This window comes from Bufo bufo, chromosome 4 (assembly GCF_905171765.1).
Source record: "Bufo bufo chromosome 4, aBufBuf1.1, whole genome shotgun sequence".
NCBI lineage: Eukaryota > Metazoa > Chordata > Amphibia > Anura > Bufonidae > Bufo > Bufo bufo.
Window position 1 is genome coordinate 223,146,001 of NC_053392.1, and position 144,179 is coordinate 223,290,179.

Consider the following 144,179-nt stretch of genomic DNA (forward strand, 5'->3'; position numbering starts at 1 on the left):
CAGTTTAAGACTGGGTCATTTAGAACTCATTTTAAACGCGTCTTTAAAAGCCATAACTTTTTTTTTTTCTTCCCGCTCTGTTATGTAAATAATTTGTCTGCCTTTTTTTCAGTGCTTTATTTTTGTGTACTGTTTATTTTAGTATTTTAAAATTGTTTTATAACCAGGAAAATGTAAAAAAAAAAAGGTTTTATTATTTAAGTTTTTGTTTAATAGCACAACATGCGATATATATATATATATATATATATATATATATATATATATATTATATACTGCTCAAAAAAATAAAGGGAGCACTTAAACAACACAATGTAACTCCAAGTCAATCACACTTCTGTGAAATCAAACTGTCCACTTAGGAAGCAACACTGAGTGACAATCACATGCTGTTGTGCAAATGGGATAGACAACAGGTGGAAATTATAGGCAATTAGCAAGACACCCCCAATAAAGGAGTGGTTCTGCAGGTGGTGATCACAGACCACTTCTCAGTTCCTATGCTTCCTGGCTGATGTTTTGGTCACTTTTGAATAGTGCCGGTGCTTTCACTCTAGTGGTAGCATGAGACGGAGTCTACAACCCACACAAGTGGCTCAGGTAGTGCAGCTTATCCAGGATGGCACATCAATGCGAGCTGTGGCAAGAAGGTTTGCTGTGTCTGTCAGCGTAGTGTCCAGAGCATGGAGGCGCTACCAGGAGACAGGCCAGTACATCAGGAGACGTGGAGGAGGCCGTAGGAGGGCAACAACCCAGCAGCAGGACCACTACCTCCGCCTTTGTGCAAGGAGGAGCACTGCCAGAGCCCTGCAAAATGACCTCCAGCAGGCCACAAATGTGCATGTGTCTGCTCAAACGGTCAGAAACAGACTCCATGAGGGTGATATGAGGGCCCGACATCCACAGGTGGGGGCTGTGCTTACAGCCCAACACCGTGCAGGACGTTTTGCATTTGCCAGAAAACACCAAGATTGGCAAATTTGCCACTGGCGCCCTGTGCTCTTCACAGATGAAAGCAGGTTCACACTGAGCACATGTGACAGAGTCTGGAGACACCGTGGAGAACGTTCTGCTGCCTGCAACATCCTCCAGCATGACCGGTTTGGCATTGGGTCAGTAATGGTGTGGGGGTGGCATTTCTTTGGAGGGCCGCACAGCCCTCCATGGGCTCGCCAGAGGTAGCCTGACTGCCATTAGGTACCGAGATGAGATCCTCAGACCCCTTGTGAGACCATATGCTGGCACGGTTGGCCCTGGGTTCCTCCTAATGCAAGACAATGCTAGACCTCATGTGGCTGGAGTGTGTCAGCAGTTCCTGCAAGACGAAGGCATTGATGCTATGGACTGGCCCGCCCGTTCCCCAGACCTGAATCCAATTGAGCACATCTGGGACATCATGTCTCGCTCTATCCACCAACGTCACGTTGCACCACAGACTGTCCAGGAGTTGGCAGATGCTTTAGTCCAGGTCTGGGAGGAGATCCCTCAGGAGACCGTCCGCCACCTCATCAGGAGCATGCACAGGCATTGTAGGGAGGTCATACAGGCACGTGGAGGCCACACACTCTACTGAGCCTCATTTTGACTTGTTTTAAGGACATTACATCAAAGTTGGATCAGCCTGTAGTGTGTTTTTCCACTTTAATTTTGAGGGCGACTCCAAATCCAGACCTCCATGGGTTAAAAAATTTGATTTCCATTATTTTTTTGGGCGTGATTTTGTTGTCAGCACATTCAACTATGTAAAGAACAAAGTATTTCAGAACAATATTTAATTAATTCAGATCTAGGATGTGTTATTTTTGTGTTCCCTTTATTTTTTTGAGTAGTGTATATATCTCCCCTTCCCATATATATACAGTGGGGGAAATAATTATTTGACCCCTCACTGATTTTGTAAGTTTGTCCAATGACAAAGAAATGAAAAGTCTCAGAACAGTATCATTTCAATGGTAGGTTTATTGTAACAGTGGCAGATAGCACATCAAAAGGAAAATCGAAAAAATAACTTTAAATAAAAGATAGCAACTGATTTGCATTTCATTGAGTGAAATAAGTATTTGAACCCCTACCAACCATTAAGAGTTCTGGCTCCCACAGAGTGGTTAGACACTTCTACTCAATTAGTCACCCTCATTAAGGACACCTGTCTTAACTAGTCACCTGTATAAAAGACACCTGTCCACAGAATCAATCAATCAAGCAGACTCCAAACTCTCCAACATGGGAAAGACCAAAGAGCTGTCCAAGGATGTCAGAGACAAAATTGTAGACCTGCACAAGGCTGGAATGGGCTACAAAACCATTAGCAAGAAGCTGGGAGAGAAGGTGACAACTGTTGGTGCTATTGTTCGAAAATGGAAGGAGCACAAAATGACCATCAATCGACCTCGCTCTGGGGCTCCGCGCAAGATCTCACCTCGTGGGGTGTCAATGGTTCTGAGAAAGGTGAAAAAGCATCCTAGAACTACACGGGAGGAGTTAGTTAATGACCTCAAATTAGCAGGGACCACAGTCACCAAGAAAACCATTGGAAACACATTACACCGCAATGGATTAAAATCCTGCAGGGCTCGCAAGGTCCCCCTGCTCAGGAAGGCACATGTGCAGGCCCGTCTGAAGTTTGCCAATGAACACCTGAATGATTCAGAGAGTGACTGGGAGAAGGTGCTGTGGTCTGATGAGACCAAAATAGAGCTCTTTGGCATTAACTCAACTCGCTGTGTTTGGAGGAAGAAAAATGCTGCCTATGACCCCCAAAACACCGTCCCCACCGTCAAGCATGGGGGTGGAAACATTTTGCTTTGGGGGTGTTTTTCTGCTAAGGGCACAGGACAACTTATTCGCATAAACGGGAAAATGGACGGAGCCATGTATCGTGAAATCCTGAGCGACAACCTCCTTCCCTCTGCCAGGAAACTGAAAATGGGTCGTGGATGGGTGTTCCAGCACGACAATGACCCAAAACATACAGCAAAGGCAACAAAGGAGTGGCTCAAGAAGAAGCACATTAAGGTCATGGAGTGGCCTTAGTCAGTCTCCGGACCTTAATCCAATCGAAAACCTATGGAGGGAGCTCAAGCTCAGAGTTGCACAGAGACAGCCTTAGGGATTTAGAGATGATCTGCAAAGAGGAGTGGACCAACATTCCTCCTAAAATGTGCGCAAACTTGGTCATCAATTACAAGAAACGTTTGACCTCTGTGCTTGCAAACAAGGGTTTTTCCACCAAGTATTAAGTCTTTTTTTGTTAGAGGGTTCAAATACTTATTTCACTCAATGAAATGCAAATCAGTTGCTATCTTTTATTTAAAGTTATTTTTTCGATTTTCCTTTTGATGTGCTATCTGCCACTGTTACAATAAACCTACCATTGAAATGATACTGTTCTGAGACTTTTCATTTCTTTGTCATTGGACAAACTTACAAAATCAGTGAGGGGTCAAATAATTATTTCCCCCACTATTTATATCTCCTTCCCATTTTGATATATAGGATGTGACCTAGAAACTGCGATGTGGCATGTGATTGCGTTTTTTTTATTTTTTATGTTACACTTTTTGCTCCCCATAAGGTCATAGAAGACCTTTGGGGGACATTTAACATTACATTTTTTACATTTATTGCTGAATACAGACCCCAGAGAGGTTCTACAACCTCACCACAGAACTGATCCGAGTCTGCTAAGACACAGCAGCTTGCGCAGACTCCTGACCCTCAGCGATCACATGATCACTAGGACTGGAGCAATAAGTGGCATTGCTGCTTTCCGTATACAGTCACAGAAAATAATGCACTATAATAATAGATGCAAGCATAACATATGGACTAAGCCCTCACGCTATTGATAAAATCTGAGACACTTGGTCAATACATTTTGATCAAAACACATCTAAGGCTATTTTCACACTCTCGTTTGGTGCGGATCCATATTGTATCTGCACAGACTGATCCGCACCAATAATGCAAATGCTTGTATCCGTTAATAACTGATCTGTTTGCATTATTCATTCAAAAAAAAGTCTAAGTCAAAACGGCTCTGTCTTGACTTACATTGAAAGTCAATGGGAGACGGATCCGTTTTCACTTGCACCATATTGTAAGTCAGGTCCGTTTGGCTCCTATAGTCAGGTGGACACCAAAACGCTGCAAGCTGCGTTTTAGTGACAGTATAAAAAAAACGTAACTGAGACCAAACGCAGCCAAAGTAATGCATTCTGACCAGATCCTTATCCATTCAGAATGCATTGGGGCTTAACTGATCCGTTTTGGGACGCTTGTGAGACACCTGAAACGGATCTCACAAGCGGACCCAGAAACGCCAGTGTGAAAGTAGCCTAAGCCCACCTACCAAGCGACAAGGTGGTCTCAGGTCAGGCGAGTCCTACACTAAACCTGCCTATGCCGTTATGCATTTATGTTCAGGAGCGCAGACCCCACACATATAGTGTGTTGCTTCTAGTTACCTTCATGTACGATAGCAACCGGTGGAAGGAGGAGCACATACACCTACATGTACCACCTGAATCAAGGTCGCCTCTTAGATAGGTGGGGCAAAAGTGCACATGAATGCTACTCCCAGAGTAGGAGCGCATTCACACCTGAAGGTGGCACTCCTTCAAGACAAATTAAAAAAAACACAGAAAAAAAGATAGAAAACATCCTGCAGGATATGATAATGAATGTTGCTGCTTCCCGCTCTATATACACAGCACTGGTTGAGCGATGGGGAAGACTGTCCCTGCCTTCTCTGTTGGGAGCCCTGCTGTCACTGACTGCGAGCTTCCTGTTCCCACAGCCATCCATGGCTGCAATTCGGAGTTGTTTAGTCAATATGCAAATTATGTCTTAAAGGGTTTGTCCGACCTACGAGCTGACAACTCTGTTCTTAATGTGTACTCCATAAAAAAACACCTGTACGCGCTCCTGCTCACACCACTGCCCTTTTCCCAGCCACTTCCTGTCCCCACAAGACCACTGCTTCATCTCTGTTTGAATGTGTCAATGCTGGGGACCGGAAGTGGCCGGGAATGGGGCCCAGCAGGACTGTGGACCGGTGACGTGTGTTTTTCTTTATTTTTTATTTTTTTTATGGGGCTCACATTTGGACATTAGGGGTTGGGTTGTTGGCTCCTAGGCCGGATAACCCCCTTTAAAAGCAGCAATGACAGACCAGAGCCACTTTGTGGACCCTGGCTTCTCCTTTCTCTTGGTAGCCACTCCTTCTTTCACTTGATTGATAGGGCCAGGCAAGATGATAATCCAATCGCCTGGCCCGGTCAATCAAGTGGAAGGGGGAGTGGGAATTGGTTCTATATAGCAACATCGGTTTTCTCAGAATTGCGTTATGGATGACAGAATCCCTTTAAGAATTAGTTTATATACAGGAACTTTACTTTCATTCCTGTGTATAAAATTGTCCATAAACATTAGATAAGTGGTCCCCAGAAAGTGGCTGGCGACCTCCACTCGTGTGGCACTTAATAAGAACCCTAAGGTCTGACAATATGCATGGTTTACAATAAGATTTTGAGATTGCGGACTTTGGAGCCCTATCCTAATCCCCAGAAGTGGCAGTTTGGATACTGTTATACCTGTTTACGTTGGTATGTTCTACCCAAAACAGCTTAAACTACATCTTCAGCCCATCCGAGATTAGAGAGGTAACCTCTGAGGACCTGAAGTTAACGGGGCTTGCTGACATGACTGCCAGATCTCGCACTAAAATGTCCGTCTGTAAATGTTCAATTTCATATTCTTTTTCATGTTGGAGACCTCTGCTTTAGATGAATGTCGGCAAACATGCTGTCTCTGTGGACCAGTTGACTTATTGGATGGCTGGGTGCGTGTGCGCTACTTGCCAGGGAAGAGATGGCACGGGATACATTTTGAGAAGAAGGCAAGCCGGAGGAGGAAGTGTGATGCCCTGGGCAATGTTCTGATAGAAAACCTTGGGTCTTGGCATTCGTATAGATATTACTTTGACATGTACCACCTATCTAAATATTGTTGCAGAACAGGTACACCCCTTCATGTCAGAGTATTCACTAGTGGCATCCGTCTCTTGCAGGAGGATAATACTCCCTGCCACAGTGGAAAAATTATTCAGGAATGGTTTGAGGAACATGACAGCATTGACAGATCTGATGTTTAGTGGTGCATGCACATTGGCTGATGTGGATTTGAAGGCATATAGGCAGCCAATGCGCCGATACTTGCTGTAACTGTGCATGTGATAGATTATCAAGGCTGTGCGAGATGAGCGCCCACGTTAACCTACCGACAGAGGGAGTGTCTACAACTATGGGAACGCTCCTTTGCAAGTGTAAATTTGTTGAGAAATTGATTCGCTCATCCCTAATCTGAACTCAATTGAGCAATTTTGTCACCTTGCAGGTACCTTTTATGTTATGGCTAATTGATGTATATATATTATTTTTTTTTTAAATGAAAACACTATCACATGAATTTCAGACATATAGGCTTTCATCTAATACATAAAGCTGAGTGTGTATGTATGTATGTATGTCTGTTAAAGGAATCCGTACCGTCGCATTTACAATCACAAAATTTGGCACACGGGTACATCAGGTGTCTGGGAAGGTTTTAGACCAGGTCTCCGCTCTCTAGGAGATATTCCCCAAAAAATGCATTAGCCAATAGAAGCTTGGTCACATGCCCCTTATCAGCCAATAGAAGCTCGCAGGTCCTCCAGCCTCCACATACACAGTTTTACTCCAGGTTTCCATAACAACCCAGCCGTTTTTCTTCACTGCTGTAGGAGAGCTTTAAAGGAAATCTGTCACCAGGATAATCGCTATTGAAGTAAAGCCATGGCCTAATAGCACTTAGTACCTTATTTCAAAATGTGCCTTTGTTCCAGCAATAGATGTTTTTATCCTCTGAAAATCCAGTTTATTTGGTATGCAAATGAGCCAGTAAGGTGCCCAGAGGGGCGTCACTCTTGCAGGAAGGAGCCCGACACGCCCCCTGAGACAATGTGTCCACCCTCAAAAGACTTAAAACCCTGCCCCCAGGTCCCGCTAAGCCACACCTCTGATCCTGTTAGGCCACGCCCCTCCCACTCCTCATCCGAGAGGGATTGAAAAAAATGAAGTTAAAAATCCACTTCTGTCCGCTGCAGGGAAGGGAGGGTGACTTTCTCCCTGCAGCTCACACTCAGACAACACAGTTATGCTGTCTTAGAGTGAGCTGTTCAAAAGGACACGCCCCAGATCCAGTTAGGCCACGCCCCCTCCCACTCAGCCGACTGAGATGAAAAAAATGAAGTTAAAAATTAACTTCTAGGTCGCACGCCCACTCCACTCAGCTGACAGGGATTGAAAAAATGAAGGTAAAAATCAACTTCAGCTGCAGGGGTGGGAGAGAGGGTGACTTTCTCCCTGCAGCTCACACTCAGACAGCACAGTGCTGCTGTCTTAGAGTGAGCTGTTCAAAAGGACACACCCCTGATCCAGTAAAGGCCACTGTTAAGGGGACGGGCCCCTGTGGAGGTCACTGTCAAGGGGGTGGTATGCTGTGAAAGTCACTGTTAGGGCTCATTCAGACGGCCGTATGCTGTCCGCAAAAATACTGAATGCTATCCGTTTTTTTGCGGATCCGCAAAAAAACGGATAGCATTCAGTATTTTTGCGGACCCATAGACTTCAATGGGGCCATCTCCTGATTTTCACGGACAAGTATAGGACATGTTTCATTTGTTTTGCGGAACCGTGGAATAGAAAAGGGCCCCATAGAAGTGAATGGGTCAGTATCTAATCCGCAAAAAAACGGATCCGCATTTTTGCGGATAGCATACGGCCGTCTGAATGAGCCCTTAAAGGGGAAGGCTGCTGTAAAGGTCAAAGTTAAGGGGGTGGGCTGCTGTGGAGGTCCAATTTTAAGGGACGGCCGGGCCACTGTGATGGGGTCAGTATTAAGGGGTGGGGGCTGTGGAGGTCCCTGTTTTGTGGGCGGGGTGCTGTAGATGTCACTGTTATAGTAGATAGTGTTAATATATTTTAACAACACACAAACATTAAATAAAATAGATTAAATATACCCGAGCGAAGCCGGGTCCTTCAGCTAGTAGTATATAAAGAGCAGAACATGAGCAATATACTTATTGTCCAAAACCAGATCAGAGACTGCCGAGGCTTTCCTGATTACACTTGTCAGGGTCCCATCCTGTTCTCCTCACCGATACCTGTGCATAGGCCCTAAAGGTCTTGGCTTCAATGCAATGGTCCTCCATTCGCAGACAGAATACATGCTTGTGTGCTACTAGAACTAGCTTGCCTGGCACACACATTTCTCATTTAGCCTTTCTTTATTATTCCGTATGGGAATGGTACTGTGATAGGATAAATCAAGACCATAACCGGATCTGAACGTGCACACAGATGACATCACTATAGTGAAGGTAAACATTACGTGTGCGGTACTATTTTCATGCAGTGAAATCTTTAGCAGTTCTATCTTCTCCGTGCCCTCATCACCTCATGTGCTGTTTGTAAAGAAAGTTCCACATTTAAAAATACATAAGGCAACGCAAACTAAATGGACCCCCCCCCCCCCATGCAGGGTTATCAACCTCCATAACTGCTTTATATTACAGACACTGGTCAAAAGCCTTCTAGCTTTAGTAAAGGGCAACCCTGTAGCAGTTTTGGCTGTAAAAAATGGCTCCGTTTTCGTTCAGGGTATATATGCTGGAATATATGTCCAGATGTGTGCGCCAAACATAAACCCGGGCATGTACAGTTGGCTATGACTCTCACAGACTCCATAGTCCAAATGTAGTATACTTTTCTTCCTCTGTTGAACAGTGTAGTTGACTAGGCTTTTTAATGCAGCTAAAAAAAAAAAAGTACTTCCCACTCTCATTTATGGCGGAAAGACACTGTACAGGCATAGAGCAGGTCAATAGGAGCCTATGTGCATTGTACATTCTCGGCATAAATGTACACGCATCTATAAAAACATAAACCAACATTGCCAGGTATGAAAACCATTAAATTTAATCCATGAGTTTTAGGAAACACTGAAAGCTCTGTCTGGGGGTTCTCCAGGAATGATTTAAAATGGCTGCAAGTGACTGGTCCTAGAATGTGAGGGGGACTGGTTGCCTCCACATGGAGAGCTGTCTAGGGCAGGGGTCAGCAACCTCCGGCACTCCAGATGTTGTGAAACTACAACTCCCAGCATGCTCCATTCACTTCTAAGGGAGTTCTGACAACAACCAAGCAAGTGTGCACGCTGGGAGTTGTAGTTTCACCACAGCTTGAGTGCCGAAGATTGCTGATCCCTGGTCTAGGGGGTGAGGGGTGAGGCCTCATTACCACTTCGCTCCGACAGGCAGGACTACACAATCACCATCATGGGCGTAGACAGATCTCATAGCAAAACTTAGTATGGGCCTCCTGCACCTAGTTTTCCAGTGACGGTGTGTCAACCACCAGGCAATGCAGAACATGCGCAAAAACCCAGATTTCTGACAAATATATGTTTAGTTTTTTTTTTTCTTTTAATCAAATGGAAGACATTTTAGTTGAATACAAATTGTAATAAAACAAAAAAACAGGTTGCCTGGGAAAAATAGATTTAAAAAATCTGCTTCTCTCTTATTACAAAGCTAGCTGACAGCCTGCAGCCACCACTAGGGGGAGCTCAGCTAATAGGAATTAATACAGCTACCATAGAAGCTGTAATAATCTCTTTACATTCAGCTCCCCCAAGTGGTGGCTACATGAAAATGCAATGTTTTCACATGAGGAAGAACAAGTTCAGTGTGTCTCCTCCCCCAGGGCCCTATGGCAGTTGTGTGGTCTACATACATCACTGATTACCATCTAATGTAGAGCAGTGTAGTGAGACCCTGACACTCACCCCCCTAGGTAGCGCTGCAAGCGGAGGCAACCACTTGGAACCAAACCCGAGTTCGGTAAAAGGTTTTTAACGGTAGAAATAATTTTTTGAAGTTATTACTCGAAGTCTCGCTAAAGGAGCCGATACAGGAGCTCGCTCCGTACAGTATTCAAACGAAGTTTTATGCGAATCGACTTTGAATGTTTCACCCCAAGTCGATTCACTCATCCCTAATTACCAGTCATGGCGCCATACTTTCAGTAGTGGCTGTGCCTAGTATTAACCCCTTCAAGACCCAGACAGTTTTCACCATAAAGGACCAAGCCACATTTTGCATATCTGACATGTTTCACTTTAAACGTGGTAATAACTCTGGAACGCTTTTACTTATCCAAGTGATTCTGAGATTTTCTCGTGACACATTGTCCTTCATGTCAGTGGTAAATTTGAGTCAATATGTTTTACCTTTATTTATAAAAAAAAACACCAAATTTACAGAAAATTTAGAAAAATACACTATTTTCTAAATGTGAATTTCTTTCCTTTTAAGATGGAAAATAGTTATTGCGTAATATTCTCTATACGTCTACTTAATGTTGGCATCATTTTGTAAATGTTATTTTATTTTTTAGGACGTTAGAAGGCTTTGAATTTTAGAAGCAATTTAGAAAGTTTTTAAGAAAGTTTCCAAAACCCACTTTTGTAAGTACTAATTCATTTATAAAGTCATTTTGCAGTGGTTACATAGTAGAAATCACCCATAAATGGGCTCTTTTTTTTTTTTTCAGGAAGAGCTGACGTTTTTATTGGTACCCTTTTTGGGTACATATGATTTTTTGGGGGCAAGGGTTCAGAGCTGAACCCAGACATGTCCCCATCTTCGTCCACTCAGCCCCTCTGACATGAAATGCTCCGATGCTCTCCATGGCACTGTGCTGGATAGCGCAGGCCAAGGGCTTTTTGGTTTATATTTTTACACTGCTAGGTGGTAGCCTCTGCCTATTTTACCCATGGAGAGCCTGGTACGTCACGGCAGCCCTTTTTTACCCGCGCGATTCAGTGCAGGGCAAAGGAGAGCATCGGAGCATGAAGAGGGGCTGAGTGGGGGAAGATGGGGACATGTCTGGGTTCAGCTCTGAACCCTTGCCCCCAAAAAATCATATGTACCCAAAAATGGTACCAATAAAAACGTCAGCTCTTCCTGAAAAAGAAACCCGGACAACCCCTTTAATATTTCTGGCCACGTTGGTGCATTTGCGAACAGTGCACTGTGGTGTCAAATAGAACTGCAATAGAATAACAGGGTCACAGTATGTTCCGGTGTTTAATGTGCCTACATTTAGCCCACCAGAAGCAGTGAGGGCTGCAAAACACTGATCCTGGCCAAGTGCATGCTGCCATTTCTTTTTTAACTTCTCTGTAGAAATGTCCTGTTCTTGTGGCCCCATTGAAATGAATGGGTCCAAATCTGATCCTCAAAAATTGTGGATAGGATGTGGGCAAACACTACAGTCTTGTACATTAGCCCTAATGCAAGGTTTACAGCACAGTGATACTTTATGTCAGACGTACATAGCCCACATTTCCCTAGACTTAGACCAAAAAACGGATCCGCAAAACATACGGATGCTGTCCATGTGAATTCTGTATTTTGCGGAACGGAACAGCTGGCCCCTAATAGAACAGTAGTATTCTTGTCCATAATGCGGACAATAATAGGATATGTTCTATTTTTTTGCGGAACGGAAATACGGACATACGGAAACGGAATGCACACGGAGTAATTTTTTATTTTTTTTGCGGACCTATTGAAATAATGGTTCTGTATACGGTCTGCAAAAACAGACACGGAAAGAAAATACATTCGTGTGCATGAGGCCTTACTCTAAAGTAAAGTTAGTTAGTTGGTGTGTTGGAGTTAGGCGACTTTCACACTAGCGTTTTAGTTTTCCGGTATTGACATCTGTCATAGAGGCTCAATACCAGAAAAAAAATGCTTTAGTTTTGTCCCTATTCATTGTCAATGGAAAAAAGCTGAACTGAACTGAACAGAATGCTCCAAAATGTATTCCGTTCCGTTTAGTTGCGTTCCTATACCGGAGAGCAAACCTCAACATGTTGCAGTTTGCTTTCTTGCTGGGATGCGGAGCAAGACGGATCCGCCATGACCCCCAATGCAAGTCAATGGGGACGGATCAGTTTTCTCTGACACAATCTGCCCCAATAAAAAACGGATCTGTCCTCCATTGACTTTCAATGGAGTTAATGACGGGTCCATCTTGGCTGTGTTAAAGATAATACAAACGGATCCGTTCATAACGGATGCAGATGGTTGTATTATCAGTAACAGAAGCGTTTTTGCTGAACCCTTCCGGATCCAGTAAAAACGCCAGTTTGAAAGAAGCCTTAGTTGGAGTGATTTGCATCAGATGTATTAAAAGTATCTGTGCCTGTCTGTCTGACAGACAAGAAATCTACCCCTGTTTACATGATTTGTGCCATTTTCACCTATTCTACATAATATAAATCCAATCTAAACTATGGGGGTCATTCATTAAGAAGCCTTATGTTACGTTTTGTCCAGCATACTCGCCACTTGGGAGTGGTGGGGGCAGGCCTCGCAAATTCACTAACATTTACACCTTGAAACAGATGTAAAAGGAGAGTGAAATCTACTGCAGTCAGTCAGGGTCAGTTTTTACTTCAGGTGCACTGGCTGCTGGAGGTGCACCTAATCTATGATGAGCCCTGCGCCTCCTCATAGATTAGTCGCTTCCTTCAGCATCGCAGGGTGGAAACAAAGACCGGCGTAAGGCGATCTTTGTAAATGACCCCTATGTCTTTATTAGAAACCAAACCAACTTTTCTCGTCACTTTTGTTGGGTGACAAGAACAGTCACAAGATGAAATGCCACACTTCTGTTGGATTTTTGGTTGCAAGTCAAATGCAACTTTGTCATCATAGACCGCAATTTTCCAAGTCGTGTGCAACCAATGGTGGATTATAATTGGGGCGTTTGGGTCGGTTGCTGGGGGGCCCAACGTCGAACCAAACGCCCACAAACAACGACGGGGCACAAGAGCGCATAGTTCCCTGCCCCGCTGCCGTCCGCCGATCACCGCCATAGACTTCAGGCCTAGTAGGCCTGAAGCCTATACAGTAGTAAAATCCCGGCGCAGGCGGGCGTGATGCCCCGGACGCAGCACACTGACGTGTGTGCGCAGCGCGCCTGCACCATCGACGAGTGAGCGCCGACTGGGACACAGGTAAGTATTAGCTTTTATTATTAATTTTTTTAAATGCAAACTTTGGGGGACATTACTGGGGGGCACAGGAGAATATCTCTGAAGGGACAGTGGGGGGCAAACTACTACTTGGGGGCAAATTACTAGTGTGGGTGAAATTAGTACTCTGGGGGCAGTGTGGGGGACAATTAATACTGTGGGGGCAAATTACTGCTATGGGGGAATTAATACTGTGGGGGCAGTGTGAAGAAATTAATACTGTGGGGGCAAATTACTTAATGGATGGCAGTGTTGGAGCAAATTATCTAATGGGGGGCAATGTGGGGGGTTATTACTTGAAGGGGGCATTGTGGGGGGAAAATTACTTAATGAAGGGCAGTGTGGGGGGAAATTAATTAATGGATGGCAGTGTCGTGCAAATTACTTAATGAAGGGCAGTGTGGGGGAAATTTCTATATAGGGCAGTGTGGGGGAAATTACTATATGAGTGCAGTGTGGGGGAAATTACTATATGGGGCAGTGTGGGGGAAATTACGATATGGGGCAGTGTGGGGGAAATTACGATATGGGGCAGTGTGGGGGAAATTACTATATGGGGCAGTGTGGGGGAAATTACTATATGGGGCAGTGTGGGGGAAATTACTATATTGTGGTAGTGTGGGGGAAATTACTATATGAGTGCAGTGTGGGGGAAATTTATATATAGGGCAGTGTAGGGGAAATTACTATATGAGTGCAGTGTGGGGGAAATTACTATATGGGGCAGTGTGGGGGAAATTACTATATTGTGGTAGTGTGGGGAAAATTACTATATAGGGCACTGTGGGGGAAATTACTATATGGGGCAGTGTGGGGGAAATTACTATATTGTGGTAGTGTGGGGGAAATTACTATATGGGGCAGTGTGGGGGAAATTACTATATAGGGCAGTGTGGGGGAAATTACTATATTGTGGTAGTGTGGGGGAAATTACTATATGGGGCAGTGTGGGGGAAATTACTATATGGGGTAGTGTGGGGGCGGTTCTATTAGGGGACATTATTTTTGGGGACACTATACAGGATTATTGCCTGGAGCACACTATAGGGTGTTATTATTACTGGAGGTACTCTAGGGGACATTATAATTGCTGTAGACACTATAGGAACCTTTGGGGTAATTTATCAAACTGGTGTAAAGTAGAACTGGGTTAGTTACCCATAGCAACAGATTCCACCTTTCATTTTTCACAGCTCCTTTGGAAAATTAAAGGTGGAACCTGATTGATTGCTATGGGCAACTAAGCCAGTTCTAATTTACACCAGTTTGATAAATGACCCCAATTATGAGAAATCTAACGTGTCTGTGTAACAAACTCTGTAGAGACAAGATGCGGCTGAAAGAATTTGTCATGGCGTTCTGGGTCAAACGGAGGAGAAGAGGAAAGAGAAGATCTACATGACAGGAGATGTCACTGGATGTAACAGGTATGTGGTGCTGTATTCCCCTATATGTAGAACTGGCTCACCACTGTGACCTGCGTCTCATCTTCTCCTCCAAGTCTTTTTTTTTTATCATAATCATATGTTTTTTAAATTTGGCAACTAAAATTATAATTTGTCACCTGCAGTCCTATGTAACAGCCCAGATAACAGTGATAACTTTCTGTGTGCAGATAATGTAGTAGATGTTCCATGCAGTCCTATGTAACACCCCACATAACACAATAATTCACTGTGTTACGTGTGGTGTTACATAGGACTGCAGGTAACATCTATGAAATCTGTACTCAGAGAGTTATGAGATGGTGGGGGTCTGACTCCTGGCCCCCCCACCAATCAGCTGTTTGAGGAGACCGCGATGTCCCAGTGAGCGCTGCAGCCTCTTTGCTTCTTACCAAGCACAGTTCTGTCCATTTGATAGCACTATGCTTGGTATTACAGATCAGACCCAATCACTCAGATGAGACAGAGCTGCACCTACACCATGTGAACGATGTCATATGGCCTAGGAAGAGACTTTGGCGCTTACGAAGCACCGCAGCCTCTTCATACAGAAAAAAAACTAAAACTAAAATGGAGGGGGATGGGGCCGAGTTGGGTAGAAAGCCCCGGGCCTATCATGCACTTAATCCGCCCCTGTGTGCAAGTGGTCTGAGACTCGGTTGTGTTTTTACAGCCATATCACAGTTGCTTTTAGTTGCTGTCTACCAGCAGAGTTGTATCAGCTGTAACTGGGAGTACTGGAACCAGCACACCAACCTGCTTACGGCAGGGATGGGCAGGGGGTGCGGCCAGGATGCACAGGTGGAGCAGAGCTTTACCTGCTCCAGTGCTTTGCCTCTATAGCCTGGAAGCATCCACTGACCAGGTATACGGCACACACCTGGTATCAGGAGGATGCCCCCTTACAAGGACTGACATTGCAGAGGAGGGGGCAACATGGAAAGGGCGGGAAACGTCACAGTGAAGGAGGGTCGTAACTCGGGGCTCTGGAACCTGGACTATCTGGTGGCCTGCTTCGCTGAGGAGAAGATCTGCGTGTCCTTCGGGCTCTGGCTGCTGTCCTGCTTGTTCTGGTTCACCTCCTTCTCCCTGTAATGTCACCTATTTCTTCCTCGTTTAGTTTGGCTGCTTTTCCTGCTAAGTGCTCAGTATAGAGGCAGGGAAGGGGTTAAAGTGCCTGCCTGGCGTGCTGAATGAAGTCACTCTTGGCCCACATACTTGAGCAAACACTTCTCCTCTTTAACAAGGTTTATGTAGGAGCCTGTGTGTATATACTTACATACAGTAGCTCAGGGACACTGACTGCAGTACCTACACTTTCTTTTTGTCTGTGGATTATTTATATTTTTTTACCTGGCTTCATAAAATGTTATGTATGTAGTGTAGGATCAATGAAAAGTGGTGCATGGAAAAAGTGGCATAGGTCCACAGGGCATCCAATCAGATTCCACCTTTTATTTTGTAGAGGCTCTTTAGAGAATGAAAGCTGCAACCTGATTGGTTGGCATGGGCCGCTTTTTCTTTGACCTAATTTTGATACCTCTTCCCCATTTTGTGATATCCCCTTTTCACAGACCGATTCTGATTGTAGCAGCTAGATGTATATCGGATCCACGTGGGTCACTGTGAATTCATGACACTTTCTAATATGTCCTTCAGAAGCTGAGAGCTGCGTTGTACACTACAAGGAAGGAAATGCGGTGCCTTTAGCTCCTCACGGCAGTTGTGTTCTTTCCTTGTAGAACCGTGTACAAGATTTCTAGTTTCCATGTACTTTCTACAGGACCAACAAATATATATATGTATATATATATATATGTAACAGGGCTCTTCATACACACATGTACCCTGTGAATTAATTCTAAGGGTACTTTTACACTAGCGTTTTTTCTTTTCTTTTCCGGCATTGAGTTTCACGAAGTAAGGATTTTTGTTAGAACACCGGCATTGCGGTCTGCGCATGCTCAGACCGCAAGAAATGTGAAAAATAAATAAATGCCGGATCCGTTTTTCCGGATGACACCAGAGAGACGGATCCGGCATTTTAATGCATTTGTCATCAGGATCCTGATCCATCTGACAAATGCCATCAGTTTGCATACGTTTTGACGGAACTGAGTGCTGGAATCCTCTGCCGCAAGTGTGAAAGTACCCTAAGACTGTGTTCACATGACCAGCATGCCTGATCCAGTGCGAATGCTGTCTGAAATGCGGACAAATCACTGCCGGACGCCATTATAGTCAATGAGGATCTGCCGGCAATGGCAGATCCGGCCCTCTGCCAGATGTGCTGCCGCAGATGTGAACATACCCTAAAAGTTGAAAAAGGAAGTTTCTAAAACTCTGATATTGATGGTCTATCATTGTCAGTGAAGGGTCTGACACCTGGCACCTCCAAAGATCAGCTGCGTTCTGCCGATCACCAAATCCTCTTCACTGTTTACCATGCAGAGCTCCCTACCTTTATATAGTGGCTGTGCCTGGTATTGCAGCCAGTTAAGTGAATGGGAATGAGCTGCAATACCAGGCACGGCCACTATACAATGTATGGCGCTCTGCCTGATAAACAATGAAGAAGAAACTGAGCTTTGCAGACCACCCCAACCTCGTTAATCAGTTGATCGTGCAGGTGCCAGGAGTTGGACCTCTTTGTTTATAATGGAAGCCACAATGCGAGTGTGAACATCGCCTTAAGTAAATTCACACATTCCAGATTTATAGCAGAAATTTCAGCAAGTCTACTATTCAAATGAATGGGGCTTGTAGAAATCCATGTTCTTGCCGCCTTAGCTGCCCCATTCAGATGAATGGAATTAATTTTCAGTTGCGTGGGAATATTTCCTACCTAATATTTCTGTAATATATACTTTTCATTCTGTAGTATCATTTCTAGTCTTTTTTTTTCAAATATGTTTTAGACATTTCTACTTGAGGTGCAGACGGAAGTCAAGCTATGAAGAATCTGTCTTCTGGAGCATATATGGTTTTTTCGGTTCTACGTGTAACACAATTGGGGCATTATTGTCAAAGCAGCTTACCATCCAGGTATGTATGATAAAACATTTGTTGTACTGTGTGTCAGAAGCGTGTTCTGTTGTGCACTGATCGGGTGCACACATCTACATTTTTAAAGCCTTAGGCCCCTTGCAGACGAGCGTTCCTCCCGCAGCGAGTCTGCAGCGCAGCTCCAGGCCTGAACTCCCAGCGCTGCCGGGGTCACATAGCATTATATTGATTTATGATGCTATGTAACCCTTACAGTTCTGGAATGTATTGGATAACACTGACATAATGCTGCCAGTGTTATCCAATACATTATGTCAGTGTTATCCAATACATTCCAGAACTGTAAGGGTTACATAGCCTCATAAATCAATATAATGCTATATGACCCCCGGCAGCGCTGGGAGTTCAGGCCGGGAGCTGCGATGCAGACTCGCTGCAGGAGGAACGCTGGTCTGCAAGGGCCCCTAGGGTCCAGCTACACGAAGGCATGTGTCACCATGTAGCTGTAGCCTTTTCCTGTTGCCATGTAGCCAGACCCATATAATCATGGTCATCCTGTTTGTATGTATCATGTTGGCACGTCTCTGACATAACAGAAGTCATCACTGGTGGATCTGAGCAATGTGACCCCCACCAATAACTTGAATTGTAGATCAGCTGTTTTTCTGCAGGATTAGAAAAACATGGCTGCTTTCTTCTAGGAATGAAACCACACCCTGACCATGGGTTGCATGTTACATTAGGGCAGTGCTTCTCAATTATTTTCTGTCATGCCCCCCCTAGGAAGAAGAAAACATTTCGCGCCCCCCGCGCGACTGTAAATAGTATCATTTGTCTATAAAATTGTTATAAGTACACCTCTGCATAACACTGTATCCTTATTAACGTATAAGAGAATAAAAAAAGAAAGAAATGTGGATCGGACACACACTTATGGGGGGATCTGTGGATGACGGACACTTATGGGGGATCTGTGGATGATGGACACTTATGGGGGGATCTGTGGATGACGGACACTTATGGGGGGATCTGTGGATGACGGACACTTATGGGGGGATCTGTGGATGACGGACACTTATGGGGGGATCTGTGGATGACGGACACTTATGGGGGGATCTGTGGATGACGGACACTTATGGGGGGATCTGTGGATGACGGACACTTATGGGGGGATCTGTGGATGACGGACACTTATGGGGGGATCTGTGGATGATGGACACTTATGGGGGGATCTGTGGATGACGGACACTTATGGGGGATCTGTGGATGATGGACACTTATGGGGGGATCTGTGGATGACGGACACTTATGGGGGGATCTGTGGATGACGGACACTTATGGTGGGATCTGTGGATGATGGACACTTATGGGGGGGATCTGTGGCTGGCACTGTTACAGGGGGATCTGTGGCTGGCACTGTTATATATGTGCCATCCACAGACCCCCCACCCCATAACAGTGCCATCCACAGTGCCCCCCAGCCCATAACAGTGCCATCCACAGACCCCCACCCCTTAACTGTGCCATCCACAGATTCCGTGTGCCCGCCGCCGCCGTTTAAAGTTATTAAACATGCCCCCCTCACTCCTAATAGTACCGTATATCCGAATTTCTTCTGTATAATGCCGGCAGGCGGGCCGGGCGGCCGGCGCGTCCCTCAGTGACGTCACTTGTCTGCGCCGCCTGCTTCATTCATAAAGCAGGCGGCGCAGGCACGTGACATCACTGAGGGACGCGCCGGCCTCCCGGCCTGCCTGCCGGCATTATACAGAAGAAATTCGGATATACGGTACTATTAGGAGTGAGGGGGGCATGTTTAATAACTTTTAATTCAATAATACATTTTATATTAGTATACCGGAGGGAGCGGTGGGGCGGGGCTATAGTACAGTGACCGCACCGCCCCACCGCTATTGCCGGCCCCCAGCTCCTCCTCCCAGTCCCTCCCCCGGCCCCCGCTCCGTACATCGCGTCCAGCGCCTGCGCCGGCCTCTGATCAGATGGGAGATGAGTGCTTCCACAATGGAAGCGCTCATCTCCCTGCCGCATATTACACTGCGAGCTGTGGGCCGCCCGGCACACCTGTTGCTATGGCGCCCTGTGCGGCCGCACAGCCCGCACACCCCAAAGGCCGGCCCTGATTACGAGCCCCCCTTTACGGAGCCTGGCGCCCCCCCTGGGGGGCGCGCCCCACTATTTGAGAAGCACTGCATTAGGGTATGATTGTTAATGGCCACGTGGATTTGCAGGTTACCACAAGGCCATTAAAAATGAACAGCAAATAAACAATTTGGTTGTAATCTAATCCTGCTGAGGCTTGTATGGGTGCACAGTACTCGGCCACAAGGTGGCCACGTCCCATCCACAGCACAGCCATGACATGATGAGGTTACTCAACCTGTAGACAAGGGTGGCACTGATTTTTGAGGAAAGTAGAATTTTTTTTTTTTAATGCAATTCTGTGGTATTTATTCACTACCGAGAGGGCCCAAGAGCCATGGGGGGGAATTTATTATGATAAGAATATTTGAAGTCAGTTTTGCTTGAGTCTGTGTTGGAGTACTTTTATGCCACATTTATCAAAGGTAATATGTTGCTTGATGAATTTGGTTTGTTCTTAAAGAGTAACTAAACCTTTATATAAACTTTTAATATGTTATCCCTAATAAAACTATAATATACTTTATTAATCAATTTTCTATTTTAAATACACTTTTCCCTACCTAAAGCATTCACTGTGCACTTAAAATTCTGCTCTTTGTACACGGCTGAGCTGTCAGTGGTGTACAGAGTACATTCTATCAATGGGGTTGCAGCAGCACTTTGAGTACAAGCGGGCGTGCACATTGCTGCTCCTGCCCGTGCTCCCCGGAGCATTACTAACTATTGACATTGCACATGGGTACCCTGTACAAGGGGCATAGCTATAGGGGAAGCTGCTGCTTTGGGGCCCTGACGCAAAAGGGGCCCATCCAGGAGGACTAAAAGATTTAGTCAGGGCCCCCTCAACAGTATTACACAATGAAAGTATAGACAGTGTAGGAGACAGATGGAACAGCTGCCGGGCCGGGTCTGAGAGAGCGATCTTTACTAGCCACAGGAATGGGGGCGGCATGAAAGGAAGGGGTTGTGAAAAAATTACGGGGGGAGGGGGGCCCCATTCAAAAATTTGCTGTGGGGCCCAGTCATTTCTAGCTACGCCACTGCCCTGTACCCATGTACTATGCCAGGATTAGCTGAGCAGAGCGAGCTCCTCCTTTTGCCTGCTCCGCTAAGCTGAGAGAACTGCATGTCAGCTCTTAGCTTAGCGGAGCAGGCAGAAGCAGGAGCCCGCTCTGCTCAGCTAATCCTGGCATAGTACATGGGTACAGGGTACCCATGTGCAATGCCAATGGTTAGTAATCCTCCGGGGAGCACGGGCAAGAGCAGAAATGTTCACTCCCACTTGTACTCAAAGCGCTGCTGCAACTGCAACAGGCGGCCTCACCCCAGGGCCTCTATATAACGCGTCCCAGGTGTAGGAAATGCCGAGTAGTGTTATGGTGAGGCCCAAATGTCTTGGCAGGGAAAGGTGTAGTAAAAATAGAAAATTGATTGAGAGAGCTTTATTAGGGCATTAAGGACAACATATTAAAAGTTTATATAAAGGTTTAGTTATTCTTTAAACCTAACACTTTTGTCTAGAGAAGCTACTCCAGTTTCCTACTCCACCCTCCTCCTGGAATGAGATTGTTACTTTTTTTTTTAAAAGTCGCAATGATAAATTTGGAGTGAAACTCATTAACATAGCTAACAACACCCACTTTTGCACCCATATTACAAAACTGGAGTAAGTGGTGTAAAAATTTAAAAAGTCGCAAAAGTTTGCTCAAGTGAGTGTAAAAGTCGCAAATTTTTGCGCAAGTGCTTAAATTTTGCACAAGTGAGTGCAAAAAAGTCACAAAAGCCCTATTTTGCGACTTTATGATGCCAGAATTCTGGAGTGAAGGTATGATCAATCAGGGCCATAGGGTTTTCTGGAGCTTCACAACTCCATTGCTGGTGAGGGACAACACTGATTACTTTTGACTTTTTTTATTCTATATCAGAGGTTTTCCATAATTGCAATTGGAAGGTCATAAACTCCAATACAGAAGTCCATTTTCAACATCTGTATAACACCGATCCTGAATATGGTGCCCATATAATTGTATTGTTACTAGAGGAGAATACAGTGCCTCAAATATTACTAAGGGTTCGTGCACACAACAGTACACGTGTATCTACTGTACTACTGGTGTGCAGTATGGACCCATAGGCACTCCATAATATTTGACTGTGTTCATTCACAGGATTGTGTCTGTTTTTATGCCGATTAAAGAATGGAGCCGGGGAAAACAGTACATGAATTCCTTGTGTTTGCTATCCATTTTTTTTTTCATTGAATGAGCAGTCTGATCTGCAGCTAGCGTTGTGGATCGGGCACATGGATGCGTTACAAAACAGATTTGTGAATAGCTTTGACTTGTATAGGTCAGTGTTCTGTCCATTTTAGAAATGGCATAAGGAAAAGATTAGTGAATAACCACTTAAACGGGATTTCCAGAATACAACATCATCTATCCTTCGACTAGACCGTCACAGTATGATAGATGGGAGTTCTACCACCATGACCTTACCGATGAGCAAAGCAGTAACCAGCACAGCAACATCTATTCGAAAGTTACCCTCAGGGCCGGTGCAACCATATAGGCGAACTAGGCGTTCGCCTAGGGCGCCGGCCTGCTGGGCTCTTCCTGACTGGGGCTGTAACCCTGGGCGAGCGGCTCTTGAGCCGCCCCCAGCGCCGTTACAGGGGGGCCAGGAGGTGGAGGTCCTTCTTAAATATGGCAGAGCAGGCATCTGCTTACCCTGATGGCAGGTGCCTGCTCTGCCAGTAAATTACTGGAGGAGAGGAAGCGGGGCGGCAAGGGAGGCTGTTCTAGCAGCTCCCCACTCCTCCTTCGTGCGCCCTCTGTGATGCCGGAATATGACGTCATTCCGGCCCCGGCATACTAAACGGCGCGCTGGAGGACTGAGGAGCTGCACCACACTGGACCCCAGGGAGGTGAGTGTTAAGTGTTTGACTGAGTGAGTGTCTGCCTGTGTATTTATGTCTGTGAGTGAGTGTATGTATGTCTGTCTTTCTGTCAGTAAATGTATGTGTGTCTGTCATTGAGTGTCTGTGTGTGTGTGTATGTCAGTGAGTATGTGGATGTTTGTCAGTGAGTATATGTGTGTGTTTGTCTGCCAGTGAGTGAGTGTCTGTGGCTGTCTGTGAGTCTGGCTGTCAGTGACTGGGTGACATGAGGGGGTGGCAAAAATCCTTGCACCGGCCCTGGTTACCCTGCCTGGTACGGCAGCTACCACATTCAATGTTACATCCTGGAAAACCCTTGTACATGTGTACTATTGCAAGACCATTTAAAAAAAAAAAAATAAAAATGTCCCCAAAGGTGTATATAGCTGTTATCATTGCAGTTTACTCATTTTGGGCTAAATATCATTTTAAGTGCATCTACAGATTGTTGCTCTCTGCCTCACACTGAATCCATCAGGTAGCTGCTTTGACGGCTGGATCTGTAGCTCTTATCTCTGAACTCATGACAGCTCATAAACACTCATTTAAGCCCTATAGCAGGGATCAGCAACCTCCGGCACTCCAGATGTTCTGAAACTACAACTCCCAGAGTGATCCATTCACTTCTATGGGAGTTGTGAGAACAGCCGAGCATGTTTGCATGCTGGGAGTTGTAGTTTCACAGCAGCTGGAGTGCCGAAGGTTGCTGATCCCTGCCCTATAGGATTTAGCTGTGATGAGTTTTATAAGCTGGTCAGAGATGAGGGCTACAGATCTGGCCATCAGAGCAGCTCCCTGACAGATTCAGTGTGAGGCAGAGAGTAATGGTCTCATCTGTAGATGCACTGAAACTAAAATCTGGAGAGGAAAAACTATTGAAATTTTTATAATAATGGCCAGTTGAAAAAATAGTTTTTAGTCCAAAATAAGTAAAATGAATTGAATGCTGTAGAATTGTGATAGACAGTTTAGGTGTAGATCTGTTGATGCAGGATCTGGTAGGCGACGGTATTGATTTTCTTGTATAGTACACTTTGGTGACATTGCATATCAGCTTTCGATTTCAAAAAGGAGAATACTTTATGAATAGTGTCCTTTTCAGAGCACATAAGGCTACTTTCACATTAGCGTTTTTTGCGTCATGAATCTGCAAAAATGCTTCCGTTACCATAATACAACCGCATGCATCTGTCATGAACGTATCCGGTTGTATTATGTCTTCTATAGCCAAGACAGATCCGTCATGAACACCATTGAAGGTCAATGGAGAAACCGATCCGTTTTCTATTGTCAGAGAAAACTGATCCGTCCCCATTGACTCGCATTGTGTGCCAGGACGGATTCGTCTTGCTCCACGCCACATCGCGGACAGAAAAGCGCTACTTGCAGCGTTATTCTGTCTGCGATGAGGACGGAACAGAATGAATTTTGGTGCATTTCATTTTGTTCAGTTCAGTTTTGTCCCTATTGACAATGAATGGGGACAAAACTGAAGCGTTTTCTTCCTCTATTGAGATTCTATGACGCATCTCAATAGCGGAATTGAAAACGCTAGTGTGAAAGTAGCCTCAGCTGGTTGTGTTCACATGTGAGCAGTGCTTATACAGTAAGCGAACTCATGTAAAGCCAAACATCTGATTCAGACTTGTCTGTGCTATACATTTATTTACATGTTCATGGTATTTAGCTATTTTATCCTGCACGTTCTTATGTATTTTATTACATATGATCATTATGTATGCATGTTATCTAAATGATCTCTTTCCTCCCTTTTGTTAACAGATCATCACCGGGGCATTTATGGCATTGTCGGATGTTATAAACTTTGTGTTGACTTTATTCCCGGCATGTAACTCCAGGCGCAGAGTGAGATTAAGTAAGTAATACAATTGCAGAGGTTATGGAAGAATGTTTTTAAAGCTTCGTTCAATTTTGAGGTTTTGAATGCAGAATTACACTCTTCAACATTGGAATTGCAGCACCAAGAAGGAAATGTCGGGGAATTATGGAAATCACAGGATTGATAGATATGTTAATGATATGCAAATGATAAAAATTGAAGACAAAATAATAAAAAATCTTGACTTGTATAGCACAGAAATAGATGCACTTACCTGCCTTTGCTGCTATCAATGCAGTTATTAATAGATGTCTGAGTAATGTTCGGCCACGGTGAATGCACTTGGGCACGCAAATCATCGAGATCCAAGGCTGGCTGCTCCCTGCAATTGCTGACCAATGACACCCAGATCAGCTAGATGGGAAACAGGTCTGGAGACGCTGCAGGCTGTGGTAGCATGTTTAGGTCACACAGGCTGCTCGCAGTAGGACGAGCAACATATGACCTGGAGTTGTTCTGTTGAAATATGGCTCCTGGGACACTTTGGTGAAATGTGTGTACCACTTTTTCTATGACCAAATCAATGTAAGGCTACATGCACACGACCGTGTTGTTTTTTGCGGTCCGTGGATCTGCAAAAAAACAGAAGCCGCCCGTGTGCCTTCCGCAATTTGCGGAACAGAACGGCGGCCCATTGTAGACATGACTATTCTTGTGAGGCAAAATGGACAAGAATAGGACATGCTATATTGTTTTTGCGGGGCCTCGGAACGGAGCAACGGATGCGGACAGAACATGGAGTGCTGTCCGCATCTTTTACAGCCCCATTGAAGTGAACTGGTCACCAGGTTTCACCCCTGTCAGCTAAACATATGCTGATGTTCAGGGCCTCATCAGGATTCCTAATGTGGGCTTCTAAATGTGATCTGTAGCCTTATTTTGCTAAAAAACAGGTTTTACTAACCTGTCACTCAAAGAAATAAGGTGCCCAAGGGGATGTCAAGGGATGCAAGGTGCCGGCCGCACCCACCGCCGTTCGTGCCCAGCGCCGCCTTTCCAGACTTCTGTACCGCCTCCTAATCCTCTGTGCCGCCTCTCGCTCTCCCTCCTCCTGCTGTAAGATATCGCGCGTGCGCACAGGCTCTGAGAGGCTGGCGCCAGAGTGCAGGTCATACCTGGGTTGAGCAGGTCATACCTGGGCGCATGCGCACTTTGCTTCAAGAAGCCAAATCGAGAAGTCCGCACGGGCGCATCAGGCAGAGCCCTGTGCGCAAGCGCGAGATCTTACAGCAGAAGGAGGGGGGAGGGAGAGAGAGCGAGAGGCGGCACAGAGGATTAGGAGGCGGTGCAGAAGTCTGGAAAGGCGGTGCTGGGCACGAACGGCGGTGGGTGCGGCGGGCACCTTGCATCCCTTGACATCCCCTGACATCCCCTTGGGCACCTTATTTCTTTGAGTGACAGGTTAGTAAAACCTGTTTTTTAGCTAAATAAGTCCGAGACAAAAGCAGGACATATCACTGAAGAAGATAGCCCTCCATTTCCGTCTTACTGCTGAGGGCAGTAGCCTGAGTTCAATGGAACACCTGTAGCTGGTTGAGAATGTTGTGCTTAAGCCGTTGTTGTCCTCCGAACCACTGAGACACGTTGAACAGTGTTGACATCTCAGCCTAGGTGCGTAGTGATTTGCGGGAGTGATAAACTAAGGATTCTGTCCCTCTCAGTTTGTGACAAGTGGCGATAACTGGCATGTCGATGAAAAAGAGGCATCTCCCAAACAACTTGATCTGATTTTTATTTTATTTTTTTACATTTCATGTGTCCAAAAAAACTTGTGACTTTTTTTTGCCCCTCCCACACAATACAGATTAGAGCGAGGTGCTTAAACACCCTTAAAGACCAGGCCACTTTTTACACTTCTGACCTACCCTACTTTCACCGTTTATTGCTCGGTCATGCAACTTACCACCCAAATAAATTTTACCTCCTTTTCTTCTCACTAATAGAGCTTTCATTTGGTGGTATTTCATTGCTGCTGACATTTTTCCTTTTTTTGTTATTAATCGAAATTTAACGATTTTTTTTTGCAAAAAAATGACATTTTTCACTTTCAGTTGTAAAATTTTGCAAAAAAAACGACATCCATATATAAATTTTGCTCTAAATTTATTGTTCTACATGTCTTTGATAAAAAAAAAAATGTTTGGGTAAAAAAAAATGGTTTGGGTAAAAGTTATAGCGTTTACTACTTTATTTCCGCTTTTTGAAGCAGCTCTGACTTTCTGAGCACCTGTCATGTTTCCTGAGGTTCTACAATGGCCAGACAGTACAAACACCCCACAAATGACCCCATTTCGGAAAGTAGACACCCTAAGGTATTCGCTGATGGGCATAGTGAGTTCATAGAACTTTTTATTTTTTGTCACAAGTTAGCGGAAAATGATGATATATTTTTTTCTTTTTTTTCTTACAAAGTCTCATATTCCACTAACTTGTGACAAAAAATAAAAAGTTCTATGAACTCACTATGCCCATCAGCGAATACCTTTGAGTGTCTTCTTTCCAAAATGGGGTCACTTGTGGGGTAGTTATACTGCCCTGGCATTCTAGGGGCCCAAATGTGTGGTAAGGAGTTTGAAATCAAATTCTGTAAAAAATGGCCGGTGAAATCCGAAAGGTGTTCTTTGGAATGTGGGCCCCTTTGCCCACCTAGGCTGTAAAAAAGTGTCACACATGTGGTATCTCCGTACTCAGGAGAAGTTGGGGAATGTGTTTTGGGGTGTCATTTTACATATACCCATGCTGGGTGAGGATAAATATCTTGGTCAAATGCCAACTTTGTATAAAAAAATGGGAAAAGTTGTCTTTTGCCAAAATATTTCTCTCACCCAGCATGGGTATATGTAAAATGACACCCCAAAACACATTCCTCAACTTCTCCTGAATACGGAGATACCACATGTGTGACACTTTTTTGCAGCCTAGGTGGGCAAAGGGGCCCACATTCCAAAGAGCACCTTTCGGATTTCACCGGCCATTTTTTACAGAATTTGATTTCAAACTACTTACCACACATTTGGGCCCCTAGAATGCCAGGGCAGTATACCTACCCCACAAGTGACCCCATTTTGGAAAGAAGACACCCCAAGGTATTCGCTGATGGGCATAGTGAGTTCATGGAAGTTTTTATTTTTTGTCACAAGTTAGTGGAATATGAGACTTTGTAAGAAAAAAAAATAAAAAATACATCATTTTCCACTAACTTGTGACAAAAAATAAAAAATTCTAGGAACTCGCCATGCCCCTCACGGAATACCTTGGGGTGTCTTCTTTCCAAAATGGGGTCACTGCCCATTTATAGTTATACTGCCCTGGCATTCTAGGGGCCCAAATGTGTGGTAAGGAGTTTGAAATCAAATTCTGTAAAAAATGGCCGGTGAATAGAGTTGAGCGAACACCTGGATGTTCGGGTTCGAGAAGTTCGGCCGAACTTCCCGGAAATGTTCGGGATCCGAACCCGACCCGAACTTCGTCCCGAACCCCATTGAAGTCAATGGGGACCCGAACTTTTGGGCACTAAAAAGGCTGTAAAACAGCCCAGGAAAGAGCTAGAGGGCTGCAAAAGGCAGCAACATGTAGGTAAATCCCTTGCAAACAAATGTGGATAGGGAAATGAATTAAAATTAAAATTAAAAAAATAAAAATTAACCAATATCAATTGGACAGAGGGTCCCATAGCAGAGAATCTGGCTTCACGTCAGCAGAGAATCAGTCTCTTCATGCCATAGCAGAGAATCTGGCTTCATGTCAGCACAGAATCAGTCTTCATGTCATAGCAGAGAATCAGGCTTCACGTCACCCACCACTGGAACAGGCCACTGTCACACATTTAGACCCAGGCAGAGGAGAGAGATCCCGTAACAGAGAATCTGGCCTTATGTCAGCACAGAATCTGTCTTCATGTCATAGCAGAGAATCTGGCTTTACGTCACCCACCACTGGAACAGGCCACTGTCACACATTTAGGCCCTGGCACCCAGACAGAGGAGAGAGGTCCCGTAACAGAGAATCTGGCTTCATGTCAGCACAGAATCAGTCTTCATGTCATAGCAGAGAATCAGGCTTCACGTCACCCACCACTGGAACAGGCCACTGTCAGATATTTTTAGGGCCCGGCACCCAGACAGAGGAGAGGTTCATTCAACTTTGGGTTGCCCCGCAATATAATGGTAAAATGAAAATAAAAATAGGATTGAATGAGGAAGTGCCCTGGAGTAGAATAATATATTGTTAAGGGGAGGTAGTTAATATCTAATCTGCACAAGGGATGGACAGGTCCTGTGGGATCCATGCCTGGTTCATTTTTATGAACGTCAGCTTGTCCACATTGGCTGTAGACAGGCGGCTGCGTTTGTCTGTAATGACACCCCCTGCCGTGCTGAATACACGTTCAGACAAAACGCTGGCCGCCGGGCAGGCCAGCACCTCCAAGGCATAAAAGGCTAGCTCTGGCCACGTGGACAAGTGTATAGTGTATAACTACCCCACAAGTGACCCCATTTTGGAAAGAAGACACCCCAAGGTATTCGCTGATGGGCATAGTGAGCTCATGGAAGTTTTTATTTTTTGTCACAAGTTAGTGGAATATGAGACTTTTGTAAGAAAAAAAAATATAAAAATCATCATTTTCCACTAACTTGTGACAAAAAATAAATTCTAGGAACTCGCCATGCCCCTCACGGAATACCTTGGGGTGTCTTCTTTCCAAAATAGGGTCACTTGTGGGGTAGTTATACTGCCCTGGCATTCTAGGGGCCCAAATGTGTGGTAAGGAGTTTGAAATCAAATTCTGTAAAAAAATGGCCGGTGAAATCCGAAAGGTGCTCTTTGGAATGTGGGCCCCTTTGCCCACCTAGGCTGCAAAAAAGTGTCACACATGTGGTATCTCCGTATTCAGGAGAAGTTGGGGAATGTGTTTTGGGGTGTCATTTTACATATACCCATGCTGGGTGAGAGAAATATCTTGGCAAAAGACAACTTTTCCCATTTTTTTATACAAAGTTGGCATTTGACCAAGATATTTATCTCACCCAGCATGGGTATATGTAAAATGACACCCCAAAACACATTCCCCAACTTCTCCTGAGTACGGCGATACCACATGTGTGACACTTTTTTGCAGCCTAGATGCGCAAAGGTGCCCAAATTCCTTTTAGGAGGGCATTTTTAGACATTTGGATACCAGACTTCTTCTCAGGCTTTGGGGCCCCTAAAATGCCAGGGCAGTATAAATACCCCACATGTGACCCCATTTTGGAAAGAAAACACCCCAAGGTATTCAATGAGGGGCATGGCGAGTTCATATAAAAAAAAAAAATTTGGCACAAGTTAGCGGAAATAGATTTTTTTTTATTTTTTTATTATTTTTTTTTCTCACAAAGTCTCCCTTTCCGCTAACTTGGGACAAAAATTTCAATATTTCATGGACTCAATATGCCCCTCAGCAAATACCTTGGTGTGTCTTCTTTCCAAAATGGTGTTATTTGTGGGGTGTTTGTACTGCCCTGGCATTTGAGGGTCTCCGCAATCATTACATGTATGCCCAGCATTAGGAGTTTCTGCTATTCTCCTTATATTGAGCATACGGGTAATGAGATTTTTTTTTTTCGTTCAGCCTCTGGGCTGAAAGAAAAAAATGAACGGCACAGATTTCTTCATTCGCATCGATCAATGTGGATGAAAAAATCTCTGCCAAAAAAAGAAAAAGGAGGGGAAAGGCGTCTGCCAGGACATAGGAGCTCCGCCCAACATCCATACCCACTTAGCTCGTATGCCCTGGCAAACCATATTTCTCCATTCACATCAATCGATGTGGATGAATAAATCCTTGCCGGGATTTTTTTTTTTATATATACAAAGTATATGAACACCGCCACCTCCTCAGCTCATATGCCTCGGCAAACGTATCTTTTACTGCAGAGGAGAAATCTCGTCTTGCAGCGCCGCATACACCGACTTGCGTGTAATCTGACAGCAGCGCAATGCTTCTGTCAGAATGCACATCAGTGCTGCAGCTAGTCGATCGGTTGGTCCACCTGGAAGGTAAAAAAACAAAACAAAAAAGAAAAAACCAGGCCGCAACGCAATAAATTTATTAACTTTTGAACAGAACATAGAAACTTTTTTTTAACTTTTTTAACTGAACGTTAACTTTTTTACTTACCGGTAAAAAAAAATTTGTTTAGTTTTTTTTACCTTTACAGAACAAACCTCTCCTTCCCCATGGGACAATGTGCAAAGCGCAAATCGCCCAAAGATGTGGCGAAGTACGTTATGCACTTTATCCCAGGTGAAAGGAGAGGTTTGCAGCAGCTGTGAGTAAAAGGGCCCTAATAGCCCTGTGTGTTGTCCTGTCCTGTGAAATGAAATCCCTATGCTAAGTGTACCTGTGTGTGGTACTTCCGGAAACACTCTCCATAGCATAGGGCAGGGTGGTCAGGACAGAAATAGCGGGTGTCACGCCTTATTCCACTCCTGCTACAGACATGACATTTTTTTCGGGGTGGCGGTTGGGTTGAGGTACCAGCAACGACACTGGGGAAATGTCGCTCGTGTGGATGGGGCCACGGAACCTCCTGGATACAGGAGGTTCTCGATGATCTCTTCCTGAAATTTGAGGAAGGATCCTGTTCTCCCAGCCTTACTGTAGAGAACAAAACTATTATAGGCAGCCAATTGAATTAAATATACAGACACCTTCTTATACCAGCGTCTGGTGCGTCGGGAAACTAAATAGGGAGCCAACATCTGGTCATTGAAGTCCACCCCTCCCATGAGCGCATTATAGTCGTGGACTGAGAGGGGCTCTTCAATGACACGGGTTGCCCTTTCAATTTGGATTGTCGTGTCTGCGTGAATGGAGGAGAGCATGTAAACGTCACGCTTGTCTCTCCATTTCACCGCGAGCAGTTCTTCGTTACACAAGGCAGCCCTCTCCCCCCTTGCAAGACGGGTGGTAACGAGCCGTTGGGGGAAGCCCACGCGACTAGTTCGCGCGGTGCCACAGGCGCAAATCTGTTCTAGAAACAAATGCCTAAAGAGGGCCACACTTGTGTAGAAATTGTCCACATAAAGATGGTACCCCTTGCCAAATAAGGGTGACACCAAGTCCCAGACTGTCTTCCCACTGCTCCCCAGGTAGTCAGGGCAACCGACCGGCTCCAGGGTCTGATCTTTTCCCTCATAGATCCGAAATTTGTGGGTATAGCCTGTGGCCCTTTCACAGAGCTTATACAATTTGACCCCATACCGGGCACGCTTGCTTGGGATGTATTGTTTGAAGCCAAGGCGCCCGGTAAAATGTATTAGGGACTCGTCTACGCAGATGTTTTGCTCGGGGGTATACAAATCTGCAAATTTCTGGTTGAAATGGTCTATGAGGGGCCGAATTTTGTGGAGCCGGTCAAAAGCTGGGTGGCCTCTGGGACGGGAGGTGGTGTTGTCGCTAAAATGCAGGAAACGCAGGATGGTCTCAAAACGTGTCCTGGACATAGCAGCAGAGAACATGGGCATGTGATGAATCGGGTTCGTGGACCAATATGACCGCAATTCATGCTTTTTAGTTAGACCCATGTTGAGGAGAAGGCCCAGAAAAATTTTAAGTTCGGAAACTTGGACTGGTTTCCCCCCGGAAAGACTGGGCATAAGAGCTTCCCGGGTTGGCGGATATAAATTGTGTGGCATACCGATTTGTTTCTGCCACGACTAAGTCCAAGAGCTCCGCAGTCAAGAACAGCTCAAAAAATCCCAGGGCCGAACCGATCTGAGCCGTCTCAACCCGAACTCCAGACTGGGCGGTGAAAGGGGGAACTAATGGTGCGGCTGAAGTTGGTGACTGCCAATCAGGATTTGCCAGCACCTCAGGGACTCTAGGGGCTCTACGGGCCTGTCTGCGCAGTGGCTGCGACGGGGTAACTACTGCACGTGCCACCGTACCAGCTTCAACTGCCCTTCTGGTGCTCGCCACTTCACCAGGTTGTACGGCAGTGCTGGTACTAGGTCCAGGAAGGGCTGCGCTGCTGGTGTATGCCTCACCACGTGATCCGGCAGCGCCAGCCCCACTCTGCTGCTCTTGAAACGGATCCTGCACAACCTGTGGTCTAGCGACACGGGCCGGGTACGCCTGGTTCTATCAGGGACCTCCACCTCCTCGTCCGAACTTTGGGTCAGAGAGCCACTGCTTTCTACAGGTTCATATTCTGACCCGCTAGATTCGTCAGATGAGGGTTCCCATTCCTCATCCGACTGGGTCAGAATCCTGTAGGCCTCTTCAGAAGAATACCCCCTGTTTGCCATTTGGACTACTAAATTTAGGGGTATTCCCTGAGACTACCCAAGAAAAAAAGCAAGCCTGTCTTACAAAGGGGAGGCTAGCGAAGTACCGGAGGCCGCTGCGGTTGATAAAAAATATCAAAACGGATTTTTTTTATCGCCGCAGAGCTTGGAAAGTGATTGTGCAGTGATCAAAAAACAAAATTTTTTTTTGTCACTGCGGCGGGGCGGGTGTGGGTGAACGCACGTGTGGGCGACCGATCAGGCCTGATCGGGCAAACACTGCGTTTTGGGTGGAGGGCGAACTAAAGTGACAGTAATACTATTATAGATCTGACCATGATCAGTTTTGATCACTTACAGATACTATAAAAGTACAAATGCTGATTAGCGATACGCTATTCAGCGAATAAAAGTGACTGCGGTGCGGTGGGCTGGGCGCTAACCGATCGCTAACTACCTAGCCAAGGGGCCTAAACTATCCTAAAACCTAACAGCCAATACTAGTGAAAAAAAAAAGTGACAGTTTACACTGATCACTTTTTGTCTTTCACTAAGTGATTGACAGGGGGCGATCAAGGGGTTAATTTGGATGATGGGGGTGATGGAAGGTGATCTGGGGCTAAGGGTAGTGTTTGGTGGGTACTCAGTGATGTCTGCTCCTCTGCTGGAACCAACCGACGAAAAGGACCAGCAGAGGAGCAGACAAGCCATTTAACACATCATATTTACTAATATGATGTGTTATCTGGCTTTTGATTTGATTTTTTGAAAATCGCCAGCCTGCCAGCCACGATCATTGGCTGGCAGGCTGGTGACGAAATACTTCTTTAACTTTTGCCGGCCCGCGATGCACATGCGCGGGCCGGCAATGCCCGAAATCTCGCGTCTCGCGAGAGGACGCACCGGCGCGTCCACCCAGAGAAACAGGACCGCCGCAAAGACGCAATCCTGCGTACGGCGGTCCTGAGGAGGTTAAAGGGCTTCTGTCAGCCCACTAAACCGTTTGTTTTTTTTGGTTTACTAATAATCCCTACACTGCGATTTATGCATACATAAGTTAAATAATCATTTCTGTTCAGTAGAATTTGCTAAAAAGCGATTTTTAAAATATGCAAATTACCTTGCTACCAGCAAGTAGGGCGGCTACTTGCTGGTAGCAGCCGCATCCTCCGACCCTAATGACGCCCCCTCCGCATTGTGATTGACAGGGCCAGGGAACGGAATCGTTCTCTGCTGGCCCTGCCTGTTAGCATCCAAAATCTGGCGCCTGCGCCGCGGCCGTACCTATCTTCAATCTGCGCAGGCGCACTGAGAGACGGCCACTCGCTCGGCCGCTCCATCCTCAATGCGCCTGCGCCGATGACGTCACATCTACACCCGGCGCAGGCGCATTGAGGAGAGAGCGGCCGCCTCTCAGTGCGCCTGCGCAGATTGAAGATACGTACGGCCGCAGCGCAGGCGCCAGATTTTGAATGCTAACAGGCAGGGCCAGCAGAGAACGATTCCGTTCCCTGGCCCTGTCAATCACAATGCGGAGGGGGCGTCATTAGGGTCGGAGGATGCGGCTGCTACAAGCAAGTAGCCGCCCTACTTGCTGGTAGCAAGGTAATTTGCATATTTTAAAAATCGCTTTTTAGCAAATTCTACTGAACAGAAATTATTATTTAACTTATGTATGCATAAATCGCAGTGTAGGGATTATTAGTAAACCAAAAAAAAAAAACGGTTTAGTGGGCTGACAGAAGCCCTTTAAAAATTTGATAATTTTCAGCTCTTTGTGATACATGCTACTCCTTTGATTTACATGACCTAACTGGCTGTCCTTCTTGGTGTTGCAAATCCAATGTTGAGTGTATATGCATAATTTGAAAATGTCTGCTGACCTATCTAATTATTATTGGCTACAGCAGTCCTGCAGGTTGTTGTACCAAAGCCAGCATAATTGATTTAGCATGTTCTTGTAATAGTGAATGATTAAAAATAATACCATAAATACTTTTGGGGTTTTAATTTCATTTCTTTCACAATATAATTTAACCTTTTAATTTATATTTATTACAAAATAATTTTAAAAAATGACCCTCAATCCTCCAAAGTCTGTTACACAGGTATAACCGTCAGAATGCAGACTTCCAAAACCCCCACCAATCAGTTGTTTGAAGGGGCTGTTGCGCTCCAGTGAGCACTGCTGCCTCCACACAGCATACCAAGCACAGTACCGTATATTGTATAGTGGCTGTACTTGGTATTGTAGCCCAGGCCTGTGACCAATGAACGTAACTTCACTGGCTGCAAGAAGAAGTTGCATCCTTCGGTGGTGGTGCAGGTAGTCGGACCCCCACTGATCTGATCCTGAGTATAGGTCATCAATATTGTACTTATGTGCCCCTTTTGAATGCATTTGCTCTATAGAACCAGTTTTCCTTGAACTGCTGCTACCACTATAGTAAGGACATACTGGGTGAAATGTATCAAGACTAGGGATGAGCGGGTTCAGGACCTGAACTTGACCCTGAACCTGGACCCCACTGAATCAATTGGGACTCTAACTTCACTTTTATTATTTTTTATTATAACATGGTTATAGCCAAAAGTAATAGCATTCTTAAGACAGAATGCAAAAGAATATGGCAATTTAGAGGTTCAAAAAAACAATTCACCTCATCCACTTGATTGCGCTGCCGCCGTGTCTTCTATCTTCTTTCAGCAGGACCTGCGATGACATCACTGCGCTCACCACGTGGTGAGCTCGGTGACGTCATCGCAGGTCCTGCTGAAAGAATATAGAAGACACAGCGGCAGCGCAATCAAGTGGATGAGGTGATTTTTTAATTTTTTTTTACCCCTTAATTGCCATACTCTTTTTGCATTATGTCTTAAGAATGCTACTCTTTTCCGCTATAACCATGTTAGAAAATAATGAATGACCCGAATAGCGAACCCGAACCTGGACTTCAGTGAAAGTCTGGGTTCGGGTCCAGGTACACGAACTCGCAAAGTTCGGTACGAACCCGAACTTTGCAGTTAGGGTTCGCTCATCCCTAATCAAGACTAGAGTTTAATATCTTAATATCCTTTTGCTGGTGTGAGATGCGTCAAACTTCTTGCTAGTCTGAAGCCTCTGTGGTCCTCTGTGCACCAGATTCTGGTGTATATGACAGTACATTTGTTCTGTTTGAGACCCCGCCCCATCGGCTAATTCCTGTACATGCCACGCCCACTTTTGGATGAAGTTGCTACCTTTTTTTTTTATGTCACAAAACTGATATAGCAAATTTCATAAATTTCCCCCACTTTTTATTATTATTTTTTTTTTATTATTTTATTCTTCAGCCAGAGTGCAGGCAAAGGCACAATAAACCATTCCTATAGTACATAAGTTAAGGCCTCCTGCACACGGATGTGTGCTGCCCATTGCCGTATTGCGGACCGCATTTGCGGATCCGCAATACTTGTGCGCCGTTCTGTGGGCATTCCGCATCACGGATGTGGACCCATTCACTTCAATGGGTCCGGAGATTCGGAATGGTGCGGAATGGAAGCACGGAACGGAACCCTACGGAAGCACTACGGAGTGCTTCCGTGGGGTTTCGTCCCGTACTTCCGTTCCACAAAAAGATAGAACATGTCCTATCTTTTTGCGGAAGGGGCGAATCGCGGACCCGTTAAAGTGAATGGGTCTGTGATCCGCTGCGGCTGCCCCACGGTCGGTGTTTGTGCATTGCGGCCCTCAATTTGCAGGGCCGCAGCATGACCAATGGGCGCACACGTTCGTGTGCAGGAGGCCTAACCCAGATTTTTTTTCTTTGGGGGGGGGTTGTGGGGTAGGGGACAGGTAACGTGATTAGGATTTTAAAGCTTGGCACAACTGGGTGGAGATGAACCTCACTCATTATGGTAAAAAACATTTTATGTTCCCGTTATACAGAACACAGGAACTCCAGAAGAAAGCACAAGCCTGTCTTATCTGCTTTGTCACTCTTTACGCTTATCAGCTTGGGATGTTGTTACTCCATGGTAGAAAATGACCTTCCTTCTATGGAACTGCCTCATTCTCCTCAGAGAAGGTTACTTGGCACCATGCTGCAGGTAATTAGCATTCCTGTTTTAGACAAGGAAACAATAAAAATTGAGTTTTCAAAGGATGCCCATAAGGTACAAAATAAATTTTGTTTTCTGTCAAAACATTGGGGGTCATTTACTAAGACTGCTACGCCAGGTTAGGCATAAAAAAAGTTGTAAGAACCCTTTTTGTGACATTATTTTGTTGCGCCACTTGGGAGCATTGGTGGCCGGGCCAGGGCTCAACCATCAATCCAGAAAATTTGTTAACATTTGCTCATGGAAATTGGTGTAAAAGTGGAGTGAAGTAGATTTCACTCCAGTCGCACAGACTGCCGGAGGTGCGTCTAATTCATGATATGGCCTGAACCTTGTTATAAATTTGGTGCTCCCTTCAGCAGCGCATGGGCTATCAAAGACCGGCGTAAAAATCCAGTCTTTGATAAATGACCCCCAGTGTCCATTATTTTTAGTGCCGCAGCATCCCTTGAAAATGAGTAAATCGTTGGTAATCCTTAGTTGATTCATTGTGTGTGTGTCTCATTATTACACAAATGTATGTGTACACTTTGGTGAAACTACAGAAGTATTATATACTGTATAATGGTTAATATACAGTATCTCACAAAAGTGAGTGCACCCCTCACATATTTGTAAATATTTTATTATATCTTTTCATGGGACAACACTGAAGATCTGACACTTTGATACAATGTAAAGTAGTCAGTGTATAGCTTGTATAACAGTGTAAATTTGGTGTGTCCTTAAAATAACTCAACACACAACCATTAATGTCTAAACTGCTGGTAACAAAAGTGAGGTATAAAATACTGGCAAGGCTCAAATGCAAGTGTGAACAGAGCATTACCCCAAAACAAGATCAGATGAACTTTTACCAAGTAAAATCTCATAATCCCACTGCTGTTGCGATATACTTGTATTACAGCAGCTGTGAAGTGTTCTCATTCATCACATACCTTAGTGCTCAGGTCATGTACAATGCTCTCTTGTTCTATTTCAATTCCTATAATGCAAAAGATCTGGCTTAAAAAAATATTTATATACTACTCACAAAACACTATATATACACTACTCACAAAAAGTTAGGGATATTTGACTTGTGGGTGAAATTTCAGGATGATCCTAAAATGCACTCTAACCTTTACAAGTGAACTTAATGTGACCTTCTCTAAACTTTTGAATGCACATGTCCAACTGTTCAATGTTTAAGTATCTTTTGCACAACTTGCTGTTCTCTAACAAGGAGCTTAACGGCAAAATTCACAACAGGTGTTTGATCCATGAATCGCCCAATACATTTCCTGGTTCAATTAGAATTGCTATTTAAACAGAGCTCCTCATCATGCTGTTCAAATTTTGACATCATGAGACCAAGATGACGCCTAACAATTGATCAACAGTATCTCGCCATTGTGAGGCTTCAAACATGATGTTCTCAGACAGAAGTGGCCACTGAGCTGAGTGTCACATAGTGTTATCTGCAGGTTGCAACAGAGATACAGAGAGATTGGAAGAGTCATGGAAAGGCAGAAAAGTGGACGTCCTTTGGCCACCTCCCACACTGATGATCGCTTCATTGTGAACAATACCCTGCAGAACTGGATGAGTGCCACACAACTCCAGGCACACTTAAAGGGGTATTATCATCTTAATGATCACTGTTAAATCTGTTAATGATTTAATAGTGATAATTTTTCTAAATATATTTAATTAACTAATTCCCACCCCTTAGAAAATAAACACATACCTGACTGTTGTCTTCCGTCTCCCCTGGTTACGGCCACCGCTCTTCTCAGGAATCGCGGTGGCCGCGCTTGCGCAGACGACTTTTCTTCTCCCGGCCGGCCGCGCGCAGTCCCGAAAGTGCACGCCGAGGCCGCGCATGTGCTATGGTAATTTCTTCCTGGCCAGTATAGTATAATCGCCAGGAAGAAGTCACCAGGGCACATGCGCGGCCTCGGCGTGCACTTTCAGGACTGCACGCGGCCCGGCCGTGAGAAGACTTCAATCAAGATGAAGCCCGCCCCCTGCCGAGTGCCGAAACCAGGAAGTGGACAGCGCGCCGGGAGCAGGTAAGTATGAAACGGCGTGTTGATAATACCCCTTTAAGTGAGAGGCACCCAAGTGTCACATCAGACTGTTTGGAACCATTTACATCAGCATGGTCTGCGTGCTAGATGACCTGCAAGGGTACCTGGCCACAGGCATCATCGTTTTGCATGGGCTACAGAGTATCTACGATGAACGAGGGACCAGTCGATTCACGCTGAGCAGAAATGATGGCCGTCATTGATGTTGGAGACGTCAAGGAGAGCGCTATGCGTCAGCCATTATTTTCACCAGACTCCTTTGGTGGTGTTAGTGTGGGCAAGTGTGTCTAATCAATACAGAACTGCCCTACACTTTGTGAATGGTACAGTGACAAGTCCATACTACTTGAATAACATCATGAATCCAGTCATTGTGCCTCTGCATGAACAACACAGGGCTAATTTCATCTTTAAGGACGACAATGCGCCAGCTCATCAAGGTCGCATCATTAGGGAATGGCTGCTGGAGACTGGGGTACCTCAAATGGAGTGGCCTGCACTCCAGACCTGAATCCCATTAAAAACCTATGGTATCAGCTGAGTATCTGTGTAGAAGCTCAAAACTCTGTACTCCAGAACCTCAATGATCTGAGGGCCTGCCCTTTAAGGCTCCATTCACACGTCCGCAACGTGTTTTGCGAATCCGCAAAACACGGACAGCGGCAATGTGCGTTCCGCATTTTGCTGACCGCACATTGCCGGCACTAATAGAATATGCCTGTTCTTGTCCGCAATTGCGGACAAGAATAGGACATGTTCTATTTTTTTTGCGGAATGGAAGTGCGTTTCCGCAATGTGCTGCCCCATAGAAATCAATGGGTCCGCAATTCCGTTCCACAAAATGCGGAACGAAATTGTGGACGTGTGAATGGAGCCTAAGAAGAGTGGGATGCCATGTCTCGGCAGACAATAAGTCGACAATGGTAATTGTTCAAACACATGATGGTAATTGTTCAAACACATGATGAACCTCCTCATTTGGCTCAAAAGCTGATACGGAGTAAAAGAGTCCATTCCATTCAGATCCACCCGATTATCCACAAAAAAAGACTTGAAATAGCCTACTGTTTAGTACACATTATAATTATCCAATTCCTATAAGTACTAATACAATCCATTCCTATCCCTACATGTTATGTTTAATTCATTTCTTTCTCCATCCAATAAATTTATTTATACACTTCATTGATTTTATTCGTCTTCAAAAAATCCCTTGCGGTATCTGTGCGGTTTTGGTTATTAATCACAGAGTTATAGCTAACAAATTCAATAACAATCATTCCCTACAATCCCCTGTCATTTGTGTATAGTTACAATTACAGATATAAAAATAAAAATGTATAAATAAGAATTTTTAATTTTTTTTATATAAATAAGAGATTTTTCTTATATGTAAAATGAGAACAATAGAGTTAAAAAGTAAAAATATAAATATATATATATATAAAAACACTTTATTTCATGCATTGTTAAAAATGTATAATTTATTTATTATTATAAATGCTTCCATTTTTCTTCATAATTTGAACACCAGGGTGGATTGTTGCGCCCCACGGGGGTTAAGATGTTGGGTGGAGGCCCCCCATGAAGGGCCGAACCCCCCAGGATATTACAAAACCTGCAGGGGTTTTGCCGTCCATAGGGGACATCCACCAATTTACAAGAATCCGAATAACTCGAATTCTGCATTCAATCCACCCGGCATCAAAGTGTTGAGTTCATAAATACGCTGGGACTCTAATCTGGACATTTTGCTAATGTGGTCCCCCCCTCTCCATCCTTTCTCTACTTTGTCAATTGCCGCAAATCTTAGGCCTGTCGGGTTTTTGTCATGCATCAGTTTGAAATGTTTAGACAGGGTGTGGGTTTCTAAGCCCTTTTTAATGTTGGTGATGTGCTCTGAGATGCGCTTTTTTAAAAGTCTTTTTGTTCTCCCAACATATTGGCGTCCACATGGGCACTCAATGATGTAAATGACATTATCGGAGTTGCACGTTAAAAAGTCCTTTATCGTATGTTTGTGTTTATTAACCGTTGAAACAATTTCACTTGTTTTCCGAGGAAAAGAAGTGATCCTACAGTTTGCACACTTCCCACACCCTGTCTAAACATTTCAAACTGATGCATGACAAAAACCCGACAGGCCTAAGATTTGCCTTACTAAACCCCTGATACGTCGGGACTTACAAGCGCAAACACACGAGGAGTGTGTCGCATAACATACCGACGAGGGGAAAAGCATCTTTAGTCCCAGCGCTGACCGGCTTCTTGCCATTACGGAGCGGCAGCCAGAGGATCGCAAAGGCACAGAGAAAAGACACAGTATCCTTCAGTTGCTACATCAGTAGCTGATTACGAAAATTTGTTTCCAAGTTTACCTGTATAAGGAACCGCACTGCACAGTGAGTACTAGCGGGACGCCGCAAATATACTCACCTAAGTGAATTCTGTTGTATCACAGTTACATTACCCTTTTCCAGCGAATCAGGACTGTGAACCTTACAGTACTTTGTGAAGCTAGCCATTATATTAGCTCAAGCCACCAGTGGGGCTATACTTCTAATTTTTTTGACTTTCGTATGGACTGATTTTTTACCATCCCCAGCCTATCCACCACTCATTTATTCTATATTTATATATTTTATTGTATCCATGTGTTCTTATATTGCTTGACTGTATTTTATATGTCTTTAAAACTATTGATTTTACCTTACCTTACATGTCTTTAAATAAATGATTCTACATAAGTGAGAGTGCCCAGTATATATTTTTTAAGAATAGAACATGTTCTATATTTTTTTGGGAGCCGCGGACCGCGAGATCAACGGCGCGCTCCGGAAATACGGATGCGGAGAGCACATAGTGTGCTCTCCGGATCCATTCTGTCCCCATAGAGCATGAATAGGTCCACACCAGTTCCGCAATTTGCGGAACGGATGCGGACCCATTATTACGGATGTGTGAATGGAGCCTTAGGCCTCTTTCACACTACAGTATGTCCATTTCAGTGTTTTGCGTTCCGTTTTTCACGGATCCGTTGTCCCGTTTTTGGGTTCCGTTGTGTCTCCGTTTCCGTTCAGTATGTCCGCAAAAACCTTTCAGTATGGTTTCCGTATGGTTCCCGTATACGGTCCGTTTTTCACGGATCAAAAACGGAAGCCACCTGTATTTGTGCTCAGCCAAAGTTTGGCAACAAGAAACACATGGCCACAGTGGGCTGGGCCTAGCATTTGTTAATGATGGATCCGCAAAAAATGGATGACATACAGATGACATACGGATGCCTTCCGTATGCATTCCGTTTTTTTGCGGACCCATTGACTTTAATGGAGCCACGGACCGTGATTTGCGGAGAAACATAGGACATGTTCTATCTTTCCACGGCACGGAAATACTGAAATACTGAAACGGAATGCACACGGAGACACTTCAGTATTTTTTGCTGAACCATTGAAATGAATGGTTCAGTATCTGTTCCGTATACTGAACTCAAAAAACGTCCAGTATACTGAACGCAAAATACTGTAGTGTGAAAGAGGCCTTAAACTGATCTCTGGTTGCTACGGGTAACACTGCCAGCTCGTCTGTTTTGACAAATGACCCCTTAGCCTAAAATGGTAGTCATACAGTAACATTTGTTCAGTCAGTTATATTTACTGTACCAACCTATGTATGCCTCCAAAATAAAATAAAAAATAACTGAATGAAGGACTAATGAGACCTTTTTAATAGTTATTGCAATAATGGTGGTCTTGTTATAGGGCATGTTGATGTGGTGTATTTTTTCATTTCCATTGGGGATTTTAGGAACATTGGGGGACATTCATTTTCTCCATACACCAAGAAACTGGCATTAAAAAAAAAACTCCCCTCAATTTCCCAAAAGGGGCATGGCATGGGCAGGGCCATCGGCCCTGGCAGATTTTTTTTCATGTACGCCAAAATCCCATTGTAAATGGTGACTGAAATCTACTCTAGCTATGAGCCATGTGTAAGGCTTTTTAGCCGAAACATGTAGACCAAGGAGTGGGTTCTTGTATATGGATTTTTTATTATTTTTTTTCAAGCCGTAAACTGTGGATTTTATTGGACTATTTCTGGTACTGGATTTGTTTGGCTACAGTTCTGAAAACCTGATACTTCAGGAGTTACTGTGCACAGCTACTGTGAACAAGACTGGGTTAGTTGGATTCGTATTTTTTATAATGATCAAAAAGTGCTAGCAAGTCCTGAGAATCCAGCAGATACCTCTGCACTGCCTGAGGTAATATCATATGCATTAATAACCACTGCAGTCACTGTAGACTAAGTACTGTGGTATTTGACCTTCATTGTATAGTGGTGGTGTTGTGTTTTGTTTTTGTTTTTTACATTTATTTCTTGTGTGCGATGGGGCAAAACTTAAAACGCCATAACTACCGGTATTTCTTGCTATTCCATATAATTAAAGCATAAGATAACAACATTATACTTGGTACCTTTTACCAAAGAAATTGTGTTATTTTTTATTTTTTTGTACATCAGTATAAGACCAGGCTATCTTCCCTTGTTTACGACCACACATTTTTTTTGTGTGTTAGTTGCCTGGGGCAGGGCTAGAAGCTGTACCATTTTTTTTTTTTTTTCCTTTATTCTTTTTATTTTACTCACTGTGCCCTCCCATCCAATAAAGTTGTACAACATTTTTGAGGTTTTTTTATTATTGCTGAATACTCCTATATCTGGGGCTGTCATATTAGTCCAAGTCACAGGGGAAATACAGCCTCTGGAAACAGCTTCTGCAGTTACTCCCATCATGGTGATGAAAACGGGTAACAAGTGTCATGGCTGCTTCCTGAATGGTTATTCGTTGCTGTGGTCACATGCTATTGCATACCAGTGATCCCATGATGGTTTTTTTCCTCTTTAATGTTAAAGGGGTTCTCTGAGACTGGGAAACTCGTTTTCATATAAACCAGGCAAGGTGCAAAAAAAAATAATTATGTATTTAGTCACCAGCGTTCTGGTTTCAGCACTGAGCTCCCTTCTCCTCTGCTTCTGGTCTCCACTGTACCTAAAGTGTGACATGCCATCTATATGTACATCACTGCTGCCTAACGATCAGGCACATCAGTGCAGTCATGTGCCATGTCTGCATAAGTCTCCTCTGAGGCCACAGAGCTCAGCATTGAAGCCAGAGCGCTGGTGACAGGAGAGGATTTTTATTTATTTTTTATTACTTTTAGCTCCTGCTCTCAGCCTGCATATATAAAAAGAGGTTTTATGTGTCTGAGAACCCATTTCATAATAAAGTGCGCTGAATCTGCTACACTGCTTGGGTATACTTTTATGCTTTTTGAAGACATGCATGTAATAATATGTTGTATGTTAAACTCTATCCTGTCAGCAGAATGAAACGATTGTATTACAGCCTGTAATCAGCAATCCACGATGGGTTACAGGCTGCTGTAAACAGGTCCGCTCACTGATCAGTAAGGTGCCAGTAGAGCATGGTCAAATATGCTAACACTGGGAACGGGTGACAACTCCAGGTCTTCATGTAATTGTCTGTGCCTTAGGATTCCTTCTCACACGCCTATATGGTTTGGATAGGGATAGTGTCAATAACTCCACCACGTACCATGTACTTAGTGTGGTCCTAATCAAATTCTCAACACCACTAAGCCACACCTCCACTCAATATTAGTAAGAAATACTGTATCTTTATTAAAGTCTCATTAAAACATAGCAAAAAATTCACAATATAAATTTAATTTAAAATGGATCCCATATGTGAGATATTTATTCATTATTAATATTGAGTAGAGGCGTGGCTTAGTGGTGGAAGGGATACAGTCAATAAAAGGTCATGCTGTGGCTTACAACAAAGAGGTGTGCCCTGAAAGCTAGGTGGTTTGAATTGAGCTGTGTATTTGAGATTTCTGCAAGTGAATATTACTTTAGTGGTATAAACAGCCACCGGTTCCTAGCACTGGAGTGTGGATTTCTTGGTGCTAAATGCGTTTGTCTAAAGAGTAAAAGGATATTTGTTCTCTGGTCCCATTTATTTATCTGCTCAGTGTACCCCAACCACAGGTTTGATCCTTATACCATTTTTTTTTATATTGGCACCATCCTTCTCCGCTTCACTGCATCCTGGCAGGATGTTTACAGGCAGAGAGCGGAGGTGTAGGGGGCATGAGTACTCCAGAGGGAACAATGTGGCAGGCGGAGCAAGCCCTGTGAAACATTGCAGAGCAAAGCATGCTGGGTTTAGTTAGTGGGAAGCAGATGAAAACAGGAAGTCCTGCATGTAAACATCCTGCCCACATGAGCTGATGTAGAGAACATGGGAAGGAAAGCTCCGGCATATTTGGCAAAAATCTGCAGTGTTTTCGGTATTTTGGGGAGATAAAAATATCATTATAGGACCGGAGAATCTTTTGAAGAATCACATCAGCGGTCTGCTAGAAGCTTCAGCAGCAACAGTATACTTGACTGTGCCCTCCAAGCATTGCCTGCCATCCCTGTACATCTAACCCCTAGATTCTGTCATCATATTTCAGGAAAATACAGATGTTGTGGGCTTTACACTTGGGATCATTGCTGTTCTAGTCTCCTGGACTGTAAGAGTACCTATCATCACAAGAGTGGTAAGTGAACTACAGAAAATTTCACCACCCATTTAGGCCTCTTTCACACTACCGTATGGCTATTTCAGTGTTTTGCGGTCCGTTTTTCACGGATCCGTTGTTCCATTTTTTGTTTCCGTTGTGTATCCGTTTCGGTTCCATTTTTCCGTATGGCATATACAGTATACAGTAATTAAATAGAACAAATTGGGCTGGGCATAACCTTTTCAATAGATGGTTTCGCAAAAAACGGAATGGATACGGAAGACATACGGATGCATTTCCGTATGCATTCAGTTTTTTTTGCGGACCCATTGACTTTAATGGAGCGACGGAACGTGATTTGCGGCCAAATATAGAACATGTTCTATCTTTGCACGGAACGGAGATACGGAAACGGAATGCATACGGAGTACATTCCGTTTTTTTTTTTTTAGCGGACCCATTGAAATGAATGGTTCCGTATACGGAACGCAAAAAAGGCCCGCAATCACTGACCGGCATGGTCAGTGATCACTTCCTTTGTTCTGTGTGTAGGGTACATATTAGGGCTTGTTCACATCTGCGTTGCAGATTCTGTCAAATAGAATGGATGAAAAAGTCCTGCATGCAAGACTTTTGTGTCCAGTAAGGAAAGGGGATCTTGAATGGAAACTGAATAAACTCCATTGTAATAGTCTGTTCAGCTCAGTTTATTATTTTTTGGGATTCTGCTTCTCTAGTGGATTAGAACGATGATGTGAACTTGGTCTTACAGAGCTGTGTAATATCGTACAGTGCACTGTATTCAATGGCATATTATATAGTTAGAAATGGTGTTGATTGCCCCGTAACTAGGGTATGTCTGGGAAATGTCTTGGATGGAGTGGCTGTTATAAGCTGTAAGTGTATGGATACGCTGTGGATTCGCCGTCAGCATTTTACAGCGCCAATAAAGTGGATGAAATTTTAGCAAATCTCATCCACACGCTGCTGAAAAAAATCTAGGGTGCAAGATGACCTGTGGTGTAGATTTTAATCGTATTACATGTCAAATTATGCTGCGTATTTCAATCGCAGATTTGCAATGCAAAAGGTGATAGCCGCAGAACCATTCACGACTAATCTGTATGCAACTTGAGCTGATTCTTCTGCAGATTTGTCAGCCGCAAGTTTCGGCTTCTGCTTTATGTAGCGCTGTAATAAATCCCAGGCATCAGGTAATTGTGCATTTACTGGCACATGGGATAAAATATAGGACAATTCTGTATAGAGCGCGGTATAGACTTCACAGTACTAGTTACATACCCTTCATCTCTTGTTTTAGGGTAGGTTTAGCTGATATTCAGGTTTTTCCAGGAAACATTTTAATAAAAGCCATAGTATGTAAAGCATTTCTGCTGTAGGCTGTGCGTGAATATATTTTGTGTATTTCTAAGGCCTCATGCACACGACTGTTGTTTGGGTCGGCGGCTCGGATGCGGACCCATTCACTTCAATGGGGCCGCAAAAGATGCAGACAGCACTCCGTGTGCTGTCCGCATCCGTGGCTCTGTTCCGCGGCCCCGCTAAAAAAATATAACGTGTCCTATTCTTGTCCGGGCTTTGTGGACAAGAATGGGCATTTATATTGCCGGCGCCCGTTCCGTTCCACAAATTGCGGAAGGCAACACGGGCGGCTTCTGTTTTTTGCGGATCCGCTGTTTGCGGACCGCAAAAAACGGCATGGCTGTGTGCATGAGGCCTAAACCAAATGTACCTTAATGCTTGTTTACCCTGATAGTTCCCAGCGATTGATCCATATTTTTCTTAGGACTAACCTGTCCTATTTTATCGCCTTATAATGCTTTCCCGCCTTTTATGCTGATTAACAGAAGAGTCATATCTTGCATGCTTGACCAGAGAAGAGTCATATTTTCTCCGAGTCAAGCTCCTCAGCTCCGCCTGAGAAAAGCCCCTACAGATAAAATCTCACGTGAGCTTCCTTGCTTCGAGTCAAGGTAAGCAAGCCCCCTAACCGTCCCCTCTTTTGATAGATTGACAGCCTGCAGTGTGGTCGGGATCACATAAGTCTAGCGCATGCCCGGTGCGCTCCTTGGTAAGGCGCCATCCTATCTCCGGCTGCCGCTGTTAGCCGGGTTTCAGCGGCGCACTGCGCGAGACTTCTGCCATCCCGGCTGCGCTGCGGGCTGTGAATCTAACAAAAGAGGGGACGGTTAGGTGGCGTTCTTACCTAGACTCGAAGCAAGGAAGCCTCATTTGCATACGACCTGTGGGGGAATAAAAGTTGTTTTATAGCGATCATGCGACATTTTGCACAAGAACATCATTAGAAGCCGGATGTTAACAGCTGGCGGTTTATGATGCATTTTGGGGCTGACAGGTTCCCTTTAAGGGGATTCCTTATAAATGTACATATATTAAGGTCCTGTAAAAAATCTGGGGTGCAAGATGACCTGTGGTGTAGATTTTAATTGTATAACATGTCAAATTATGCAGTATCTAAATGCACATTTATGTTCATCAGAATTTACTAACCTAAATGTCAACACTTTAGTAAGTGAGGCATATGGATCCTCGTGCTTTCTCTCTCTGACATAATAATGTATACAGGGCTATGTAACATGCTAAACATCTATGTATTCTGTATATTCTAAGTATGTTGTATGTTTAGTGCAGAGGGCTTGTGTTCCCAGTTGTTCGCGTATGGGCCGTGCTGTTTTCTGCCTTGGCCAGTATGATGTATGCGGCTGCCGTCATGTCGCATGATCGCCACCCAGAATATTTTGTCAGAGCAATCCCTTGGTTCCTTATATCAATGGGCGCTGCTGCCTTGGACGTTGCCGTATCCTTTTACGCTGAGCTGAAAATATGCCAATTAAGCTCCTAAATTTGGAACGTATTACTGAGCTTTCTGAGTTTTGCATGCACGTATAAAGCATAACAGCTGAGGTCTGTTCTTGTCTTCAGCTGTGTGTAGCAGTTCTATGGCATGAATTGGCTTTCAGTGTGGATTTCGAAGTCCGCAGAATGTCAATTGTTTGATACGGATTGTCGGTGCAGATTTAACGCTTTGCAATAAAAAGTGAGAACTTGGGCAAATCCACATCAAAATCTGCAAGGAACACATGCATATTATAATGAGGATTTAGCCTGGTGGTGCAGCAGAATCCTGCAAGGAAAATCTGCATAAACGACATTGTCATGTGTATGTAAGGCTGCCCGAACATGATGCGGCCCGGCAAAAGCATCCGCATGTGGATCACCACTAGTTGCTGGACCTTACCTATACCTTCCATCTGGAACCTATACATGCTAATAGTCCATGCTCGGAGTTGTCTCCAGTCAAAGACTCTGCCCCCGGGTGTCTGCTGTGTAAGGCCTCATGCACACGACCGTAGTGTGTTTGGCGGTCCGCAAATCGCGGATCCGCAAAACACGGATGGCGTCCGTGTGCGTTCTGCAATTTGCGGAACGGCATGGACAGCCTTTTAATATAAATGCCTATTCTTGTCTGCAAAGCGTAGACAAGAATAGGACATGTTATATTTTTTTAGCGGGGCCACGGAACGGAGCAACAGATGCGGACAGCACATGGAGTGCTGTCCGCATCTTTTACGGTCCCATTAAAGTGAATGGGTCCGCATCCGAGCCGCCAAAACGGCAGCTCGGATGCGGACCAAAACAACGGCCGTGTGCGTGTAGCCTAAAACGGAGGGCACCCAGTGGTTATGGTGCTTGCACAGCTCCTGAGCAGGTGACATCTCGGGAAGAGGTTAACTCATCGTGAGAGATTGACAAATCAACATGTATCTGAATTGTGGAGCACTTTGCGCCAAAGAACTGGTCTACATGCTTTGCATCACGGGGCTTAGCAGGAGATAGTATGGCCTGTTGAAAGGAGACGTGGCTTAAGATGCGACAGTGGCCCACATTTACTGGTGTGAGTGCACCTAGTCTGTGGTGTAAAATGTGCAATAATGTGGCACAATTTGACGCATCTAGGTTTAGAGAAATTATCTGGGAGCGCCTTTGTGGGAAAATAAACACTGCCTCAGATGTGACATTTTGCACCAAAATTCTGGTATAAAATTCTATGTCATACTAAGCTAACCAATTGTTAAAGTATGTTTAGGCAAAAATGTCTAAATTTATTCTTCAGCCTGAGCCACTGTGATAAATCTGATGCAGGCTTAGGCCTCATGCACACGACCGTATGTATTTTGCGGTTGGCAAAAACAGATCCGCAAAAACAACGGATGACGTCCGTGTGCATTCCATATTTTGCGGAACGTAGCAGCTGGCCCCTAATAGAACAGTCCTATCCTTGTCCGTAATGCGGACAATAATAGGATATGTTCTATTTTTTTGGCGGAATGGGAATACGGACATACGGAAACGAAATGTAACTTCCGTTTTTTTGAGAACCCACTGAAATGAATGGTTCTGTATACAGTTTGCAAAATAAAAACGGAATGGACACGGAAAGAAAATACGTTTGTGTGCATGAGGCCTTAGACTAACTTACTTTGTTTATGCTGTCTATAGGATTAATAAATCTGTGCACCAGAATTTTACAGGGAATCGGTCACCATTAAAAGTCTGGTGCATTTTTAGACTGTGTAGTTTACACTGTCTAAACCTTAGATGGAATTAGAACATTTGGACAGTCAGCATCAATTCTGTTGGAATCCTTGACATGGTCATATCTGCAGTTAATGTTCTTGTCTTGTATTATGAAACATAAACTGGCCCAACACATGGGGCTTGTATTGGATGCAACACTGGATGAAGAAAGTTGTGAGCTACTAGTGCCTGAGGAACAGAAGGCAGAAGAGGCAAATGTCATCCATAACACTACTGCAGAGGTCAGTTGTCAATGTAAAGAACTTTATTGTGCTCTTATCTTTGTAGTAGGAACATTTAATATCACCTGCAAGCCACAGGGTTAAAGGGGTACTCCAGAGGGGGGAAAAAAAGCTTTCCCCCAGACTGCACATGCTGTAAAAAAAACAACTTAAACTCTCTTTGCCCATGCCCTGCCGCTGCGGTTCTGATGGTGTCGGGGTCCCCTGTGCTCCACTTCTTTTTCATGTCTCCACATGGCAGAAAACACTGGCTGAGGCGGATCATTGTTGCAGCCATTTCCATCAAGACAGTAGCAGAGCAGAGACTTAGTATAAGTTGTGTTATTTTGATTTTATTTTTTACTGCATGTGCAACCTGAGAAAAACCCATTTAAAGGAGGCTTCAAGTATACAGCTTCTATCAAGTTATGATTTGTCAGCTTATGTACAAATGTTGCCCAGTACATTGAACATTGCTCCAAATGTGTGTGTTCATTGACTGGTTCTGAAAAAAAAAACATTCTTGTCCAACATGATAATAAAACACTTTGGCCTCTTTCACACGGGCTTTGCGGGAAAATGTGCGGGTGCGTTGCGGGAACACCCGCGATTTTTCTGCGCGAGTGCAAAACATTGTAATGCGTTTTGCACTCGCGTGAGAAAAATCGCGCATGTTTGGTACCCAAACCCGAACTTCTTCACAGAAGTTCGGGCTTGGGATCGGTGTTCTGTAGATTGTATTATTTTCCCTTATAACATGGTTATAAGGGAAAATAATAGCATTCTGAATACAGAATGCATAGTAAAACGGCGCTGGAGGGGTTAAAAATAAATAAATAAAAAATTTAACTCACCTTAGTCCACTTGATCGCATAGCCCGGCATCTCCTTCTGTATCCTTTGTTGAACAGGACCTGTGGTGAGCATTAATTACACGAACAGGACCTTTGATGTCACTCCGGTCATCACATGGTACGTCACCATGGTAAAAGATCATGTGACGTACCATGTGATGACCGGAGTGACGTCATCAAAGGTCCTGTTCGTGTAATTAATGCTCACCACAGGTCCTGTTCAACAAAGGAGACAGAAGGAGATGCCGGCTACGCGATCAAGTGGACTAAGGTGAGTTAATTTTTTATTTATTTATTTTTAACCCCGCCAGCGCTGTTTTACTATGCATTCTGTATTCAGAATGCTATTATTTTCCCTTATAACCATGTTATAAGGGAAAATAATAATGATCGGGTCTCCATCCCGATCGTCTCCTAGCAACCGTGCGTGAAAATCGCACCGCATCTGCACTTGTTCGCGGATGCTTGCGATTTTCACGCAACCCCATTCACTTCTATGGGGCCTGTGTTGCGTGAAAAACGCAGAATATAGAGCATGCTGCGATTTTCACGCAACGCACAAGTGATGCGTGAAAATCACCGCTCATGTGAACAGCCCCATAGAAATGAATGGGTCGGTATTCAGTGCGGGTGCAATGCGTTCACCTCACGCATTACATCCGCGCGGAATACTCGCCCGTGTGAAAGGGGCCTTTGGGAGACCTTTATCAAAATTGCTGTAAAGGAAAACTGGCTTAGTTGCCTATAGCAACAAATCAGATTTCACCTTTTGATTTTTCAAAGCTCCTTTTGGAAAATGAAAGGTGTGATCTGATTTGTTGCTATGGGGAACTAAGCTAGTTCTACTTTACAGCAGTTTTGATAAATCTCCCCTTTTTGTTTGCCTAACCTGCTTGTTTCTAGAACTCAAGCTGGACACCACTGAATATGGTCCCCAACAGATGTTTAAGTAGCAAGGTATCACTCGGACGTTATGTGAGTCTCAGCATTGAGAAAGTGCAACAGGTAATCTTTATTTCATTTACTTATGGCTGCTCTGTTGTTGGGTAAATTAGACATCCTTGACCAGTAATATGATTCTCTAATTTACTTGTTGAAACACAAACTTGTCTTCAATAATCAGAATGATATGGGAGCAGAAAGACTACCTGGGGATGGACAGACTAACCCTGGGTGCTCTAATCAGAACGAACCACTCTGCTACTTTGACCTGCCTGTGTATCCTCCTCCTTGTATCACACATTCCAGCTCTTCTGACACTTCTTCTAATACTACTGACCTGGAGGTATGTGACCTTTTCATTATATTCATTACATTTTCAGGAGCACGTGGGAAATGACATGGCTTTGCTTTGATTATTAATGCACTACATTTTTGTAAAAGTTTTATTAGATTTGTCTAAATCAGGGATGCCCAACCTGTGGCCCTCCAGCTGTACCAAAACTACAACTTCCATCATGCTCGGACAGCCTGTATGTCACGGCTTGGTGGTAGCTTGCCGAGACACTTTTGTCACGCATGCTGGTTCCCGGTGGCAACATGCTGTTGTATTGCATCCGTGTGTGCTTTCCCTTTAAGGCTGTTGCCTTTCCTTTCTGGTGTGCACGGGGTTAAGGTGTGAGCAAGGTGGAGCTGGGTGTGGTCTCAGGTCTCTTCATATACTGTTGCTGTGAGACTAAGATCATATTTATGTCTGCCTTTGTATTAGAAGGAGCTTGCTCCTTTCTTAGATGCTATCTGAGGGCCATCCTAGTTTGACATCGATGTCATCCCCTTGTCTTCCCTTTGTTTCTATTCCTTTACCTATCCTCACTTGTTGTTTTGAGTATGGTGTATGACATGGGTGTCAAACATGCGGCCCGCGGGCCGCATGCGGCCCGCAATGAATATCTTTGCGGCCCGGCAGTCTAGTATCTCTGAACATGAGCGCTGCTATCGGCGCGCTCATGTTCTCTCAGCAGCACGGGGAGAAGGAAGCTGTCCTCCCTCCCCCTGTGCTGCTGCCGCTGCCACCAATGAGAAGAGAGGGGGGGAGGAGGGGCGGGCGCACTGCGCCACCAATGAGGAGAGAGGGGCGGAGGAGGGGCGGGCGCACTGAGCCACCAATGATAGGACTATTCCCATTTCCCACACAGAGCGGCGCCCAGCGATGTCTCAGCACTCACCATTAGTCCTGGGCGCCGCTCCGTTCGCCCGCAGTGCCCCATTACTGTCTCCTCTCCTGCTCCACATGCTGCTGATTACTATCGGAGCGATGGGAGGAGACATCAGCTTCACTAGTGGACGTTCCTTCTCCCTGCGCTGCGATTGGACAGCGCTACAGCCAGGAAGAAGGAACGCCCACTAGTGAAGCTGATGTCTCCTCCCATCGCTCCGATAGTAATCAGCAGCATGTGGAGCAGGAGAGGAGACAGTAATGGAGCACTGCAGGCGAACGGAGCGGCGCCCAGGACTAATGGTGAGTGCTGAGACATCGCTGGGCTCCGCTCTGTGTGGCCTGATAGTAAGAGTCAGTCTTTAACACAATACAGGAGGCGGGTGCCGGCAGCAGAATCGCATTGCCGGCACCCTGCCGCTGACAGGGAGCTGCGATCAGAGGCAGTTAACCCCTTAGGTGCCGCACCTGAGGGGTTAACTGCTGATCTGCCAGTACCAGCCTCCTGTATAAAGGGGAAATTTATCATTGGTGGTGCAGTGTGCCCCCCTCAACCCCCCATCCCATTAAAATCATTGGTGGCACAGTGCGCCAGCCCCTCTCAACCCCCCCCCCAGTATTAAAATCATTGGTGGCAGTGGCCACAGGGACCTCTCCCCTCCCCCTCATTGGTGGTGCAGTGGCAGCTTCTGATCGGAGCCCCAGCTGTGTAAGCCTGGGGCTCCGATCAGTTACCATGGCAGCCAGGACGCTACAGAAGCCCTGGTTGCCATGGTAACATCCCTGATGCTGTGTGCACAAGGCACAGAGCAGCAGGGACAGTGTGAAGTCCTATTCACCCTAATAGAGCTGAATAGGACAAGGGATGAAAGATCCCAGGTTCTCGCCCCTAAGGCTACTTTCACACTTGCGTTCAGAGCGGATCCGTCTGAGACGGATCCGCTCATATAATGCAGACGGTGGATCCGTTCAGAACGGATCCGTCTGCATTATATTGTAAAAAAAATTTTTTTTTTGATGCGGCCCACATAAACTTAAATTTTTTTTTTTTTGGCCCATGTTAGCCTTTGAGTTTGACATGCTTGGTGTATGATGTACAGGGTGTTTTGTTGTATGTCATTTGGTGTTCCATGTCTGGTCTATTTGGTGTTTGTAGTCCAGCATGGTTGTTTGACATTTCCCCTGTTTGTCTGTACCTCCGGAAGGGGTCCCTGGGGTTTCCCCGGAGGGGGAACTACAACTCTGTTAAGCAGCGCTGTCTGGGTCCACCATGCATCTTGCCACATGGTGGTCCAGGCAGTTACTACTACTCCTGTGTTTGGTGTTGGTACTGAGTCCAGATTTGTGTGTTTGGGCTTCAGTGCTTTTCACAGGATCCAGTGGTTGTGGTGTGGACGACTCGTTCCTTTTAGTTGTTGTGGGCAGGTAAGTGACATTGTGGTCCTGTGGTCTGTTGTCATTCTAATATTTACAAGTGATCCACTGTACCCAGGAGGTCAAATATTTCAGTTCCAATAGTCTGGGACTATAATTCCTGTTTCTGGCCTTTTCTCTAATTGTTAAAATATAACCTTTATTTCTCCTTTAATAAACGATATAGCCACAAAAAACATATAAATTTAAAACAACATATGGAGGGCAATGCTATTCGGGGGCTATAGGCTTAGCATCATCTGCTTATCTGTAGGTGAGCTAAGATCTTTATTTATCTTTTGCAAATTATTATAGAGTGCGTGTCTGTAATGTCAGCCGACATCAGACACCTTGCAGCTAAAACTCTTGGGATTATTGCCCAACCTACAGTGCTGTATGTATTCAGGTAGGATGTCTTTTAACAAGTACTCATAGCGGCTCTTACCGCCCGCATTTTTGCCTATTTCCTGCCCCTATAATATATGTCTATAAGCGGCGTCTGCAGATCGCCGTCCAATTAATCATTCCTTTGCCCTACCATAATCATTAAAAACTAATGGTGCAGCTCCCCCGACATGTTTCACCGCGAGATGCGGCTTCTTCAGGGGGGTTAGTAGCTCCTTACCCCCCTGAAGAAGCCGCATCTCGCGGTGAAACATGTCGGGGGAGCTGCACCATTAGTTTTTAATGATTATGGTAGGGCAAAGGAATGATTAATTGGACGGCGATCTGCAGACGCCGCTTATAGACATATATTATAGGGGCAGGAAATAGGCAAAAATGCGGGCGGTAAGAGCCGCTATGAGTACTTGTTAAAAGACATCCTACCTGAATACATACAGCACTGTAGGTTGGGCAATAATCCCAAGAGTTTTAGCTGCAAGGTGTCTGATGTCGGCTGACATTACAGACACGCACTCTATAATAATTTGCAAAAGATAAATAGAGATCTTAGCTCACCTACAGATAAGCAGAGGATGCTAAGCCTATAGCCCCCAAATAGCATTGCCCTCCATATGTTGTTTTAAATTTATATGTTTTTTGTGGCTATATCGTTTATTAAAGGAGAAATAAAGGTTATATTTTAACAATTAGAGAAAAGGCCAGAAACAGGAATTATAGTCCCAGACTATTGGAACTGAAACTGTTGTCATTCTGCCACAGGACACTTACCTGTCGAGTTTGTCCTCTGCTTACTGTCTGCTCCTCTCCTTGCTGTTAGGCCTGCAGAGACTCCTGCTATTCCGTGTCTTAGAAGAACAGGTCGTCTCTGGCCCTGAGCTTACTACCAGGGATCATCAGGGTTAGTAGGGCTCTAGGTTTCCAGAGAATGAGCCGCCCTACCTTCTAGGTCCGCTCATGCAATTAGAAGTCAGGGCGAGGATTAAGAATGTGCTAGGAGGTGTCCCGCTCCCTTATTATAAAATTAAATACAAAATATTGTTATCTGTAGCAGCCAGCACACATTATAAGACCTCCTATAGATGGGAAATCCACTGTTGGTTTACTGCCAGGGTGTTATCTGAAGGGTATATAGTAAGATGTAGAATTGGGATAACAATATGACGATTCTATTGTTCTCTTGATAGGTTAGATAACTGTGTCCACAGAAGAGCACTGCACTGATTAGTGTGATGTTTTGAGGCAGGGCTCTTCTTGGTCGCAGAGAGTAGTTAAGCGAGGATGTCTGCCATTCTAAAAGTCCAACCAAGTAGGAAGTTTAAAGGAGTTGTCTGAGATGCTGAAAATTTTGGAGAACCCCTGCAATAGCCTAAAAATATATATACGCACCACTTTCTCCAGTGATGTTCTCTACGTCATTGCTCCGGTCCTTCTGCCATTGGTCCAGTTGACACAAAGGAGAATAATAGATAGTAAACCCATATTTGGAGATTTTTCTCTGGAGGGAGAAAGGGTAGAGGGAGTGGTGGAAAAGGGGAAGTGAAAGGGATTGGGCAAACAAGATTTTGCGGCGCACAGATCAACTGCTGTCAGTAGGTGCCCTACGCCAATATTATGCATAGGGCACCTAAAATAACAATAATTTTAATGGATTGAATTTAACAGATTGTTTCCAGTTTACAACCTGGTACCTAGAACAATCGCAAAATTCTTGCTGGAAGTATTTCTATGAAAGAGTCTCATAGAGTAAAGTTAAACTTTGACCTTGCATTCCTTTTGAAGGGTAACATTAATCCAATCCATGCGAAATACAAATGTAAGGAAGAGTCTAAGGGAGGGAGGAGGGTTGGGGGATCACCATTTCTGCAATATATACTTTGCCGAGATTATAAATTAATAGTTTTTTGACCGCTCTCGTACTGGGATACTCATCATGATTGATATATCTTAATATAGTCCATTCTGGGGTCAAAGGAAGAAAATGTAATGGGTAAGTCTCCGCAAGTGTGACCACCTGTTTCCAAAAGGTCTGTATAGAAGGGCAGCCCCAGAAACAGTGGTATAGATCTGCTTCAAGTGTGTTGCATTTTGGGTATTTAGATGTAGGATTCCGACCCATAAGGTATTTATGGTGTGAAGAAAGATATATTAGCTTTGTGAGCAATTTTAATAGCCATATCCCAATACGAGGTGGCTGAGACAGTCATTTGCGTTATATATGGAGTCAGCTGTCTACAGTGGGGAAATGATGTAGCCAACTCACCATGCCATGTTTCTGCCTCGAATAGTCCAAAAGGGTTCTAATAAAATTAGTGTTAATCCGAATTTCAGGAAAAATTTGATTCCCTGAAATGGCGGTAAAAATAAAAAATAATCATCATGCTTACCTCATCCACTTGAGCGCAGAGAGCCCACCAAGGCCATCTTGCTTGAAGATCCCACGCAAAATCTTGTGATCACCACGGCGGCTGACCTGATGACATGATCACTCGCCATGCAAGATTTCGCCTGGATCTTTAAGCAAGATGGCCGCGGCGGCCTTTTCGCGATCAAATGGATGAGGTAAGTATGATTTAATTTTATTTATTTTTTTAATTTGCAAACACTAAAATGCTTTAATATGGATCTCAGATGTCGCGATCAGTAATGAACGTAGTATCTGAGGGGTTTACTGACTGGGGGCGGCGCAATTGTCATTCCCTGTCATTGCATCTTCTAGAAAGAGATTTTTTAGTAAAATTCGGTGAAGCAGCCGAATCGAATTTTAGAGAACTTCACTCATCTCTAGTTATAATATTGAGAAATCAAATCTATTTTTTATCTTTTGTTCTGATTATAAGATAAACTACAAGATCTTCCCTTTCCTGGGGTTTGAGGTGGATGATTTTATGACTATAGATATAGATAGAAGCTTTCAAGAAGTATAATAGCTTGTTAGAGGAAAGAGTAAATCTCGATATTTCATCAGAGAAAGATGATAATTGGGTATAAGTTAATATATCTCAGATGCACTTCAATCCATTTTGTTCCACACAGAAAAAAAGGATCAGGCGTTCTGCCTTGTTGAAAATACAGATTACCTAAGAAAGGCAGTAGGAGGGAGTGATGAGGGTTGAGGCCTGCTCTGTACCTAATAGTCTGCCGTGTTTAATTGCTGGTGGGAGAAGGAGGTTACATTGCACATCATTGGGCAAGAGATCTGGAGGGGCTTGTAAAGGAGAATGGGCCAGCCAGATGTTCTTCAATGTCAGTGGTAGTAAAGCAAGATGTCATGTGTCCAGTCTCGAACTATACGAAAAAGGTTGCTCAATTTTATAATCTCTAAGGATGGGAAGTTTAGGTCACCATTATATTTGGTTTGATAGAGAGTTTGGATTGCAATTCTAGGACACTTTATTATTCCTAGGATGCAAGTTTGATGCCTTGAAAATGTGGATCTGAATGTATAAGACTCAATAGGGGATCTAATAAGAGATTAAAAAGTAAGGGCGATAAGGGGCCCCCTGTCGTGCATCACAAAATAATGAGATGGGGTTTGAATTTAAGCCATTCACTGTTAAGTCCACATGTCAGTTTGTAGGAGGGTCAAAAAGTGTAAAAACCTGTCGCCAGAATTTCTATGTAATACATTAGTACACTGCTCAAAAAAATAAAAGGAACACTTAAACAACACAATGTAACTCCAGGTCAATCACATTTCTGTGAAATCAAACTGTCCACTTAGGAAGCAACACTGAGTGACAATCAATTTCACATGCTGTTGTGCAAATGGGATAGACAACAGGTGGAAATTATAGGCAATTAGCAAGACACCCCCAATAAAGGAGTGGTTCTGCAGGTGGTGACCACAGACCAGTTCTCAGTTCCTATGCTTCCTGGCTGATGTTTTGGTCACTTTGGAATGCTGGCGGTGCTTTCACTCTAGTGGTAGCATGAGACTGAGTCTACAACTCACACAAGTGGCTCAGGTAGTGCAGCTTATCCAGGATGGCACATCAATGCGAGCTGTGGCAAGAAGGTTTGCTGTGTCTGTCAGCGTAGTGTCCAGAGCATGGAGACGCTACCAGGAGACAGGCCAGTACATCAGGAGACGTGGAGGAGGCCGTAGGAGGGCAACAACCCAGCAGCAGGACCGCTACCTCCGCCTTTGTGCAAGGAGGAACAGGAGGAGCACTGCCAGAGCCCTGCAAAATGACCTCCAGCAGGCCACAAATGTGCATGTGTTTGTTCAAACGGTCAGAAACAGACTCTGTTTAGCTGGATATTGTAGCGGACAACAGATTTTCCATTCCGCAAGGTATTTGCAGACATCTGAAAAGGCTTTCCTTCGCTGAGTAACAGCTGAGGAGAAGTCCTAAAGGCAGGGCCGGTTCTAGGTGAAATGGGGCCCTGGGGCGAAAAACAATAAGGCCCCCCCCCCCACATGACACTTGCTGACCTTTAATGTCCCCCCATCACTACAGAAATATAGCGCCCCATCTCTTACATCCAGTGACGTCTCCTTTGATGTAGATGTTCTCTGTCCTCGTCTTCTCCTTTCAGACCAGACCACCATTTTGTCGCCATTTTCCATCAATGCACAAAAAAAATCTTAGTTTACTACTTTTCCATCATCCTCCCATCTTCTGGACAAATCATCCTACTACCCCCAATACTGTGCCACTGTGCTCCCCAATACTATACTGCAGAAACAGATAATACTAGTACCACACAGAGCCCCCCATATAAAATACCCCTTCTTTGTGGCCTCAGTAGAAGCCCCCATAGTGCCCCATAATAATGTGCCAGTATGAAGTGCCTCTATTCCACCCCCCATGTGCCAGTAATAAGTGCCTCTCCATGCCCCCCCACGTGCCAGTATCAAGTGCCAAACCCCCTCATGTGCCAGTAACAAGTGCCTCTACGTGCCCCCCCATGTGCCAGTAACAAGTGCCTCTCCATGCCCCCTCACGTGCCAGTATAAAGTGCCAAACCTCCCCCCCACGTGCCAGTATCAAGTGCCAACCCCCCCCCCCCCCCCCCCCGTGCCAGTATCAAGTGCCTCCTGCTCCCCCTATGTGGCAGTAATAGATAGTCCGGTATTAAAAAAAAAAAACACTTATACTTACCTCCATCACACAGTGATGCGATGCAGGCCTCTTCCGGCCTGTGTCCCGTGCTGTACGGCTCAGGTGGCGCGATGACTAGTGATGAATGGCAGTAGTCCTATTCGAATTCGCGATATTTCGCGGATATTAAGTAGAATATTTGGCGAATATTCGCGAATTCGAATATTCGTTATATTCTACGATTTTTTACTCTAAAAATCGACAAGGTAATGAGCGCATAATATGCAAATTTTCGCAATTTTTATTGCAAATTTTTCAATTGCCGAGCAAAAACATGATTCCTCCCTGCTTCTTGCTTGTGGGCTAATGAGTCATAGCACTATATCGAATATATTTGTTTTTTCGAATATTTGTAATATTCTAAAACAAGAATATATAGCAATACAGCCAAAATGTAAAAATAACTAATGTAGAGCAATTTAGCTAATATAGTGCTTTAATTTTCTTTTTTTTTTTTTTTTTTATAGTTGTAATTTTTTTCCAATCTGAACTTCAGATAAGAAAAAAATGTAAACTATTAGACAAAGAATATTATAGCGCTAAATTGCTCTATATTCGTATTATTTTTTTTCAAATATTCGCTATATTGCTATATATTCTTGTTTTAGAATATTACGAATATTCAAAAAAAGAATATATTCGATATAGTACTATATATTAGTTTTTTTGAATATTCATCCTTTTTCCCATTTAAAGTCCTCCCTGCTTCTTGCTTGTGGGCCAATGTTGTTTTTACTCGGCAATTGAAAAATTTGCGATTAAAAATTTGCATTACGAAAATTTGCATTACGAAAATTTTCTATAAAAAAACTTGAATATTCGAAATTACGAATATATATCACTATATTCTAAATATTCGCAAATTTTCAAATTACCTATATTCGCGATCAACACTAGCGATGACGTCTCTCCCTCCCCTGCCCTACAGAACAGCTATCTGTATCGCTGTCCTGAGGACGGAGATGCAGATGACTATGGAGATGAACGCTTCCACAATGGAAGAGTTCATCTCCCTGTGACCTGCCGTTAGTTGCGGGCCGGTGCCAGTGTCGGGTGGTGGGCTTAGGGGCCCCTAAGGACTTGGGGGGGGCCCCCCTTGCCTATATGGAAGCGCCGGCCCTGCCTAAAGGTCAGGATACTATGGCATTTCACATCTGGTGGTACCTATCTTCAATAAGCCTGCAGTATTTGCTCTTTTGTTAGTAAATGGAAGAACTTGGTAATTGTAGGTCTGGATTTATTGGAGCAGTCCAAATTTTCTTTGCCTAGTCGGTGAGCATGTTCTATTGGATGCATGGTGTAGGCTGTAGATAGTTTTAAAGCGTCCGTGAGATCAGCTGCCAGAAATTGGGTTAGGTCTGCCCCTTTGAATTCGGGGATGCCAATAAATCTTAGATTATTCCTCCTATTTCCATTTTCTACGTCCTCCAGATGTTAAAGGAGTTGTTAGGAATGGTCTTCATGGTCAACTGTAGCAGTTTGGAGAGATGTGAGGCTGTTCTCACAATTACTGATCCTGCCCTCCACCTCCCCCAGCCTTTTAATGTTGAGGGCTTATTTGAGAGAAAGTATTGTTTGAGGTGTGGAGGGCCTCCAGGGGTTTATCAAATAACGACAATACGAGGAAGGAAACTTCCTTGGTCACAGCTGTAGCTTGGCTCTAACCTGTTCTCCTGGGTAGCTGTAGATGACGGAGGTGAGGAGGGGTTTGATATTGGTGATGAAGACATGGTATTTGTGCTTCAGGAGTCTATTTTGATAACTATTTGTGAGGAAATTTGTCCTTCCGAGGTTTCTCTAGCAGCTGGGTTGATTTAGGAGCAGTAAAAGGCACAATTTTCTGGATGTAGCCTTAAGCCTTTCAAAGAATGGTAACATAGAAACGGAAATATATAGGAAGCCCACGTCGAGCAATAGTCTTCTCCATTGGTCTAGCTACCACCCAACATCCCTCAAAAGAGGAATACCAGTGGGCCAATATTACAGAGCGTGAAGGAATTGCTCAACAGAGGAAAGCTTTGAATGTGAAAGCAAAATCCTCTATCAAAAATTCTTAGAACGAGGCTACCCTAAAAATGTACTACATAAGGCGTATCGGAAGGCAAAAGACAGAGATAGAAATGACCTATTAAAGAATAAAGAAAAAGCAAGCAGCGACAAAGTAGTACGCTGCATAGGGACTTTTGATATTAAACATCGAGAGGTTAACAATATCCTAAAAAAATATTGGAACATTCTAAGATTGGACGAAGATATAAAAAATGTTATCACTAAATATCCCTCAATCACATACAGAAGAGGTACCAATCTTAGAGAACAACTGGTTCATAGCCATTTTCAGAGAAATTCCCAACATATGGAAAAAACCACCTGGCTAACCACAAAAGGGTCTTACCCATGTGGAGACTGCCAATTCTGCAGTAAAATGCTTGTATGTAAAGAGTTTGAGAATCCGGTAGATCATAAGAAGTACAAAATCACCCAATACATAAACTGTAAAACAGCGGGAGTAGTGTATGCGATACAATGCAGCTGCCCCAAAATCTATGTAGGGAAAACTGTACAAGAGCTCCGGAGAAGAATATCAAAACATCTAAGTGATATTAATCTCAAAACAGACACCACGCTCTCGAGACACATACAAGCAGAACATGACGGCAGAAGTGATAGCTTGAAAATTTGGGGGATAACCAAAATTAAAGCTGGCCCGAGACAGGGAGACATAGACAAAAAACTACAGCGGGAAGAAACCCGCTGGATATACAGACTTAAAAGTCTTTCACCCCTGGGCCTAAATGAAGGGTTCACTTTCGCATCTTTTCTGTAAAAATTATTATGAGAAACACCATAACGAAAATATAAACAAAATAAAATAAAAGAAACTAGACCCTCTTAAATCCAATAGTGAGAGAGTGGGAAACAACATAAATAAAATAAAGACTAACTATAGTAAAATATAGATCCCCAATTATGATCCAAATAGTAAAAGGAGCCTGCATTACCCACTGCATGATTCACTGTCACCGATAGATCTGTGGCATAAATGACCATTACAACTAAAAACAACATGTCGAAAAAATAGAAATTACAATTGGGATATTACCTTTTAAAATAGATCTAGATGATGCTGACCGAGCCTGTAGGAGAAACAGAAGTGAAAAATTAATACAACATAGTATATGAAAAATTATGTTAATAACCATTATATAACCAATAACATCTCACCTAAGTATACACATGGGGCCAGGTTGGACTCTTCTGGCAAACTATCGGTGCCAAACTAAATCAATATAAACAGAGAGTAGGCATTAATACTTCATATTACTAACAAAAGGATCACAAGCAGTAGATGATCACCTATACTTTGGAAAAGTGCCAAAAAGGGAAATAAAGTAAAGAAAAGAGACTAGTCAATAACATCTAAGTATATAGGCATGCGCAGAATACAATGAGAGATCTAGTAGTCAAAAATCTCCAAGTATAGAGACATGCGCAGATCCTGTCTAGCCGGTCCCAGATATTTCAACTATACCAGCAAATCGGCGATTAATCCTAAGGCAGGCAGACGAGTCAGTAGACAGGAGTTGTAAAGTTCTAAGTTCGGAGACATGCGCGAGAATAGAACGAAGCCGCGCGAGCACTGACGTCAGAGCTCAGGCGATACTAACAACCTATCAAGGATCATAATAGAAAAGAACAAGAATAAGTTAAGTAAGGAGCAAAGCCATTGCTCAACCAGTACTGCGTCACACTGGTGGGAAGTTTCAAATATTCCTGGCAACGCCACTCTCCTCACACACTGCCCGATCCCCTGAAGACGCCATATCTATGGCGAAACATGTCGGGAGGCAGCGTTAGATTTTAGATCACAGAGGGCCTATCATGAAGGGTTTAGCTACCAAATAGCAGATTCTAGTTTAGCAAGTGACTGCGCCGCCAGGACAGCACAGTAAGAGACTATGCTGCAAACTGAATGCCATCGTACGTCGTTCATTAACAGGAGAGGCAGCAGGCAGCTTTAACAGCACTTGCAGTACTACTGACGTCCTGATACAGTGCATATCAGCACTAACACTGAACAGCCTGCTGACAATGTACAACAACTGTTGCAAAACAGCGGACACAAGTATTTATTTCAGCATACAATGAGGCAAATTAGCCAGCTGGAAATAGCTACAGTTGTCATTGCCAAACGGCCGTCAGTACATTTATATACCCCACGTAGCACCCTCAGGCCTACTGCTGATAGTTTTAAAATTTAGAATTTAAGCTGGTCAGCTACTAGTTGCAAATATTTATTAAATTTAATTAAATAAAAGTTAATTTTTACTTCAAATAAACCACACCAACAACCACAAAAAAACAAGTGCACGTCAAGAGTAGGCAATCTATGGTCCTAGGACCAAATGTAAAATACAAGTAAAAGGCACCACCACACCAGATATAGTGAGCCATCTAACCATTCTAGTAGATAAAGATTCTAAAAAGGTACTTGTCCATATTCGAGTAAAGCTATAATAGATGTAGCTAACCCTGACAGAGAATAGAGCTTTCAGTATAGATTCACAATAACATGCGCCAGACAATAGAGATACAGGGTAAAGTCCCACTCAAAAAAGGAAGGTTGATAAATGAGGCAGTGGAGAGTACTTATTTAGAATTCACAGGAAGTAGTATGTGCACGGAGAGGTGTCAATAAGGCCTTGCTCAGCAGACACTAGAGAGAATAACACAATTATGCATAGGGAGGCCACAAGGGGCAGTGTTGGGTCACTGTAGAGCTTGATTAGGCCCGATTCACGTCACCGTTTGATTTTCCGTTCTTCTGATCCAGTACACCAAAATAAATGAAAAAAATACCTTGTACAGGGTAGTATAAATACATTATTAATTCATCTTCTAAATACATTAAATCATCAAAAGGGAAGATATGTGGCTACAAACATTCACCCAAGAGGGTGCTGTAACAGAAGGTCATGGTAAGTAAACAAAGTTCATGAACTTGATGAATAGCATATAAAGCCAATAATAACGCTCCTATAAGAACTAGTAAGAGAACTGAATAAAAAAAATAATGCATTAATAGAATAGCTAGCACATGCAAATGGCAATAATACTGACCAAATGTCTAGCAACCTCCTCCCAACGCCGTTTCTTCCCCCAGAGGAGGTTGTTGGACATTTGGTCGGTACTATTACCATTTGCATGTGTTAGCTATTCTATTGATACAGGCTTTTCATTCACTTCTCCTACTAGTATTTTCAAGAGGAATTAATAAAGAATGTATTTATAATGCTCTACAAGGTGTTTTTTTTTGTTTGTTTTTTTCATTTATTTTGTTGTTTTCAATATAGACCTTTGTCCAACTGCCTGCCGGATTCTTCTAACGCTAGTGTGAAAGTAGCCTTAATTACCCTATTTTAGGAACTACACCCCTCAAACTATTCAAAACTGGTTTAGAAATGTTAACCCTTTAAGTATTCCACAGGAATTAAAGCAAAATGGAGGTGAAATTTTAAAATGTCACTCTTTGCAGATTTTCCATTTTAATAATTTTTTTTCCTGTTACACATCAAGGGTTAACAACAAAACAAACCCCAATATTTATTATCCTGATTCTGCAGTTTGCAGAAACACCCTATATGTGGTAAATCACTGTATGCGCGCACGGCAGGGCTCAGAAGTCATGGAGCACCATATGGTTTTTGGAGGGCAGATTTTGCTGGAATGGTCTTTAGGCGCCATGTTGCATTTGAGAAGACCCTGAGGTACCCCCACATTGAAACCCCCCCAAAAAGTGACCACATTTTGCAAACCACGCCACCTAAGGAACTTTTAAGGAGTGCAGTGAGCACTTTGACCAAACAGGTGTTTCATAGAGTTTATAACACGTGGCTGTGAAAAATTTATTTTTATTTTGTACAAGGAAAATGGTGCTTTAAAGAGGACCTTTCACCGATTATTACACTATGAACTAACTATACAGACATGTAGAACGGCACCCGTAGAACGATCTCACTGCACTTACTATTATCCCCGGGCGCAGCTCCGTTCTCCTGCTATACCCTCCGGTATCTCCACTCACTAAGTTATAGTAGGCGGAGATTCCAGTCACTAAGTTATGGTAGGCGGAGTCTGCCCTTATTCTGCTCTAGCGCTGGCCAATCGCAGCGCAGAGCTCACAGCCTGGGAGGTTATTTTCTCCCAGGCTGTGAGCTCTGCAATGTGATTGGCCAGCGCTACAGAAGAACAAGGGCAGACTCCGCCTACCATAACTTAGGGAACGGAGATACCGGAGGGCATAGCAGGACAACGGAGCAACGCCCAGGGATAATAGTAAGTGCAGTGAGATACCCGGGCACCGCTCTACATGTCTGTATAGTTAGTTCATAGTGTAATAATCGGTGAAAGGTCCTCTTTAAAGCACCAAATAAATTTTTCACAGCCACGTGTTATAAACTCTATGAAACACCTGTTTGGTCAAAGTGCTCACTGCACTCCTTAAAAGTTCCATAGGTGGCGTGGTTTCCAAAATGTGGTCACTTTTTGGGGGGTTTTCAATGTGGGGGTACCTCAGGGTCTTCTCAAATGCAACATGGTGCCTAAAGACCGCTCTACATGTCTGTATAGTTAGTTCATAGTGTAATAATCGGTGAAAGGTCCTCTTTAAGCCCAAGCTTTTTCTTTTTCACAAAGGATAACAGGAGAAAATCACCCCAAAATTTACTACCCATTTTCTCCTGAATACACTGACACCCCAGTTGTGGTCGTAAACTGCTGTTTTGGCATACACCAGGGCTCAGAAGGAAAAGAGCAGCATCTGGATTTTTTTAACATGGAATTTGCTGAAATGGTTTTTTAGAGCTATAACCTTTTTTGTTAACTAAGCTGTTTGAGGGCTTATTTGTAGCGGGACAAGCTGTAGTTTTTATTGGCACCATTTTGGGGTACATTTGGCTTTCTGATCGCTTTTTATCTAATTTTTTTACACCATTCACTTGATTGGGTAGATAATGTGATATTTTTATAGATCCAGTCACTACGGACGCAGCGATACCAGGGGAACACACATATAATCCAGTTTACCCCTGAGTGTATTCTAAAGAGGGGAAGAAGGGTCGCCACGGGGGTAGGATTGATACATAGCTATATAACCATGGTTAGTCAGAGCAGATGGAGGGTCAGACTGCCGCAAAACATGGGGTCATGCCCATGACCTCACCTCACTGTGCCAGATCTCAGAATGGAGATGGTCTCTGGTCGTCCTGGACCAGGGTCTTCACAACTGGCATCAGGAGGCTGTCCCATTTGTCTGTCCATGGGTCGGTAAGATTAGATGGGCAGCTGGAGGAGTTTGGGCCTGCTCTGCTGGTTACGCTGACTAGGCCACAAGATACTGTAGCCATGTTATGCTATATGTATCTGCCTTTTGTTTTTGGTGACAAGACTTCCTAGGCATCCAATATGTAGCTCCTGACGTTGCAGAGGTGGTATATGATACTCTTAGGCCTCTTTCACACGGGTGTCGTGTTTTTGGCCCGGATAACATGCGGGTGCGTTGCGGGAAAATGCGTTTTGCACGCGCGTGAGAAAAATCTGCATGTTTGGTACCCAAACCCGAACCCAAACTCTTCACAGAAGTTCGGGTTTGGGTTAGGTGTTGTGTAGATTTTATTATTTTCCCTTATAACATGGTTATAAGGGAAAATAATAGCATTCTTAATACAGAATGCTTAGTACAATAGGGCTGGAGGGGTTAAAAAAAATAAAAATTAACTCTCCTTAATCCACTTGCTCGCGCAGCCCGGCTTCTCTTCTGTCTTCATCTTTGCTGTGCATAGGAATAGGACCTTTGATGATGTCACTGTGCTCATCACATGGTCCATCACCATGGTGGTGGATCATGTGACGGACCATGTGATGAGTGCAGTGACGTCACCACAGGTCCTTTTCCTGTGCACAGCAAAGATGAAGACAGAAGAAAAGCCGGGCTGCGCGAACAAGTGGATTAAAGAGGACCTTTCACTAGTATAAAACATCCAAACTAACTATACAGACATGTAGAGCGGCGCCCAGGGATCCCCCTGCACTTACTGTTATCCCCGGGTGCCGCTCCGTTCTCCCGTTATAGCCTCCGGTATCTTCATAGTTAGGCTCCACCCAGGGGAACCTGCTGGGGTCTACTTCTCCTATGCTGTAGCGCTGGCCAATCGCAGCGCTCAGCTCATAGCCTGAGAGGCTTTTTTTTCTCTCAGGCTATGAGCTGAGCGCTGCGATTGGCCAGCGCTACAGCATAGGAGAAGGAGACCCCGGCAGGTTCCCCTGGGTGGAGCCTAACTATGAAGATACCGGAGGCTATAACGGGAGAACGGAGCGGCGCCCGGGGATAACAGTAAGTGCAGGGGGATTCCTGGGCGCCGCTCTACATGTCTGTATAGTTAGTTTAGATGTTTTATTCTAGTGAAAGGTCCTCTTTAAGGTGAGTTAAAAAATTTTCTTATTTTTTTTTTAACCCCTCCAGCCCTATTGTACTATGCAATGTACTAAGAATGCTATTATTTGCCCTTATAACCATGTTATAAGGGAAAATAACAATGATCGGGTCCCCATCCTGATCGTCTCCTAGCAACCGTGCGTGAAAATCGCACCGCATCCGCACTTGCTTGCGATTTTCACGCATCCCCATTCACTTCTATGGGGCCTGCGTTGCGTGAAAAATGCACAAAATAGAGCAAGCTGCGATTTTCACGCAACGCACAAGTGATGTGTGAAAATCACCACTCATGTGCACAGCCCCATAGAAATGAATGGGTCCGGATTCAGTGCGGGTGCAATGCGTTCACCTCATGCATTGCACCCGCGCAGAAATCTCGCCCGTGTGAAAGGGGCCTTAGAGTGCCTCTGCGATTGGTGGAAGAAGGATGATGGGGGTAAGCAGTCGATCTGTGTGTGCATGGCGAGAGCTCTAGGTAGATGCAGACATTCTGTCCAAGATTTTTAATTATCTTGGAAAACCTTTTAAGAGCCAAGACAAGAAGTATAGAATATATGGAGTGACTTAAAAAATTCTACCAAGAAAACTATCCACTTAAAAAAAAAAAAAAAAGAAAAAAAAACAACATGTGACTATTCTATGTATGTCCGTTTAAGCTAAATACTGAATGATAATTTCAAGTTTACCAGTAAAGAATATTATTGCAATTTATTTTGCCATTTTTCAAGATGGATTATGATGTCAGCAAACCAATTCCATTCCTTGTATAGTGAACTGTTATACAATTTTCCAGTATACGGTACTTTCTGGATCATTTCCTCTTGGTTCTCAAAATCTCTGCCTTTTGTCATTCAATGGAAACCCAAATCTGTCCGGGTCATGTGATGGATACACGGGTGCAGGGCTTATTAAAGACTCGGCTGTGATATGTAGACGCGTGTAGTGAGCCGTGTACCCGTGTGGTATTTATCCAAAAATGAGAGCTGGGCACTGTAAATATAGCTGTTATGTTGCACCAGGTAAAATATTTGCTGAAATTCTAAAACCCTGTAATAATAATTATTTACTAAACTCATTTGTTTCAGCCAATAGAAATCTGCCAGATTAATTAGCATTCATGCCATTCAATTTTCCTTGGTAATTTCCTTGGCAAATGCAAGAATCGTATGTATTTCACTACTTTTACAGTATTGTTGTCAACTCAGTAAAGTTCATGTGGTACAGTGCAAATAATGCAAACCATTTAAAAAATCATATTATGGAAGCATTTATTCTGATTGCAAAAAATATTTGAACTTTCATCATATTGCAGTGTCTTTGTCTATGGCTAACACCAGAATAGGTTGAGAGAGAGAAGTCTCTGCGAAGCTTATAGGTAAAGCAAGGACCTTAATTCCTCCACCAGATACCTTGGTACCATCTAGCCCTATACCAAGCTGCCTGAAGGACTTTCTGATGGTTTATCTTCAGCCCCTCTCCTGACTTAGCAGAGAATAGCATTATGCAGCTTGCCATTTATTGAATACATTCAAGCCAAAAAATGTTTTACATGATTGATGCAATGGTGTCCATACTTTAAGTGTATCACATTTTATAATACAATTCATATATTATGATATTAATATTTACAAAAAAAATATTTTACTTGCATAAACATACACATGTGCACCGCTAGAGGTCGCTGTTTCTTTTTGTTTTTTTTCTTGTACCGTACACATAGACTGGGTTACAGAAAATCACTTTATAGTTGTAGTTTTAGTGAGTATATACAAGTATCTATTCCCTGCATTATACATCAACATTTCAAGAGTATATTCTGGCTATGAGGATTCCTGCTTACATTCTCTTGTGCCTCAGATCACTGCAACCTCACACACAACTGATTTTAAATGAAGTAAGTTTAGGGATGGAGGTGTCATTTTATATTTTTACATAGCAGTTGTGAGACAGTGACAGGTCTCACACAGGTTAGAGGCAAGGAAGGGGTGGATAGTGCGGTCCACACCCCTATTCCACCACAGGTGAGACCAGCTGGAGGTACTCAGGCTGGCATAAAGCACCTCCCAGGGTGTTAGTAAGGGGAAGGGGGTAGGGGGGGTTAGTTAGAGCCTGGACGGCTGAGTGTTTGTTTTATTTGTTCTGCTTTTACTGGTGTGCCACAATAAAGGAACTGTTTGGACCTTAAACCTGATGTCCGGAAGCTGTATCTGTGAGGATGATCCCCCGAAAGAAAGCTACCCCTCACACAGTGCAGAGAATACATACACAACTACATTACATTACAGTATTATTGTGCATCTATGATGTTTAGCACTAGTATGGTGCTTGCACAGCATAAAATGTACTGCATATGGGTTGTCCCATTACAGACACTTAGCCTATATCCAGGGGCGTAGCCAAAGGCTCATGGGCCCTGGTGCAAGAGTTCAGCTTGGGCCCCCCTTCCCTCAAACCTTCGTGCTGAATTAGGCAAAAATTGAAACTGCACCCCCCCTCCTCCATACCAAATTCTTTACCTAATCCATTCTGTCCAGCCAGAGGTGTAACTTGCATACACTTTCTATAATACCAGTGTCTTCTTATGTGGCACAAGGGTCTTTGGGCCCCTCAGGCTCCTGGGCCCGGTAGCGACTGCTACCTCTGCACCCCCTTATAGCTACGCCCCTGCCTACATCCTATGAATAGGGGGTAAGTGTGGTCAGCAGGAGTGTGACCACTGGGGCTCCCTGCTGATGAGAATGCGGGCCCTATGTTCTTTCCAGTAGAGCAGTGTTCATGCATGTGTGCTGCCACTCCATTCAACTCCGTAGGCCATCGAAAGCCGTATACAAGCTAGAGTATTGGACAAGGACCCTCCAGCTATCTTCAGGGTAGGCCATCAATATTAGATCCGTGAGGGCGCACTCAGTGTGCTGTCCACATTTTTTGCGGCGCCGTTAAAATGAACAGGTCCTCGTCAAATCTGCAAAAAATGTGGATTAGATGCTGAAAAAAATATGGTTGTGTACATGAGGCATAGATCAGCCGGTATCTGTAGTGCTTTTGAGTGCATGGGGTATGGTGGATACAGTTGGATGAAAGCATCTGAGGAATAATGTTAAAGGGAGATGAGCGGATGTTCGGAGTATTGCAGCATTGTCCATTCCTGTTAACAGTCAGTGAGGGAGACTTATTATGAATCTATGCCAGTTTTCTGACATAGAAAATTTGGAAATTTTGTGGAAGGAGCCAGTTTGCTACAAAATGTGCAACTTTTTAGTTGTCTGACCCCCTTGCCACTTTTCCTAAAAGTGGAACTCACTACCCCAGCAGATCAGACTATTCCTGCAAACATCCAAACCTTCAAAAGCAATCTGAAAACCTACCTCTTCAAGAAAGCCTACAACCCTGCTGCCACCTAACAGCCAGATGAGCTGCCTTTGCCCCCACATACTGTCTCCTTCCACCCTTCCCTGGTATATTTTAAGCCCTGGTAGGCAGGGTCCTCTCCTCCTCTGTACCAGTCTGTTACTAAGTTCATGCTCATTGTACATGTGGTGTTTTGGATCATCCATGTATACCCTCTGTTAGATGTAAAGTGCTATGGAATTAATAGTGCGCTCAAATAATAAAAAATAATGTGGTCGGGCTGTGAACAGGAGGAGGCGAACATTACACCAGAAATCTACTCCAGCTCCAGGCTGGAATAGATTTCAGTTCTAATACACGGCTGACCCGACATGCACTACAATTATTTAGAAGCCTGCACATCTTATTAGCAGTGGCGCATCTCGCGCTAGAGCAGGACAAATTCAGATATTCATGCATAATGCCGTTTTTACTAACTCTCCCCAATGTCCTTTATATAAAAGTTCAAGTATAGGTCTACTTGACTGTTTCCATATCTCCCATAGAAAAGCTACCTCACATGTTGATTCTGTTTTTCCCCTCTATTGTTGTCTAACTTAAAGATAGTAGAGGACATAGACCTCACCAGTCACAGGATAGTCAAGGTCCTAAGTGGTCAGAAGTTTAGCTGTCAAACATCATATCGCTGTAGATTTGCAATTTTTTATGCAGGAGTGCAGGAGAACATTTCCATGGTTTGGTCATGTTCTTGTAGAAATGTATGTGGACCCTTTACATAAGAAGCTGTGGCATCTGGCCAAAATAATTCCTAGTTCGCCTTATCTGCTAATTTGTTAGAATGAAGACTTGTGTTTTAATACTTCCAAATTTAATGGACATGATGACTTATTCTCCGAGTTTAATTGTATACTTCTAAAACAAGATGACAGACTCCTGATGGAAAATCTTGTGATATGTCATCAAAGGACAACAGTAACTGTTCCAAGGCACACATAGCCCCATCAATGGAATAAGATTATTTTTAATATATTTTAGCATCATGTGTTTTTTTGCAGGGCTTCATGCGGGACTGGGATTTTACATGACTAAAATATGGTATACTTATATACATACTGCTCTTCTGAATTGTCACGTTGGAGTAACTAGTCTGTTGTCTTAGATATGTGTCTTGTCTGGTAATGTGAATTTACATGGCCCAATTATTGGGAACAAACATTAGTATTAAATTCCTGATTATCTGGCCGTGTAAAGGTGCCAAAGATCGGGTGAAATGATGCAGCACATTAAATCATTGTTTCTGGGCAGTGGGCAGCAGATCATGCTGTGTGTACAACGATCTGCTGCCCAGAAACAATTAATCTGAATGAGGAAGAGTGGTAGCAGTAGCCACTGCTCGTGCCCAACCAGTGGAGGAGATTGTTGCTTGCAAATGCAGCTCTTTCCTCCACTGACAAGCGGGTAATTATCAGGAAGGAATCCTTTCTTCCCGATAATTGCCTGCTCAGTTTGACAGTGTAAATCCGCCTTTAGTGTAATCGCTATGTCCAAAGTTGTTTATATACTGTAGATAGCTGTTGGCTACTCCCATCCATACACATGCACGCAGCTCAGCCAAGCATGTATGTGTGCTAATTGGGGAGATATCTCTGGTGATGGCTTATCCTGGGGTGAACAAAGGATCTGGCAAGTTGAAATCAAACATACTCAATTCTTTTTTTTTTTTTTCCTCTGACATTAGCCTTCGGATAAGAGTCGGTACACTCCCAAGTGCATTAGTTGGTTGGTCAGTAGCGGCAAAATTGTTGGACTTTTTGAGGCCTTCACCTGAGGTGTACCTTAAAGGATAGGTCATCAATACCAGTTTGGTGGGGGTTAGGGACCTCCACTGATGAGCTGTTTGAAGAGGCCGCTGCACTCACTGGAGCACCAGTGAATGCTGACGTCTATTTACAGCTTACTGAGGACCGCATCATACCACTGTATAGTGGCTGTATACTGTATAGTTGGTATTGCAGCTCAGCCCTATTCACTTGGATGGGATTGAGCTGTGCATAGGCCACATGACTGATGTATGGTAATGTCACTGGCCTAGGAAGAGACTTCTGCACTCACGGAGTCCAAGGCCTCTTTGAACAGCTGATCGTGGGGGTCTCGGGAGTCAGAGCCCTGACGATCTGATATTGATGACCCATCCTGAGGATAGGCCATCAATACCGAATTCCCGGATAACCCGTTTAGGAGGGTGGATGTAATTCAAAACTTATGTTCCAGCAGTTTTTAGGAATTTAGAGTTCTTCTTTATTTTGGGTCTATTCTCAGTTTTGGAAAAAAATATGTAGAAGGATTTGGAGACTTGGACCAATTGCAGATGACCATTTGCAATGCATCTTTTTACTGCTATCATATTTCCCCCCCCCCTCCCAATACTGGGCTGTGACACGTCGTCTATTGTGGCTTCAAGCCAAGCTACCATAGCAGCCAGTCATTGCTTGGATCTGTGGTCAGGGTGTCACAGGGCTGTGATTAACCACCACAGTCATGTGACTAGAAATTATAGGCAGCAAAGGTCACCATTTTGCAAACTGCAAACATATTTGCAATGTATTTGTCATCTAAATATGGCAAGCCCCGTAGATTAACACTATCATCCCCCAGTACAAATGTATACAGTTGGAAAGATGTGCTCACTAAAGGGCTGTAGGTGAAGATCGTGCTTTAAGATTAGCATTATAGGCATGTGCAAGTGGATGTTCTTACTACTATTAAAAGAGAACTGCCAATGGCATTTAGAAATTAGGCTTTTGAAAGCAACGTGATGCAATAATGGGATCACACCAGTGCTTATCTTTTATTTTAAAGCAAAAAAACTTTTTTTCTCATTTTGCCTCCCATCTGGGTCAAGGAACAATGCAGTTGTGCATTTGAACAGAGTTGCAGAAGAGACGATGCTGAAACTTTAGGTGCATTATTTATTTAAATATGTGCACAAGCAAAGCCATGCTGCATTAGGAAAGAGGATATTGCAGTCTCTGGATTTGATAGACTCAAGCTATCCATGTATTACATAGACATCTATACATCTTAATGGATGCTATATTTATATATTATCCCTACAGCCACTGATGGCTTTTGTGGCCCATTAGATTGAAGAGGCTGTCAGTGACAGGACAATCCCTTTTAAACTTAAATGCAGTGGTTAGGCTATGTCCACATTTGTATTCGGTAAATCTAGTAGTCTGTCCTGGCAAAGTAGCAGTCTACTGGAATTACTGCATAGTCTGACACCACCGTTGCCCGCCGGATGCCTATTCACTACAATGGGATCCGTCTGGTGTCCGGCAAGAATGTGGATTTTTCTGCCAGAAATATAAACTCTGCATGCCGTGGTATTTCTCCAGCGGAAAGTCCACATTCATGCTGGAAACCCAATGGATCCCATTATAGTAAATGGGGAATCCTGCAGGCTCCGGAAATGCTGGATACAGTAGTTCCGGTGGTGGTCTCCTGCAGATCTGTTGAACGCAGATGTGAACCTAGGTTGGATAAAAGTTTAATAGTGAGAAAAAAATAATTTTGCCTAAAAATGTCCTAAAAAAATATATATAACATGTTATTTAAACCACAATACATGTAAGAAATAAAAAATAAAAAAATTATAAAAAGCAATGCCACTCAAAGAATGAACTGATGGAGTTAAAAAAACAACATAAATATGTAAGGCCCTGAACCTCCCAAATAGGTTCACCCATAAGGAGTTGACTGTAAGCAGTTTTATGGTGTCTGGGAGGGGGACAGCGAACCTGATTAATAGGCTCCGTTACTAGAATTGACCCACTCGTTTTGTGTAAATCAGTATTAAGCAGCTCCAGTGTGAGCCGAGCTCTGGAGTCCACTGAATGAGCTCAGAAGTCCCACTAACCTTGAGCTTCTGGCTCTCTGGCCCCCTTTACCCCATCAGATGATTGACGGCTTTCTTTCTATAGTGTGTAAAGGAGGAAAGCTACCAGTCATTGGCATGAGTTTTGGGAATCCTGAGCTCATGCAGTGTATTGATTGGACTCCATAGCTCAGCTCTCGTTGGAGCTGCTCAATACAGATTTTAGAAAAACGACTGGGTCAATTTAAGTAAGTGATCCTGAGATTGTCAGGGTCTCTATCAGTTTATGCTTCTCTGAAATAGGGCATCATAAAACTGTGACCAATTCTCTTTAAACTGAGTTAATGGATACCCTGATTTAGGCTAGGGCTACACGACGACATGTGTCGCCCGACAATGAGTTGCGCGACACATAGGGCACAACTACACTGAAACATATGTCACGCAACAATTTTTATAATGGTAGTCTATGGTGTCGCACTGCGACCTACTGCGACGCGACAGTCACAGAAAAATCCATCTTGATTGGGTTTTTTGCGACTGTCGTGCCGCAGTTGTAGCATGTCGCATGTTGCAGTGCGACACCATAGACTATCATTATAAAAATTGTTGCGCGACATTGGTGCGACAAATGTCGTCGTGTAGACCTAGCCTTAAAGAGGTCTCTGTGACAGAACTTTGATTCTTATTGTTTTCTCAAAAGGATTAGTAGAGTTTACACTTTAAGTAGATTAGCAATGGAAAACCAATCGGCAGACCGTCCATCGCTAATTAGATTATGGCCTTAATAACTGAGACCATCAATTTGTATGGTCTCAGACTTGTACTGTCTAAATAGCCTGTGTTATATCTTTCCCCAGGGGTAATAAATACTCAGTGGAAACTGAAGATTTTTCCAGCATTTTTCTAACCACATATACATAGAAGTATAAGGAGATGTGTAACAGTTAACAGACCATATAGGTTTGAACCTGTAATAAACACACAGGCTGACATTTTATCAATTTAATTTGTAATCTGAAGCTGAAGAGATCTATAGGAGAAAGCACAGTTTGCATCAATCCTTGTGTAGGGCACAGAGCTATGTAATTAAACATTGTCCTCCTTGTTTAACCACTTCAGCCCCCAGTGCTTAAACACCCTGAAAGACCAGGCCACTTTTTACACTTCTGACCTACACTACTTTCACCGTTTATTGCTCGGTCATGCAACTTACCACCCAAATGAATTTTACCTCCTTTTCTTCTCACTAATAGAGCTTTCATTTGGTGGTATTTCATTGCTGCTGACATTTTTACTTTTTTTTGTTATTAATCGAAATTTAACGATTTTTTTGCAAAAAAATGTGATTTTTCACTTTCAGTTGTAAAATTTTGCAAAAAAAACGACATCCATATATAAATTTTGCTCTAAATTTATTGTTCTACATGTCTTTGATAAAAAAAAAAATGTTTGGGTAAAAAAAAAATGGTTTGGGTAAAAGTTATAGCGTTTACAAACTATGGTACAAAAATGTGAATTTCCGCTTTTTGAAGCAGCTCTGACTTTCTGAGCACCTGTCATGTTTCCTGAGGTTCTACAATGGCCAGACAGTACAAACACCCCACAAATGACCCCATTTCGGAAAGTACACACCCTAAGGTATTCGCTGATGGGCATAGTGAGTTCATAGAACTTTTTATTTTTTGTCACAAGTTAGCGGAAAATGATGATTTTTTTCTTTTTTTTTTTTTTTCTTACAAAGTCTCATATTCCACTAACTTGTGACAAAAAATAAAAACTTCCATGAACTCACTATGCCCATCACGAAATACCTTGGGGTCTCTTCTTTCCAAAATGGGGTCCCTTGTGGGGTAGTTATACTGCCCTGGCATTCTAGGGGCCCAAATGTGTGGTAAGGAGTTTGAAATCAAATTCTGTAAAAAATGACCTGTGAAATCCGAAAGGTGCTCTTTGGAATATGGGCCCCTTTGCCCACCTAGGCTGCAAAAAAGTGTCACACATCTGGTATCTCTGTACTCAGGAGAAGGTGGGGAATGTGTTTTGGGGTGTCATTTTACATATACCCATGCTGGGTGAGAGAAATATCTTGGCAAAATACAACTTTTCCCATTTTTTTTATACAAAGTTGGCATTTGACCAAGATATTTATCTCACCCAGCATGGGTATATGTAAAATGACACCTCAAAACACATTCCTCAACTTCTCCTGAGTACGGGGATACCAGATGTGTGACACTTTTTTGCAGCCTAGGTGGGCAAAGGGGCCCATATTCCAAAGAGCACCTTTAGGATTTCACAGGTCATTTACCTACTTACCACACATTAGGGCCCCTGGAAAATGCCAGGGCAGTATAACTACCCCACAAGTGACCCCATTTTGGAAAGAAGACACCCCAAGGTATTCCGTGAGGGGCATGGCGAGTTCCTAGAATTTTTTATTTTTTGTCGCAAGTTAGTGGAAAATGCAGATTTTTTTTTTTTTTTTTTTCATACAAAGTCTCATATTCCACTAACTTGTGACAAAAAATAAAAACTTCCATGAACTCACTATGCCCATCAGCGAATACCTTGGGGTCTCTTCTTTCCAAAATGGGGTCACTTGTGGGGTAGTTATACTGCCCTGGTATTCTAGGGGCCCAAATGTGTGGTAAGGAGTTTGAAATCAAATTCTGTAAAAAATGACGAGTGAAATCCGAAAGGTGCTCTTTGGAATGTGGGCCCCTTTGCCCACCTAGGCTGCAAAAAAGTGTCACACATCTGGTATCTCCGTATTCAGTAGAAGTTGGGGAATGTGTTTTGGGGTGTCTTTTTACATATACCCATGCTGGGTGAGATAAATATCTTGGTCAAATGCCAACTTTGTATAAAAAAATGGGAAAAGTTGTCTTTTGCCAAGATATTTCTCTCACCCAGCATGGGTATATGTAAAATGACACCCCAAAACACATTCCCCACCTTCTCCTGAGTACGGAGATACCAGATGTGTGACACTTTTTTGCAGCCTAGGTGGGCAAAGGGGCCCATATTCCAAAGAGCACCTTTCGGATTTCACTCGTCATTTTTTACAGAATTTGATTTCAAACTCCTTACCACACATTTGGGCCCCTAGAATGCCAGGGCAGTATAACTACCCCACAAGTGACCCATTTTGGAAAGAAGAGACCCCAAGGTATTCGCTGATGGGCATAGTGAGTTCATGAAAGTTTTTATTTTTTGTCACAAGTTAGTGGAATATGAGACTTTGTATGAAAAAAAAAATAAAAAAAAAAAATCATCATTTTCCACTAACTTGTGACAAAAAATAAAAAATTCTAGGAACTCGCCATGCCCCTCACGGAATACCTTGGGGTGTCTTCTTTCCAAAATGGGGTCACTTGTGGGGTAGTTATACTGCCCTGGCATTTTCCAGGGGCCCTAATGTGTGGTAAGTAGGTAAATGACCAGTGAAATCCGAAAGGTGCTCTTTGGAATGTGGGCCCCTTTGCCCACCTAGGCTGCAAAAAAGTGTCACACATGTGGTATCGCCGTATTCAGGAGACGTTGGGGAATGTGTTTTGGGGTGTCTTTTTACATATACCCATGCTGGGTGAGAGAAATATCTTGGCAAAAGACAACTTTATCCATTTTTTTATACAAAGTTGGCATTTGACCAAGATATTTATCTCACCCAGCATGGGTATATGTAAAATGACACCCCAAAACACATTGCCCAACTTCTCCTGAGTACGGTGATACCAGATGTGTGACACTTTTTTGCAGCCTAGATGCGCAAAGGGGCCCAAATTCCTTTTAGGAGGGCATTTTTAGACATTTGGATACCAGACTTCTTCTCACGCTTTGGGGCCCCTAGAATGCCAGGGCAGTATAAATACCCCACATGTGACCCCATTTTGGAAAGAAGACACCCCAAGGTATTCAATGAGGGGCATGGCGAGTTCATAGAAATTTTTTTTTTTTGGCACAAGTTAGCGGAAATTGATATTTTTTATTTTTTTCTCACAAAGTCTCCCGTTCCGCTAACTTGGGACAAAAATTTCAATCTTTCATGGACTCAATATGCCCCTCACGGAATACCTGGGGGTGTCTTCTTTCCGAAATGGGGTCACATGTGGGGTATTTATACTGCCCTGGCATTCTATGGGCCCTAAAGCGTGAGAAGAAGTCTGGAATATAAATGTCTAAAAAATTTTACGCATTTGGATTCCGTGAGGGGTATGGTGAGTTCATGTGAGATTTTATTTTTTGTCACAAGTTAGTGGAATATGAGACTTTGTAAGAAAAAAAAAAAAATTCCGCTAACTTGGGCCAAAAAAAAGACTGAATGCAGCCTTACAGGGGGGGGGGGGGGATCAATGACAGGGGGGTGATCAGGGAGTCTATATGGGGTGATCACCCAACTGTCATTGATCACCCCCCTGTAAGGCTGCATTCAGACGTCCGTATGATTTTTACGGATCCGATCAGTCTATCAGTGGATCCGTAAAAATCATGCGGACATCTGAATGGAGCTTTACAGGGGGGTGATCAATGACAGAGGGGTAATCAATGACAGGGGGGTGATCAGGGAGTCTATATGGGGTGATCACCACAGTCATTGATCACTCCCCTGTAAGGCTGCATTCAGACGTCCGTATGATTTTTACGGATCCGATCAGTCTATCAGTGGATCCGTAAAAATCATGCGGACATCTGAATGGAGCTTTACAGGGGGGTGATCAATGACAGAGGGGTAATCAATGACAGGGGGGTGATCAGGGAGTCTATATGGGGTGATCACCTCCGTCATTGATCACTCCCCTGTAAGGCTGCATTCAGACGTCCGTATGATTTTTACGGATCCGATCAGTCTATCAGTGGATCCGTAAAAATCATGCGGACATCTGAATGGAGCTTTACAGGGGGGTGATCAATGACACAGGGGTAATCAATGACAGGGGGGTGATCAGGGAGTCTATATGGGGTGATCACCACAGTCATTGATCACTCCCCTGTAAGGCTCCATTCAGACGTCCGTATGATTTTTACGGATCCGATCAGTCTATCAGTGGATCCGTAAAAATCATGCGGACATCTGAATGGAGCTTTACAGGGGGGTGATCAATGACAGAGGGGTAATCAATGACAGGGGGGTGATCAGGGAGTCTATATGGGGTGATCACCACAGTCATTGATCACTCCCCTGTAAGGCTGCATTCAGACGTCCGTATGATTTTTACGGATCCGATCAGTCTATCAGTGGATCCGTAAAAATCATGCGGACATCTGAATGGAGCTTTACAGGGGGGTGATCAATGACAGGGGGGTAATCAATGACAGGGGGGTGATCAGGGAGTCTATATGGGGTGATCAGGGGTGATCAAGGGCTAATAAGGGGTTAATAAGTGACGGGGGGGGGGGGGGGGGGGGTGTAGTGTAGTGGTGCTTGGTGCAACATATTACTGAGCTGCCTGTGTCCTCTGGTGGTCGATCCAAACAAAGGGGACCACCAGAGGACCAGGTAGCAGGTATATTAGACGCTGTTATCAAAACAGCGTCTAATATACCTGTTAGGGGTTAAAAAAATCACATCTCCAGCCTGCCAGCGAACGATCGCCGCTGGCAGGCTGGAGATCCACTCGCTTACCTTCCGATCCTGTGAACGCGCGCGCCTGTGTGCGCGCGTTCACAGGAAATCTCGCGTCTCGCGAGAGGACGCACCGGCGCGTCCACCCAGAACAACAGGACCGCCGCAAAGACGCAATCCTGCGTACGGCGGTCCTGAGGAGGTTAATAGATGCGCAATTCTACTGTCGACTTTTACTGTTAGTGGGGTGTCCACATTGACATTCAATAACTTATTTTACATATACAGTTAGTGTTACAGTATAGTATGTCCAACAGACAGTTGCCAGTGCCCTCCAAAGTAAGTGGCAGTGGCAAAAATGTTGCTGGAGGCGGCAGAAGTATCAGCAGAAGAAGGGCAGGTGGTAGCAGCAGCTGCCAGTGTCATCCAGCGATCGTGTTTTTCTTTTTGTTTAGCTAGGGGTTACCTAGGACTGTTGGTGGACTGCATGATGATGTGCACGTCCTTATACTGTATGAGACCTGCCTGTCCTACTGACGCACAGCAACTGTTCCACTACCAGAAAGGACTAACTATGCATGTTGCTGCAATGCACAGTGATGTATAGTACACCGAGATACTCTCCCTGCAGGCCAGCATGTAATTAATTTGGAACGAAGTAAATTTCTTGAAAAAATTTGGCGACGCGTCTGAATCGAATTTCAGCATATCAGTCACTTTAGTTACTATATAATAAAAAATAAAAAAAACACCTCATAGTAAGGAATAACTTACTCTGCCAAAAACTGGATTAGATCCATTTAAAGGAAATTAGGGAAGGCTTTCCCACAGAATATCCCCTTCAATTCCACAGAAGCAATGAACGTGCAGAATTTTTCTTGGAGTAATGGAGCTTAGATGAAAGTGAAACATACACGAGGATGTAAAGTAAAAGAGGAAATATATGTCTTATTTGTTTATATAAAAATCATGTGTTAGTACCGTACTATAGTATGCAAAGCCAAAAATACCCCTTTAATTGTGTTTCTATTACTGCTTTATTTTTAGTGGGACTTTGAAGATTTACATCAGAACTGGAATAAGGACTCCGACTTCCCAACTATCCAGGCAAATGACAGCTCTGTCTTGAAAGCCGTCAACATCAGTTCTGAACAAAAGTTCCCATCCACCATCTGGCCAAGTTTCAAAAGCCTTGAGTCCACTACCGGCTATAATAATACACAATCTGCAGACCTGACGAAAATAGAACAGAGGTGAAGAAAAGAAAATTGTTGATTTTTTTTTGCATCGGAAAAAGAATGTTTTGACTCCATTCCTTCAGTCAATCAATGACCTGTAAAAATAATTGTGTAGACTTGCTACACAAAGTACAACTTCTGGGATGTACATGTACAGTGGATTAGTTAAGAAAAATCTTTTTTTTTTTTGGGCAGCAATATCTAGCACTTTAGTATAGGAGCTGCTCTGATCAGAGTGTTGCACATTGGATGCTGCCTCTATCAATAGTTTTGTCATATCCCACAATCTACTTTTCACACAATACTTTCTTCTATGCTTTTTTCTTTTTTTCAAATTTGTAAATTTGTGAAATTTCGAATGTTTTGTACCTATTCAAATTTACCCAATTTTGAGTTGTAAATTTCAGTTTTTAATTGTGTATTTTTTTGAAAGTTTGATAGTTTATTCAGTTTTCACCTGCTTCAGTCTATAACTTAAAAATGAAGTTTGATTCGCTCATTGGATTTCCCCGTCTACGTGATGTTTGTTATCTTGTGTTGTAAATGTGGTCGTACACACTAGACCAGAATAGGTTGAACTACAGTTAAATAAATGATACCTTCTTATAGCCAATATATACGTTCCAACATTATATTCCATATTTTCATAAAGGTTGTTCGATATATAGCGATATCATTTTCAAGGTAAAGCCAGCCAAAGGATAAACTATCTTCCTGGGAACATTATTTCTCTGAGAACAAAAGGAAATAGTTGAAATACAACTGGCCAATCCTTTGGCCTTATAAACATTTAATGGTTGTACAGTTCTGCCAATTTTTTTTCTCTCTCCCCCCCCCCCCCACAATCTGCTGGTATATGTAATTTATTTAATAAACATTTATATAAATTTATTATTGTATTTTCAACCTCTTGGGCTGAGTTTACACTTCCGTTATTTCCATCAGTTAATGCAAGCCAAAACTAGGTGCTGGTCAAAACCACAGAACAGGTGCAGAGTAGTGTTGAGCCACATGCTCGGCCGAATACCAGTTCGGCTTGAGCATCGCGGTACTCGGCCGAATACCGCATGTGCTCGAGCGCAATGCTAGTCTCCCTACCGCACGTTTTGCGGCTGCTAAGCAGCCAATAAACGTGCAGGTAAGTACTGTCCTCACTGTAATGCCAGTAGCCATGTTGGCTACTGGCATTACAGTGATTGGCTGGCCGAAACACGTCATCGGGTGCTATATAGTACCCAATGACGCGTGTTCGACTCATTCGAAGTCAGGAAGAGCTGAGCATAGGAAGGGACAGATAGTGTAAGGAGTGTAATTCAATTACATTTTTCTACAAAAAAGTTTCATACAGGGTGGATAAAAAAAATCAATGATTTAAAAAAGAAAAATCAGATTTTTTGGATTTAAATCAGATTTTTTTTTATATAAAATGCTTTTTGAGGAAAATATATCACCATCCAAAGGTTATTTCATCATGAAATAAAGATTTGTTTTTTAATTATGTAGAATAAAGCTGTATATGTTTAATTTTTTTGGTAAATAAATTCCATTAATCCATTCACAATGTCATGCTTTTCCAGAGGTTTTTGTAAGATTATTGGGCAGTTTCTCAACTGAAAATGCTGACAGGTTGACTCTTATAAAAATGAACAAGGCCTGGATTGACCATGACTTCTCGACTCCACCAAAGGAAAGCGGCTGAACATATAGGCACTTTACATGTGTTGTTTATAATGTACTGAATACACTGTATTCCCATGCACCCCTTCCACCACAAACAAGGGTATATGGTTGAATCTTTCTTTTCTCCTCCTCCTTTTCCATCATATCAACATGCTTATTCGTCACATATAATGCCCTCGCATATATGCCATTCGCATATACTGCCAGCAGGCCCTCACCTACAATCTTTTACAGGGTCAGCTTGCCTTTAGGCCCTTGCATATAATTTTTTAGAGGGTCAGCTCACCAGCAGGCCCTCACCTACAATCTTTTACAGGGTCAGCTTGCCTTTAGGCCCTTGCATATAATTTTTTAGAGGGTCAGCTCACCAGCAGGCCCTCACCTACAATCTTTTACAGGGTCAGCTTGCCTTTAGGCCCTTGCAGATAATTTTTTAGAGGGTCAGCTCACCAGCAGGCCTTCACCTACAATCTTTTACTGGGTCAGCTCACCTGAAGGCCCTCGCATTTTATTTTTTTATAGGGTCATCTCACCTGCATGCCCTCGCATATAATGTTTTACAGGGTCAGCTCACTTGCAGGCCCTCACCTAATTATACCTAATAGGTAATTTGTGCGCATGCTGCCTTGCTTGGATGTGGTAGCCGTAGCTGTTTCTCAGGCTCCCTCTCCAGAATCGAACCATGATTCCCCCATTACCCATGGTCTACATGGTTTGGGCTGAAAATAACATCGAAAGTTGATAGGACAGACATCCGAATGGATCGTTGCCATCACGGGAACGTGCGATCGTCCCCAGGTTATCTAGAGTCACCAAAGCGGCAGCAGGCCCTCGCCCATAATGTTTTAAATGGTCAGATCAGCAAGCATTTGCTCCAAATGTTTGAGGGTCACCAGCAGGCCATCAATCATAATTTTTCAAGGGTGTGTATGATGCCCTCCTTTATGTGTAACAAAGGGTGTATTGGAGTGCCGGTTCCTTGTAATGTTTGGCAGCCCTTTCACTTAGTGCATAGGCTTTATGAGTGTAGGAGTCCCACTACATGAACAATTGTACCACAATGTGAATGAGGTTCTCCTTTATGTGATATACAGGTTGTATCAGAGTGCCTCTTCCTTGTAATTTTTGGCAGCACTTGCACTTTATATACAATTAAATGTACAGGAAAGAATGTTTCCTATAAATTTTTCCTCCTAAAATCAATATTTTTTTCTTCGGTTTGGTGGGTATTATTGTCAGTCTGTAAAAGTGGCGTACTACTCGGACAACATCATTCCCAGCAGCGACCTGTGAGTCCAAGATGCATCCAGACATCCTCCCCATGCTGTTCCCGAACCATTTCGGTGGTGTTTCCATCAATTTCTGACATTTTCCTATGAACCAGGCACTCTCCCCTCTTCAGAGCAGGGGGTGCCTGGCTTAATGCTCTGGTTCTCCCATTGACTTCCATTATACTCGGGTGTCGAGCACCCGAACACCCCGATGTGTTCGGCCCGAGCACTACGGTGCTCGATCAACACTAGTTCAAAGCTTTCCATTATACCTTATCTCTTTTTAGGCTGATGAAAATAATTGAAGTGTGAACTCAGCCTTAGGCTACATGCACACAAATGTATTCTGTTTCCGCGTACGCTCAGTTTTTTTTTAGATAGGATGCGGACCCATTCATTTCTATGGAGCTGTTAAAAAATGCAGATAGTCAACTGTTTGTTTTCCGCGTCCGTTCCATTCCGCAAAAAAAATTGTGTGTCCTATTTTTGTCAGTTTTGCGGACAAGGGTACGCATATACAATGGATCCGCAAAAATAAAAATGGATGCCATACGGACGTCATCCGTTTTTTGTTTTTTTTTGCGGGCCGCAAAACACATACGTCGCGTGCATGTAGCCTAACTTTTACTTTTTGCAGTTAGACCATGTGACCCTCGATTACGGTTTCTGGCGCCCACAGCATTTGCCAACTAGACAGGATGTCCGTTTCTTGATTCCTATAGTAGCCTTGATGTCCGTCTCATAGGAATGAATAGAGAAACTGACTTCCTGTCCAAACAGCAGATGCTGTGGGATCCAGTGAGTCTCATCAGGGTCACATGGTCTGTCAAATGTAATGAAGGCTGAAAATACACCAATAAACTAATATGTCTGTTAAAGTATTATATTTTTTTTTTTGGGTGGTCATTGCTTCATGACCACCTCTGCCTATTGCCTCATAGGCTTCAGACTTAGTGGCTTGTGGCCTATGAGCGTGAACGTAGGGCACGAGAGCTGTTCTGTCCTCCTTATGTGTGAAGGTACATAGCTTGACAGACAGCTAAACCTTATCCAGACAATGAATTGACAATGGAGTAACGTCCAACTTTATCTTTATTGCAAGGATGTAAATCAGTGGGGTAAAACTGGGGAACAGAAAAAAACTATGCGCTTACTAATGGGGTCTGACATATAGTAATGTATATACAAACACAGATGCATACCTAAGCAGAGCATGCTACCTATCTGCATAACAAGCATGGTCCCTAGCTGCTAACTATAAGCTGCTATTAAGGAGAGGAAAAGGATATGCAAAATACATATAAAAACAGATGTAAAACAGGCTGTAATGTGGCTATGTGACATACCAGCGATGCTACCATGTGCTATCCTCTTGCACTGATGTCTGTGAATGAAGAAAATGGCTGCTATGTGCAGGGATGATGATGTCACTAAGATAAGGAAGCTGAGGTAGACAAAACTTGTAGCGTCAAATAACTGCAATTGTATGTAAAACGGCCACTAGATGGTGCTGTTACACAATCAACAGAGAATTATACAGAAAACATTAACTATGTATGAAAGTTATGCATAAATTAACAATAAACATGACAAGAGCCATTGGCCACTATATGCCGCCCCTCATGGAATATACAGCCTTGCATGGCTTTTTTGTAGGCTGTACACTGGTTTAGATCTGCGTCCTGTGAAAGTGAATGGCAGGTGCCCCCTTGCAATTTGCTCCTTTGTTCCCCCACGCTACACCAATGGTATCCATTGTAGTCTGCACTGGTTGTTAAGTCTAAAGTCATTAAAACTGGCCATACATGTTCAGTGACACCGGACAAGCAATATTTCTGGGAACATTTCTAGAAGTAATCAGTACTACAGCCATCTGAGGTAAAGTATTGATCTCGGGGCAGATATATTTCTGGACTTCCATTGAGCAACACAGATACATTTTTAAGATCACGGATCTCTTTAACCCCTTAGTGACCAAGCCATATTTTGGAAATCTGACATGTCATTTTAGCTTAGAATAACTTTGTAACGGTTTTGCACATCAAAGTAATTCTGACATTGTTTTCTCGTCACATATTGTACTTTATTTAGGTTGTAAAATTCTACCGATAAAATATGCGTATCTTTATTAAAAAAGTGAAAATTTAAAAAAATTGGCACATTTTCCTATTTTCAACTGTAATATTTCACATACATACAAAAATACTATTCAATATTTTTATCAGAAATCTATTTCCACATCTTTACTTTATTTTGGATGCACTTACAAAAATTGTTTACTTTTTATTTATTTATTTAGATGTGGGGGGGGGCGCCCTAATAACTTTATTTAACACATCTGGGGGCCATATTGCCCCAATCGGGGCATATTTGAACTTCTCTCTCCTCTCCTGAGGAGAGAGACCTTACTGAGAGCAGCGGCGGCGGTCGGCTTTCAGTCTGCGCATGCGCCGGGCCGCCGCCGCCATCTTTCTTGAGGGTAAAGGGGGGTGGTGGGTGAGGATCGGGACCCAGCTTAGGGCCAGAAGCGCTGGGGGACCCAATCGCTGCACCGGAGACTTTCTCCCTCCTCTCTTACATGAGAGAAGGGTGAAAGTCTAGTGCGGGCAGCTCCGCTGACTGCATTTTCTGTGATCGCCGTGATAAAGTGTATCACGGCGATCACGTGATCAGAGACCGATTGTCACGGTCTCTGATCACTGCCCCGAGCCCTCAGCTACCTCCGGTAGCTGCGGGCACGGAGCTACAGCGCTTGATTTTATCGCTAACTTGGGCTGAAGTGCCGCCGTAAAAAGGCGCCGCTCCAGCCCAAGGCTCCTTAGTGACCGCCGTAAAAACACATATGGGTGGTCACTAAGGCATCAAGATCTAATTTTCTGATATGAAATAACTTTTCCAAAAACGATTGTTCTCAACATTTGAGTTAGCAACAATGAACCCTACGTACACACCTAACCATCCAGGATCCAGCGGGACAGTCTCGGATTTCAGCGTCTTTTCCACATTCCTGGAGGGCTGTGGTATGTGTTATGTGCTCTCTGTGGCTTGTGCATTCCCCCTTTGCACCATGATGCAGTTACGGCGCCAGCACCCGGCATACCCAGGCAAGTGCAAGGCAATTCCCGACCCTTAAGGAGTAAGCACACGTTCTGCAGGATGCGGTGATGTCACCGCCCAAAGGGAGCGTGTTTGATAGTACAAGAGAGGGGGGTTGGTGTGTTGAATATTTGCATAGAAATGTGGTTATGCTATGTAACCACACACAACACATTGGATCTGCTATCAGGGGGGAGGAGAATCTGAGTGTCCGGCGCTCTGTTCGTGTAGAGCAGGAGGAGAGGAGCTGTGCTCTGGAACTATAAGAGCAGCAGGTAGGTGCTGGATTCCACCAGACACTCTACATCAGGGGTGCACAACCTGCGGCCTGCGGGCCAAAGTTTGCGGCCCCCATCTTCCTGGACAGAAACACAGATGATTGTGCTATCAGCTGTGTTCCTGCCATGAGCACAGCATGACAGCGCATTACAGCACTGTAGCAGGAGAAGGATGGGTCCTCAACTGTCAGTGACAGCACGAGACCCGAGGAGAAGGCAGAAGCAGTGTATCAGCGATTCTGCCTTCTCAGATAGGTATGCGCCGCGCTATGCAGGGTGGACCCGGCTGGGGGACAGAGGAGCGCAGACCCTGCTCAGCCCCCCACAGCAGGCTGATTTAAAAAAAAAAAAAATATATATATATTAAAACACAATTGAAAGAAAAAAAATTATAAAATATGATGTGGCAAAAAAAGAAAATTATAAAAAACTAAACAAAAAAATACAAATAAAAAAAAAAAAAAAAGAAATTGCTTAATATAAGAGTGTTCACTGTCCGCCAACAGGTTTTTTATGATCCCTTGGGGGACATTTTATGTGGCTAAAATATTAATAAAATACAAATAAAAAGGGAAAAATTTACAAAAAGTGTCAGTGTCCCCCAAATGTCTTTTTATTACCTCTTAGGGGATATATTTTGTAGCAGAAATATCTAAAAAATTAAGCTAAAAAAAAAAAAAAAAAATACATAAAAGAAAAAACAGCAACACCAACCAAAACCGTCGCCATTATCGCCCCATTCATATGAAACCATACATATTATAAAACAAAACGACCGACACAAAATAGGGAACTAATTATAATAATTTATTTTGGTGTCAGTTTGCATATTTAAAGAATAAGGAGCTATAGTTTGAAAAAAAAAAACTTTTTAAAAATGTTTTGTACAGTTTTTCCCCCAAATAAAACAAAAAAGAAATTATAAAGCCCTATGTGTCAAGTAAAAAATAGTTTCAAAATTTATTTTTATAGTCCCAACACATAAAACAGTTCCAAATGTTTGAACCACCACGTGCTCTAAATCACAAAAAAAGTGTCTGTTCAGGCCTGGTTATTAAAGTGTTAACCAATAGGCGCTTTCCCCAAGGGAAAGTGTTTACTGGTTATTACATGGCGCCTGTAACTGGGGGGCAGGAGGTGGTAATACCAATGAGCGTCGTCCTCTGCAGTGAAGGAAAGCGCTCATTTATGAATAGGAGGCAGGAAGGAAATGTCACCACTTTTCCAGGTTTTTCCTGTAAAAATGATATTTTAACAAGTTCCTGCAGCAACGCTACTGAAATAGAAGATTCATACTTACCTGCTCCCCACGACCCTGGTCCTTTGCGCTGTTCCCATTGCCTCCATCTTCTGGTTCCTGTGCTGTTTACACCAGTCAGTGCATGGACATGGTCACATACACCGCTCCAGTCAATCACTGGCTTCAGTGGTGACACGCTTAGGGTGGCCAGACGTCTGGTTTTAGGCTGGACAGTCCGGTTTTTAGACTCCTGGTCCTCCATCCGGCGCAAGGCTAGGACGGACGGCCAGAAGTCCTCCTTTTTAGGACGGGACCACGGCGCTCAGGCATGGTCACTTTAAGGGGGCAGTGCCACATTTGGATCACACTATGACTGGCTGCGCGCTTACGTGTCAAGCTGCACCAGGCAAATAATTCTGGTTTGTGCTGGAGCCTTGTGGGAACTAGTAGGGAACAGAGGAGCGCGAATCGCGATGGGACAGGACTGTCACGGGTGTGCTGCTGCGGCGGTGCTGCCAGTCAAAAGCACTTCTCTGCCAATGCCCACTAGTACCTAGCTCTAAGGGTACTTTCACACTTGCGTTGTGAAGATCTGGCAGGCAGTTCCGTTGCCGGATCTGGAAATCCGTGTGCAAACGGATAGCATTTCTAGACGGATGGGATCATGCAAGTCTCGCACATTCGCGGTGCGCTCCTTGTCACTGCGCAATCCCGTCTATGGCTCCCGCACTCAGCCGGCCGCTTTTGTCTCTCTGCGCATGCGCCGGGCACGCGCACACGATGGAAAAGCCTGGCGCATACACAGCGAGAGGGAAGCAGCCGGCTCAGTGCGGGAGCCATAGATGGGATCGCACAGTGACAAGGAGCGCACCGCGCATGCGCAAGACTTGCACAATCCCAGCCTCAGAGCAGGATGTCAATCACAGTGAAGGGAGGACGGGTAAGGGGTGGGTTTAGCTTGACTTCAAGCTGACTGAGGATAGCGAAAACACAGATTAAAACAGCGTTTTTATTAAGTATACAACAACCAGTGGAGGAATGAAAAACATGATTAGGAACAAACTGGGGGCTACTGTAAGGCCTCATGCACACGACCGTTGTTTGGGTCCGCATCCAAGCCGCCATTTTGGCGGCTCGGATGCGGACCCAATCACTTCAATGGGGCTGCAAAAGATGCGGACAACACTCCGTGTGCTGTCTGCATTCGTGGCTCCGTTCCGCGGCCCCGCTAAAAGAATATAACCTGTCCTATTCTTGTCCGCGCTTTGCGGACAAGAATAGGCATTTATATTGCAGGCGCCCGTTGCGTTCTGCAAATTGCTCAAGGCAACATGGGCGGCTTCCGTTTTTTGCAGATCAGCAGTTTGCGGACCGCAAAAAACGGCACGGCCGTGTGCATGAGGCCTAAGGTAATGATGTCGGTTTAAAATGTGTTTTGGAGGTGACAGGTTCCCTTTAAGCCCCTAATACACTGTGAGATATTCAGGTCAATTATTGGGAACAAGTGTTCATAAGAGTGCTTATTCATGATAACTGGCCGGTATAATAGTGCCGCACATCTCTCTGTGTAATCAGGGATGTGCTACTGATGATCAATATAACTAAATGAAGGAGGAATGACTGCTATAGCGATCATTCCTCCCCAGTCACTTTACATTGGCCTGCTTAATAGGCCAATGCAAATGAGTGCCGATCAACACTTTTTTTTTTTTATTTGCGGCCCCCTGAAATCGAGCGATGTGACAATGCGGCCCTCAGACCAAAAAAGGTTGTGCACCCCTGCTCTACATGGAGTCTGATCCACCCTGCTGCACTGGACTATGACCCTGAGAACCCCTCTGCTGGACAGTGCATGGTCTATATCACTTCCAGATCTGGAGATTTCAGGTTGCAATGAAGTTTATATGGAGATGAGCTGCGGCTTCCCTGCACTTCAGCAACGGTAGATATGTTAGGGGACCATTGGGGGGGGGCATTACACTGTGTGAGAGTCCCTAACATAGTATAATGACCCTCAGTGCCCCCCTTTCAGTATAATGATCCCAATGGCCCCCCATACAGTATAATGATCCCAATGGCCCCCCATACAGTATAATGACCCTCAGTGTCTCACCATTCAATATAATGGCCCCCTCACAGACTATTCCAGAAGTAAAAAATGATTAAACGGAGTGGCACCGCTCAATATCTCCTTCACAGGAAATGGCTATCCATATATGTACAGCGTTCGTGGTACTCAGTCCATATATATGAATGCGTAAGATTCCAAGTGAATAAGATGAAAAGAAGCAGACGCACTCACCACTGTACGATTGATTCCTTTATTGACACGAAAGCTGAATACAAACAATCAAGGCTGGGGCGGACTTATTCCTTCACAGAACGCTGAATGGCGAAGGCCGCTTCACGCTGCCGCGCTTCTCAACGCGCATGTCTGCGCCTTCTTTTAGCGTCATTACCTATGGTTGCCATAGCAACCTCTGACGCTCATTAAATGAGTTAAAAAATACAAGACTCTTTACACTTATTATAAATCTATACTACACAAAGACACTCAGGTCATTTCTTTCATTTAAGCCCAGGGGACCCATGGCTGCGGTCCGAATGATCCATCTCGCTTCCTTTTGTAGCAACAACCGGTGCCTATCACCACCATATGGCATAGCTGAAACAAGTTCAATGCCGGCAAAGGTGAGACAACTCGGATCGGCTCCATGGGTTTCACATATATGATTAATGAGCCTAGGACATCCCTTCCCCGTTCTCACGGAATTAAGGTGTTCCATAAATCTTTCAAAAAGGGGTCTTATTGTTTTGCCTACATAAAAGGCACCGCAACGACACTAAACTACATAAACATCGTAGCTACTCCTACATGTAAAAAATTGCGATACTTTATGCTGAATGCCCCCAAACATGAGGAATTTCCTCTAATGGTTGTATCTGCAATAGGAGCGATTGATACACTTGTAATTACCCAGTGGTTTTCTCTCCCTTAACCAGTTAGTTGGTCTTTTTACATTGAGGCGGCTCCTCACTAGTTTGTTCTTTATAGTATGGCACCTCCTAAAGGTAATGAGTGGTTTATTTTCAGCATACTCCCTGAGGTTCTCTTCATTTCTTAATATGTCCCAGTCAGGGCTGGGACAAGGCCATTTGGTGCCCAGGGCGAAGATGGCAAACTGCGCCCCCCCCCCCCCCGTTTTTAAGAAAGAATCAATGTTGTTTCAAAACAAGAATATACTTAAAGCAATAGAACAAAGGACTGTGGGACTTTGAAAGTCACAGACACTATAAAGTTCCCCCCCATCATCATGTGCCAGTATAAAGTCCCCCCCATCATCATGTGCCAGTTTTGTAATAAGCCCCCCCAATGTGCCAGTAACACTATTGTAAAAAAAAACAAAAAAAAAACACTTATACTTACCTAAGTGTCAGCGATGCGATGCAGCCTCTTCCTGTGTCCCACGCTGTAATGTAAGGCTCAGGCGGCACGATGACGTCATTGCGCCGGCCTCTGATAGGCTGCCGGCCTAGTGCCTGCAGCCAGGGGCGTACATAAAAATCACGGGGCCCCATAGCAGGAATCTAAATTGGGCCCCCATTCCCCTTTTATAGCCCCTCCCTTTGTTCCATGAACTATTCTTGCTGCTGCGTTTTATAATTTATGCCATCAGAGCCGGAATGGGATTACAAAACAGCCCTGGCACACAAAAGAGGTATAATAGATGCAGATGTATATTATATACAGCAGTGTACAGTTATGTGAGGTACGCGGTATAATAGATGCAGTGTGTACAGGTATATAGTATATTCCCTAGTGTTCTGATATGTGAGGTACAGGGTATAATAGATGCAGTGTGTACAGGTATATAGTATATACAGCAGTGTACTGATATGTGAGGTACGGGGTATAATATATGCAGTGTATACAGTATATACAGTAGTGTAATATGTGAGGTACGAGGTATAATAGATGCAGTGTGTACAGGTATATAGTAAATACAGCAGTGTATTGACACCTCGTACCTCACATATCAGTACACTGCTGTATATACTATATATCTGTACACACTGCATCTATTATACCTCGTACCTCACATATATAGTATATACAGAAGTGTACTGATATCTGTACACACAGCATCTATTATACCTCATACCTCACATATCAGTGCACTGCGGTATATACTATATATCTGTACATATTGCATGTATAATACTGTGTAATATATGCAGTGTGTGTGCATGTATGTGTGTGTATATATATATATATATATATATATATATATACAGAGCAGTGTATTGATGTGACACATAGAAGGTATAATACTGTAGATGCAGTGTTTATAGAAATATGTGGTCAGTTATGCATTATAGTCACTGTGAGGTACATGAGGTAGTGGTAACTGTCTGAAGTAGTATACATGAGTGAGCAATGAGTAAAAACAGGGCATGGAGGGGGGGGGGGGGTAAATGATGAAAAGTGGAGGACCTCCTCTTACCTCTCCATTCCAGTCTGTATGGATCAATACAGAGCTGCTTGTGAACTTTTAATACTTGCTGTTAGGGGTTGAAGGACCTGTGATGATGTCATCACAGGTCCTGGCAGATGTACCTTTGAAACCTAGGAACTACACCATTTTTGGTGCAGTTCCTTTGCTAGATTCTGCAGGACCTGTGATGTTGAAGATGATGTCATCACAGGTCCTGGCAGATGCACTGTTCTAACCTGGGAACTACACTTTACACTGTGCAGTTCCCTTACAGGACCTGTGATGACATCATCAAAGGTCCTTTAGCTTTAGAAAGGTAAACAGGAGTAATTAGGGGGCGGGGCCTCTCCTCCACTTCGGTGCCTGCCTGCAGCCTATCAGAGGAAAGGGAAGGGACACGCCTCTCCCTCCCCTGCACCTCCGCTGGCACAGACAGTTTACAATGGAGATGAGCGCAATGGAAGCGCTCATCTCCCTGTGCCCGGTGGCGGCTGCTCACTTGGGGGGGGGGGGGTCATTTTAGTTGGGGGGGCACATGGGGGGGCACAGCATGATGTAGGGGGGGCCGTGGCCCCCTCTGGCCCCCCCCTTGGCGACGCCACTGCTGCTGGCACTTCACCTGCGCCCCCCTCCTGTCCGCAAATGGTAGCGCCCAGGGCACCCGCTCCTTCGGCCCCTGCCTTGTACCGGCCCTGGTCCCAGTTGTTTTGAATTATACACTGCTCAAAAAAATAAAGGGAACACAAAAATAACACATCCTAGATCTGAATTAATTAAATATTCTTCTGAAATACTTTGTTCTTTACATAGTTGAATGTGCTGACAACAAAATCACACAAAAATAAAAAAATGGAAATCAAATTTTTCAACCCATGGAGGTCTGGATTTGGAGTCACACTCAAAATTTAAGTGGAAAAACACACTACAGGCTGATCCAACTTTGATGTAATGTCCTTAAAACAAGTCAAAATGAGGCTCAGTAGTGTGTGTGGCCTCCGCGTGCCTGTATGACCTCCCTACAACGCCTGTGCATGCTCCTGATGAGGTGGCGGACGGTCTCCTGAGGGATCTCCTCCCAAACCTGGACTAAAGCATCTGCCAACTCCTGGACAGTCTGTGGTGCGACGTTGGTGGATAGAGCGAGACATGATGTCCCAGATGTGCTCAATTGGATTCATGTCTGGGGAACGGGCGGGCCAGTCCATAGCATCAATGCCTTCATCTTGCAGGAACTGCTGACACTCCAGCCACATGAGGTCTAGCATTGTCTTGCATTAGGAGGAACCCAGGGCCAACCGCACCAGCATATGGTCTCACAAGGGGTCTGAGGATCTCATCTCGGTACCTAATGGCAGTCAGGCTACCTCTGGCGAGCACATGGAGGGCTGTGCGGCCCTCTAAAGAAATGCCACCCCACACCATTACTGACCCAATGCCAAACCGGTCATGCTGGAGGATGTTGCAGGCAGCAGAACGTTCTCCACGGCGTCTCCAGACTCTGCCACGTCTGTCACATGTGCTCAGTGTGAACCTGCTTTCATCTGTGAAGAGCACAGGGCGCCAGTGGTGAATTTGCCAATCTTGATGTTCTCTGGCAGATGCCAAACGTCCTGCACGGTGTTGGGCTGTAAGCACAACCCCCACCTGTGGACGTCGGGCCCTCATATCACCCTCATGGAGTCTGTTTCTGACCGTTTGAGCAGACACATGCACATTTGTGGCCTGCTGGAGGTCATTTTGCAGGGCTCTGGCAGTGCTCCTCCTGTTCCTCCTTGCACAAAGGCGGAGGTAGTGTTCCTGCTGCTGGGTTGTTGCCCTCCTACGGCCTCCTCCACGTCTCCTGATGTACTGGCCTGTCTCCTGGTAGCGCCTCCATGCTCTGGACACTACGCTGACAGACACAGCAAACCTTCCTGCCACAGCTCGCATTGATGTGCCATCCTGGATAAGCTGCACTACCTGAGCAACTTGTGTGGGTTGTAGACTCCGTCTCATGCTACCACTAGAGTGAAAGCACCGCCAGCATTCAAAAGTGACCAAAACATCAGCCAGGAAGCATAGGAACTGAGAAGTGGTCTGTGCTCACCACCTGCAGAATCACTCCTTTAATGGGGGTGTCTTGCTAATTGCCTATAATTTCCACCTGTTGTCTATCCCATTTGCACAACAGCATGTGAAATTGATTGTCACTCAGTGTTGCTTCCTAAGTGGACAGTTTGATTTCACAGAAGTGTGATTGACTTGGAGTTACATTGTGTTGTTTAAGTGTTCCCTTTATTTTTTTTGAGCAGTGTATATTTAATCAAATCTGCCGCTGGACTAAACCTGAAAGCGAACACAAATCTCCTTTTGTTATTATCCTTGCGCTCATTTTTTCCACTATCCCTCAACAGTTTTTCCTGTGTGTACTGTTCCGCTCTTTTCATGGCTATCACAATATTTTTTTCGGGATAGCCTCTTTTTAACAACCTGCTTTTTAAGTCTTGGGCCTGTTCCATATATCTCTCTTTTGTATTATTTATTCTTCTTAGTCTGATAAACTGTCCATAAGGTACAGATTTTTTAACGCTAGGCAGATGAAAACTATCATGATGCAATAAAGAATTGGTGGCAGTGGGTTTACGATAACTTTCAGTGCTGAAGACTCCGTCTCTAACCGTGACAAAAACATCTAAAAACTCCAATGACATACCACCATAATTAGAGTAAATATCATCAGGGCCGTCTTTAACAAGGGGCAAAAGGGGCAGCTGCCCCGGGCCCAGTTGCTCCTGGGGGGTCCAAGGCAGCTGCCTCTTGAGCCCTGCTGGCCACTGCCCCGAATATCAGGCTATCAGCTACACAGGAGGGTGCTGCCATGCCTGCCTGCCAACACTCCAGGCAGCGTACTGTGAGAGCTGTGATTTTTTAGGACCTTAGATGACATCATCACCATGTGACCAGTAACCTAGCAATATTACTGGTCGCATGGCTATGAGGTCATCACAGGTCCTGTCTACCAGGAGTGTTACTGCAGGAGAAGTTTCCCATAATTGTGGAGCTTTTTTTTTGTTGAGAAGATTACATCAGAAAAAGGTGACATGGGCTGTAATGCTAATATACTGTAAGCTACTGTATAGTGGGGTGCTATACTGCTCTACTGTATACTATGGGGGTGCTGTATACTGTATATTGTGGGGTGCTTTATACTGTGGGGGGGCTGTATATTTTGGGGTGCTGTATACTGTGAGGTGCGGTATTCTGTATAGTTTGGGGTGCTGTATACCGTGAGGTGCTGTATACTGTGGGTGCTGTATATTGTGGAGTGCTATACTGCTGTACTGTATAGTGTGGGGGGCTGTATAGTGTGGGGTGCTGTATACTGTGATGTGTGGTATTCTGTATATTTTGGGGTGCTGTATACCATGAGGTGATGTATACTGTGGGTGGTGTATATTGTGGGGTGCTATACTGCTCATCTGTATACTGTATAGTGTGGGGTGCTATACTGCATAGTGTGGGGTGCTGTATACTATAGGGTGCTACACTGCATACTGTGGGTTGCTGTATACTATAGGGTGCTATACTGCATACTCTGGGGTGCACTGTAACGCTAGGGTGAACCGAGCCCCGGTCTCCTTCCTGCAGAGCGGTGCCCACTTCCAGCCTGAGCCCAGCTGCCCAGAGCCCTGATCCTGAGCCGCTGGAGTCTTCAGAACTGGATGTACTTATATCACTGTACTCTACCAGGTGTGTGGATTTTTTGTGTGTGTGTGTTGTGGTGGAGGCTGTGATTGCATGCTAGGGTGTGGGAAGGCGGGATCCAGGGGGCCCAAGTAAATTTTTGCCCAGGGTCCAATCAATATTAAAGACGGCCCTGAATATCATATTCATTTCATTGGTGGTGTTGAGGAAAGAGACAAATTCTCTGCACTGAAGCTCAGTGCCAGACTATATAATAAAGATATCATCCACGTAGCGGAGAAAAAGCTGTAAATAACGTAGATAGGGATTTGTTATGGAAAAAATATACCTAGCTTCAAATGAGGCTAAATACAGGTTGGCGAAAGTACATGACATCGGAGTGCCCATCACTGTGCCATATATTTGTTTGAACCATTGCTCACCAAATTTAAAAACATTATTGGTGAGCACAAAGTTCAAAGATTCATGCACAAACTGGCAATACAGATCGCTCTTACCGGTATTGCCCAAAATATCAGCAACTGCTCTAACACCCGCATCATGCGGTATTGCGGGTGCAGTGGCGTAGTGTGGGTTGCCAGCACCCGGGCAAAAATTTTGGTTCCTCACTTTACTATCATCCTCTCCTTCCTGGTGTCTCAAAAACTCATCCTGCTTCCCCCCCCCCCCTCCCAATACTGTGCTAGAGCCATACAGATAGTCCCCCATTCCCCATAATATTATTCCCCCTGTATATTATAATGGCTCCCTCTTTATTATTAATGTAATGGCCCCCTTTCTATTATTAATGTGATGGCCCCTCTTTAATAACAAAGAGGGGGCCATTATATTAATAACAAAGAGGGGGACATTATATTAACAAAGAGGGGGACATTATATTAACAAAGAGGGGGGCATTATATTAATAATAATGTATTGTCCCCCTCTTTATTATTAATATAATGTTCCCTCTTTATTATTAATATAATGTCCCCCTCTTTATTATTAATATAATGTCCCCCTCTTTATTATTAATATAATGTCCCCCTCTTTGTTATTAATGTAATGGCCGCCTCTCCACTCTTATTACTATGATGTCCAGTCAGTGGTCCTCCTCTTTCTGCTTCTCCCGCACCCCTATAGTGCCCCCAGTGCCTCTGCAATTAGGGTAGGGTACATAAAAAAAAAAAATTAATACTTACCTCTCTCCATCACAGCTTGTGGCATCCCGGCACAGGCGGTCACGAACGCCTTCCCGCGACGCGTCATCGCGTCATCTCGCGAGATCCAACGGAGGAGGTCACAGTGAGGTAATCGATTCGTGACCGAGTACTGCGTCGCTCTACTGCCTTATAGGCTTTAAGCCTAGTGGCCTAAAGCCTATGAGGCATAACGGAATTATTAGCTGCCTGGCTCCCCCTTTAATTTGGTGCCCGGGGCAACGCCCCCCCCCCCTCCCACACACACACACGCTACGCCACTGTGCGGGTGTACAAGCTTTCAACATCTAGGGACACTAAGCTAAACCCCTCCCGCCACGGAACATCGTTCAGGGCCAGGAGAAAATCGCTAGTGTCACCCAGGTAAGTAGGGGCTTTTTTAAGAAGCGATCTAATAAGCCAGTCAACATATTTTGATAATGGCTCGGTCACTGACCCGATCCCCGCCACAATGGGGCGTCCAGGGGGTTGGGTCAGCGATTTATGAACCTTAGGCACAAAATACCAAGTAGGTCTTTTGGGGCACTGCGGTATCAGCTTGTCAATAATGCTATCTAGAAGAAAGTCCACAGCTATATACAGGTGTCACGGCTGTTTGTGAGCAACAAGAGCATACACAGTGGATTAGCTACTGACCGGACCCAAACTAGGGAGGATAAAGGGTGACACCTGTCAGACCCTAAAAGCTCTCCCTATGCTGCTAAGCACATGTCCAGATCCAGATGGTGGATCGAGACATGCCCGCGAACCTAAGACTGATGACCACTGTAACCCCTACAATAGTGGAAGGGGCACGGCCACCGGTGCCCTGCTCAGAATATGGAAGGAACCGGGGTCGCCTCGGATCCAGTCAGCAAACAAACAGAAACACACAATGTCTGCACACTTAACTGAAAGAGCTGCAGCAGCAGTGAAAACAGATCCAAAGTCAGCTGCCAATATCCGAAGTACTTGCTTCAGCAGAACTCAGGTCCATTGAAAGATATCACACAAGTGAAGATACTCAAGCGAGAGATACAGCTCAAATGAAAAGTATAATCCACACCCTACAAAGGAGGAGGGGTGATTTAAAGGCAGAGAAATCAAACACAGGAGGGACAGCTGGGAGGAAGGAAACAGAAAGTAAAGACCTCAACACAGGGGCGGAGAAACAGAGCAGAGAGAACTCCTCCAAGCTCTAGTAGTGACATCATCACAAGGGTGGAGAAACAGAGCTGTGAGAACGTCTCAAAGCTCTGGTAGTGACAACAGGTGAAACTCGAAAAATTAGAATATCGTGCAAAGTTCTTTTATTTCAGTAATGCAACTTAAAAGGCGAAACTACTATATGAGATAGACTCATGACATGCAAAGCGAGATATTTCAAGCCTTTATTTGTTATAATTTGGATAATTATGGCTTACCGCTTATGAAACCCCAAAGTCTCAATTTTGAGGTCCCCTTTGCTCAGGGGGTATGGATTAATTAGCTGACTAGAGTGTGACACTTTGAGCCTAGAATATTGAACCTTTTCACAAAATTCTAATTTTAAGCTGCATTAATGCAATTCCTTTTAATTTGCATTACTGAAATAAATGGACTTTTGCACGATATTTCTAATTTTTTGAGTTTCACCTGTATTTATGCAACAATTCTTTCAGTTGCAGATGTACGGTCGATGTAGGGTCACCCACCAATCTCTCATATAAAGAGGTATCTCTCAACTGTCTATTCGCTTCCAGTAAATAGTAGTCTCTTGTCATTAATACCACGTTCCCACGCTTGTCCACTGGTTTCACAATTATGTCATCATTAGCACTAAGTCTTTGCAAAGCAGTTTTTTCTTGCTTACTTATGTTTTGCTAAGCCCTAGGGTGTACCAAGGCTTTGGTGTCCCTAAGCACACGTTTATAAAAAAAATATCTATACTGCTACCAGCGGGCAAGGGTGGGCAATAGATAGATTTGTCCAAACTGGGAGCCTTTATTACATTTTCACTAAGGTTAATACACTGCCTGTCCAAAAAAAGTCACCACCCAAAAAAAAATAATGATTCTCAATAGGGTTAAGGTTTGGACTCTGTGGTGGCCAATCTATGTGTGAAAATGATGTCTCATGCTCCCTGAACCATTCTTTCACAATTTGAGCCCAATGAATCCTGGCTTTGTCATCTTGAAATATGCCCGTGCCATCAGGGAAGAAAAAATCCATTGATGGAATAACCTGGTCATTCAGTATGTTCAGGTAGTTGCTGACCTCATTCTTGGAGCACATACTGTTGCTGAACCTAGACCTGACCAACTGCAGCAACCCCAGATCATAGCACTGCCCCCACAGGCTTGTACAGTAGGCACTAGGCATGATGGGTGCATCACTTCATCTGCCTCTCTTCTTACACTGATGTGCCCATCACTCTGTAATAGGGTAAATCTTGACTCATCAGACCACATGACTTTCTTCCATTGCTCCAGAGTCCAATCTTTATGCTCCCTAGCAAATTGAAGACTTTTTTTCTGGTTTGCCTCACTGATTAGTGGTTTTCTTATGGCTACACAGCTGTTCAGTCCCAATCCCTTGAGTTCCCTTCGCATTGTGCATGTGGAAATGCTCTTACTTTCACTATTAAACATAGCCCTGAGTTCTACTGTTGTTTTTCTTCTATTTGATTTCACCAAACGTTTAAGTGATCGCCGATCACGATCATTAAGGATTTTTTTCCCCTCCACATTTATTCCTCGAATATGATGGTTCCCCACTATCCTTCCAGTTTTTAGTAATGTGTTGGAAAGCTCTTAACCCAATTTTAGCAGTTTCTTCAATCTCCTTTTGTCTGCTTGATGCATGCCAATGATTTGACCCTTCTCAAACAGACTAACATCTTTTCCACGACCACGAGATGTGCCTTTCCACATGGTTGTTTAAGAAATGAAAAGCAACTCATTGCACCAGTTGGGGTTAAATAACTTTTTGCCAGCTGAAAAATAATCACCCATGCAGTATTTATCCAATAGGAGGCTCATAACTATTTGCTTAGTTAAATCCAGGTGGCGACTTTTTTTTTGGACAGGCAGTGTATCTGTGAGTAGTTCTAAACATGAAATCTCGGTATCATCAAACTTGTTATGAACATTAAAACCCAAATAATTAGTGTACATAGGAATCTCACACTGTTTTTTAGGATTATGTTGCATAGGTATTTCATGAAGCATTTTTTTTAGGTGTAACTTACGAATCGATCTATACAAGTCAATTTCAAATTCCACTGCGTCGAACTGCTATACCAGGCTGTATCCCAGCCCCCTATTAAGGACTGAGACACAGTCCGGCGACAGCTCGTACGGGGTGAGATTAATGACTACATTGTCCTTAGCTATGTTGGAGTCCAGATTCACTGTCTCCACGAGACTTGTTTTTTCTTGCGACTTGACTTCCTGATGTTTCTTATTTCTTCTCCTACTGCCCCTTTTGATCTTGCCTCTAAAGGGTCTTTTCTAGATGTCTGCTCACTTGGGCCATTAAAATAATCAGAAACGCTTGAATCAGAATGGGTGGTCCAATAGTCACTCCTCATTTTTTGTTGTGGGCATCTTTTTCGTTGTCTTTTCGTATTCCACTCAAATACTTTACCGGTGTCATAATCACATTTATCTCTGAGGAACTTATCTTTCTTTCTTTCTTTCTTTGATTTCTGTTTGCGTTATTACCAATTTTTTATTTAGTTTCTTTTCCAAGATAAATAACTGGTTTTCTGTAAGCCTTCTCTTTAATTCCTCTTTTTCTTTCTTTAAATCCTCATTCACCACCGTATATACTCCATTTCTTCGCTTTGCAGCACCAACTGTAAAATCTGCATAAAAACATTTGCATGTAGGTTTTTCCACTGGGTCACAAATGCGGTAACATCCTCATATTGCATTAAATCTTTATAAATATGTAATCCCCTTGGGACCCTTTTACTTTCTTTATAAGACCTGAGTGAATTCACTGTCCAGAATAATCGGACCTCTTTGTCCGCTAATTGCGTGATCTTATTCTCAAGAGCTTTTGTGCTCAAGGACTGAAGTGTGTCTTTGCAATTACATTCTGTGAAGAAGGCGTCCACCCCTGTTCAGACAAGGTACAACATCCTCAGATGCCATCCTGAATATATTTAAGACAAACGATCACTGCGTGCTCTACTCCAAAAAAGTCCATATAACAATTCCAAAAGTAAAAAATGATGAAACGGAGTGGCTCCGCTTAATGTCTCCTTCACAGGAAATGGCTATCCATGTACTCTGTCATATGTACAGCGTTCGTGGTGCTCAGTCCAAATATATGAATGCGTAAGATTCCAAGGGAATAAAATGAAAAGAAGCAGATGGCACTCAACACTGTACGATTGATTCCCTTATTCTTGACAAAAAAGCTGAATACAAAGTATTACAAACAATCAAGGCTGGGGCGGACTTATTCCTTCACAGAGCGCTAAATGGCACTGACCCAACCGCCTGGACGCCCCATTGTGGCGGGGATTGGGTCAGTGACCGAGCTATTATCAAAATATGTTGACTGGCTTCTTAGACCACTTCTTAAAAAAGCCCCTACTTACCTGGGTGACACTAGCGATTTCCTCCTGGTCCTGAACGATGTTCAGTGGCGGGAGGGGTTTAGCTTAGTGTCCCTAGATGTTGAAAGCTTGTACACCCGCATACCACATGATGTGGGTGTTAGAGCAGTTGTTGATATTTTAGGCAATACCGGGAAGATTTATGTGTATTGCCAGTTTGTGCATGCATCTTTGAACTTTGTGCTCACCAATAATGTTTTTAAATTTGGTAAGCAATGGTTCAAACAAATCGATGGCAAAGTGATGGGCACTCTGATGTCATGTACTTTCGCCAACCTGTATTTAGTCACATTTGCAGATAGGTATATTTTTCCATTAAAAAAATTCCTATCTACGTTATTTACAGCTTTTTCTCCGCTACGTGGATGATATCTTTATTATATGGTCTGGCACTGAGCTTTAGTGCAGAGAATTTGTCTCTTTCCTCAACACCACCAATGAAATGAATATGAGGTTTACTCTAAATTATGGTGGTATGTTGTTGGAGTTTTTAGATGTTTTTGTCATGGTTAGAGACTGAGTCCTCAGCACTGAAATTATCGCAAACCCACTGCCACCAATTCTTTATTGCATCATGATAGTTTTCATCCACCTAGCGTTAAAAAATCTGTAGCTTATGGACAGTTTATCAGACTAAGAAGGATAAATAATACAAAAAAAGACATATATGGAACAGGCCCAAGACTTAAAAAGAAGGTTGTTAAAAAGAGGCTATCCCGAAAAAAATATTGAGATAGCCATGAAAAGAGCAGAACAGTACACACAGGAAAAACTGTTGAGGGATAGTGGAAAAAATGAGCGCAAGGATAATAACAAAGGGAGATTTGTGTTCGCTTTCATTATAGTCAATGGGGACGGGGAGGCAGTCCGGGGGCACACGTGAACTAGTGACAGAACGGATCCGACAGGCTTTTCCCCCTCTGGAACAGCTTGCCGGAGGTCTGTGCCGCTAGTGTGAAAGTACCCTAAGGCACAACTGTGCAATATTCATGCTCTCTAATCAGCACCTTGATATGCCCCACCTGTGAGGTGGGGTGGATTATCTCGACAAAGGAGAAGTGCTCACTAAAACAGATTTAGACAGATTTGTGAACAATATTTGAGAGTAATGGGTCTTTTGTGTATGTAGAAAATGTTTCAGATCTTTGAGTTCAGCTCATGCAAAATGGGAGCAAAACCAAAAGTGTTGCACTTATATTTTTGCTCCGTGTATATACATACACACACACATACATACATACACTCAGCTTTATATATTAGATTGTGAACACAAAGTTATCGCAGGTTATTAGACTTTGTAGAGTGGAAGGGAGTCTGATGTTTTGGGATAGAGAGTTCCAGATTGCAGGGGATGTGTTAGAAAAATCACAGACTGGAAAAAGAAGCAGACAATACTAGAGAAGAAGGTCTTGAGAGAAAGACTGAAACTTCCTTTGCAGATTAGGTTCCAGTCATTATGTGTGCACTAATGGAGAAGAGCTAAAATAGTGGCCATGCAACTGACACAAAACACAGTGAAAATCTGCTAAGCAGGGGAAGTGACTGCTTTGGGGCCCAAACTCAGAAAAGGCCCACCCAGGAGGAGGACTAAAAGATTTTATTGTCAGAGCCCCCTCAACAGTATTATTAAATGACAGTATATACAGTGACACTGTATACAGTACAATGAAATTACATTAAATATTTACGTGTAGGAAATGGACAGGGCAGCTGCTGGGCCTCCTCTGAGAGAGTAATCTTAACTAGCCACAGGAGTAGGGGGTTGCAAAGAAGTTGCTGGGGGGCCCATTTAAAAAATTTCTGTGGGGCCTAGACATTTATAGTTACACCACTGCTGGTAAGCATCATCTATGGGGAAGTGGCTTGACGCATACCTGTTTCAGGTGACTTTTCTGAATAAGCTGCCATGTGCCATATGAGGAATAACAATTTTTGTCCATTACAGTATATGATTAGTATTCTGCATTTGTTACTGTTTTCCATTCATCAGTTTTACCTGAGATAGTGGGTGGAGACTAGCTCCCCTATCTTTCTGTAGTACGCCTTTAGATGCAGAAGCAGCATGGAGGACATTATACAGTAGCGCTGAGCACGGTTGCTATAAATCCAGCACTGGGGTGAGACAGTAAAACATTAGAGCCAGCATTAGCATCTCTCTGTGCCTCTTTCCCTGTCTCCTTCCTGCAGCTCACTCCTTGTCTTTCCCTCTCTATAGACTTCTGTGTGCAGCAGGTCATGCCATCAGTTAGCATACATTTTGCCTGATCCGGCAGGCAGTTCCGGCGACGGAACTGCCTGCCGGATCTCTCTGCCGCAAGTGTGAAACTAGCCTAACCCGATTCCTCAGTCATCTGATATTCCATGTTGTCGCTCAAGATGGATTGTAGCTAATAATTTAGGGTAATAATCAAGGCAGTAGGAGAGGAATAAGTGGCTCCTTACTGGAGTAGGAGGCATTTTTTTCTAGCAATGTATATTACAGAATTTCTTATATTAGTTTATGCAAAGTTCGGGTTAGTGACCCAGCATCTTCAGAAAATGGAACATCTTAGTTATCTGTGCTTAACCAGTCCTAGTTACCTCTGTACAACTTGACCTAAGTTTGTTTATAACTCTCTTACCAAGAACCTCTCTGCCAATGATCTACTGAATTCTTTATCATCTGGCTCATGTCCACTGCAGTCTTCTGAAATACTGCTCATAAAAGTGGCAAATTATTTACCCACCTGCATCCAAGGCCATTTACTTCCTTTTCAGACTTTCCTGCATTTGTTTTGCCTGCTTTATTGTATTTCTTGCAGGCATGACATACTGTATGTATTGTGATTGTAGTTGCGTCTGAAGGCCATAGATGGCCAGTATGACAAAAGATGGACATGCTATGCTAAGGCCATTGTGTTTGTGTTTCTGTTACTAACCATATTGTATATTGATTCCAGTAACTGTATCTAGTAGGCAAATATTTTTACACCTACAAGGTATAGAAGTGCGTCAGTTTTGTTTGTAATGTCTGTATAGGTATTTTGAGCAATTCAGTTTTATACAATAGTGAGCTGTCAAGTATTCTTTTAACAGAAAGCTAGCCCACACAGGTGTTACTATACATTTCTGAGTTGTCCACTTGTCTCACTACACGTAATAATATAATTATGAACGATATATAATTATATACATTTCCTGTTCTTTAAAAAAAAATTCAAGGAAAGGAACTTTCATCTGTGTCCAGTCTGTAAATAGCACGGCGAGTGGAGTCACGTTGCTGGCATTAGTGTAGAGATTTGCAGCCTCAGTATAAGCCTCACTTGAACAATGAGTGCCCCAAATAATAATCTGTTGAGTTATGACTGGAGCTGTACTTTATGACACTGTAGGTGATTAGAAATGGAAAAAAGTTCTATGTAACTGTAAAACAGCTTTGCAGGGACACTTTGGGGACATGTCGAGTAGGGGACAATGTTATATTGTGCAATATGTGTGGAAGGTTTGTCAATTATATTTTTTCCCTGTAACACTTTGCCAACAGTTTCCAATTGTGGTTGGGGCTCAATGGGGTATCAGTGTGATGCATCAAGCTTGTACTGTATATGATTTTCTAGAAGAGAAAGCTGTCAACCAGCTCTGAGCGGTTCTATAATGAAGAAAGGAAATGTCCCACACTGCAGTGTAGAATTCAACATACATAAAATTGTTTGTACTGGCACACACTGTACATTCAGACGACCGGCTGTGTGCGTTTCACATTTTGCTTAACGCACAGGACAGCCCTATGATACAGATGCCTATTCTTGTCCGCAATTGCAGACATGAATAGGACACGCTCTATATTTTTTGCGGTGCCGCGGAACGGAAGCACGGACAAGGTGTGCTTTCCGCATCTGTTGCAACAAAATTGCGGAAGGGATGTGGACCCGTAAATATGGTGGTGTGAATATACCCTAAGTTTTTTTTTTTTGTACTGGCACCCATTGTAAGGGGACATTTTTTGTGCTGGCAGACATAAGGAGGCTTTTTTAGTTTTTGTACTGGCACACATTATAAAGGGGCATTTTTTGTACTGGCACATAGGGGAGTATGTTTTGTACTGGCACACATTAAAAAGGGAATTATTATTATAGGGGGTCATTATGGTGGGCTTTATTACTATTGGGGGATTATGAGGAACATGATTGCTAGTATAGGTACTATGGGATCATGATTACTATTGGGTGGATGGGACTTTAGAGAGCACTATTACTGTGGGTGGGATCCTAGCATAGTATCGGCTTATTTTTTAGGGACACTGTTTATGACGCCATTAGTGTCAGGGGCTATATTTGATGGGCTCAATTATTTTTGAGGGCAATAGTTATTGAAGGAGAACTATCTGGGTGGTGCTACTATTTTCAGGGGGATTATCTGTTTCTGCAGTGTAGTATTGGGGAGCACAGCTGGCACAGTATTGGGGGTTGCAGGATGGGGTGTTCAGAAAGTGGGGAGGATGATGGAAAAGTATGAAACTAAGATGTGTGTGTGTGTGTGTGTGTGTGTGTGTCAAACTCTGCAGAAACAAGAGATGGTTATAAGAAATAATCATGGTGGTCTGGTCTGAATGGAGAAGATAAGAAAAGAGAAACGTCTACATCAGATGAGACATCACTGGATGTAAGAGGTATGTAGTGCTGTATTAACCTCTATGTTTTTGGTGCTGTATGTTATGTTTTCCAAGCATGGGAAGGGAAGGGGTTAGTTTGAGAATTTTTGCATCAGGCAGCAGAAGGGCAACGTGCATCCCTGGCAACATATACTATGCAAGATTTAGAAAGAAATGATCCTGCATACCTATCATGCTTGCCAAAGAATTATATTAATAGCTTGTCACATTGCTGTTTTTATTACAATGATCTACTGTATGTCCTACTGTATATCTCAGTAAATGAGTGTTGCCAGCAATATAAAGTACTTGCACTAAACATCTATATACACACAAGTGGGGCAGAAGCTAATTCCCTTTTACCCATTTGGGTTGGGGCTACACAATGACAATGATTGTCAGTGGCATCACAATATGTAATGACAGTCGCAAAAATCCAGACCTTATGTATTTTGTGTCTTAGATCGCAAGTCACACACAACTTTTACTCCATTTACCTTAATGTAAGTTGTGTGCGTCATGTGACTCATCTGCGACTTCGCTTACAGGCAAATTTCAGTTCTAAAATAGTCGCGCTTCAGCAAGTTGCAGACAAGTTGCTCATTTTTAGTGTTGCGCATCTTTTCTGTGACTTGTTACCTAAGGTCCTTTTCCCACGAGCGAGTTTTTTTTATGCATCAGTTCTGCGTTGCGTGAGAATTGCAGCATGTTCTATATTCTGCGTTTTTTTTTACGCAGCCCTGCGTGGGGCTTTAGTGAAAAACGCAATGCATTCGGATGTAATCCGGGTGTAATGTGTTTTTCACTGAAGGTTGCTAGGAGATGTTGTTTGTAAAGCTTCAGGTTTTTTTCACGTGTGTGAAAAATGTATCAGAAGTGATTGCACCCGCGCAGAAAAAACTGAACGCAATCGCAGACTGACTGAATTTGCTTGTGAAATGGGGCGAGTTTTACTGAACACAGCCTGAGCCAATCCGTATCGTGTGTGTGAAAGAGGCCTAAGGGTATATCCACAGGCAACAGATTTGTAGGACTTAGGCCTCATGCACACGACCGTTGTTGTGTTCCGTTCCGCAAAATGGGGTTCAGTGATCCGTTTCCGTTTTTGTTTCTGTGTGTCTTCCTTTATTTTTGGAGGATCATCAGACATAAAGGAATGTAAAAAAAAGTCTAAGACAGGTTTGCCATGCAAATGATAGGAAAAAAAACGGACGCGGATGACAATCTTGTGTGCCTCCGCGTTTTTTAGCGGTCCCATTGACTTGAATGGGTCTGCAAACCGGTTTCCGCGAAAATAATAGGACAGGTTATATTTTTTTGACGTAATACAAACAATTAGACCTACAACACCCCACAATTACAACACATCAGTCCTCAGAAAAAAAACAACATAAGGCAAACACCAAAAAACGAGGATACTGTTTGTATAAAAATGTATGATTTTATTAAATTCCATCAGACAATAAATATCACTTATGGTCAAAAGGGATGGGATATAGAGAAACGAGCCTCTAAAAAATGGGTTCAACAATGCGGAGAATCGCATCAGAGGAAGATCGCACCTTGATGCAGCCACGGTTCACAAAATACTAAAGAGTCGGGTGACAATCAAATTCATAATAACTTACAATAATGGGAAATATCACATCAAACCCCTAACATGATTATCCAAAAAATCCTCTCACCCTCCTCAATATAGAAATCAAGTTGAATATCAGACTACGGCGTTATCTATTATATAAGTGGTAAGCAAAGCCTACAATCTTGATAACTGCTTTTCACTAGGTAAGTCCGCCGGTCTAAAAATCAACTATATCTCCATATTACATACCCATATTACTGCTGCTCGCGGTGACAGATGGTCCCCAAATGCCTCAACCTCAACACGTGTTTCGCCACCTAGGCTTCGTCAGGAGGTGGCGAAACAAGTGTCGAGGTTGAGGCATTTGGGGACCATCTGTCACCGCAAGCATCAATAGATGGTTCCGCAAAAACGGAACGGATACGGAAGACATACGTATGTGTTCCATTTTTTGCAGACCCATTGACTTGAAAGGAGCCACGAAACGTGATTTGCGGACAATAATAGGACAAGACTCAAAATGTAGCGGAACGGAAATGCGGACATACGGAAACGGAATACTCACGAAGTACATTCTGTTTTTTTTGCGGACCCATAGAAATGAATGGTTCCGTATACGGACCGTATACAGAACGCAATAAACGGCCCGTATACGGAACGCAGAAAACATTCATGTGAACGAGCCCTAAATAGGACAGGACAGTCTTTGAAATTTCTGCAATAAATCTGCTGTGTGTGAATATACCTTATAATGTGGCAGTGTATTCAAGGTCACATTTAGGTCTGTTAGTACTTTGCAAAGGACAACGAGTATTAAACCGCTAGATTGACCAATGGTACATTGCAACATTCTCCTGTCTACTCAAGAAACCTCAGTTATCACAGTGCAACAGATGGACTTTGAGACAATTTTGAGGACAAAGTCCTATTTAAAGGGTTTCTACCACCAGAAATACTGTTATGTAGCTGACTGATATAGCGATGCGCCAATGTCAGCACTACATAACAGTATGTTTCTAACATTAGTCCCTGCAGCCGTTTTTGTTAAAAAAGCACTTTTATTATATGCTAATGAGCCTCTAGGTGCTATGAGGGCGTAAAATCAGCACCTAGAGGCTCCGTCTACTCACGCTTTATCCCGCCCAGGTCCAGTGTTCTGCCCGCCCCGCTCCTTTTGATTGATGCCACTGTTCCCTGCCTCGTTGGCGAAATCCCGCGCCTGCGCCGTTCACTTCTGTCTTCGGCGCAGGCACAGTGAGTGAAGGCCGCTATCCTGATGCCGGCTTCCTCACTGTGACGTAATCGGCGCAGGCGCAGAGAGGTATCCGGCACCAGGATCGCATCATTCACTCAATGCCCCTGCGCCGAAGACAGAAGTGAATGGCGCAGGCGCGGGATTTCGTCAACGATGCGGTGGACCGTGGCATCAATCAAGAGGAGCTGGGTGGGCAGAACAGGGGACCTGGGCGGGATAATGGCTGAGTGGACGGAGCCTCTAGATGCTGATTTTACGCCCACATAGCACCTAGAGGCTCATTAGCATATTATAAAAGTGCTTTTTTTTTACAAAAACGGCTGCAGGGACTAATGTTAGAAACATACTGTTATGTAGTGCTGACATTAGCGCATCGCTATATCAGTCAGCTACATAACAGTATTTCTGGTGGTAGAAACCCTTTAAATCTTAAAGTTACCTATTTTTATGGACTGTCCAGAAATTTCTGGCCGGTTGGCAACCCTGGCCCGCTCAATTGCCGAACACAGCATAAAACTGGCTGTGCGACTAAATATTGTTGTACGGCCGGCCAAAAAGTACCTTAATAAATGACCCCTAAGTGTTTGTAGGGTATTTTATAGTTTCCTATTTAACATCTGCCCATAGTTTGTTTTTCTTTTGGTTAGCAGCTGAACACTAATCATGCAGCTGCAGGAGGGGAGTGTGGTTGCAATAAATATTTCTGAAGATCCATCATCCGCCATTGGTTGGTTCCTTGCGTCGAGGGATGCTCCTTCTTTTCACTTTATCCTAATCCTCTGTGTGGGCCCTGGCACGCTCATCTGAGGACACCTGCATCCGTGGCTGCATACCTACCTTTACATTGGGGATTGAATTTATCTCCGACACGTCTACAGTAGCGTTGTGCCTATATTTGCACAACCCTATAAGGTGAGCCTCCTAAATTGGAGTATATTTCAAATTCCCAAACGTTTTTACCCTATGGTGCGCCCTGTTTTTCTGTCTATACAGTAAACAACCTGCTTTTACACGTCCTCTTGGATAGTAAGGGCTGAAGGTCTGAGCAGAGCTACAGGAAGGATGTGTATGAGAGAGTTTCTGCAGACCAGGCCCAAATCCAGAAAACCTGTGTCTCTAGGACTACAGCTCCTAAAGGAGCAGCTCTACTACTAGAGTACCCCTGAAGGAGAAAAAACATACTTTATAGAAGGTCCACAACCATCTAGGCTGTGCAGGATTCCGACAGCAAGATATTTACTCGTTTATGACATTGAGGCTTTGCTGCTGTGGAAAGGATCATTGCCTTATTCTCCCCCTCACGAAACTTTCCCCTCTCCAATCTATTCTTAATGCAGCAGCCAGGCTATTCTGACTGCTACTCAGATGCCTCCACCCTTTGCCAGTTATTGTATTAGTTGCCCATACAGTATAGGATTCAATTTAAACTGCTCATTCTCATCCACAAAGCTCTCCACAGTGCTGCACCCCCTACATCTCCTCCCTCATTTCTGCCTACTATTCTACCTGTGCTTTCTGTTCAGCCAATGTTTTACGGCTGACATTCACCATAATCTGAACTTCTCACTCCCATCTTCACTTCTCCCGAGCTGCACCAGTTCTCTGGAATGCCCTACCCAAAGCAATTCGATTCATTCACAACATCCACAATTTTGGGTGTTCCCTAAAAACACATCTTTTTAGGACGGCCTATCACATCCCCTAATCTAATTCTTCTCCATTCACTCCCCCCCTCCCTTACGACACCATTTTTCTGAACCTGATCCATCATCAAATGCTATCCACCCCACGCCATGCAATCAAAAGCATTACAAATATCAACTGGAGGCTGCTTCATGCAGCTTTATATCTACACCCTTATTTAGTTAAGGCTGGACCAGCGCTTTTTACCTTTTGTGTCAGCCCCTATCTCCTCATAGATTGTAAGCTCTTGCGAGTAGGGCCCTTATTCCTCTTGTTTTATTTTATATAATGCATTATTTTGTTTGTACATGCGCGGCAGAATATGTTGAGACGGACTGCCCATCCTTATCTAAACTCTGCACCCCTCAGCCTAGGAATTGCAGAAAAGGTTTACAACACAGCTATTGGGAAAAGTAACCTCTTTTGAGGTACTTTGGAACTGTGTCTTTTGCTGCTATCTCTGTTACCACTCCCCTGTGTGGCTTGGGAAAAGAACAGCCGTCTATTCAGAGAAAACTACTCCAACATCTAGTGGAACTAAAGTGTTCCTGGGGAGACAGAAAGACTAAGGCCTCTTTCAGACGGGCGAGATTTCCGCGCGGGTGCAACGCATTGCACCCGCACTGAATCTGGACCAATTCACTTCTATGGGGCTGTGCACATGAACGGGGATTTCACGCATCACTTGTGCGTTGCGTGAAAATCGTAGCATGCTCTACTTTGTGCGTTTTTTACGCAACGCAGGCCCCATAAAAGTGAATGGGGCTGCGTGAAAATCGCAAGCATCCGCAAGCAAGTGCGGATGCAGTGTGATTTTCACGCACGGTTGCTAGGAGACGATCGGGATGGGGACCCGATCATTATTATTTTCCTTTATAAGATGGTTATAAGGGAAAATAATAGCATTCTGAATACAGAATGCTTACTAAAATAGGGCTGGAGGGGTTAAAAAACCTTAATCCACTTGTTCGCACAGCCCGGCTTCTCTTCTTTCTTCTTCTTTTGGACCATGTGATGAGCGCAGTGATGTCATCAAAGGTCCTTTACCCAGGTCCTGAAGAAAGCAGACAGAAGAGAAGCCGGGCTGCGCGAACAAGTGGATTAAGGTAAGTTAAACTATTTTTTTTTTTTTTAACCCCTCCAGCCCTAATTTACTAAGCATTCTGTATTAAGAATGCTATTATTTTCCCTTATAACCATGTTATAAGGGAAAATAATTACATCTACACAACCTTGAACCCATAGGCGTGCGCAGCCTATTGCATTAGGGTGTGCACCCTATGGCACAAACACACACACACACACACACACACACATATATATATATATATATATATATATATATATATACTCACCTAAAGAATTATTAGGAACACCTGTTCTATTTCTCATTAATGCAATTATCTAGTCAACCAATCACATGGCAGTTGCTTCAATGCATTCAGGGATGTGGTCCTGGTCAAGACAATCTCCTGAACTCCAAACTGAATGTCAGAATGGGAAAGAAAGGTGATTTAAGCAATTTTGAGCGTGGCATGGTTGTTGGTGCCAGACGGGCCGGTCTGAGTATTTCACAATCTGCTCAGTTACTGGGATTTTCACGCACAACCATTTCTAGGGTTTACAAAGAATGGTGTGAAAAGGGAAAAACATCCAGTATGCGGCAGTCCTGTGGGCAAAAATGCCTTGTGGATGCTAGAGGTCAGAGGAGAATGGGCCGACTGATTCAAGCTGATAGAAGAGCAACGTTGACTGAAATAACCACTCGTTACAACCGAGGTATGCAGCAAAGCATTTGTGAAGCCACAACACGCACAACCTTGAGGCGGATGGGCTACAACAGCAGAAGACCCCACCGGGTACCACTCATCTCCACTACAAATAGGATAAAGAGGCTCCAATTTGCACGAGCTCACCAAAATTGGACTGTTGAAGACTGGAAAAATGTTGCCTGGTCAAATCATTTCAAATTGGTTTCTTGAACATGACAATGAGTTCACTGTACTAAAATGGCCCCCACAGTCACCAGATCTCAACCCAATAGAGCATTTTTGGGATGCGGTGGAACGGGAGCTTCGTGCCCTGGATGTGCATCCCTCAAATCTCCATCAACTGCAAGATGCTATCCTATCAATATGGGCCAACATTTCTAAAGAATGCTATCAGGACCTTGTTGAATCAATGCCACGTAGAATTAAGGCAGTTCTGAAGGCAAAAGGGGGTCCAACACCTTATTAGTATGGTGTTCCTAATAATTCTTTAGGTGAGTGTATATAGCCTTTATGCCATTAGCCCCCATCATTAGCCCCCATTATGCCTCTCATTAGCCCCCATTAGGCCTCTCATTAGCCCCATTATGCCTCTCATTAGCCCCGATTATGCCTCTCATTAGCCCTCATTATGCCCCCAGCAGCCTCATTTTTTATAAAATAAAAAAACACTTACCTCTCTGCTCCTGCATGTCGCCGTTCCTCACCACCCGTGATTTTCTTCCTCCTGATGTCAGCTCTCGGCTGTGCGCTCTGAACTGGCGTGCACAGCGTGACATCACAAAGCGCCTCACGCTGTGTGCAGCCCTGCACAGCCGACAGCCGAGGACCAGGAAGCAGTAAGTAAGGAGCATTCACCGCTTCCTGGTCCTCCGGTACTAATGAGCGCTTCCAAAATGGAAGCGCTTCATTAGTATTCGCCGGCCAGCGGGGCTCAAGAGGAAGCTGCCGGAGGTGACAGAACCTCAATTTTGAGGCTTAATTAGGGTGTGCCCGGGTTGACCCCAAACCCGAACTTCAGTGAAGAAGTTCGGGTCTGGGTACCACATTCAGTTTTTTATCACACGCGTGCAAAACACATTGCACCCGCGCGATAAAAACTGAACAACGGAACGCAATCGCAGTCAAAACTGACTGCAATTGCGTACCTACTCGCGCGGGTTTGCCGCAATGCACCCGAGACGCATCAGGAGCCAAAACGTGACGCCCGTGTGAAAGAGGCCTAACTGTACAACGCTGGCATGTAAGGGTGCCACCATCTTGAATAACGTGTGCGTAACCACTACCCAGCACAGCATTACAAAAGCACTTGGAAAAGAGACTTTGAACCACCAATAATGAGCACTGCTGGGGAAAATAACTCTGTCCAGATTATCTGGTGCCATTGTTATGCACTATAACCAGTCCTGCAGTGCCACAATCACGCTTCTTAAAGGGACCTGTACTACGAATTACAGTCATAGTTCATAGCAACACAATGCAAAGGTGTACAATTGCCTACCTGAACTGTAAATTTGGGAGAGCACATTAACAACATGTCTGAAAACAGAGATAGTGCTCACTCAAGTTGCAGCAACTCCCCTAAGGGTAGTTTCACACTAGCGTTAGAGGAATCCGGCAGGCAGTTCCGTTGCCGGAACTGCCTGCCTGATCCGGAAATCTGTGTGCAAACGGATACCATTTGTTTCCGCATCCGGATGCGGATCCGTTTCACAAATGCATTGAAATACTGGATCCATCTCTCCGGTGTCATCCGGAAAAACGGATCCGGTATTTATTTTTTCCACATTTTAAGGGTCTGCGCATGCGCAGACCGGAAAACTGGATCCGTTTTTCCAGAACACTTGGTACCGGATCCGGCATTGTTACATTTCAATGGAAAATAATGCCGGATCCGGCATTCCGGCAAGTGTTCCGGAATTTTGGCTGGAGTAAATACTGCAGCATGCTGCAGTATTTTCTACGGCCAAATACCGTAAAAGTGACTGAACTGAAGACATCCTGATGCATACTGAATGGAATGCTTTCCATTCAGAATGCACTAGGACAAAACTGAAGCGTTTTTTTTTCGGTATTGAGCCTCTAGGATGGAACTCGATACCGGAAAACTTTTAACGCTAGTGTGAAAGTACCATTAAACTGTTACACCGTACATGATGCCTCTGACTATGCAATACTACTTTGGGGCACCATGGCTCCTATGCTACATGGGAGAAGCCCATGCACTAAGAGACTTTTAGGAGAAAATGCTTGCCACCCTCAAATGGTATCTTGTGTCCACTGAGCAAAAAGTGGAAACCCTTGTTGGTCAGTTTGAGGGTACTGCACAGTCATAGTGACAGCGGTCAGAAAAAAAGACTGCAGCTAATTTTTTAAAGACTATGCACTACCTTTGAAACTAGGACTGCCTCAGAACTAAAAATGAGTTTTTCGTCAAGAACAGTTCGAGGAGTCCCTCAGAAATTTTGCGTTGTCACTACAAGAGGCCCTGGCAGCTGTACTTCACGTGGATCCCTGTGAAGCAGAAAACAGACAAAACTGAAAGAAAGTTGATAGAAAATGCTGCTACACAGACTGAAGAGCCAGCTAAAGATGTTATCTGCTCAACATCCAGATACCACCTTCCTGGACTTTCAAGAACTGGCTAACAACATCCTGGGGATGGACCATAAGCCTTAGCCTGCCAAGAACGCTAACCTGATGCCGTGCCATCAAGCAGTCGCAGTTGCTGCCCTAACCAACCAAGTCTCCCCCTCCAACCAAACCTCCTTCCTAACCGAAAGTATGGAGAAGATTCGGCAACATATGGAGCTGTCACACTTTCAATTCCAAATAAAACTACAACATGAATCCAGGTAGGCTGCCTACAGATTGATTCGGCTAACAAAAGAAACTCATATGCAGGTACTGCCACAAACGTGGCCGTGTTGAACTAATGTTCTGGCAGGTAAAAAGGCCATCTCCCGAGGCCAAGTATCATTCCTTAGGTTGAAGAGGTGTAGGTCCAGAAGAACTAGGTTGGATGCCCAGGTCTGTGCTACCCTGTTCTGAAGTCAATGGGGTTCCCTTTGCCACCCTGCTGGAGACCGGTTCACAAGTTACAACCACCCAGCAGGCCACGTTCGAGAAGAACTGGGACAGTCAACTGCTGATGCAGTCACTAAAATCTTGACTGGACATTACAGCCAGCAATGGCCAACCAGTACCTATGCATGGATATGGGATCCAACCATTCTAGTGGGAGAAACAAGACTACCACAGCAAGGTGTCATTGTAGTGCAAGTCTGAGATGACAATACACCTCCAGTATTGCTTGTTATAAGTGTCCTCAGAAACTGCTATAGAGAGATGCTAGAAGCACTATGCTGGTCTTTGCCTACTTTCCCCACTTTATCAAGAATGAGATCCAACAGACCATCAGAGTACTGAGTACTCAACAAAAAATTGCAATCCAAAATGAGAGATCTGCCATATCTGTATTAGAGATGCCCAACTTGTGGTTCTACAACCCGACACAGAGACCCTCCAGTTGTGCATAGGTGTCCAAGATCAAGACTACCAAGCCTTAATGGAACCCATACACTTAGAAGAACACCCCATGGTGTTAGCAGCAATATGCCTAGTGATTGTTTTTCATGGGAGAGTGCCTATTCATCTCATGAACCTGAGTGACCACGGTGTGAAGTTAAAGAAACATTACCTAGTCGCCCAACTGGTCCAAGTTACCTTTTAAGATATCAAAGACTCTCCTGCCACCACAGTTCACCAGTCCTCACAAACACCAAGTGCTCCAGAAGAGACAGTAGCTATGCCTGTCCCACACCCTCCAATCAATGAAAGGCATTGGTCTATACCACCTGCCATTTACCAGCCTGTTAAAATAATTATTCAAGAGATGAAAGAAGCCAAGCTCATTCAAAACACAGTCCATGGGCGTCTTATCAAAAAGAAGGACGGATCCATCTGGTTCTGGGAGAAGTACCAAAAACTGAACAACATCACCTACAAAGATACATACCTGTTGCCAATCATTAAAGAATTCCTAACAGCTCTCTGATCCACAGCTTATTTCGCTACAGAGGACATAATCAGTGGATACTGTCTAGTACCTATGGCTTCTGAAGAGAAAGTAGAACTTGCTTAGTTGCCCATAGCAACCAGATTCCACCTTTTATTTTCCAAAGGGGCTGTAAAAATCAATGGTGGAATCTGGTTGCTATGTGCTGTGTGTGACCATCATCCACAGCAGCAGGTAACAGTAATATGCGTTCATTAGCAGCTGCGTAGTAACCTTATTTCTTGTTTTTCTACTGGTGGCATATGTATACCCCACTGTCTACCACTAGGGGTATGATTTACTCCACAGTGTACCTGTGTTGTGCGAAGTGATTCCACCTTGCACTTGATCTATAATTGCATTCCTCCTACTATTACTGTTCAAATGTTTCAAAATAAATCTGCCATGTTGTTTTATCCTTATCTCTTGTGAGTGTGTACTGAGCTTAGGCGGGTTTTTCTAGAGTTGACCTCTGGCATAAGATATGGTTGCCCGCCAGAGTGATGAGGGAGGGCCTTGTCAGGATCCATCATTGTCACTGAGAGAGTTTTGGAGAAGGAATATTTTCTATCTGTCATAGCAGGGCCAATATAACATGGTCGACAATGGAAGATCATCTGCCCTATGAAGCCTACAGCAGAGAATAGGTGTCAAACACACCACATAGGAGGTCCAGTAGATATTTAGCTCCTATCACGCTTGTGCTAAGACTGAGGGAAGTGCTGCCACTGCCAATGGCAGCCATGGAGAGGTTTATCAACCAACTTGCAAAGATGCAGCCTTATCACCATCTAAAGACTTTCTCAGGTGTCAACCCTACCCCAGGTGGGGAAGAAGGGTATGATACATAGGGAGATCTTAACCTACAGTATCTGGGAGAGTGGCAGTGCACTGATGCCGTGAAAAAGCGGAGAGTGATAGAGAGTTTGAAGGGTCCAGCTGTGGAAGTGGTGCAGGCTGCTTAATGAAGCAGTCCGCAGGCCACTTATCAAGACTATACTACTACTGCTATACTACTACTACTACTGCTTTTGGATCCCCAGAAGATGCCACTGACCTACTTTATAAATTTCTCACCACCTACCAGAATGTTGGTGATAAGATGTCTGCCTACCCCTATCGGTTATACAAGATGGCTCATAAAATAACATCCAAAGGTGGGCTTAGCCCTGGAAAAGTTAGCCAATGCTGTCTGCAACAAGTTCTACGAGGGGCTCTAACTCAAGATCCCATATCTCAAGTTGCTGTGATAAAGAGAAGATTCCCCACTCCTTCCATCAGGTACATAACTGTGTCATAACCCAAAGGACTACTCATCCATCTGGTAACTGACCCTTGCTCTGTTTAACTCTGTTGTATCATACCACCTGTATTTGCACCTCCGACCACTGTATATATTCTCTGTGTATATAGTGTATTGTCTAGTGCGCCCTTAAGGCAATTAAATATATAATTTAATCTTGTGCTGTCCTTGTATCTCGATCACAAATCCCTACGTCCGTGTTTCGGCATAGTATACGCTACTGTCGGTTGGTTTCTCACCCTATATAATTCTGACCAGGCTTATGTCAAACGAGGAACTGGTGGCAGTCACCGGCTGAGAAAGCTCTGTTTCACTGGGGCAGTGAAAAGCCTCTCTCAGTTTCTCGGGGTTGTGAGCAAGTGTGGAGTTATGCTGGAGGCTGTGTGGACCACTGTCTCTCACTCCTGTGCCCACGTGGGCAGGAGGCATCTGTGTAAACTGTACCAATCTGACCTTACGTGCTCCCAGGGAGGGCATAACGTCACGTCTTAGAAACCAGTGACTAAACTGTATCTCGTGAGCTCGACATAGTTGACGTCAGGCGGGGCCACGAGGTGCGGTATTCGTCACACTGACTATTTCACCTGTTATGCCCAAGCTTACCCCACTTAAGACCAGGTGACAATTACTATAGCCAAAACACTGGGAGTTCTTTGGATGCGTGCATTATGGACTGCCAGCACGCATCCATACTGACCAAGGAAGAGACTTTGAGATGACTGATCAATGAACAGTGCGAAATCTGCAGGCAGGGGCGGACCGATCATAGACCCCACAGGGAGTTTTCCTGATGGGCCGATGCCCACAGGGCCACGTGAGCCCTCTTCACTGACACTGGCTGGCACTATAGGGGTTATTAGTACAGGAAGTCCAGGCAGCATGCTAAAAGATATTGTTGGCTTTGTCCTGAGGCCCATATTTCACCTCCTAAGACACCTTCTCCATATCTTAGAGACAATTGGAGTGGAGGAGGACAAAATGTGTCAGCTATTGATCACCACAAAAGGACAGCTTTTGAGGAGGTATTTTGTGCTGCACTGTGGTATTTGGTTTTGTGGGATGGTATTCTGTGCTGCACTATTGTATTACTGACCCTGCCAACTTGTATTGGCCTACTATTTGGACCCACCTACAACATTCGGGCCACTTTTAGTTTTTTTTTCCAGGACCGCTTTAAGTTCCCAGTCCGCCCCTGTCTGCAGGATCAAGAAATCCAGAACCACACTTTTCACCCTCAAGGGGATCAGAGAGCTTCAATCATACTCTTCTCAACATGTTAGGCACCTTATTCCCCAAGCAAAAGAGCCACTGGAGTTGATATATGTCAGTTAGTCCATGCCTACAATTGCACCAAGAATTAGTCAAATGGGTACTTGTCACGGTCCCTCCCATGACAGAGGTGAGAAGATCTGAGAGACTGGCGGCACATGAGGTTATCTGACAGTCTCTCTGTTCTCACCTTGCAGTGTTGTTGCTTAGTAATGACCACACCTCTTGTCAGGTGCAGCGTGTGGTCATTACTGAGGCTCTATTTAGTCCTGAATCACACTGCTTACCATGTGGTTGATATTTCCTGCTTGGTGTTGGCTGAGCTGGTGTGTTGTTCCTTTGGATCTCATGCTCCTCCGTTCTTCTTTAACCCCTTTGGGACGCATGACGTACCGGTACGGCATGTTTCCCGAGTCCTTAAGGACCCATGACGTACCGGTACGTCATGAGTTTAAAATAAGATTGCGGCGCCCCGGGGGTTAATCCGAAAGGGATGCCGGCTGAAATCATTCAGCCAGCATCCTGTCACAACGCCGGGGGGGGTCATGTGACCCCCCTGTATCGGCGATCGCAGCAAACCGCAGGACAATTCAGACCTGCGGTTTGCTGCGCTTTTAGCCGATTCTGATCACCGCGGTCTCTGACCACGGGGATCAAACTTTAAAATGCCCGAAATAAAGTTTTATTAACCCCCCCCTGCACCCCTGAATGATATTATGTGGGCGGGTGGTGCAGGGGGGGTGTCGCAGGCGGTGCGGCAGGCGGGATCGCGATCCCCCGCCCGCCTCCCCTTGAATAATCGTTGGTGGACAGTGGTTATACCAGGGTGTCAGCACATTGCTGTAATGGAAAAGGTTAACAGCTCAGGGAGCACCCTCCCTCTCCCATCAGGGGGCTGCTGTGCCTTTGCAGCCCCCCGATGGGAGAGGGAGAGAGCCCCCAGACAGCCCCCCCGACAGCCCCGTCCTTACCCTTCCCCGTCTGCGCAGTTGTGGCTACAACTGAGCAGACGGGGAAGGTTCCCATGGCAACAGGACGCCTTCTCAGGCATCCTGCTGTCCATGGTGCTGAACAGATCTATGCTAAAGACATAGATCTGTTCAGACAAAGTGTAAGTAAAATACAGTACAGTACCCTATATAGTGTACTGTACTGTATTATACAGACATCAGACCCACTGGATCTTCAAGAACCAAGTGGGTCTGGGTCCAAAAAATTAAAAAAAAAGTGAAAAAAGTTAAGATGAAAAAAAAACACATTTATCACTGAATAAAAATAAAAAAAAATAAAATACACTACACATATTAACATAAAATAAAAAAATAAAAACTATGAGAAAATTGAAATTTTGCCCACCTTACTTTCCAAAAAAGGTAATAAAAGTGATCAAAAAAGTCGCATGTATGCCAAAATAGTACCAATCAAACCGTCATCTCATCCCACAAAAATCATACCCTACCCAAGATAATCGCCCAAAAACTGAAAAAACTATGGCTCTTAGACTATGGAAACACTAAAACATGATTTTTTTTTGTTTCAAAAATGAAATCATTGTGTAAAACTTAAATAAATAAAAAAAAGTATATATATTAGGAATCGACGCGTCCGAATCTACCGGCTCTATAAAAATATCACATGACCTAACCCCTCAGGTGACCACCGTAAAAAAATAAAAATAAAAACGGTGTAAAAAAAGCAATTTTTTTTCATCTTACATCACAAAAAGTGTAATAGCAAGCGATCAAAAAGTCATATGCACCCCAAAAAAGTGCCAATCAAACCGTCATCTCATCCCGCAAAAAATGAGACCCTATTTAAGATAATCGCCCAAAAACTGAAAAAACTATGGCTCTTAGACTATGGAGACACTAAAACATTTTTTTTGTTTTAAAAATGAAATCATTGTGTAAAACTTACATAAATAAAATAAATTGTATACATATTAGGTATCGCCACGTCCGTGACAACCTGCTCTATAAAATTACCACATGATCTAACCTGTCAGATGAATGTTGTAAATAACAAAAAAAAAAAAACGTGCCAAAAAATCTATTTCTTGTTACCTTGCCGCACAAAAAAGTGTAATATAGAGCAACCAAAAATCATATGTACCCTAAACTAGTACCAACAAAACTGCCACCCTATCCCGTAGTTTCTAAAATGGGGTCACTTTTTTGGAGTTTCTACTCTAGGGGTGCATCAGGGGGGCTTCAAATGGGACATGGTGTCAAAAAAAACAGTCCAGCAAAATCTGCCTTCCAAAAACCGTATGGCATTCCTTTCCTTCTGCGCCCTGCCGTGTGCCCGTACAGTGGTTTACGACCACATATGGGGTGTTTCTGTAAACTACAGAATCAGGGCCATAAATAATGAGTTTTGTTTGTCTGTTAACCCTTGCTTGGTAACTGAAAAAAAAATATTAAAATGGAAAATCTGCCAAAAAAGTGAAATTTTGAAATTGTATCTCTATTTTCCATTAAATCTTGTGCAACACCTAAAGGGTTAACAAAGTTTGTAAAATCAGTTTTGAATACCTTGAGGGGTGTAGTTTCTTAGATGGGGTCACTTTTATGGAGTTTCTACTCTAGGGGTGCATCAGGGGGGCTTCAAATGGGACATGGTGTCAAAAAACCAGTCCAGCAAAATCTGGCTTCCAAAAACCATACGGCGCACCTTTCCCTTTACGCCCTACTGTGTGCCCGTACAGTAGTTTACGGCCACATATGGGGTGTTTCTGTAAACGGCAGAGTCAGGGCAATAAAGATACAGTCTTGTTTGGCTGTTAACCCTTGCTTTGTTAGTGGGAAAAATGGGTTAAAATGGAAAATTATTCAAAAAAATGAAATTCTCAAATTTCATCCCCATTTGCCAATAACTCTTGTGCAACACCTAAAGGGTTAACAAAGTTTGTAAAATCAGTTTTGAATACCTTGAGGGGTGTAGTTTATAGAATGGGGTCATTTTTGGGCGGTTTCTATTATGTAAGGCTCGCAAAGTGACTTCAGACCTGTAGTGGTCCCTAAAAATTTGGTTTTTGTAAATTTCTGAAAAATTTCAAGATTTGCGTCTAAACTTCTAAGCCTTGTAACATCCCCAAAAAATAAAATATCATTCCCAAAATGCTACAAACATGAAGTAGACATATGGGGAATGTAAAGTCATCACAATTTTTGGGGGTATTACTATGTTTTACAGAAGTAGAGAAACTGAAACTCTGAAATTTGCTAATTTTTCAAAATGTTTGGTAAATATGGTATTTTTTTATGCAAAAAAATTTACTTTTTTGACCCAATTTTAGCAGCGTCATGAAGTACAATATGTGACAAAAAAACAATCTCAGAACGGCCTGGATAAGTCAAAGCGTTTTAAAGTTATCAGCACTTAAAGTGACACTGGTCAAATTTGCAAAAAATGGCCAAGTCCTTAAGGTGAAATAGGGCTGAGTCCTTAAGGGGTTAAAGATAAGTGCATTTAGTTTTGCATTTTGTTGATTGCTTGTGCGTGTTGTTTTCTAGGCCTCAGGGAGAAGCTGGTTCCTTCATCTGGGAAGGAACCAGTAGTCTCATTCCCTGCCACCATTCCTAGGGCTTCCAGGGTCCCCAGGGCTAAGGTTCCGGTGTATGAGTATTTCCACCTTCAGGGTCTACTCATACTGGCAGGAGTCAAGGAGAGGTCTAGGGATTCCTAGGAGGTCACCATCCCTCTCCCTTAGCTTTGAGGCCTAGACTCTGGTCTATTCCCTTCTGTGTGTATTCTGGTTTTATCCCCTCCCCATTCCGTGTGACAGTGCTCCCCTACTTTCTCATGTTTGGGAGGGGAGCTCAGCTACTAGTGAACATTAGTTTTGGAGTATCGCTTGATCATTCATCTGGGAAGACCCACGTAAAGTAATGCATGTGTCCTAGTTGAAGAGAGAACTGAAAGAGGCATATAAATTGGCTGATCAGGCTTCTGGTAAATCAGGGAAGTGGAACAAGACCTGTTATGATCGTATAGTTCGAGAGCAAGTTGTGCAGCCTGGAGCTTTACTCAACAACTGTGTCTTCCTGGAAAACATAAACTTGCTGATCAGTGGCATCCAGAGCCTTATGTGATGGTAGAAAATCTGCCTGGTGTTCCAGCCTACAGAGTGAAGCCTAAGATGTGGGATTGCGAAGTCCTATGATAATCAGCATCTGTTGCCTGTAGGACAGAACAGTTATCCACCCAGGTGCTCAGAAAGAGTTGTCAGCATCATAAATGTGTGACTGGTTCCCTCTGAAGGGAGCAAGAATGAATCTAGTGATGAATTGTTGCTTGAGGTTGGCACCCAAGAAGAGTTTACCCCAGAAGTCAGTGTGCTCTCTCTCCATTTGGGGGAGAATTTACAAGAATTTGGGTCCACCTTGTGAAGAAGCCACTGCCATGGAACGTAAGTTTGAAAGTCAAGAGTTATTGGTCGAACAGGGGACTACTATAGTACACACTCATCCTAAATGGGACACAAGGCCGTCCATGGTGCTGACCTATGAAAGGATGGGGCATATTACCGAGGTACCCAGGGTAATACATCCCAATTTCAATGACACATTGCCATATTTCTCCTCTGTTCTTATGTGGCATGAAAGTGATTTTTGTGTGACTGAATATGGCCTTAGTCAGGCTGCCTTAACACCCTCTTGTATTCCAGGTGGTGAGTCTTCACTTTGTGTTTGGACACTCACCAGGGTGACAGTGTAACCCCTGTTGGGAAAACATTGCGTGCAGTGGGTACTGCTGCTAATGTCAAACAGGGATTCATAACAGCAAGCATCAGCACTTCTTCTGAAGTACACTGGACTACAATTCCCAGCACCACTTGTTCCTCTATGCTCTTACAACCTAAGGGAGGAGTTACCAAGGAGAGGCTAAAAAAGGTGAGCAGGGAGGAGACCAAAGGGAGAAAGGACTGGTAGAGCACATTGCTAATGCTGGCTCCAGGTTTTCAGAGTGCAGGGAGAAAGATTAACAGTGACAGCCACCTGAAATTCCATGAAAGGAGAGGACTTAGCTGTAGCGAAGCATCAGAGAGTTGATCACAGTCCCCTGGATTTCCCCAGAGGAGGACTTTATCCCTGCTACATTTTCATCCCAGGGTTTGAATGCTGCAGCCCCAAACTGAATCTAGTTGTAACAACAGCCTTGTTGCAAGAAGGGGTAAACATTAAGTTGAGGCTTGTTGTTCTGCTATTGATAAGTTTGCTTGTGATTTTGCTATGTTTATATGTGCACCAACGGTTTCTGGAAGCAAGCCAATGTATGTACAATACAGACCAAAAGTTTGGACACACCTTCTCATTCAAAGAGTTTTCTTTATTTTCATGACTATGAACGCATCAAAACTATCAATTAACACATGTGGAATTATATACATAACAAACAAGTGTGAAACAACTGAAAATATGTCATATTCTAGGTTCTTCAAAGTAGCCACCTTTTGCTTTGATTACTGCTTTTCACACTCTTGGCATTCTCTTGATGAGCTTCAAGAGGTAGTCCCCTGAAATGGTCTTCCAACAGTCTTGAAGAAGTTCCCAGAGATGCTTAGCACTTGTTGGCCCTTTTGCCTTCACTCTGCGGTCCAGCTCACCCCAAACCATCTCGATTGGGTTCAGGTCCGGTGACTGTGGAGGCCAGGTCATCTGGCGCAGCACCCCATCACTCTCCTTCATGGTCAAATAGCCCTTACTTTCAAAGTTTTCCCAATTTTTCGGCTGACTGACTGACCTTCATTTCTTAAAGTAATGATGGCCACTCGTTTTTCTTTACTTAGCTGCTTTTTTCTTGCCATAATACAAATTCTAACAGTCTATTCAGTAGGACTATCAGCTATGTATCCACCTGACTTCTCCTCAACGCAACTGATGGTCCCAACCCCATTTATAAGGCAAGAAATCCCACTTATTAAACCTGACAGGGCACACCTGTGAAGTGAAAACCATTTCAGGGGTCTACCTCTTGAAGCTCATCGAGAGAATGCCAAGAGTGTGCAAAGCAGTAATCAAAGCAAAAGGTGGCTACTTTGAAGAACATAGAATATGACATATTTTCAGTTGTTTCACACTTGTTTGTTATGTATATAATTCCACATGTGTTAATTCATAGTTTTGATGCCTTCAGTGTGAATCTACAATTTTCATAGTCATGAAAATAAAGAGAACTCTTTGAATGAGAAGGTGTGTCCAAACTTTTGGTCTGTACTGTACATTGCAACTGGGCCCCAGCAGTTGGACTTTGTTTATAGTACTGCTACGCTATAGTTAGCTAGGAGGAGTGTGCTAGCTGTTATTTATATTATACATTAAGTCCGTGTGTGATCATTAACATTAGGTCACAGTTATGTGTTCATAACAGCTGCATGGTAACCTTATTTCTTATTAAACCTACTAGACTTTTTCTACTGTTTTATATTGTTAGCCTAGCCAGGCCTGTCATATATATGCCCCATTCCCTACCACTAGGGTTATGATTTACTCCAGAGTGTACCTGTGTTGAGCTATGTGATTTTAACTTGCAATTGATCTATAATTGCATCCCTCCTACTTGACCCTCTACTGTTCAAATGTTTTAAAATAAATCCGACAATTTTTAAAATCCTTATCCATTGTGAGTATGTACTGACCTTATGCAGGGGTTTCCAGACTTGACCCATGGCAGAAGAAGATCCTATTGCATCCCTGTATAACTTCCAACAAGATTCGGGTGAAGGCACTGTGCCATGGTGAGGCGAGAACTAGAACACACCCTGCTTACAGAGGTTGGTACTAAGGGGATGTTATACATCCATTCTATCTCTACACCGACGCAAGCAAGAAAAGCCTAGGTCAGTAATGGCAAGCCTTTTAGAGACCGAGTGCCCAAACTGTAACTCAAAACCTACTTATTTATCGCAAAGTACAAGAACGGCAATTTAACAATATACTGTATCTTCCATGTACTTTATCATACTGTTGATATGCATATCAAAAATGTTGATAGCGGCGGTTCCAGCTTTGAGACCCCCGCTGATCTCTAATACAAGCAGTCTGAAGCGCTCAGCAGAGCTGTGCTTTTCTTAACTGCTGAGCAGTCCTTATTACAGCGCCCAGCAGTGAGAAGCACCTGTCTGCTTACTGTGCTGATGAATGCCAGGAAAAGTCTAAGGTGTATTGGTACACTTAGTCTTTTTCCAGGGTGCGTGTGCCCACAGAGAGGACTCTGAGTGCCCCCACGTGTGCCATAGGTTCGCCACCACTGGCCTAGGTGCTGTCAAAAAAGCTGATCAAGCTGACCAAAATTACAGATCCTTCAAGCTAGAGTTCAAGGCACTAGTGTGGGCTGTCACTGAGAAATTCAAAGACCTTCTCGTGACCACAACCTTCACCATATACACAGACAATAATCCTCTAGCCCATCTGAACACAGCTTGGCTGGGAGCTCTAGAACAAAGTTGGGCTTCTCTATCACAAACTTTGACTTAGTAGTCAAATACTGCACAGTTAAGTCCAATGAAAATGCTGATACCCTATTCAGACTACCAGCAACAGAAGATGCAACTCAATCAGATGATAGCCGGAAAGAAGTTAAAATGCTATCTTTCTATACCTGATTTGCCCAGCAAAGTAACAACAATCAAAAAGCCATAAGCTCTTAACAACAGCCTGAACCGTCTGTGGGGATTTGCTCTGGTAAGCGGACGCAATACAGAGGCAAAACCACGGTTGAAAAGCAAAAGTCAGTGTTTATTCACACAAAAGGCAGAAAAGAAACACAATACTTGGCAGGGCCCTGGTGTTAATTCACACTGCAGGAATCTTTGTGATAATTCACACAGCAAAAGTCCACAGAACTCAGAAACACGTCACCTGGCAGTCCACAGCAGGCTTTAGGGCGCCTGGCTACCAGCTGGCGGCTCTCCGCCTTGCAGTATGGCAGAACTCCTCGGCTCCCAAAACACAGAGCTCCACTAGCACCTGGAGGTTCATTCCACACCCAGCTGAGCTGCTGGCTGGGTTTTTAAACCCCAGCCCAAAACCTGGCCTGGACATGGGGAACAGCCACCCACCCTGCTCTTAGGCTGCTCCCAATAAGAACCACACAGCCACACTAAGTAAAACAGTGTCAGCGAGCACTAGCTGCCGCTGACACACAAAATTACCGGTTCTTATCTCACCGAGGCCAGGAACCTCGGTGACACGTACCTTCCGTCAATGACGGACCCTTGCGCCTTCCTACACATCACAGAAAAAAGAACTGTGGATCAAGCACCACTACACAAAATTTGTAGTTGCCATACCCATCAGAGACCTGACTGCCAAGACCAGTGCAGCTGCTTTGTGGAAGAGTTTCCTGTTACGCTATCGTTGTCTCGAACAAGGTTCTGCATTTGAGTCCTAATTCTGCTGTGTAATGCAAGGCACCAACAAAACAGACCAGTGAGGGTGAAGTAAAGAGGGTTTATTAACAAAATAAACAAAGTCCAGGTAAATTTTACAGGGCAAACATCAGGCAAACAAAAAACGAAGGAAAGCCAGGAGTAGTTCTGATCCGTGCATAGGTCTCTGTGCAACTTGCCAGGTAAATGGATGCGTCACGGAAAGTCCCGGGTCCTGGGTCCCACTGGAACGGACGGAGTCCCAGCAAACTTCAGTCAGTAGCTAGCAGTACTGTCCTGCACCTGGATAAGGAAGGATAACAGTGGGCACTGACCGACCTGGGAGGCCACCTTTTATGTGCCTGCTAACAAATCCCAGGGCGCCAAGTGTCCACTCCCCATAGGTCATGATCCTGCCCTACACCTGTGTACAAGGCTTTGGTCGGTCATTAGTCAGTTAGACCAATGCCGGCACCCTAATCTGCTTCGAACTTGCGGCCAGGTGCTATTCCCTTCGCTGGTCCGCGAAGCGTATAAGAAGCGCGTACACTCGACCGCGTATCCCCTTGCAAACCTGTTTTCGAATGTAAATGCGGATGCACGACAGGCTCTGCAAGAGTGCGCGAGCGCGTCGACATGGACACTGGAATGGAATCCGCAACAGGCACCGGAGACAAGCTTGGCCGCAGTTTACTGCCACTAGCCCGGCCAAGCTATCCCCGAAAGCCATGCGGTCTTCCCCTCTGGAGCACATGCGAACGCATCCCCGCATCGGTTCGCAAAGGGGTCGGAGCTGGTGTATCAATGGAGACACGCGTAACCTGTCCCGCAGCTCCACGAGGACCCTTTTTGGTCACACCGGAGTGCGAGACAGGTGAGGATCTTACATGCTGTACAGCTGACAAAAATTCTGAACTACTGCTTGCCATCCTCAAGACAACAGTCTATGTAAAAAATGCACCAAACTGTCATTGACATGCTGAAAGCTGTACCACCTCACAAGAGAGCCAATTGGCTATCCTGCTGCCTGAACTGGTGTACCTATACAACAATAAGATCCATTGTTCCACCATACTACCTAATGTTTGGCCACCAAGGAAAGTTTCCTGCTGACATCTAGATGTACATAGCTGTATCAGATGCTGTAAACACTTTGCCACAAATTGAATGGGTAAAAAACATCATCATGTCTGGAGTATGCCAAAGAAATTGTCGACATCTGAATGGTAAAAAGCTCACCAGAAACAAAGGCAATTATAAGAACTGACTGCCGGTGACTAAGTGTGGCTTAAAAACAATCATTCATCTAGCAACAGTAAGTGGGAGCAGCCATCCCACATCCTGACATTTACGAGATTACCCAGTTACTCAAATTGTGCATCATAAAAGGTTAAAGACATGTCTGAAAGAACCTATTCCCAAACAGCTTATGGAAGTGGAAAAGTCACCAGAGCTGCCAAAGTCATCTGTTCTTGACTCAACGCTTGAGCAAACACTCGTACCCGATCCATTGCAGTGGTTCTTGAGACTCTTAATTCGCTTCATAGTTCCAAGCGAAGCTCCTATGAGCATCCAAGAATCTGTAGAAGTCTCCAGTCTAGGAGGACCATAATCCATCCCTTACAGAATCGCACTGTGAAGGCCTGAGAGATCTACACAGAGTAACATGCTGGCCAGATATCTAGACTAGAAGCCTAAACCCAGGGCAAAGACTGTAATATATCGGAGCTCTCTGAGAGAAAACTTCAAGTAAGTTAGGTAATGGTTTAAGCTCTGTGCCCAGAGAAGAGACTTTAACACTTTTAAGCCACTGTGAGATGTTTTCCTAAAATGTTCAAGTGTTATAATCAGGGAATAGACTATTGTTGCAATAAAAATTAACTTTACCCTCATAAAAGACATAATTGTCCCATGTAACCCTATGAAAGATACTGTCAACCCAGATCCTATCTACTGTCATTGAATCCCTAGGCTTAATATAATTGCACTGTTTATTTTCCACATGCCTTAACCTAATTCTTGCAGGAAAAAGACAAGAAGGAGCCAGAATCTACTGTGTCTTGCATACAGTATATGCTGTTTTGCATAAGATCTACATAGTAAGACACCGAGGACAGCTTTTCTCTTAATAGGGGTAGTTCAGTGCCCAAGAGGATGACTGCAAAGGGTTAATTATTGTCTAAAGGATTAATTTCATTTTACTAGGTTAAATGTTGTGATTTATTGTTGAAGCACTTACTTCTTTATGCACTGTGCGATCCTAACAGCAATGTATTAGCAACAGATGGTTAACATTGACAGACTGGTTAGGTTACCAGGGTGATGGATCAGGTCCATCCCCTGACTAGTGACAGAGTCTAGTCTGAGCAAAGCTATAGGAAGGACGTGTATGGGAGAGTTCCTGCAGACCAGGCCCAGTTTGGAGAGACTGCAAAGTATCTTTAGAGAGAGAGAGGCAGGGAGTACTACAACTACAATAATTGTTGCTGCTTATACACAGCTATTGGGAAAAGTAACCTCTGTGAGATACTTTGGAACTGTGCCTTTTGCTGCTATCTGTATTACTGCTTCTGTCATTAATTCAGTAAAATACTTTATTTAATGCAACCAACAGGCCTGGTTATTGACTCCTTCATCTGAACTCCTGTCTTGCACCCAGCCAAACTGTTCACCTCAAGGCAGGGGCGTATTGGCCATAGACCCTACAGGGAAATTTTTCTGGTGGGCCGATGCCCCAAGGGGCCACCCAAGTGCTCCTCTATGCCATTGATCGGGTACATAATGAGCTCTCAACAGTAATTAACGCTGTGAGAATCAGGTAATCATGTAGCCAGCCAGCTACTGAACATGCCCTCCTGAATTAAACTGCTGTTGAATTGATGGCCACCACAGAGGGCCATTTTTGGGGCAATATATTGTGCTACACTGTGTTATTTGGTTCTGCTGGGATGGTATTTTGCACTATGGTATTTTTGACCCTGTGTTTCCCTACCTTCTGTTAATTTGGACCTGCCTACAAAATGGGGAATCTTTTTTTTCTAGGGCCACTTTAAGTTTCCAGTCCGCCCCTGCCTCAAGGACACCCTAGCTACCACTGGGCAGGAGCTCCAAGACCAGGATGTGTCCAGAGGGAAGAAAGAGTTCACCCTCCAGTCACTGTATGGCCCTAGGGAGTGACAAAGTGGAGCTAGCCTCCATGAACTGTGACTACTACTAACACCATCCTAGCCACTACCACTCCCTTCCTCCTCGCCTCCCCTTCAGGTCACTGCATCTGCAATCAGTATAACCAATAGAGAAATTCTTACTTTTAGTGATATGTAAATATGGTGTTTGGAGCACCAAGGGACTGACCTACCCCCTTAGAAGACCGTTTCACCTCCCACCTTCCTGGTTGTGACTTCCCCTCCCAGGGATATTGACAAGGCCAGGCATGCCTGCCCCTGAAATCTTGCGCAGGCACAATGAGGATCTCAGAGCAGTCATCAGGACCTGATAGATCCTGAAGCCTGTCATAGCAAAGATCCTATCATATCAGATCTGCACATGCCGCAGGGCTTGATAGGAACTTTGATATGACAGGCCACAGGGCCTTGAGAAGGTCCGATGCAAACATAACAACCAAACAGCTCCCACGAAATTGGCATGGTGAGTCGTTTGGTCCCCAGGAGTGCAGCGCTCCCAAAAAAAGATCTCTCAGATGCCGTGTTTGGCACCTGAGGGGTTAAAAGTCAGTGAATGGCATTATTGCCAATCACAGACTCTGTATCAGGTGTCTTCTGTGTAAAATAGCAGGCATCCAGTGACTTTGGTGCCTGCTTAGCCACACCAGACTGACATGTACAGTCGAATTACGCACAGTGAATGTTCAGTGGAGCAGGCTATTGTCATTATCATTTTTTTCACAATAATTTTCTATTATTTTCCTTATGCTCTTTAACTAAAGCATTTAGCAGGATACATTTATTTTAATGATGAAACAGCCCAAAAAAACATATACAGTGCACTAAGGAAAAACCTCTCCAAAGCGCTGCAGTTATTCTCAAGAACATAAGATGAATTGCCTACATTAACTTGAAATCTGAAAATCGAGACAATGGAGAGATTGGAGTACACAATGGAAGGAAATTCTTTGGCCGTATTGCCTTTTCCCATTAAGATAAGATAGTGGAGAGACTTCATTTATTTTCACACAGTAATACACCACAATGAGAATGTCTGCTCTGACTAATGTGCTTAAGTGGACCTCAATCACAGGTTCAAAGTCAATCACCATTTGTAAAAATGACAATAGAGAGAATTCAGGAGTGAAGAAAGATTAAGCGTGGTTGTCCAGATGTTAAGAATATTCCCATACAGTGTACAACCAAGGTCTCTGTATTCTGGTGGGGAAATTGTATTTGAACAGAACAAATATTATATTGTATGTTAATTCATGATATTCCAATGATGAATATTAGTAGCATTAAAAACATTGCAAATATTAACTTATCATATCTTAACTTATGCTATAAAGATTAGTGTTGGAGTGAAGGCAAATCATTTTAAGGCCCCATTCACATGACTCTATTTTTGGTCCGCATTTTTTGCCGGTGAGAATAGGTATTGTTACAAAAACAGATGCAACATGGACGTCATCCGTATTTGTTGCGGACTGCAAAATACATATGGTCGTGTGAATGCACCCTAAAGGGGTTGTGTAGTGGATGGAGCTGGTTACTGAAGCGCTGTGCGTATTGATGTGAATTGCTCCATCTACTATGTGATAGATGGAGCGGTGTAGTTCCAGTGTTGACTTCCACTGGTGAAGTAACTGCAAAACAGCTGATCGGTGGGGCTACTGCTGATCAGATATTGATGGCCTATACTCATAGGCCATCAATAGTAAAATCCTAGACAACCCCTTTAGAGGTTCTTCCTTAGTCAACAATATAACAAAGTGGGCCACAATAAAGAGCACCCTGTTTCCCTTCTGTGGTTTGTACAGGATAATGCCTCTTCATTTAAGACAAGTACCTGGCCCACCATGTTTTCCCCTGCCAGTCGAGTGGTACTCTCTTTGGACGGCAGTAATGTTGTTTGTATGTCCAACATGCTATATTTAATTCCTCAAAGAATTGTGGAATTGGAGCCCTATGTATGCACAGGCTCTTTAAATGTAACAGAGGACTGTTTTATTGGTCAGTTTCTGGACCTTCCCATTCTAAAGGTACTTTCACACTTGCCTTTTCCGGCATAGAGTTCGGTCCTAGGGGCTCTATACCGGAAAAGAACAGACCAGTTTTATCCCCATCCGTTCTGAATGGAGAGTAATCCGTTCAGGATGCAACAGGATGTCTTCAGTTCAGTCTTTTTGACTGATCAGGCAAAAGATTAAACCGCAGCATGCTACGGTTTTATCTCCGGCCCAAAAAAACGACAGACTTGCCTGAATGCCGGATCTGGCATTTTTTTCCATAGGAATGTATTAGTACCAGATCTGGCATTCAAAATACCGGAATGCTGGATCCGGTAAAAAAAATAAAAAAAATAAAATCGAAACGGATCCGTTTGTCCGTATGACAAACAGACAAACGGATCCGTTCCTACAATGCATTTTTAAGACGGATCAGTGTCCTGATCAGTCTTAAAATGCAATCAGTTTGCATGCGTTTTGCCGGATTCCTCTGCCGCAAGTGTGAAAGTAGCCTAACAAAAAGCAGAATACATGGTTTAGTGATGAAGTGGTATAACACAGGACCTGCCTTAAAAAAAAAAAAAAAATGGACAACCACATGTCTAGAAGATACCTGGTATTGTTGCAGATATCCAGAGGAGGATTATGAGAATCCTGATAAAAACGATTTAAAAATGATCTCAGCTGGCACATGTTATTTGCTAATATCGCTACACTTGTTGATTGTCTTGTTTCTGATATTGATCATCTATCCTCAGACCAGACTTCCGGCATCCCCCGCTGATCAGTTGTATGAAGTGAATGCAGCATTCCTACGGGCCCTGTATTGTCTTCACTGTTTACCTGCTCATCATTGGCTTTGCAGCTGCATGCAGTGAAATTTCAGTTCCTCTGGAAGGATCAGTTGTAGTTACACGCAGTCCTATTCAAGTGAAGGAGGAGCTGTAATCACACTACTCGCCGCTGCGAGGCCGATGGAGAGCAGGGAAAACGGTGAAGAAAATGCAGTGCTAGCAGGAGCCCTGTGTTCTCCTAAAACATCTAATCAATGGGGGTGCTGGGAGTCGGAGCCCTGCTGATCTGATATTAATGACCTATCCTGTAGATAGGTCATCAATATTGGAAAACAGACAACCCCTGGCCATACCTAGTGTCAACTGTGGAACAGGTAAAAGAGTGGGATAAACAGAAAGGCATGTGGTATATTGTAATTGGCTGCTGGACATGATCATCGACGGACATTTATATGTCTGATGAAGCATGGTTCCATCTAAGGGTTCACATCACTGTTATGGATTCCGTTTTTGTTTTCTGTTATAACATGGTTATAACGGAAAATAACGGAATCCATAACATGGAAGTGAAAACGGAAGCTTTTAAGAGGCATTCCGTTTTGATCCTCCATAATACAAGTCTATGGGCAAGCATAACGGATCCGTCCTGGTTTCCATTATGCAGGAGTCCAGTCCTGTATAACAGAAACCAGGACGGATCCGTTATGCTGCCCTCAGACTTGTATTATGACGGAATGCAAAACAGAAGACTTTTAAAGGCATTCCGCTTTGCTTTCCGTCATAATATAAGTCTATGGGCAAGCATAACGGATCCGTCTGATTTCCGTTAAGCAGAAAGAAAAAAAAGTCCTGTCCTGGCTTCCATTTTGACTTCCGTATTATGGATTCCATTATAACCATGTTATAAGAAAAAACAATAACGGAATCCATAACGGTAATGTGAACTCACCCTAAGGCCTAGTTCACACTTCAGTGTTTGGTCAGTGATTTCCATCAGTGATTTTTAAACCAAAACCAGGAATGGAGCCTACATTGATAAGGTAGAATGGAAAGATCTGCACTCGTTCTGTGTTTCTGACCTGCACCTTGTTTTGGCTAAAAATCACTGATGGAAATCACTGACCAAACACTGAAGTGTGAACTAGGCCTAACTGGCGTGTTAAAGGAAGTCTGTCAGCAGTTTTGACCATGCTAAATAGTCAATAGCACTAGATAGGGGCTGGGGATAGCAGTACAAACAAACATACCTTTTGTGGAGCTTTTCTCATCAGGAGTAGTGAAAATGTATTCTGCTCTTGCAAGTGTCAAGGTAGGTCTTCACTGTGCAGTGTTCTCTCCATCGCTTTGATAAACCGTTAGGTCTCTTTCAGACAAGCGTATTTGCAATAACCCGGATTTTATGTCCCAGAATTCGCTGTTAATATTATTGAATAGAGCTGTTCACATGGGCGTATAATTTCCGTCAGTATTTGAAATCTGCAGCATGTCCGAGTTTTGTGCGGATTTGTTTCCAAATACGCACATTACAGTATATGGGAGTGCATAAAAAATGCAGGTAGGGAGGAATACGCATGTAAATCCTGATGAAATCCTAAAGCCATACTGATGACAATACTGATGGCATATCGTCAGTAATCCATGCCTAGTCCAGAGCCAGAATACTGGCGGATTTCCATACGATCGTGTGAAAGCGGCCATACATGCAAAGCTGCCTAAGCCCTGTTTCACCTGGTCAGTATTTTGCATCTGTATTTGGTCAGTATTTGTAAGCCAAAACCAAAAGTGGAACCTACAGAGAAAATGTATAATATAAATATTTGTGCCTCTTCTGTGTTTTGGACTCACTCCTGGTTTTGGCTTACAAATACTGATGCAAAAATACTGACCAAATACTGACTGTGTGAAAGAGGCCTAAGGGTACGGCCACACAGAGTTTTTGGGACGAGGTTTTGAGGCAGATCTGCCTGCAGGATCTTCTGCCAAACCCAGAAGTGGATTTGAAAGGAACCTGAAATATAAAGGAAGGATTTATACTTCTTCCTGGTGGATAACTTCTACTGCCCTGCGGCCTAGTTTCTGAGGCGAGGGGATCATGCTCTGCCTCAGTATGTCACAGTACATGTAGGCATTCATGGTTCCCTCAGTAAACTGTAGCTCCCCACAGCCGGCAGAAATCATGCATCCCAAGCCATGACACTCCCACCACCATGCTTGACTGTAGGCAAGACACACTTGTTTTTGTATTCCTGGTTGCCGCCACACACGCTTGACACCATCTGAACCAAATAAGTTTATCTTGGTCTCTTCAGACCACAGGACATGTTGTTACGACCAATGGGTGGGACCCACTGGTCAAACCAGAGATAGTGTGGATTCTCTGTGTCAACTAAGGGTTAGAATCTACTAACCCCTAGGGCAGGGATGCTCAACCTGTGGCCCTCCAGCTGTTGTAAAACTACAACTCCCACCATGCCCTGCTGTAGGATGATAGCTGTAGGCTGTCAGGGAATGATGGGAGTTGTAGTTTTGCAACAGCTGGAGGGCTGCAGGTTGAGCATGCCTGCCCTAGGGTGTTATTCAGCACTCTGCAAGAGAATGCAGCAAGAGAGAAACTGAACCACTACCTACAGGATTAGCTAATATGGTTGACAGCTGACTCAGAGTCAGACAACAGGTAATGCTCCATTAGCTAAAGTTGCAGTAAGAACCACAGTTAGTGTGAACTGAGTCCAATAGTAGACACGGTGGTGAGAAGTAGTATTGCAGAGAAGACTGTAGTAAAGGCAGCAGCAGCTGATGATGATGATTATCAGAGGCAGAAGCTGAAGCGTGGTCAAAGACAAGTCCAAAGTCAGAGACAAGTCCAATAGTCGATGCAGGCTGAGTCAAGCATAGAAGATCAGATCAGAACACCTTTGCTATTACTGATAGTAACTGAACACTCAGGCAACTTACTGGAAGAGGAAGCTGCTATTTAACCTAGTAACCCTGCCCAGGGGCCATGCCGGGAGGCAGGAAGCAAGCACCCCTGGAAGCATATATGACAGGAAGCAGCAGGCGCGCTCCCCTATGGGACGCCAGCATAGGATGGAGCATGTAGGTTGCATGGCCAGAGAATGCGTCTGGCAGGCATGCGCCTGCCACATCTGTGTCACTGCCTTTGCTGTGTGCACCGTGACACTGTTGCCACACTTGAAGTTGCCGTTGGCAACATGTTGACTGGTGTGTGCACTTCCCCTTTAAGTTGTAGCCTCCTTCTGTCTGGTGCTGTAAGGGTTAACTCCCTGACTGGGTGTGGTCACTTGGCTTTTATCTCCTGTGGCTTCCTGACTGGAGTCAGTTGTACTTCAGCCGTCATTGGTGCTGGAGCTCTGCTCCAGCCCAGGGTGTTTTATCTGCCCAGTCATTGAGGGACACCTTGTAGGACATGGATGTCACCTGCAATGTAATTCCTTTGTCTCCCTTGTATCCTCAGTGTACCCAATCTCACTTGTATGTTTGGTCTGGGTTTATTTTCAGGGTTTGTTGTTACGTCTTGTTTGTTGTTAAATGTCTGGGATATTGTTGTTGTTTGTCCCTACATGTGTGCAAGATGTTTCCCTGTGTGTGTTGTCCCTCCGGAAGGGGGTTGGTTTCCCAGAGGGGTGAACCATAAGTCTGTATGCAGTGCTGCCTGGGGCGGCAGTGCACCTTGCTGTTTCGGGCCCAGGCAGAATCAGGAGTGCTGGATACCTGTGTGTGGTGTTGTTTGTACGGTGTCCTATTTGCTGTGTGGGCACCTGTACTTTTGTACGGGTTCCAGGTGTGGTGGCTGCGGCAGGTAAATGTGTTTCTGGTGTTCTTACCTGCCGACTCTGTTGCTGCATATGGTCTTTTCCTTTCCCTGCTGCTAGGCCATTTGAGACTCCTGTTCATCCGTGTCTGGGAAGAACAGGTCGTCTCTCCCCTGCTCCTATGTGAGGGATTATCAGGGCGACTCAGGGTCAAAGGTATCCTGGTATGAGCCACCCTACCATCCAGGTCCACTCATACGGTGAGGAGTTAGGGTGAGGATTAGGGACGCTTTAGGAGGTGAACTGCTCCCTGATTCCAGCATCCTGGCCTAGCTGCTTCTCCCTTATACCTGACATTGTACGGTGGGCGTTTTCCCCCCACTCCCCACCGTGACAATCTGGCGGAGAGCGCAGCAGGCAGCAAGGCAGAAGATGCTGGGGATATGACAGGTGAGACAGTGGGAGGTATGGTAGAAGGTCCAGGCCTAACATGGTTCCAGTAATCCATGTCCTTAGTCTACTTGTCTTCAGCAAACTGTTTGTGACTCCTCACCCCTTTAACCTCTGCAGCAATGCTGGCAGCGCGTCTATTTTGAAAAGACAACCTCTGGATATGATGCTGCGCATGTGTACTCAACTTCTTTGGTCGACCATGGCGAGGCCTGTTCTGAGTGGACCCTGTCTTGTTAAACTGCTGTATGGTCTTGGCCACCGTGCTGCAGCTCAGGGTGTTGGTAATCTTCTTATAGCCTAGGCCATCTTTATGTTGAGCAACAATTCTTTTTTTCACATCCTCAGCGAGTTCTTTGCCATGAGGTACCATGTTGAACTTCCAGTGACCAGTATGAGAGAGTGTGAAAGCGATAACACCAAATTTCATAAACCTGCTCGCCATTCACACCTGAGACCTTGTAAGACTAACGAGTCACATGACACCGGGGAGGGAAAATCGCTAATTGGGCACAATTTGGTCCATTTCACTTAGGGGTGTACTCATTTTTGTTGCCAGCAGTTTGGACATTAGCTGTGTGTTGAGTTATTTTGAGAGCACACCAAATTTACACTGTTATACACTGACTACTTTACATTGTATCAAAGTGTCATATCTTTAGTGTTGTCCCATGAAAATATATAATAAAATATTTACAAAAATGTGAGGGGTGTGCTCACTTTTGTGAGATACTGTATATTCCCAAATACCTTTCATTAGCTATAATGGCTAATTTTGTCTAGAGAGCAATCATTAGAAGAAATAAAATGGCTACCATCCTATTAGTACACACAAAACATATCCTAATCACACAGCAGGACAAGTTACTTAAGAGCACTGAGCTAAAGAGCTGCCTCATCCTCCTCTCTGCTCTACATGTCAGAGATTATCATCGTGAATAGAGCTGATAAGATCTTTAGTTGAACCTCTGTTGGAATGGAGCTCATGAGGAGACCTGAAGTACAGAGGGAACAGACAGAACAGACTGTGGTCAGGGCCGGGGCTACCATAAGGCAGACCAAGCGGCTGAATTAGGGCACACCCTGGGGGAGGGCGGAAAAATGAACCTTTCTTTTTTTAAATCACTTACTTGTGAGTTGCGCCGCCGACCGCCCGCCCCTGCCTGCGCCGCGCGGCCCCGGCCCTCACAGAGCAGCACGGGCCTGGCAGCACGGTCATGGGGTCAGGCCAGGGGGGTGTGACTGGCGAGTGGCGCAGCGGAGGCGGGCGGCAGCAGAGTCTGGAGCTGACTGTGTCTGTGAGTCTGACTCACACACAGCCAGATTGCCGTAGCAGCAGGACAGGTGGGTAGGTGATCACTGATGAACGCACTAGCACCAGAGTGCACGGCATAAATGTGTTTTAAAAAAATTATTACACAAACAACAATCATAAATGCAGGGGGGGATGGTGACCGTAACATGATGGGAGAGGGGACAATGTCTGTAGTCTGTGACATGGGGATGGGGCAAGGGCTGGCCGGGGGAGGGGAATATGACACAATAGGGGGTAATGATGTGATCATGATGTGAAACGAAGGGGATGATGTGACATGGTTTGGAGGGGGAGAAATGTGACATGGGGGTGATGTGACAAAGGGGATTATGTAAAAAGGAGGGGGAGAAATGTGACATGGGGGGTTGATGGCTGACATGGGGGCATGATGGCTTACATGGGGGGCTGATGGCTGACATGGGGGGGCTAATGGCTGACATGGGGGGGCTAATGGCTGACATGGGAGGGCTGATGGATGGGGCTGATGTCTGACATGGGGGTCTGATCTGAGGCATTTGGGGTCTGATATGAGGTCTGATTAACATTGGGGGTCTGATTGCTGGTCTGACCTGAGGTCTAATGGAAAATATTTTTTTACTATTATCCCCCTCTAAAATCTAGGTGCGTCTTAGAGAGCGAAAAACACGTTCCTCAAACCAGCGATTGTCTGAAGCAGAGAGAAGATACCAGGACCACACAGAGGAGAAGCCAGCTGCTGCAGACGTGACCAGGGCCAGGTGAGCTGCGAGGGAGGGGTCCTTCTGCGTGCGTTCTGTATTTTTCTCACACCCATCAATTGCAAGGGCTGTTATTGTCTGAAAGTATGAACAAGATCAGGACTTGCTCTGTAATTTGCAGAACAGTTGCAAAAATTCAGCCCCATAGAAATTAATGGGTCAGAAAATGGTGGTTTTGTGCATGCACTATTTGCCTTCTTGGGGGGGGGGGGGGGGCAAAATGTAGCTTCGCTTGTGTTGGCAAAAATTCTTACACCGGCCCTGACTGTGGTAATGTGGGGTTGTGGTAATGGAGACTGCAGACAAGTGCTGCTGCTCATTAGCCACACTTCCACCCTCCTCTCTGTACCTAATGTCTCCTCATGAACTCCATTCCTACAGAGATTCAGCTGAAGATCATATTAAACTGTATTCAGCATTATAATCCCTGACAAGTACAGCAGAGAGGAGAATGAGCAGTTCTTTAGCTCAGTGTTGTGAAGTAACTTGTCCTGCTGTGTGATTAGGACAGGTTTTGTGTGTACTAATAGGATGGCGGCCATTTTATTGCCCCTGATGATTTCTTCTCAGACAAAGGGAGCCATTATAACTAAAGAAAAGTATATGGGAATATATTTATAATAAAGTAATATTTCGGTATTTTCTGTAATTGAATTTTCTTATTCCTGGAGAACCCCTTTAAATTGACTCAGTTATTGTGCTAAAATCTTGTACTGAACAGCTCAATTGCATGCCGCTGAGTCCTGAATATTCATGAGCTTCTGCTTTTCTCTGTCCCTCTGCTGCTAATTCAGTTGGAAAAAAAATGTCAGTCGGTGGCAGAGGGGCGGAAAAAGTCAGAAGCTCATGAATATCAGGACTTATTGGCATCCGCTGGAGCTGTTAGAACCTAGCAGCATAAAACTGGTCACAGATTCTCTATAACAAACAGGGATCTATTAATGTCAGATCAGCACAACATATTTGTGGAACTGTATCATAGCAAGAACAAAGGTGTTTACTGAAGACCTCAGTAGAAGCGTTGTTGATGGTCATCAGGCTGGAAATGTGTACATGACCGCCTCTAAAAAGTTTGCACTCCACCAATCAACAGTCTGCCAGATCATGAATAAATTAAGAAAATTCAAGACCATTATTACCTTCCCCAGGAGTGGTCAACCAACAAAGATCAGGCCAAGAACAAGGCTTGTAATAGTCCGCAATGTCAAAAAGGAACCCAAGCAGGCTCGGACTGGCCCACTGGGGTACAGGTGAATCCCCGGGTTGGCCCCTGAGCAAGGTGGGCCCTTAGTCTGCCACCTCCTGCACAAGTGGCACAAAACACAGTAGACTTACTGCACTACATACATATATTCAATGTACAGCACCTCCACCAGCCTATGTTCATATAAAAAAAACTGATAGATTATTAAAGAAACTCCCCAGTTTATTATTATAGACAAGATCAGAGCTGAGATGAGGAAAGCTAGCCAGTATCCTCTTTTCCCCAGGACCTGCCGTCTCAAAGTTGCTGCAGGGACCCCAATATTCAATCATCTGGTAGCATC

At 44.0% G+C, this 144,179-nt stretch overlaps 1 protein-coding gene across 2 annotated transcripts; it reads left to right on the plus strand.

Annotated features, from left to right (window-relative positions):
* The first annotated feature begins 15,351 nt into the window (after positions 1–15,351).
* TMEM44 (transmembrane protein 44) lies at positions 15,352–83,744 on the plus strand. Of its 2 annotated transcripts, XM_040428331.1 has the most exons (10): positions 15,353–15,688; positions 17,516–17,642; positions 24,484–24,577; positions 36,801–36,961; positions 45,591–45,677; positions 48,310–48,480; positions 50,351–50,503; positions 52,239–52,340; positions 52,459–52,620; positions 82,746–83,744. In XM_040428331.1, the coding sequence occupies exons 1-10, from the start codon at positions 15,534–15,536 to the stop codon at positions 82,953–82,955; spliced, it is 1,422 nt and encodes a 473-aa protein (XP_040284265.1). In that variant the 5' UTR covers positions 15,353–15,533; the 3' UTR covers positions 82,956–83,744. The 2 variants fall into 2 exon arrangements, with proteins under 2 accessions (XP_040284266.1, XP_040284265.1); XM_040428332.1 differs by lacking the exon at positions 52,459–52,620 and having other exon boundaries at positions 15,352–15,688.
* The last annotated feature ends 60,435 nt before the right edge of the window (positions 83,745–144,179 follow it).

Excerpts from the sequence above, each read along its gene's own strand:
- TMEM44 (XM_040428331.1), top strand. The coding sequence starts at position 15,534 with ATGGAAAGGGCGGGAAACGTCACAGTGAAGGAGGGTCGTAACTCGGGG. Across the intron at positions 24,578-36,800 it reads CAGGCGCAGAGTGAGATTAA|AACACAGGAACTCCAGAAGA; the intron begins GTAAGTAATACA and ends CCCGTTATACAG. Across the intron at positions 48,481-50,350 it reads CTGCTGCCTTGGACGTTGCC|TTAATGTTCTTGTCTTGTAT; the intron begins GTATCCTTTTAC and ends TCATATCTGCAG.